The 140,112-nt window shown below is 40.2% G+C and overlaps 11 protein-coding genes across 16 annotated transcripts in view; 5 read left to right on the top strand and 6 right to left on the bottom strand.

Annotated features, from left to right (window-relative positions):
- Window positions 1-10,986, bottom strand: part of klf13 (Kruppel like factor 13) — a 12,000-nt gene extending 1,014 nt beyond the window's left edge. Inside the window, exons 1-2 of the mRNA XM_004069635.5 lie at window positions 10,052-10,986; window positions 1-303 (exon numbers count right to left, since the gene is read on the bottom strand). The exon at window positions 1-303 is cut by the window's left edge and continues 1,014 nt beyond it. Of these exons, the coding sequence (XP_004069683.1) occupies window positions 8-303; window positions 10,052-10,523 (768 nt within the window). The 5' untranslated portion in view covers window positions 10,524-10,986 and the 3' untranslated portion in view covers window positions 1-7. The remainder of the gene's footprint in view (window positions 304-10,051) is intronic.
- Window positions 10,987-31,547: 20,561 nt separating this feature from the next.
- trpm1b (transient receptor potential cation channel, subfamily M, member 1b) lies at window positions 31,548-50,068 on the top strand. Of its 3 annotated transcripts, XM_078948721.1 has the most exons (28): window positions 31,548-31,688; window positions 32,360-32,870; window positions 38,302-38,378; window positions 38,485-38,680; window positions 38,757-38,970; window positions 39,376-39,500; window positions 39,577-39,748; window positions 40,011-40,185; window positions 40,265-40,388; window positions 41,781-41,853; window positions 43,144-43,244; window positions 43,703-43,879; window positions 43,963-44,097; window positions 44,193-44,243; window positions 44,331-44,471; window positions 44,569-44,598; window positions 44,694-44,986; window positions 45,085-45,313; window positions 45,397-45,528; window positions 45,621-45,752; window positions 45,839-45,967; window positions 46,058-46,309; window positions 46,397-46,571; window positions 47,426-47,446; window positions 47,532-47,676; window positions 47,791-47,996; window positions 48,091-48,223; window positions 48,305-50,068. In XM_078948721.1, the coding sequence occupies exons 2-28, from the start codon at window positions 32,799-32,801 to the stop codon at window positions 49,602-49,604; spliced, it is 5,010 nt and encodes a 1,669-aa protein (XP_078804847.1). In that variant the 5' UTR covers window positions 31,548-31,688; window positions 32,360-32,798; the 3' UTR covers window positions 49,605-50,068. The 3 variants fall into 3 exon arrangements, with proteins under 3 accessions (XP_078804847.1, XP_023811560.2, XP_023811561.1); XM_023955792.2 differs by lacking the exons at window positions 31,548-31,688; window positions 32,360-32,870 and adding an exon at window positions 36,858-37,290; XM_023955793.2 differs by lacking the exons at window positions 31,548-31,688; window positions 32,360-32,870; window positions 41,781-41,853; ... (16 more) ...; window positions 48,091-48,223; window positions 48,305-50,068 and adding an exon at window positions 36,858-37,290 and having other exon boundaries at window positions 40,265-40,570.
- LOC101174994 (ras-related protein Rab-8B) lies at window positions 49,671-52,279 on the bottom strand. Its single transcript, XM_023955795.2, has 8 exons — window positions 52,020-52,279; window positions 51,637-51,697; window positions 51,449-51,509; window positions 51,293-51,370; window positions 51,111-51,200; window positions 50,946-51,011; window positions 50,802-50,852; window positions 49,671-50,708 (listed from the first exon to the last, which is right to left on the bottom strand). The coding sequence occupies exons 1-8, from the start codon at window positions 52,141-52,143 to the stop codon at window positions 50,616-50,618; spliced, it is 624 nt and encodes a 207-aa protein (XP_023811563.1). The 5' UTR covers window positions 52,144-52,279; the 3' UTR covers window positions 49,671-50,615.
- A 1,717-nt stretch (window positions 52,280-53,996) lies between these two features.
- nqo1 (NAD(P)H dehydrogenase, quinone 1) lies at window positions 53,997-55,205 on the top strand. The gene is given in 6 exon segments (NM_001104834.1): window positions 53,997-54,031; window positions 54,110-54,274; window positions 54,335-54,465; window positions 54,540-54,653; window positions 54,722-54,823; window positions 54,888-55,205. Coding segments are annotated over 6 exon segments (813 nt in total). The 5' UTR covers window positions 53,997-54,027; the 3' UTR covers window positions 55,185-55,205.
- A 1,661-nt stretch (window positions 55,206-56,866) lies between these two features.
- Window positions 56,867-60,625, bottom strand: dnaja (DnaJ heat shock protein family (Hsp40) member A). Its single transcript, XM_004069634.5, has 8 exons — window positions 59,627-60,625; window positions 59,146-59,287; window positions 58,606-58,780; window positions 58,380-58,484; window positions 58,024-58,251; window positions 57,706-57,936; window positions 57,509-57,609; window positions 56,867-57,421 (listed from the first exon to the last, which is right to left on the bottom strand). The coding sequence occupies exons 2-8, from the start codon at window positions 59,275-59,277 to the stop codon at window positions 57,206-57,208; spliced, it is 1,188 nt and encodes a 395-aa protein (XP_004069682.1). The 5' UTR covers window positions 59,278-59,287; window positions 59,627-60,625; the 3' UTR covers window positions 56,867-57,205.
- Window positions 60,626-64,249: 3,624 nt separating this feature from the next.
- On the bottom strand, window positions 64,250-72,057 carry lrrc61 (leucine rich repeat containing 61). The gene is made up of 9 exons (XM_023955791.2): window positions 71,808-72,057; window positions 70,444-70,539; window positions 70,195-70,341; window positions 70,056-70,116; window positions 69,872-69,957; window positions 69,722-69,787; window positions 65,660-65,728; window positions 65,356-65,481; window positions 64,250-64,862 (listed from the first exon to the last, which is right to left on the bottom strand). Exons 1-9 carry the CDS (start codon window positions 71,836-71,838, stop codon window positions 64,756-64,758), a joined length of 789 nt encoding a protein of 262 aa, XP_023811559.1. The 5' UTR covers window positions 71,839-72,057; the 3' UTR covers window positions 64,250-64,755.
- Window positions 72,058-74,984: 2,927 nt separating this feature from the next.
- Window positions 74,985-79,750, top strand: cib2 (calcium and integrin binding family member 2). Its single transcript, XM_004069633.5, has 6 exons — window positions 74,985-75,177; window positions 76,131-76,165; window positions 77,380-77,491; window positions 78,271-78,418; window positions 78,507-78,702; window positions 79,596-79,750. Exons 1-6 carry the CDS (start codon window positions 75,127-75,129, stop codon window positions 79,615-79,617), a joined length of 564 nt encoding a protein of 187 aa, XP_004069681.1. The 5' UTR covers window positions 74,985-75,126; the 3' UTR covers window positions 79,618-79,750.
- A 2,494-nt stretch (window positions 79,751-82,244) lies between these two features.
- Window positions 82,245-85,311, bottom strand: LOC101166220 (uncharacterized). Its single transcript, XM_004069632.5, has 8 exons — window positions 85,005-85,311; window positions 84,792-84,931; window positions 84,221-84,387; window positions 83,856-83,945; window positions 83,558-83,723; window positions 83,333-83,476; window positions 82,571-83,248; window positions 82,245-82,493 (listed from the first exon to the last, which is right to left on the bottom strand). The coding sequence occupies exons 1-8, from the start codon at window positions 85,045-85,047 to the stop codon at window positions 82,446-82,448; spliced, it is 1,476 nt and encodes a 491-aa protein (XP_004069680.2). The 5' UTR covers window positions 85,048-85,311; the 3' UTR covers window positions 82,245-82,445.
- Window positions 85,312-88,871: 3,560 nt separating this feature from the next.
- On the top strand, window positions 88,872-111,085 carry tbc1d2b (TBC1 domain family, member 2B). Its single transcript, XM_023955790.2, has 13 exons — window positions 88,872-89,350; window positions 89,849-89,999; window positions 96,612-96,786; window positions 100,692-100,846; window positions 100,932-101,167; window positions 101,876-102,295; window positions 102,367-102,477; window positions 102,624-102,820; window positions 103,710-104,204; window positions 104,290-104,407; window positions 104,484-104,669; window positions 108,195-108,316; window positions 109,467-111,085. Exons 1-13 carry the CDS (start codon window positions 89,000-89,002, stop codon window positions 109,660-109,662), a joined length of 2,913 nt encoding a protein of 970 aa, XP_023811558.1. The 5' UTR covers window positions 88,872-88,999; the 3' UTR covers window positions 109,663-111,085.
- A 542-nt stretch (window positions 111,086-111,627) lies between these two features.
- dapk2b (death-associated protein kinase 2b) lies at window positions 111,628-125,695 on the top strand. 4 transcript variants are annotated; one of them, XR_013656414.1, is made up of 12 exons: window positions 111,628-111,745; window positions 112,321-112,488; window positions 117,830-118,051; window positions 118,672-118,810; window positions 120,741-120,870; window positions 120,965-121,013; window positions 121,107-121,133; window positions 121,233-121,385; window positions 121,709-121,754; window positions 122,353-124,048; window positions 124,135-124,215; window positions 124,594-125,695. XR_013656414.1 is itself a non-coding variant. In XM_004069631.4 (12 exons), the coding sequence occupies exons 2-12, from the start codon at window positions 112,412-112,414 to the stop codon at window positions 124,669-124,671; spliced, it is 1,092 nt and encodes a 363-aa protein (XP_004069679.1). In that variant the 5' UTR covers window positions 111,628-111,745; window positions 112,321-112,411; the 3' UTR covers window positions 124,672-125,695. The 4 variants fall into 4 exon arrangements, 2 of the variants coding, with proteins under 2 accessions (XP_004069679.1, XP_078804846.1); XM_004069631.4 differs by having other exon boundaries at window positions 123,959-124,048; XM_078948720.1 differs by having other exon boundaries at window positions 111,656-111,745; window positions 112,318-112,488; window positions 123,959-124,048.
- A 7,515-nt stretch (window positions 125,696-133,210) lies between these two features.
- Window positions 133,211-139,969, bottom strand: ciartb (circadian associated repressor of transcription b). The gene is made up of 6 exons (XM_004069998.5): window positions 139,758-139,969; window positions 138,029-138,422; window positions 137,692-137,767; window positions 136,977-137,055; window positions 135,537-135,663; window positions 133,211-134,778 (listed from the first exon to the last, which is right to left on the bottom strand). The coding sequence occupies exons 2-6, from the start codon at window positions 138,380-138,382 to the stop codon at window positions 134,395-134,397; spliced, it is 1,020 nt and encodes a 339-aa protein (XP_004070046.1). The 5' UTR covers window positions 138,383-138,422; window positions 139,758-139,969; the 3' UTR covers window positions 133,211-134,394.
- Window positions 139,970-140,112: the final 143 nt, after the last annotated feature.

The raw sequence follows: 140,112 nt of genomic DNA, 5'->3' as shown, positions 1-140,112 counted from the left end.
TTTCAGTTTAAGGCGAGTTGGCAGGGCTGAGGGTGGGGCTGGAGGCATCTGAGCGGCTGTAGTCGCTGAGGGAGCTGGGACGCGGGGTGCTGCCGCCGTGGGGCCTCTTCAGCATGCCGGGCTGGAAATCCGAGTGGCGGCGGGCGTGCTTCATCAGGTGGTCGCTGCGCATGAAGCGTTTGTCGCAAAGGGGGCAACCGAACTTCTTTTCCCCCGTGTGGGTGCGGTAGTGGCGGGCCAGCTCATCAGACCGGGCAAACTTCTTACTGCAGTTAGGCCAGGTGCACGGGAAGGGTCGTTCTCCTGCAAGACCAGGACAAAATCTGTTGTTACACAGAAGTAAACTGTATTTAACCAAAAAAAAAAAAAAAACAGCATCTATGTGTTTTCATGGACTTGCTTCCAATTCTTTTTGTCTGCACACAATTCAGTTTTTTATGTTGCTAAAAAACATATATTTAGCAAAGTGATCACATTCTTCACTGCCTAACTCATCCACTTTAGGATCTTTTTAGTGGGGAACAGTGTTGGAGCACTTTAAACTAGGACAGCGAATTGGACTCAGGTCAAAACTGAAAAAAAGACAAAAAATATCGCTTGGTTTAGTTTCATCTTTACCCTCCCAAGAGTGGACCAAACTTTATGCAATTTGCAAAAGTTACTTTATGGGGACAGTGTTCTCCATAACAACACAGAAAAAAAGCAACCTACAGACTTATAGAACACTGACAAGCACCTTCTTTTTTAAGTCCAACTTCTTTGAAATTCCTTGAACAATCAGTCTATTTTCTTACTGTCCCTGAACCCCACCTGGACCGGCCGCATTCATTTCCTCAAAAAAGTATTTTCAAACTCCAAAGTAACTATAAAAAGTCCCAGAGACCTTTGAAGAAATGCAAATCAAGAAACAATTGGAATAATCTTTTCCATTTCTTAACCACATTTCAGCTCCACATATATTCAGATATTAAACGACTCTCCAGGCAACCATTAGAAAGTCTCTCTGGGCACAAAAAAAAGTCCTATAATGAATATTTTTCCACGAATGCAACCTTTTCCGCTGGATTTCAGGTGGCTTAAATCTTACTTTCCATTCCAGCCTCAATCCACAAATGTAATTGTTGCAATATGCAAATGAAACCAACGTCTGTCTCCACCGATCGCCTGGCTGCAAAAGCAAACCTTCACCTTTGCTCAAACAATAAAGCTATATATGTATATAAATATATATATATATATATATAAATATATATATGTTTAACATTGGTTGCATCTTTCTCATGCTTGCGCCCTAACTGGCTTTTCACAAGCCGACATATTTACTTTATTTGTCAAAGATGGAGCCCTGACAGTAGTTCTTCCACATTCAGAACGGTCATTGCTCAACACTACATGGACACATTAGGAAAGATTAAAATATGCTTGAAAGGTTGAGACAACATAATCAAAACCTTGTTAAAACCACCCAAAAATGTCAGAGTATTCTCGGGCAAATGCCGGAAAGGAATGTAAACTATATGTGATTAGTGGTAAATGGACCAAATCATGCTATAGTAACTCAAACTGTAGAAAAGACTTTACAGACGCACTACAGTTAGTCTGACACGACTCCTCTCACAGCTACTCCCCTCTAGGTAAATAAAACTGCTGTTCAGTTCGTGAAAAGAAGTTTTTCTCAGTAATTGGTGACTCACACACAATGAATGATTATGAAGTTATTGCTCAAGTATGTTTAATAAACCAGTAAAACACGAAGCCACAGGAGACTAACAGGCTTCCAGCAACAAGACCTTTGATAAACCAGCTAAAAAGTGGCTTGGCACCGCGGTAACAGACATGGTTTAATTATCCAAACTCCAGATGCTAATCACACTCACCATGATTACCCAGCCCATTATCTAACATGCAACTATCTGTGACTCGGCACATGGGAAATTACACCCTCCCCCTGTTCTCTCCATCAGGCAATAAAAAATTAGCTCAAACTCAAAGCCAGATGGTGGTATATACTGACATATACATACTTTTATGCTATTTTCTTGAAGTTTACGCCGTCAGGTTTTCTGTAAAACAAAAGAATCAAGTTGTTTCAAGAGTGAAGTTTATCAGCGTTTTGGAAAAAATTATTCCTGATTCACTGACCTTGAAGTATGATAGAGAAAAAAGATGGTAAAAATCTTTTTTTTTTCGTAAAGAACAACCCTTAAATAGAGGTTTTCTTTGCTCTAAGACAATGCAAGCTGTTCAGCATCAAACTCTACCTAATCTCAGACAGAAAACAAGAACTCCTTACACTGCTATTCTGAGTCCCTTCTACCCCCCTCATCTGCCCCTCACACCCCATTCTGAGTGGTTACAAAACATGCAGACAGACACAGCAAGTCTAGACAGTACGATCTGTGCCCCTGCCTCTGACGCCTCACCTCAGTCCCAGACAAACTCTGTCAGCACCGCCCACTTTTTGTTCATCAGGGTTAATCTTAAAGTCTCTAAACTCCACATGACATATTTATTCGCATTATTTCCTTTTATCCTTTCAGGAGAGACTAAACGGAGGATCCTCCTTCCTGCCTAAAGTTATTATTGATATTCACAGGGCAGCATTGCCGTCTGAACCTGTTGAACTGCAAGCCAGCTGCACCTGGAGAAAGGTGTACATTTCAAAGCCCCCTCCTATTTAAAAAGTCAAGTGTTAAAATGATTTAATGCCATATTAGAAGAGCTGGAAGCCACAAACCACCTCAAAAACCAAGGTAACACATCCAACCATATTAATAATTAAACAGACACTGGAGAGACAGGCCGTCTTTGCCCTGATAAAGTAACATGTAGTGGAAACATCTGGTAACAAACTATTTAATGGACCAAGTTAAATATTGTTTTTTGTGACCTTTCTGACTGCAAAATGAAACATTACTTATTTGCATCCAAAGAACCATTTTTATGATTAAATACAGCTTGGAAATTAGGGTGGGCAAAGTCTGTGACCCAGTAAGTTGCTTGATCCAACTCAGGACTTGATGGTTCCACTGTTTCAACAGACTGCAGCAATTACTCAGCATCTCTGCTGAGGAGAAGAATGCGACTGGCTGCTCGCCTGACCCCGCTTTCCCTCGCAACCAGTTACAGTGTTGCCTCGGCAGGACACCGTGGTGACTGTGATGTCAGGCTCTCCCGATTGGTTATCCCGGCTCTGGCAGCGTGCCACTTCCAGAATCTGGTTTGTCTTTCTTAGAACGTGTCAGTTGCACAGGGGGAGGGGGCGGGAGGAGGAGGAGGGAACGAGAGAAGCTTTTCCCTAACGAACACAGTGACCCAGTTACCCATAAACTGAGTTACATCATGCGGGCAAACTGCACCTTAACCAAGCACCAGTGCCCCCCTCCCCTCCTCTCACCTCACCTCCAAGGGGGTGTGATTATGTCACAGGTGCTCCAGTTATATAACTGTTCTCTCTGGGTCCACTAGGTCAGTGAATAAACATCTCATCCTTCCGTTCTCCTCTTGATCATATCTGAGGAGTTTCCCTATAGAAAAATGGGTAACAGAAATGCAATCTGGCTCCCTGGTGTAATGGATGCTAACTGAACAGGCGAGATCCAATCTCTTTTTGACGTAGGCAGCAGGACAGGAATTGAACCTGATCACCTGCTCCAACAGGAGCTGGATGCATCTCCCCGCCAAAAGCAGATAACATTCCTGATGTGTCCTCATGCACGGGCACAGAGGGAGCCTGTGGAGCCTCTGCGTTAGCCTGCTATCCATGCACCAGTGGAAACAGCACAGCAGAGTGAGAAGGAAATATTCAGTTTGTAAATCAGAGATCACCTTGAGGTTAACCGTGCTCCTCCTCCACAGTGAGAACTAACGCGACTAATGGATTCTGCAGAGCAAAATCAAGCACCCTTTGAACCGGCGTAGACTCGAAGAAGCAAATGAGTCAAGAAGGGGCCATATATCTGGAGTCAGACTGTGTCACAGCTCATTAGAGTTAGAGCTGGCTTTTTTTTCCGTGCCAGCCTGGTGGCACAGCCAGCTTGGCAGTATGAAATGAGAGGGTCACCACAAACTCCAGTGGTAAGACTGAGGACAATCCTATAATTTGGCTTCATGTTTACAACAGCCTATGACCTCTACCCAGGAGCCAGCACAGACCACTCATGGGATTTTGAGTAATACTTAAATGGATCCCTTGTGAGCACAATGGAATAGAGAGGGTTCCACAAAAGTACCCAGTCTCTCCCTTCACACACTGCGTCACATGCCAAGGCGGCATAAACGCTAACAGATGTGTACGGAACAATAAATATACATTCAACTGCTGCAGCCCTTTCTTTCTTTGTTCACAAAGCAGTACATGCAGGCTCTGCGAGTGCAAATGTAACAACAAAGGCATGCAAAGCTCTGTGGTTGGAAGAAAAACAGCTTGATTTGAAACACACATCTGCAATAAGAGCACACGGAGATGTGACTGTTGGTCTGTGAAAGCACGATTTTCAACAACATCTCTTTTTTTTTTTTTCGAGGAACCTCAAACAAAGTTAGTTACAAGCATGAAGAGCAGGTGTTTCAACTGTTTTTTGTTTTTTGCTTGGGTGGGTCAGGTGTAAGTTAGAATCTCTTGTCATCAGTAAGGTTGGTATATTGGCCTGTAGGTGTCAGATTGGGAATAATGGCAGCTGCCTCGCTCCCAGATGGAGAGAACTTTTGTAAGGCATTTCAGTCACATAAACTGCACGCGCTCCTCGTAACTCACTTCTCCAAACGTGAAGATGTGCGGCAGGGTGGAGCGCGACTATCTGATTCCTGCACACATGTTGCCTTACGCTTCTTCACCCTCAAACCTGTTTCAGGGAAAGTCAGAGATAGCCTGTCCCCACTGACCAGCTCATCACATTTGCCTCATTTAGTCTACTCTCTTTTGGCCTCGAGTACAGGCACAAAAAAAACCCTGCAGCCTTGAAGTGTTGCAGGTGGTGGGGACAGTTGCTGAACATTGGGAAGTCGAATATTTTGCTATGCATTTACTTTCAAGTTTGTATGAAAGACAGGCATCAGACGGAAAGCTGCTACTTCCCGGAAGGCAACACCACTCGGTGATGAAAGAAGATAATGGTAGAAGACTGTGTCTGTAGTCTCATGGTGATGAATGGTAATGTGGACAAGAAAAACGTCTCTTTTGCCAAGACTGTAGAACACAGCTCATTTTGTCCCGTGGGCCACACCCCACTGTGCAGAGGTCTGCCACACTTTGATTTATCACACAGAAGAGGGGGACACACCTTACATGCCAGACTCCACAGCTAAAGATAAAACACCCCCCTTATGACAGTACCTTCAGAGCAGTAATAGCTCAAATTCATGATGCTTTAAACATGATGCGTTACCTCTCAAATGCAACCCTTTAGGAGAGGACTCGTCTCCTGAGGTCACGTCCCTTCAAGCTCCAATCGGATTAGCAACAAATACTGCTGAATAAATGACCAACATCAATGCCCGGCATTGACAATGAATGTTCTGGTGTCTAACCCCACCCCCATCCTACCGCGCTCTACTGTACACGCCGTCTTTGTGATGCATATTCCTCCCTCACACGAGGGATGTGGCCGGCAGCTTTTGAGCAGTGACGGTTAAAAAAAAGAGGGGGAAAAAAAAGCTGTGTTCCACAGGTCTGATTCCCTCTTTCCTGTAATCAACACCGCAGCGCGAAACGTGGCCGCAGCCCGGCCCCACAAAACAACAAGCACCCACCGTGCTTTGATAGCTGGGGAAAGGGTGGGACAGGCTGGTGAGGTGATAGAGTTTTTCTTATAAAGCAACTCCAGAACTAACTAAAGATTACTTGAGCCCTGTGGGCCACTGAACACGACACAGTCTGGACACTGCTTGACAGAGGTCATTAATACTACGACAGTCCACTGTGCACACCAGGCTGCTTAATCACAGTCAAAGCAGGCTGATTTTCCAACATTAGCAAGAAACTGTCCAACTATCAGTGTACATAGATAACATATGGGCAGCATGTGCGCCTGCACACGCCTCAAAGATGTCTTCCACAGGGCAGTAATACTGCACCACAGGATTAACGGGCAAGATGGTGGCTCCATTCTGGTTTTATTTACATCCTGTGGATCAAGCAGATTTAACTAATGCCTTCTTTCCATTGAACACATTTTGTACCAGAGCCCTACAAGAAGGAAGGACATCTAGGGGAAATGCTACAAATGTAAAACTTAAGAAAAGTTCTCTGATAATGCTATAGCGCTAGTGCTGTTATTTGCAAATATCTAACTTTAGCATGTTGGCTTGGTAATATAAACTTCTCCTTTAGTAGGATGAAACAAATTAATCTGAAAAGTAGGAAAATTCAAAACAAACCCCTGAATTTTTCGGCTATTTTTAGGTTTTTACCAAAGTGGAGGTTTAACACACTTTCTAGGAGATGTTCAGACTTTTGTTGCTACATTTGGGATCCGCATCATAAGAGACGCTGGAAATCCTGCCTTGTGGCAAAGGGAGAGCTGAACCTTTCCACCTCAGAGGAGTTTTTAGCCTCTTATGTGCCAGGATTAAAGTCAGGCAAGAACAGGAAAACCCCATCTCCACCCTGCTACCTCATCAGTGTCATCAGACATACAGAAACACTGTGTGCTCTGTGTTGCTGTGCAGGCAAATGTAAAACCAACGGATGAAGCCCATTAAATCAGATACTCTTGATGCTTTTCAATATGTAGCAAGGAATAATTTACGGTGAAAAAGTTTCATTAGCCAAAGTTATAGAAACTAGTGAGACATATGGGAAAAGCATACCTTCATGGCATTGGAACCATGCTGCTAGGTGGTGCAGCAGTAAAGGGGTTTACAGCCATTTCATAGTATTAGAAATACCCCAGCAGAACACAAAAGAGGTGCAGACAAAACATCAACTCAATTGTAAAACATGGCATTGTACTCTTTGTTGTTGACAAATATTGACCCTGTTTTTTTCTGAGACTAAGATTTTTTTTAACAAAGGTATTGTACACTGACAAAATGGCTTTTTGTAAAAACTAGTCTGTGGGGGGTCGAGAAGAGTGAGGGGCCATCCCTTGTCTGGAGATCACAGTGTGTTTGAAGGGAAGCAACAAGGCCTCCCAGGGACCCAGTGAACTCAATGACACCAACCCCCCTCCTTACAAGATAGTGAGCCTTGGTCATTAAACAGGAGACAAACTGACAAGCTTTAAAGCTAAAAAAAAAAAAAAAACCTTCGAAAAATTGTGGGGAGGCAAATGTGCCATTATTGTCCCATGAGTCTTTGGAGACTTTCACACGGCACTTTTGGGTCCACATTACAGTTGATTTCTTTAGTTAATCCACTTTTATGGTAAGTGAAAAAAGTGGTAATTAACTCACACACTGAACAAACAAATCAGCCTTTAGTCTAGCTTAAAACGATGGTCACAGCTCAGCTGAAAGATAACTCTGGTTAGCTACAGTGTCAATGCAAATTAACCCTCTAGCACCCCAAAAACTCTGGGTAGCCAGAGAAAGTAAGCAACAACGTGCCTTGCATTAAGTAATTAAAAAAATCTGATTTTAAAGAGGTGCAAAGGTTGAAAATTGTCTCATTTGTATCCATAGCGTGATAAAAAGGTGAAGGTTCTAATTATTACAACCGGGTGTAGTCGCCGTAGTTATAGTGCAGTTGTTGTTGCTTGATATCTCTAGGCAGCTTGATCCATTCAAGTGTAAAAGAAGGCCAAACAAAGTCAAGATTTGAAATTTTTGGGCATTCCCCGGCAATCTAACCAAGTTTATAGGACTAAAACACAAATCAAAATAAAAGACTTACGTTTTCACTCCAGGTGGACACCCACACCAGAAACAATCCCTTTCCAACACTAGGACACCTGCCTGGTGACCTTAGACCTTTAAACACCACATCAAAATCGCTGAAGTATAACAAGGGAATAAAACCATGCACTTAAACTATGTCTAATACAACCTGATGCTGCTCTTTACCAGCCAATATGGCAAAAATATTTGCTAAAAATTTTACAAAATAAACTTTGTTCCCAGTTATTAATATAAAGCATCTGAATTAGTTGTTTTTTCACATTCAAGGAGGCAGACTTTTAAGTGGTTTGAGCAATCATTTGAGAAGATGATAGTAAGATTGTGGTCATTGAGTTAAATAAGGACATCCTGTCCCTGCTTCTTTGTTTGGTGTCAACAACAGTCCTCCCTCCTCAACTAGGAACTGTTCAGCTACACATGACTGTGCTGGTATCCATTCTCTCTTGACTCTGCTAGTAGAGGCTGAAAGAGAGTCTGGCACTTGCTGAAGATTGGCTGAGGCAAGCCCAGCTGAACTCTGATGACCCACATTTTCAGCCTATCCAATCAAACAAGCGGAGAGTCGTTATTATTAGAATTTATGTGACACAAAACAAACTTAAAGCCAGATGCCTCAGTAAGTCCAAATGGAGAGGCAGGCAAAAAACAAAAAAGTTAATGGGCAGACGGAATAATAATGACTGTGGAGAGTGTCACATGGTCTGGACAGAAGGGACGCACGCTGGGCGCTGGAGGCTGAGACCACGGCTGCAAGTTTGGCTCAAACAAGGGAACAGAACTGGGACTTTGTGGGAGACATAAATCGACCAGACATGGAAGGCACCCCAAAGCAAACAGCGAAGAGAGATAAATAGCAATATAAGTAAATAAAACATCCAAACACAAACTCACGCAACACATAATGTTACCGTTTTACAAATCCCAGCCTGTGATTAATGTAAACCAGTATTTAGCCTTTGTAGTAGACACGTTCTGCCCTGCAGCAATCAGTTATGGCTGCACACGTTAAATAAAAAACAAGGTGATTACCAACCAACCACAACGCAATCATGTTGTACACCACAGTGATGACTTTTTATTTCAGTAAACAACCTCGTAGATGCAGGGAGGGGTCTGCACACAAGACAAAGATCCAGATCTTTTCTGCTCATTCTTTTCCAGTCTCCCTGCAGTAGATAACTTGGATATAGGTCACACGTGGTGTCTTCATTTTTTCTCTATGCGATCCAGAGAGCTTTTGTTTTCATTCTGGCATGTCAAGATGATACATGGCAATGATGGGTGCGTGCGAAGGAAAGAGGAGTGGAAAGATGAGGTGAGAGCTGCAGTAGATCAGGAGGAGGCAATGACTCCTCAGTCGAGGCTCAGCTAGCTGAGTCTGTTGCTGGCCAGATCAGCTGGCAGTCTGTCTGGCGGGGGTGTGGCACATCCCAACAAAGGGCTCTGGGCAGACAGGCGACTGCACAGCTCCTATCAACCCCACAATTTAACTCGATCTGTATCTACGCGCCTTCCCCGCCTCCGCCACCTCCCCATATCCTGCAGAAATATGCTCCTTTGGGAAGGTCACACCTAAAAAAAAAAAAAAGTCTCGCTGCTGATGCGTTTTGCTGGTTAATACTTTCCAAACTTTTTTTACGCACGGCTTATTCTGGGACGCGCACCTGTGAGGTAGATTTAATCCAACAAATTCATGGATTTATGTGCAGATCTGTGCGCGCGGGGACTAAATGGAAACGTGCTCTGTTTCTTTGAACAAAGTGTACGCTGCAGGTTTCGCCTTGAACACTTTGTTCAATGCGGTGGCGCGCGCGTATTCAGCGAGGAGGGGGGGGGGGGGGGGCGAGGAGGCAAAGCCGTGACAAAGCTTGGAGACTTGAGTGGGAGTGGCACCGTTTTGTGAACGCCACCTCTTGCACTTCCAGGAATGACAAAACACTTATCAAAAAGTTTAGAAACAATATATTCATGTAGATTTGGTGAGGATTTATCCATTATTACGCACACAGAAAACGCGCTCATCCTTTCCATTAAGGGTGGATCCGTGAATGCGCCCAATGACCCGTAAACGCAGCAGTATAACAAGCACGCATTCTCCATCTCAAAACCCGCATCTCTTAAAAAAGAGAATCAATTTTGATAAGATGACCCACTCTTAGATATTCAAGGAGAAAATGGACAGCTTTAAACATTCACATCCAGCGAAACTGACCTGTATGTGTCCTTAGATGAGCTTTGAGGTGGGATGATTTGCCATAAACTTTTTCACAACCTGAATAGTGGCATTTGTGCTTTTTCTGAGGTGATTCCTGCTCAGTTCGACCTCTCGATCTTTTGCCTCTTTGTTTGGGCAGAGGATCGGGGAAGGTGGTAGGTGTGGCAGAGTTTCCATCCTCTCTGAGGTTCGGCGTGCTCTCATCCTTTATTTTCGCCTCCTCGCCGTTGGGAGTCTGCTGGTTAAAATCCGCCAGAATCCGCGCCACCACGAACAGAGAGGAGTTGTCCTTCACCAGGGGCTCTTTCATATCCTCCCCGATCCGAGAGGAGGACGGGATCTCGGGTTTAATCTCCCTGTTGCCTTTAGGGGGGTGAACAATTGCACGACTGGACATTGAAACAAGGCACTCTGCTGCAAAGTGATCCATTTTGTCTTTCAAACAGCCTCTTCTGCTTCTTAATGACATCCAAAAAGAAAAGAAAAAGAAACGACGCCGTGTGAGGGAGGGGGGCCAAAGTACCGTGGTTCCCTTTGTTTAGTGGCTGTGAGAGAACTGACTTTATGATCTTACCCGGCTTTCCAATATCATCAACATCCTGCGCGAGAAACGCCTCGGACAAAAACGCGCACGGCCGCCCCCCTCCACAGAGAGACAGAGAAGCGCAAAGGCAGCGTCTTTTGTTCAGTGCGCCGACAACAGGAACTCCTCAAACTTGGACGCGTTAACTCCCATTGCGGCGTCAAAAATCTCCAGCACAGTGCGTGAGTCTCCAGAGCGCCCGTTCCGTCCCGCTGTATCCATGCGGGGGGCGTGTCGACCGGCAGCTCGCCTGCGCCGTCAGCGCAGCCGCTCATTCATTGGGTACATCTTGTCCCCATGTGCACCGAGCAGCACAAGTTGCTTCAAAGTTTTTCTACAGGTTGTCTGTGCGTTCAGATGCGGGGTTTGTGCTTTTGGTGACCATCGAACGCAAAAGCTCGGATAAAACGGCTCCACTGTTCACATAATCATAATGCTCTTTTTTTAAATTGCACCAGAATCAAGTAAATAAAAACTATGGACTCTGAAGACAGAATGCTGACCTCAATATCATCGTGTCCGTTTGCTTCGAATGCAGGAGCAAATTTAAATGCAAGAAAACGTCAAATTAAAAATGGAAGAAAAAAAGTGTTGTCCTTTATGCACCTGTTTCTTTACACTTATTGTTAAATGTTTATATGTTTAACTGGTCTGTTTAAAAAAATCATTTTTTTCTCAGTTTTTTACATTTGAAGCTTTCAAAGTTAAAAAGATAGTTTGGCTGAAACAGTTCATCTGATAGCAACCATCTGAACCAGGTCAAACCTCTCATAAAATCATGCAGTTCCAACAGCTCCTTTGGGGGCAGTGTTGTCCAAAACTAATAAAGACCAGATCATTTTTTTAAAGTCGATCCTCTTTTGATCTATTTTTAAAGTGTTCCCAGTGGTCTTTTAAGTATGATTATACTGTTTTTAGCCAAATAAAAAAAAAGTGTGTTGTTTTCTAGAACATTGTTGCTGCAGAGCAGCAGGAGTTCGTTAGAAATCCACCTCAGAGTTGTGGGCAGGACTGTTAGTGTGAAGTAAGCCTGCCCCCCGTCACTCATCTCCTGCTAGCTTACAGCCCCTTATACGCCCAGCCTAACATTACTGGTACAGCAAAAATGGTGATCAATACTGGAACTATCCAGCCGTACAGTTTAGAGCCAGATGCCAGCTAAGACGGGGAAAACTAAGATATAGTTGTTTACAAGTGAATGCATCAGACTGGAGCGGAGCAGGGAGCTTGTGGTCTGCTGATTTTAACTTCTACATCACACCTACAAGGTTTTTCCAAGGGTATACTTTCATCTGCTCCTGTTTCACAAAAAATTGAATAAATAAATACCCAGAAATGTATTTCTTATCTTGATTTTCTTGATATTTCTTCCATCGTCAGAAAAATACCACAAGACGACACATTAAAAATACAAAAAACACAATTTTCTTCAGAGTGGGTCTTTAAAAGGCAAAAGAAGGGAACCTTTTATCCGAGCTGGTCCTCTTTGTTTTTTTCGATATACACCTTCACTTACTCACCAAACAGGATGTACCACAGTCTTTTGATTTAAACTGTAGTTTGTTTGTTTTTTTCCTGAATAAAATACAGTGCTTCTGTCACTCACTGTCTTTGTTTCGATCACTCTTTCTCATCTTCTGGATTCTGGATTGTCCATCTGCATTCAAACTGACACCGAACAGCACCAAGGTTTACTTGCAAGCAAACTAACCCTTGACTTTAGATGCATGATGTTTAGTTGATTGATTTGCATAAAAATTAGATGAGCGTTTGATATCTGACACATATGACCATGTGAGGACCAAACTGCTTATTTTGAAAGCAGCCTAAGATTTATTGCTTTCTTAAAGGCACAGTCACACACATTTGGCCTGAATTGGCTGGGAATGCGGATCAATTTTCCACCGTAAGATAGTTTGGTTTGCTCTTGTGCATAACATTCTCAATAGCAAAGTAAATATAGAAGCAGAGCAAGCTACCTGAGAAGTTCCTGCAGTTCTGACGCTGTTCAGCCCTGGATGAGGCAATAGAAGAATGATGATGAAATCTGACCAGTCATTTATGAACAAACGCCTACATCTTTTCACTCTTAACCACACCTTCCATCGAGACCTTTTAAACTCATTTCTGATTCTTGCTTTTTTCAAATTTGCATTGTTACCAGCCCAACCCCTTTCCCCCAGCTGTAGTGTTACATCGGTGCCTGTTTCATTCACTCCCTTTAGCTCGCTGTCATTGTTTGGTCTTCCGGTTTGTCTGAGGAGTATTCACAAAGAAAGGTACCAAACCCATTTCACTAGCAAGTGAACCAAAACCACAATCTGAACAGACCAGGAGTCATCATCTTAATCCAGATTAGAGGACTAAACCCTGATGGGAAGCAAACATGGCAGTGGGAGCAAGTGTTTTGTTATCCTCAATCCAACAACATGTATCCTTAGGGTACGTCTTTGTCCTGGAGAGCGATGTCTCTGTATCAGACCAGAGTTTTTTCAGTTTTTCTTACTGTGAACAGGTGACACCTATCAATTATGGACTCAAACCCAATGTCCTTTAGGTTTGAGTCCTAAATTCAAATGACACAGATTTATTTTCGACCAACAAAGTTTCTTCATCTGTATTGGACTTGGCAATGAAATGGAGAGTCGGTGACAATTCGTTTTACATGGATCTGTGCATATTTTGTATATCTTGTTATATTTTGGGGTGATGTAGGGTAATTTGTGTGACTATGATGCACCCAAACATATTATTAAAAATTAGAAGCGTTGCGTTCAAGAACTTTGAATTGACTGAGTATGAAGTATTGTCTGCACGTCTAAATCATACTTTGCATAAATCAATTTAGTAATGGAGGTTTAAATCAATTACCAACTCATTGGGTCACGCCAGGCCTTTTATTGATTCAACACATTCTAATTTTGATTAAATGGTAAATGAGCAGGTTGAGCATTTTTCCAAAATGGCAGCTTCCTTTACCCAAACCAGCAACCTCATTCAGACCCCTCCTCTGGGCAACTCTTTAGTCTCAGCCAATTGAAATCCCGCCAGCCACCACCAACAATGTCTTCCTTGGTTTATCCTCCAGCAAGACACAAGTGACACCATTATGGAAGGGAGGGAAGCAACAAAGCTGTGAAGCTGTATTTATCCACCATTTCCAGACAATTATTTCTGCTATAGTGATCATTTTTGGTGGGGTTTGTCACATGCCCAAACCCAATCAATCAAAGAGAAAACATCTTTTGATCATGGTGACACAGACACTGTGCACAGAAGGACCTCACCTCTAAATCAAATCCATATTAAAAGCAAATAAACAAGCTTCTTTCTTGTAGCAGCTGAAGCCCTCGTGTGAGAATGAATGCACACTTTCAGCATTGTGCACAAAAGCCCACACAGCTAAAGTTCCCAGTGTTCAGTGTAAGCAAGGCAATGTGGCATTCAGAGGGCCATCTGGATGTATTATTTTACATATTCTTTCACCACAAAAACGTGGTGTTCTTGTGTTTCATGTGGAGCTTTTCTAACGAAAGCACAGCAAGAGCATAGTTCCTCTTTCACAGGCTTATTTCTCTGAGCTGTGTGGAAACTGCAAGTGTTTATCAAAGCTCAAGAAAGCCAGATGAGAGTGTCAGGAAATGAGCTGCATGTTTTAGAGCCAAACCCATTTGAAGGTAACAAGTGGCTTTCAAAATCCTCTCTTTGAGTAAGCAGAGGAAAAACAGAAATATCTGTGTGTGTGCGTGCAGTTGGAGCAATGTGATGACTCAAGAGACCTTTTGTATGTTCCCAAATCCCAGCAGCAAGCCCCGGCACACAGTGGCCAAACAACACTCAGTCTGGCACCGGCGTGATGTTGTCAGGCAGGAGCAGCCTCATCACTTGTGTTTGCACTGAGAGAAATTTTCTGTGCACATTGCAACTTGAACACTGTCATAATCTAGCTTAGAGGGCTAACATGTTCAGACTCTTCAAAAACGAAAAGTTTTTTTTTTGCAGCACATCATCAGGAGTCTGACAACCACAACTTATAGTCCAAATAAACTCGTAATAATGTTTTCCCAGCTTTTTCAGCTAAGAATTACATATTTCTAATACCTACACAGATGTGTTTGTTAGGATGTGCCACAAACTTTAGCATTACAGGAACCATAAACCAAAGTTTCCCGTAAAAATAAACTTTGACCTATCCTGACATGAAACTCTCTTGGTTCAAACTGTTTTTTCTCACCACATTTTTTGTTAAAATGTAACTTTTCCCAACTAAGTCGACTTATTAACTGACTTTTCATTAGTGTTTTCTTTAACCTAACAATAAACCTGAAAAAGGTCTCATCAGGACTCATCAGGAAAATGAAACAAACAGACTCATATCAGAACACCAGAAGCAGTAAAGCACAGAGGGTTTCACAGCCGTGGTCTTATCAAGCTAGCCTTTCTGTTTGTGACCTGTTTTCTCATCTGGTATATATTTACAGGAAATTAGACAAATGATCTACATTTTTGTAAAGCTGCCTCACACATTAAACATGTTAAACAAACCAAACTGATCTTTTTTCTTTTGTCTAACAATATTGTATTTTCTGGAGTGTGCTATTTAGTGTCTCTGCTGGAAACGCTACTGTGACGCCACAGCAGCTGGACGTTGTTGTAAAAGAAAATTATTCAGATAAGTTAGACAGCAGTTAGACAGCAGACAAGTGCTAAAGGGCAAATAATTTGAACGCATGTTCATAAACTGACTGTTTCCTCCCACTGGGCTCTTTGTGACGAAGAGGCACATGTTTGCCTTTCAATAGAGCGCTGCTGAAATATTGTTCCTTGTTGCTTTGACTGTGAAGTGAAAGGAACAGTAAAGCATAACTGGCTGAATCATCACAGGAGGGCCCATGAGTCAGCCAGGTGTACCTGAAAACAGGTACACAGGTCCAAACTAGATGTTTTTGTAGCAAAGTTCAGCCTGTCTCGTGCTTGAGCAGGTTATCAGGATATACTGGTTATATACTCTGTGTCTGTTTTCAGATCACCATTACACACGAAGAATGCAAACATCTGATATGAAAAAGACAGTACAAGAGGCAACAAAAGGGGCTACATCACGACTATGCACGTGTAGGAACAAGACCACATTCCCTGCATTTTCCTGCTTTTAAAAACTTTTTTTTAATAAATGTAAAGGTGTTTAGAGTGAAAGTTACAAGACAGAGTGAGCTTTCCCTCCTCTGTTAAGCCATCTTTAAATCATGAACATTTCCTCTACCGCATATTTTTTAAAGACTGCTTTTTCACAGACTCAAAGTTTTTGATCAAATATGAATTTTTTTGAGGGTTTCTGTCTTTTTGGAGTCTCTCAAGTTCTGTTTAACAAGTGATTTTTTTCTGTTAAGAGGTTGCAGTCCTCTTAAATCCCAGATACATTTTTCATTTTTCTATATTTTCCCTACTATAAAGTTTTGATTCATATGCTGTCACAGGTGTTCAAAGGCGATCTGTGATGCTTTCAGTTGGAGACAGGTCATCTGCTTGCACTTTGAGCGAGATCTTTGGTTGAGGCCTCATGCAGCCTCGTGCATGTTTTTCTGTGGTGTTCATCTCTAAAGCAAGAAATGGTAAGAAAATAATACATTTGTCAAAGCTTTAGCTAAATAAATTAAGTTTAGAGTATTTTGAAGGCGTATTTTGCGAAATTTTGTCTATTTTGAAGGAAGATTTGGGGAGGATTTGTGAATTCGAGGAATGGATGGGAAGTTTGGATGGTTTGTTTTTATTGTGTAAACTGTTTTGTGGTACAGATCTTTTTTTTAAGTGCTCTTAAAACAAAGGTTGGATTGGTTGATTGATCAGGTAGAGGAAAGTAATGCTTTTCTTTCCTTATTTTTTCCAAAAAGTATATATATTTTAAAATGCTTTCAAAAAATTCTTAAAAATAATTTTAAAAAATAATATATATATATATATATATATATATATATATATATATATATATATATATGTGTGTGTGTGTGTGTGTTTGTGTGTGTGTGTGCATGTGTGTGCCTGTATATATAAACATTTTTTAACTAAAAACATATGAATCACAGAATCTGGACTTAAAGTCTTTTTTCTTTTAATAACGGTTGAGCTTTTACGTTCAATTTGTTATTGCTTCATTTCCTGGCGAGAAGAATGAGCTGTTTCAATGTAAAATGCAAAACTTAGTATAAGCTTTTCACGCCCACAGTGTGTGATAAATGACATATTATGGGATTTGTACATGACAGCATTCAGCTTTCTTTCATTGTGTTGCTTTATGTTACCAGACTAACAAATTACGTCAATGATTCATAAAGATCGGAGCTCTGAAGTAACAACCTAAAGAAGTTTATTTAACTCCAACAGTCATCCCCTAACACTTTATCCAGATAATGTTCCTTTTATGCCTTAAACCTGAGAGAAGGTTTTATGATAATTAAGATTGATTTTGTCCTCTCTCTCATTGAAACCTGGAATATATTATAACTATAATTAGTCCTCTTGAAAGAATCTCCTCTCATCACTTCAACTCTCCAGTACTTTATAGACAAAGTAGATAATAATTGCAGTAACTGGGGGCCTCAAACTACAACTACACATTTTATCAAAAAATGTTGATGAAAGGCATTTTCTTTCTACATTATTCTAGGTATTATTTTTATTTGGTCATCCTTATTGATTATATGAACTACAGTTTACTAGCTGTTTACACTAAATATGTTTTCCTGAAAATGTGTGCAGCATAAAACCAAAACATGTTACAATCTGGTTTCTCCTTCACTCCCATTCAGACCAAAAAGGCTTTTGCCAAACAGTTTAACAAAGCTGCAGCTGTTTTTACTGATAAACTTTTGTCGGTTAGACAAAGAACATCTTTGCAGCCTGCAGAAGATCAAGAAAACTGCTTTAAAATAGTTGAACCCGAATGAAAAAGCAGGTTAAAAGTGTTACAGAGAAACTAATGTCAGGACTAGTCCTCTTAGTTTGACATCTGTTTATTTATTTGGATTTATAAAATAATTTTAAGAATAATGATGGAAATCATATTTTACTGAAGCAGCAAGGTTTAAAAGTTTAAAGGCTTCTTAGCGTACAATTAATACATTAAATAAATTACTTACATTAGATATTTTAGATTAATATTTATAAAAACCTAAATTTCTAAAGGATCTCCTGTCCTAAGGTTATTTTTCAACTGCAAGAGGGTTTTTTTTGTAATAATTTGTGGTTCCCAGGCTTTAAAATTTGCAAAAAAAAATTGATTAACTCAATTTTTCTGTTTTGCTTCATGTTATATTTTTTTCAACAATTCTTTTGCCTTTACACTTTGATTATTTTATTTCCCAAATCTTTTTTTTTTTGTGCTTCTCTTCCCTATTTCTTTTCGTTTCCCGTTACAACTGCCTTCCCATGTGTTCAGTGCAACCTTTGGTTTTGCTTTTCAGGAAAACCTTTTCATTTTTCTTGAAGTAATATTAACATTTGCAGGTTTGGATTCAGCACAGTTCAGTAAAAGATATAAAATGTAGCTGAAAAAATGTTGAGATGGGAAGAGTAGCTCTGGATTTAGGTTGAGTTTGGTTGTCGTCCTCCCTCTACCACATGCCTTGAGGCAGGACAATGACGTACCACCACACAGAGCAGCCTTCTTTAACACTATGTTAATCCTGCTTACCTCCCCCGCCATGCTTCTGCTTCTCAGTCACACAGAAGACATTACGCTCCAAAATGCCACTGACATGCATTTTCATGGAACATTCTGCAGCATATAATTTAAAAAAGAAGAAAATGGTGTATCATAGAAGAGCGATGATATGCATTAACCAGCATCTGACCCTGGGCCTGATGCTGAGCCATAATGATTTTGTACAGCAATCACTGCTGATACACATCACCACATGGTGGTTTTTTTGTCTCTTCCACACAATACAGCTCAAAGAACATAGTGAAGCGGACACAGTTTGTTTTTGCACCCATTTGCTGGTGAGCAGTGGCCCATTCAAGCTGCATTGATCAGTGCAGTGGCTGAAGAGGGATGTGCCTCGAAGGCCCTGCTCTGTTTTGTCTGTGAAATATGCATTTTAGCTGAGTAGTAAAAATGGTGAAAACTCTTCATCCCTATAGCAGCAATGGCGGTCTATTTAGAGAAGGCACTTAGCGGAAATGACCTGGAATCTGGAAACTTAGGTTGGTTGTTGAGTTTTTGTGAAATAAATGTGTGAAAAGAAATGAAAATGGTTATTTTTAATAGTGTTTTAAAGACTTTTAGTTCAGGTCAAAAGGCATGAAATTCTGGAACCTTTCAAAATGTGGGGCACCAGTTCTAAAACAACCACAACATGGAAGTAAAACAGTCTATTTGCCAACAAATAAACTCTTTATTATTATTGTCTTGCAGTGTAAAATGAAGTGTTTTAGAATGCCAGAAAATATTCCCTTTTCTGATATGTCTTTGTGACAACATAGAGAAAAAATGGATTCTGTGTGAGCTGACTTGGTGAAATAGACGGCAAGACTGTTTTCATTCAGCTGATATATGAGAAAAAAATATTTTAAAAATGAAAAATTGGACATGTTTGCAAACATTTTTTAATGGTTAATTAGTTTTAAAATTATTTTTAAATGAATTATTTTACAAGAATATAAGTGTCATGTGAATATTATCTTTATCTTATCTTATCTTATCTTGTAAAAATAAAAATGGTTCCTTAGTTTTTATTCCACACTTTTCTTTATAGCCTTAGCAAAAAGTAGTTTATTCAAGTGCACTAGTATACTTAGTCCATACTAAAAGTGGGGCAGTATACATGATGTTGACCCTTGATACTTTCTGTATACTAAAACTGTTCCAATTTAATGGTAAAAAAATATTCTGTAAGTATACTTCCCACACATACATGCTCTATAGTACTTGTTGTACTAAAAATAATAGGCCTTTATAAAACAACACAATCTAAAACATCATATAAAACACATATAAAACACATATAAAACACAGGGAAAAAGAAAATGCCACCTGTTTGTTAGGATAATAAAACTTTGGAAAACACGCAAAAACATCAACCCACGTTGCACAGAAAACTCTTCAAGAATATAACACCACAAGAAAACAATTATAAATTTATAAACAGAAAAAGTGTCACAAAAAATATGAAAAAATCAGATCAATCAAATCAAATATCTAATGTAACACTAAATCATAAATTAATAAGAAAATAAACATGGGTGATGATGATTTTTTGGGGGGATAGAAATCGAAGAATGTCAATTTCTTGTGTAAAATGCCATGGTTTGGCATGGAACAGGAGTACACACTATCCTGGGCACAGACGGGCATCCATTTGGCTAGCCATCAAATGGTTTTCCAGGACCACAAGGTCCATACTGTGGTGTGGGTGCTGACAAGGCCTATGGCAGAGATATAGTGGCCCATTATAGAGCCTGTCTGTATGCTGGAGTCAACATTTGTGGCACAAATGCAGAAGCGAAGCCTGCTGAGTGGGAGTTCCAGGTTGGACCTTGTGAGGGAATCGACATGGGAGATCATCTGTGGGTGACTCGCTTCATCCTGCATCCCGTCTGCAAAGACTTTTGCCTCTTTTGAACCCAAACCCATCCCAGGAAACTGGAATGGTGCCACACAAATGTCAGCACAAAGGAAATTAAGGGAAGGAGGTGGATTTAAAGCTTTCGAAGATGCTTTTATGTCTTCAAAACGATGCATTAATTTTTATGTTTGTTCTTCATTTGTTTTTAAGATATAAGTTAATTATCCTCTATTAAATGAAACTTTGGAGACGGAAGTTACAAAAGTGTAAGTTCTAAAGCAAATTGTGGCAAAATATTCAAAAAAGTGTTCTGATCGGACATGCAGTGGTTTAACTCATTGAATTAGGTATTAAAAAACGCAATACCAGATATGATTAAGTGGTTTTTGCGTGTGTGTGGTTTTTTTTAATTGCACCAATGCATTTATCTACAAACTCATCTTGGAGTGTGGTGCAGTGAAAGCTCAAACTGAAAACAGTGTGGCTGGGTTTCAAAACATGCCATTTCCACACAGGCTCCGTTACATCACGCAGTGGTGTTCGCTGCTGCTTCGGCCAGTGCGCTCCAGTGTCACTGAGTTCACAAGTGGGCGAGGCTCCACGCAGGCTTTCAGCAGTGCACAACCCCAGCTGCTCGACACACGAACCTGCTTGACCCCGAAGATGCTGCCGCCCCAACGGGTTGAAAGGAGAGGAGGAAGGTGCAGGTCACAATCTCCCGACGCGCTCGCCCTGCTCCCACAGTATGTTAGGGACGCGCTCGGTTCATCCTCAAATGACCCCGGAGCTGAAGCAGGAACATCCCGTTCCTGGGATATTATTAGTTCTCTTTGCGTCACCAAATTGTGACTGCCCCTTCTGCTGGCACGCAATGGCGCTCCAAATTATGCCAACAGCATACTGTCCCCCAAAACAAACATTATAAAAGAGGTAGTTATCATTCTTCAGCAACTGTGTCAACCACTTGTAGAAGTAAAACATGTGGCTGGAGCAGCAGAGGCAACACCTCAGATTGTGAGGACACACAGCCACAGTGGGATTTCAGGCAGCTCTGCTTGAAGTTTTTGCATAAAAAGCAGACAAAAGTTGCTTTGGCGGGAAAGCATTTTCTTCCACACTAACACTAGGACTGGAGTGGAGCCTCAAGAGCTGAAAGCTATAGCCTACAAAGCACAATAAGCCATATGTTAACCCTCTCCCTTCCCCCAATCCTAAAGCCAAATGAGGCAGGATCTGAGAGCAGGGAGCCCTGCATGCATCCTCCAGCCAGGATGGGGGGATAGATGGGAGTTTCTGTTGCTGTGTTTGCTGGGAGCCTCCTGTCTGATATGAGCAGACAGACTTTGAGGACTTTACATGGCAAGGTCGATGTGGGTCATCAGCAATAACAGAGGCCCACTGAGAGCACACAGTCACTCCGACGTGTGAGAAATTCTGTTTTGAAGCATAAAATTACAACTTGATAAAAGTTGTGTCCAAATTCCTTCCCTACTCTCTACATGGTGCACTAAATAATGTGTTTGCCATTTTGTAGTGCTGTTCAAATCTACAATTCCAAATTGAGTGCCCTAGAAATCTCCCAGAAGTCTCTGTGAAAAACCATTGTGCGTTGATGCTCACTGGCGAATATAAACCACAATGCATTGCGTTTCAACGTTTTTTACAAAAAAAAAGGATTTAAATGTATTTTTTGATAAACTATCAACACTTTCATTATCAGAACACATTGGATTCATAAATAGTCGTTATAGAACACTCATATCGATTTGATTTTCACTTCATGAATTTGGTGACATCATGTTCACCGTTAAAAAAAAAAAGTTGGGCACGGTGTCCGAATTGCTTTTAAAATTCACGGTACGAGATAGTCCCACATTAAACAGATTTTTAGTAGTTAGTGTTTAGGGTGGGAATTCAGACATGGCCAAAGATTCAGCATTGGCTGAAACATGACATTGTTAATAAAATTGAACTGAATGGAGTTGTCAAGTAAAGAGAAATTGTAACAATTGATGCACATATAACCCAAAAATGGTGTCTTACTAAACCTTTAGTTGTTTGAAATCAAATTCAAAAGACTGAAATAGTTCAAAAACTGAATTTGCACTTTTAGAACTCAGCTTTTAGAACAGTTCTTTAAGGAAATGTGTAAATGTATATGTAAATGTATATGTAGCTCAATTCTCTATAAATCTGTTTACAGTGGCCCTGAAGTGCAAATCACTCAACGCAAACACATCACAATGATCACGATGACAATTAAAAGAGCAAAACAAATAATAAAAAAAATTATATTTTAGAAATCAAAATAAATTTTCAGAAACCAAAAGCACAATTCCAAAAACATAAATGAAATAAAAAAATAAAACGTTTTGGAAAGCAAAAGTAATTTGCAGAAATCAAAATGAAATATTCAAAAATGAAAGACAATAAGGAACTGGAAAAGGTAGGTACAGGACATTGCTGATTGGATGATGTTTGATTTTTGACGTTTGAGTCAATTTAAATGTCCCTCCAGTGTTTGCATACTAATAAAGGTTTTATGATTATTATGGAGTATATCAGTATTGTTTAGTGTCAAATAGCTTTCGGTTGAAATGGTGAACATACGTCATCAACCGATCAGCAATGTCCTATAGTACCTACTTTTTTCAGTTTCCTGTTGAGTTTCATTTTTTAAAGTTTTATTTTTATTTCTGGAAATTTCCACATTTTTTAAATGTATTTTACATCTTTTTTTTTTTTTTTTTTTTTTTTTTATATTTGTTCATGAACAAGCTACAATTACAGACTTAATGGTTAATTTTATTCAACATATTTCTTTGTTTTTTTATGGAGGTTTATGAATTATTGATATGATATTGACATTTCAGTACTTGTAGGCATACATAATGTTCCTGCATCCCTGTCATCAAGTTATTTTTGCTTTTATATTATTCAACCGTAAATCATGTAATGTTTTACATACAACTGTCATTTAACTGCTCACATGTCCTCTGAGTATTTTTAGTGAGAACATTGTTTTGAGGGTTAAATAAAGGTTCTAATTAATAATGCTGTACGTAAGCATAGCTTCACATTACACATTTACCTATAATCTGATTTCCACTGTAGAAAGAAAAGCACAAACAAAGAAAAAGCAGAAAAAAATCCCTACAGAGAAGGGTGGAGGTAAAAAGTGCATCAAGCCTCACTCTAAAGTGTTGTTATTTCTCATGAAATTATGGCTTGCCTTATGCAGACACATCAAGGCCCACTTCCAGTAAGTCCAAGAAAGCTGTTTTATATATAAATATATATTTAAGGCATAAACAAGATATAGTCAAGAAAACATGATTTTATTATGGGAAGAAAAAGAGCTGAGGCATGTATTTACTATCTAAAGACACAAAAAAGTTATGGCTCAAGAAGTACGAATGTTTGTGCTGACATTGACCTAATACCGAGCTCCATGAAAACATGCCTTCACACGATGGAGGTGCTGGTGTTCTTGTTTGATTAGTGGAATTTTGTATCCCTTAATTCTAATCCAAGTCCATCCGCCCACATGAAGCATGAAAACAGTCGTAACTTGGCAGGTTTTAGCTCATGGCTGTGAGCTTTCAGCCTTAGCTCAGGTTTGTAAAGAATGTCTTTTGTACAGAGCCTGATATTTGCTTAGTCTAACCAACACCATCTGTGATTCAGATTGTCCAAAGAAGCGCTAATTACAGACACCGGCAAAAGCCCATACATAATGACGATGCTGCTGTGATCAGCAGGATTAGACAGTTGCTTGTAGACTTCATGGAGTATATGGGAACCTCCCTTTGCTCTGTCTGCTGCACTTTTTTTTTAATCAATCAGGGTTTGTTTTGGCCTGGGAGGAGCTCACTAGACATGCTATCAACAAACCAAAGCATAAAAAATGTTTTTCATTGCATTTTCATTTATTTTATTCATTTTTCGTATATTTTTACACTGATCCAGTTCATTTTTTTTCTTAAATTGTCCCTCTGCTCTTTAGTCTTGAGTTTATTCCCACATTGGTCTTTACACATCATGTACTCTTTCATTTCAATTGTTCTTGGTCGCTCCTGTTTGTTGGTCCTTAACTCTCGTGTCTTAAAAACAGTCAGACATCAGTGTTTGTATTTACCCTGTCATTTTATTCCTTACCTCTTGGTTGTGCAACCTCAGTGTCTCCGATTTTATCACAGCCAAACACTCACACAGGATGTTTGTAGTGTGACCATCAGGCAGGTTTCTAACTTCACTGGCCTGCATCCGGGTGCGTCTGCAGTCTCACATCTAAACCTTCAGTCCACCCTGCAGAATCTGCAGAATTCTGGGCTCATGTTGTTCCTTAAAGAGTTTTTTCTTTCTTTTTTACACCAAGTATATATTTTTCTATTAGTTTAATAGAAGTAAATTTGCATCGTTTAAATAAAAGAAATGCGAAAGCCAAATATCTTCCTTAAAAAGTGTCAACTTTTACAACATTTTTAGACGTTCTTTTAGATAAATTAAACCATTGGATTGTAGTTGCTGCCACCAGTAGTGTTTTGGCAGTAATTTATTAATAGAAACATTTTTGTGGATTATAAAAAGTGGTCATCGCATAAATGGCAGCCTGTGGCTCAGAGGCAGCTCTGCAAATATCGACTGTTTATGACTCCTAATGCTCTCTAATCCCACTCTCAGAGGCTCTTTGGCTGACGAGGAAATAATGTAAGAATAGCAGTGATCATCGATTTTGCTTGTTTGCACACAGCCCTAACATTCATTTACAGCCACCAAGCCTGCGGTCTTGGTCTGACGCAGAGACGCTTGTACCATGTGACTTTAGTTCCTAGTGTCAAAGTGTTGATCAGCACTTTTTTGTTTGTTTGGCTTTTTTGGGGTTTTTTTCTTTCAGGCGGTGGGGGGATTTGGCTATCCGTTCCCATTGTGCTGCAGCAGGACATCTCAAATGTTTCTTTCAAAACAGCCATGTCATTCCTTTGGAAGGTCAGTGGAAGTTTGGTGGATATAGGGCTGTTTGAGTGTGAATTCCACATCTGGTTGTTTGGATGTTGGCCGATAAGCTCGAACTGGAAGTTTACGCAGCTGAGCTCCAGAGTCTCCTCCTCCTTCTGCAGTTCTGCTCCTGGGAAAGTACAGATCCGGCCCTCAAAAACGGAGCTCTGTGAAGGAGGGACCCACTGTTCGGTTGTGTCAGCGTGACAGACTGTGAAATGAAGTAAGCAGTTGGAGGGAACATCCTGCAGGTTAACAGAGCTCCTGTGTGGAGCACGTGCAACCCCCCCTCACCCTCCTCCTCCCCACCATGTGGGCCCAAGTCAACATTAGAAACCCCTGATGCTTGCATGTTCTCAATGAGAAGCAGACGAGATGAGTAGACTGCCTGTACGTCGAAGCACAGAGATTCATGGAATACATTTGTCCTCGGAAAAGGATTTCCAGGAACAACTTTGCTAAAGTGGTTTGTAATGAGCCAGTCTGCGAGCAGGAGTGGACAGATGAGTGGACACAAAAAAGCTCTGGATCCACTTGTGGAAGACCTACAGTCTGCTAAACCTCCTTCTGTCTGAGTTCCAAAAATACATTGAGTGCTGGCTGAAGAGGACAGTGACCACCACGAGATAAGATGACTGGGTTAGATTTCACCTCATGCACATTACAGCAAAACACTTTAAAGACCCACTTCAATGAAAATTGTGTTTTTAACATGTTGTTGTAGCATTTTTCTGATGATGGAGGACATATATAAAAAAAAATTGGGATTTCAGAGTATTTCTTTATTAAAAAACTGTATGGCTGAATAGCTTCAATGTTCCTCGCCATTTTTGTTGCACTAGTAATATTAGGTTGGGGGTGTGAGGGGCTGTAAGCTAGCAAGAGAGTGTGCAAACAGATGGATAATGGGAAATGGGAGAAGGCTCACTCCGCACCACCTTCCCGCCCACAACTCAGAGGCAAATTTGTAATGAACTATTGCTGCTCTGCGGAAACTATGTCCTAGATGACACAGATAACACAGGATTTTTTTTAAATTCTGGCTAAAAACAGCATCATGATAACAACAGATCAATAGATGATAGAAGAGGGACTTTAAAATCTACTCAGGTTCTCCATTTTAATTTATGCACCCTCTTTCTAATTAATGAAGTGTAGCAACGACAAAGAAATAGATCAAATGGAGAATATGGCTAAAAGATTTAATGATTTTTTTGTAAACGTGGGACCTGAATTAGAAAAACAAATTCCGGATCTAGGAACATTTTGAAAGGAAGTGCAAATATTAATTGACAGAAATCCGAGTTCAATGGTTCTTAACCCAGTAGCTGAAAATGAAATATTAAAGACAATGAGAGGAATGAAGGGTAAATTCTCTACTGATTTTAATGGCATTGATATGGCATTGGTGAAAACAGTAATCCGTGAAATCCTGAAACCACTAGAATATATTTTTAATTTATCATTCCAAACAGGTTCATTTCCTAATCAAATGAAAATAGCAAAAGTTATACCATTGTACAAAACCGTAAACAAGCATCACTTTACAGTTATCAAAGATACTGGAAAAATGTTCATAACTAGATTGAACTCTTTCATCGAAAAGCACAAGATACTGGACAAAGGACAGTATGGGTTCAGGTCAAATCGATCACCATCCCTGGCCCTGATGAATGTAATAGAAAATATAACAACTACAATTGATAATAAAAAACATGTAATCGGGGTATTTATTGATTTAAAAAATGCTTTCAACACAATTAACCACTGTATATTAATTAAAAATTGGAATGGTATGGCATAAGGGGGTTAGTGTTAGGCTGGATCAGAAGCTGTTTGAGCAACAGAAAGCAGTTTGTAAAGGTTGAAGGTGCTTGTTCCCAATGTTTGGACATTGTTTGTGGTGTCCCTCAGGGGTCGGTTCTGGGACCAATATTATTTATTTTATATATAAATGATTTATTTAAGGTTTTCTAATAATTTATGGTTAGTTTTGTAATGGGGATGACCTGCAGCAACTCATAGAAATTGTTAAGAAGGAGATGGAAAAACTGAAGCTGTGGTTTGATGTAAATAAACTTTCACTAAATTTAAGCAAAACAATTAAGTGACCAACAATTTGGTTACCATAACGGTAAAAATATTAACATTGACATGCACATAAATGGGGTGAAACTTGAAAGAATTTGTGAAAATAAATTTCTTGGGGTCATAATTGATGAAAAACTAACCTGGAAAGCACATATTAGGTACTTACAAACTAAACTATCCAGAAGTATTTCTGTGTTGAATAAAGCAAAACTGGTTCTGGACCACAAATCACTTCACATGTTATACTGTACATTGGTCTTACCATGTTTTTCTTATTGTGTAGAGGTTTGGGAGAACAACTATAAAACAACGTTACATTCACTGTCAATACTTCAGAAGAAAGCAATACGAATCACACACAAAGTCAATTACCTTTAGCACACAAACAAATAATTCATACGATCAAAATTACTAAAATGTTATGATCTAGTAGAGTATTGTACCGCTCAAATAATACTCAAGGCAGAAAACAATTTATTACCGAAGAATATCCAAAGGTTATTTATTAAAAGAGATGAGAAATACAATTTTACAGGGAAAAATAAATTTTTCATACACAAAGCACGTACAAATAAAAAAAGATTTTGTGTTTCAATTTGTGGAGTGAGGTTGTGGAACAGAACCAGTAAATGCTTGAAACAATGTTCAAACATAAAATAATTCAAGTATAAATGCAGAAATATGATTATTGATAAATATGTACAAATACAAAACAATACAGAACATCAGCATTTGTAAATCTGCATACTTAAAAAATACGTTTTTTATTCATTTGTGTGTTTTTTAGGGAGCCGGTTTAGCTCGTGCTGGTTTGCGGCGCCTTCCGTCCATGAAACCAGGGTTCGACTCCGGGCTGCTCCCTGTTCCCTTCTCTACCCCTGTGCCGGTTCCAAGCCCAGTTTGAGAAGGTTGCGTCAGGAAGGGCATCCGGCGTAAAACATTGCCAAATTTACCATGCGACTTGTTCGCTGTGGCGACCCCTGATGGGAGAAGCCGAAAGAGGAAGAAGAATTCATTTGTGTGTTTTTTGGAAATGAGAATTACATGTGCAGCTGTTACAGAATACACACTTGGGTAGGGCACTGGACTTTGATGGTGGGTGTACTGGGTTTAGTTGGGAAAGTAAGGACTTAAGGTAAAGGGGGTGAGAGTTTATAAGATTTTTCTTCTTCTCACTCCCTTTTGGACTTGTGTTGTTTATATAATTTTGTCTTATATAATTTTGTCTTGTCTTGTTTTATATAATTTCATTTAGGTGTTTTATATCATTGTTGTCTTCTTTTTGTCTTATTTTGTTATTCTACACTTGTCCAAAATAAAAAAAGGTTACTTACTTACTTAACTATAGCGGTAGTAAGTGTTGTAACGGGTGACTGCTGTGGCTGCTTACACGGCTGAACTGAACGAAATGGATGTTTGAGTGCAGATGTGGGATTTCTGCAGCTTTAGGATGCTGAAGCAGCTGCTCTTCACAGATCACTTCCAAGTTCAAAGCAGCGTTATGTGGATCCAGAAGTGTGGCTTTCCATACCTCATTATTTCAGTTACTGTCTCTTTAAAGACCCAGTCTGCTCTGATTGGTTAGCCTCTTATACAAGAAGTTAAGTTGATTGCAAGCCTTAGCAACTTTTTTTAGACTGCAATGCATAAACTCTACTAGTTTGAAATTTTAGGAATAACTCTTGCACTTTCAGTCAACACTTGTCATTATTATAGCAGTAAAATTGCATTGTGGGTGACGTCAACCGCTGTCAGTGCTCACTTTAATCACAAAGCTCAATCGGAAATAACCAACGGCCATTTGTGGCTGCAGATGAGAGGCTGAGAAGTTGTTTGGTTTTGGGTCCTCTCACCTGAGGAATGACCTTTCGATTTTAGATCTGAACCAATAAATTCATCTTTTAAAAAAGAAAAAGTTTGAAACAGATATTGCAGTTCCAATTAGAAAAAAGAATGACTGTGCAATTGATTCATAAAGAATGATTTTCTAAAAACAAACTTTTTGAAAGATGAAACATTAGACACAGATCAAGGTAAAAACTGTTACCTGTAAAGTAAACTGAGCCTTTCATTAACAGCTTGGTAGCGTCTGATCTCATCTCATCTTCCCACAGTAAAACCTACTGACAGATCTTAATGTATAGATTCCTGTTGACACAGGAACTTCTACTTTTACTTAAAACTTTTAGTGGGAATCACATCCATCGAAATTGCTTCGGAACAATAAATACAGCAGTTTTTGATGAAGTATAAAACAGATTTTTAAGATCCTTTTTGTATTTTCTCCACCAGTAAACACAGTTTGAGTTTAATCTGGTCTCTACTTGAAAAATCCTTAAAATTTATTTGGCTGAGGTAAAAGCTATACAGAAGGATAATCACCCAACCACAGTTTTGTTTATCCAATTTTCCCTCACAGTGAAAACAAATGAACTGGTTCCATCACATGGCTCCCAGGCTGGAGACTGGTTTCACTTCAGCCCAAACTGCATTCATGGTGTCCCACTGCAATGTCACCTTTAAACTTTGAAGAAACGTAGTGCTTCGCTTCCAGCTGTTTACTCTGAAGAGCAATTCTTGTAATAGAAACGTGGCATCTGCGATGTCTTTTGAAAGAAAAAAATGTGTTCTGTGTGTGGGCGGGAACTTTCTAACCTTTTCCACACCGTATCATTTTTTTCCATATGCAAAAAACCTATAGAGTGCATAGGGAAAAGCTCATTAAATTTTGGATTACCTTTTAATTCGTTCTCATGCTGAGTTTCAGGCACGCACCTTTAATGTTTGCATGGCACACATGCTTATTATGCTGGGAACTCATGGACGCACAAAGAAAACATGCAGGCAACATGTCTGCACAAAGCCCACTGGTAACAAACAATCATTTTCAGCCTCAAAATACACATTGAGTCCTCAGTCTGAGCAGACAGATATGAATTTATCTCTGAACAGGTAATGCAGCGTTATATCAAATGGATGCATGTTTTTTTAATCAGATATTTGTCCTTCTCTGCAGTACCCAGGGACGGAACACACCTGAAAAGTCTCAGGTGAGGCAGGGTGCTGTCTGTCTCCACGGCAACCAGGACAAACACTGGCTGTTCAACAGCCGTTTGCTGTTTTGTTAGTGTAGCTTACTGCAGATCACTTTGATTAAAGACAAACTGGGAAAACAGAAAACTGACGCCGGCACAGACTAAACTCTAAGTAAAGGCCTTTGTTTGGTGTTTTATTTTTTTACTTCCTGCAGTGCTCGTGTTCTTTACATTTCCTTGCCAGTGGCTGTGCCTGTTAGCAATTTCCAGAAATAAAGAGGAGTTTCCTTGGGAACACCTGAGGTGGTCTTAACAGAAATATACTCTTCATTGAATTAGATTTTCTGACAGAGCAAGTATTTTCACCCAGACTTGCCTTCCAGCTGTCAGCGTTACACCAGCTGGTTCAGGATGTAGTCTCACATGAAGTTTGGCTTCATCCAGTAAAGCAAGTGAAAGTAAGCTGAGCTTTGTGCAAGTCAGACAGGAAGATCCCGGCTTGGAATAGTATTTCTTTTTTTCCTCAAGTCACATGGCTGTTATCTCTGAGACAGTATAACTTTGGAGACAAAGAGGACAGAATGAGCACAAAGCATTGCTTTGGGACACGTTAGAGTTTTGCAATACAAGCACGCCCTCTAGTGGCAAAAAGGGATTAACCAATAATTTAAAACATTGAAAGAGTTAGTGGCTAGTCCCACAGAAAACATCTGGATTTGCATGAATATATTAATTTAAATCGAGGACATTTACTAATATACTTAAATTTACTCACACTTATAAATACGATTTTGCCACCAATTTTTTTTGGCCAAAAATATTTGCAGACTAACAAAAGGAAATATGTTTACCCATGATTAGCTTGTGAAAAAAATATATTTTGTAATAAACTTTAATGTAATAAGTGCTAGTCTGTTATGTTTTAGATGAATGTCCCTTTCAGTTCTGCCCTTCCTTTGTGCAAGTTTAAACTTCTTGTTTGTGAGTTGGATGTGTGTTTTGTAATTTGACAGTCAGATATTTCTTAACAGCTTGTCATGCTTTTTGATCTTGCCTAACTTTTTCTTGATAAACCAACCCCCCCCCCCCCCCCCTTTATGCTTCCTTCAGTTGTACACCTTCCCCAGGAGACAATTAATCTCCTTCACTGACCAATACAAAGCCACCGGCAGATGATAAAGCTGATTTGTGTCTGCTTACTTGGAGAAATTACGTATTATCCGCGCTGAGGTGCAGACACCTCCACACATGGTTGGAATGCTGAAGAGAAAAAAGGGGAACTTATCACTTTTTATGATGTCCTTTTACTGTTTGGAGCTACGGCTGGCAGAAAGAATCAAAATATGATTTACTGATAACACCAGGTATTTTGCTTTTTTTTCTCTTTGTAATATTTAAGTGATGACCAAAAGTGAACTGGTAATAATTGGATTGACTTAGTAGCTTGGTTTACACTATTTATTTTGTTTTAATGTCGCTAAAATGTACATGTTGATCAACTGTTTCACAATGAGTTTGTCTGATTCCCGCTGTATTGAGCCCCTAAAACTCTCCTATTTTTCTTTGCTGCAAATGCTTGACATTGTGCATCAATTATTATTGCCTTAAAAGGAAAACAAGTTCCCTTTTAACCCCTGGAGTCTCTTTATTATTCTGTATCCAGCAGAGGGAGTTGTAGGGATGTTTATTTTTTTAACCAAATTTATTGCGTGGTATGGGTTGTGTGAGGAAATTTCTATCATAAAATAATCATTTTTATTCCCTTTTTTGTACAGAAGTAAACTTACAGAAGGGGTTGCACTGTTGGGTTTGTAACCATTGTAGCTGAAAAACCTACAGCAAGACAGACACCATGGAAACACCCGCATTAGGTGCAAATAAGAAAATAAATGTGGTGCATATTTTGACTTTATATTTAGACCCATGAGTCTAAAAAATGTGCACACGTGCTCCAAAAGGACTGACCATGAGACTTGTTTTTCTCTGCATTAACCCTGTTTTGGCCTGAGTCTTTGTATCTGTGTGCACCCTGCAGAGTCACCACTGTCCTTCCTGTCAGAAACGATGAGCCTCATCTGGGCCGACGAGCCTTTGGCATTCTGCAGCTCCAAAAGCTCACACAGTTTTTTCTAGGGTTGTGGTGTGCCGAAGGAGATTTACCTTCAATAACCATTTATTAAATCTCTATCCATTAGACTGAGGCTGCGAGAGCTGGTTGCATTAAGCCTGATTATGGGATGCCCAGCAGTGGAAAAGGGTCTATGTGTCAAGTGTGTCATTGAGTGATTTATAAATCCAGGCTGGGATCTCTGTCTTGTCAGTCTGGAGTAAACCACAGCGAGAAGAGACAACTTGCACATCCATGGCAAACCATATGCCTAATTATTTTACTATGTGAACCCTGAGTTTGGTCTTTCTTATGAGGTTTTATTCAGTGCTGCCTCACTTTAACAATACCTGTCTTCACTTAACAAATGGACGCCAAGGGTCAGATCAGCACCTCGAAAAGGCCCTCCCTCAAACGCAGCACATCTGGCTCACAGAAGGTAAGATAAAGACATATTTACATGTTATGCTTAACATTTTTTCCTCCGTTGTGACTGTGATATTATGTGGTGTTGTTCTTGGACTCACAATCTGAAAAAACAGCTGCATTTTGTTGCTTTGGCAGCATGTGACTGACAGACTTTTTTTCCAGCTTTCAGTGTCACATGCCACCATTTCTTTGAGCTTTTATCAAGTGTATCTCTTCAGCAGACTCATAGGAACTGTTAAGCAGTGTTGGTCATATAATGTGCACTCCTAACCTTTTTTAAGTCACAGCTGAGTGGTGTTCGGAGCTGAGCTTCCACTTTCTCCTGTGTAGAACTTTAATCCTTCATAATGGCCCCACGGTGGACCACCACCACCACAGTCACGACAGATTAAAGACTCATATCTTTCTAAACTCTGCTTTCATGGGATGACACATGACACATTTACATAAACACTCCCTTGTAAGCAGTGACCCTGTGTTTCTGTTTTTTGATGTCTGCTTCTTCTAACTGAACAGAAGAGATTTTAAGACAGTTTCATCACATGAACAGAGCTTCTGCTGCTTTGGGGCTGCAGAGTTGTCCTCACTGAAAGTTGAACAAATCTTTTTATTGCTAATTTTGGAACAATATAGATATAGGTACTTCAATGTTTATGTTTACATTTTGTGAAACCTTTCTGCATTTTGAATGAATGATTCTTTTGAAGATTCTTTTGTTTTTGTTCTCTTGTTAATTTTGTTTCTTGGTCAGAAAGTGTATCTTGCTTTAGGGCAGTTTATTGTTCACCTGTTTTTATTTTTTATTTTTTTTTAACTTCTTTTTATTGAAATGTGAAATATTTATAACCAGAGTGTAGTTTATGACCAAAACAAACAGCAAAATGTTTTAAAAAGCTGAAAATTATATTAATGGTGTAACTAATTTATCCTTCTTTCCCCACATTTCAGTTTTTCTATCGTTTTGAAATAACACCGTTTGTGACAACTTTCCTTGCATTGGTTTGATCAACATTCTTTTAATAATCCAAGCTTACTGCATGAACTTTTACCTTTTACAACAATGCTTCCCTTTTTCAAAACCAAATATTGTTTTGAAAAACTGGATTTGCGGTGTTTCCCATTTTTGTCCAGTCTTTTGTTTTTTATGCCTTTTTTAAAGAGGTGAAGACTTATAATCTAAAATTTGCAAAGAGGGAAACAATCCTGGTCAAGCAAAGCTTTAGTTAAGGTTCTACCTCAGTAAGCAGATTCTTTTAAATGTGATTAAATTGTATTACCTCATTGCCATTAATGAAATTGGCAAAAAGTTCATTATCATCTCTCTTGCTCCGAAAAAGAATACATAAAACAACCGATCTGAGCATTAAATCTTGGTGGGTGTGAAAAGTTCGACCAGGTTTTTGTATTGAAATAAAGCAACCTTTTAATTAAAAATGCAAAAAAACATCAAAAACCAGTATAAATTTGATTAGGAGACCCAGTGAGGCTCATATGACTGCGTGTGATGTAAGTGTCAGAACAGGGTCAGCTGAGGGCCGAGGAAAAGCTTTGGGGCTCATATCCAGAAATCGAGGATAAGTTTAAGTCTGAGGCACAATCGGCTCCCTTGTTTATAGAAAGTTCACGAAAAATAAAACTTTAATGTTCTTAACGATGAGGTGCCATTTTTTCCCCCCCTGTTTTTTCTTTAACTTAAGTGCATTCGACTCTAATTTTGTAGTCCTGCAAAAGTTGAAGAAACTTTTAAATTTGTACATCAAAGTTGAACCAAACTGTCAGGTCATAAAGATTTTTGATGAACCAGAAACCTCGAAACGACTTTTGCAGCCAACTCACGAATGCTGTTGCAAAATGTCTTAAAGCAGCTTTAGAAAAAACATAATGGTTTTATGTTTAGCAAGACTTTATTAAAAGTCTTACAACCAAAAAACAAGTGAAGCATCACAAAGAGGCAAGGCAAAAATTAAAATCCATCATGGAGCACAATGTTGTCTGTGGTTTGACAACCAAACTCCCAGAACTAAAATGCTGGCTAACCTTCTACCACATATAAAGATAACTTTTTCCATGACAATTTATTTATTTTGTCCCAAACAAAAGAATCGTGTTGCATTTTTGCCACCACTGGCTGAAATCTTTGTTTTTCTGTCTGCTTCCTTCTCGGCCAGGCTTCCATCTGCGCACACAGAATAAAAAACAGCAGCTTTAAATCATGTCTTATGACTCCCTCCACTCTCGGGGATAATCAGTGACATGTTGGACTCGTGATAGCTAACTGGATTTTCAAATTCGGGGCGACAAAGAATGGGTTTACAAACAAGACTAGCTGAAAAAGGCTAACCTCACTAAAATAGGACCATCCAGAAACTTGAATCTAAAACGTTGCAAAGATTTCTTCTTCCTTTCAGGTGAAAGTATATGTGGATCAATGCTTTTTTAGGCAGCAAAAGGAGAAGATAGGAGTGTCCTGTCACAGGGGATCAGACTTGAACCCCAGTACCATTTGTACCCTCCAATTAGCTACTTTTTGCCTTGAACCCTGCACTTTCATATTCTTTTTAAATCTTTTGAATTCCATCATTTGTTCTATGCCCTTAAAAAAGTCTTCTAGGACAAATTGTACTGTTAAAACTACGTTGATGATAACTATCCCGTTTTAGGACCACAAAAGGTGAGCAATAGTTTTCTTTGAAACTTCTAACAGACGGTTTAAAAAAAGACCCAGAAAAATGCAGCAGTCCTTATGGTTTCTGCGTGTGACTTTCAGGCCTGAATAGTGTAATTGTAGCATCACTGGAACAAATTAGTTGTGATCTGGTTGTTGCAAGGATGAGGGTCAGGGGATCAAGACCATGTGATTCCAGTACAAAAAGAATGAATGTATCATGAGCCGCTAATGTGGCCTGTATTAGCTTTGATGGCCATTAAGATTCAATAGAAACAACACAAACTAAACCCTTCAAACCAGCAAAAACCTATGCTAAAGCATTGACACATTATCACAAAACAAAAGCCTTTTGATCAATAGAGTTAATAGAATTTCCTTTTTCCCCTGGTTACTTACATCAGCACTTATTAAATTATGCTTTCAACAAAATTTCCTGCATATTTCGATTTTTTTTCTCGGACAAACTGTGTACGCTGAATTAAGCTCTTTTTGTTCCAATAGCTTATCTTAAGTCGTGTTAATTTTCTTTTCTTTTATAATCTGATCCTGCAATGTGCAATACTTGAGAGTTTTTGTTGGTTAGGGCTCAAAGGCAGCTCCTAATGAGCCAGCAAGTTGATGGCTGGATTTTGGATTTAATTGTTGTGGTTAATAATTTCAAATAAGATGAAATAACTGCATCATACCCTTCTGGAAATCTGCTTTGTTTTGTTATAATGAACTAGGAATCAAATGCACTTTTTTACTATTCTATTTGTCATCAGAAGATCACAAAAAAGTGGAGAGTAGGAGATTTAAGGCTTCTGATGGGCTGCTTTCATCAACTTGTATTTTTCAGTTTTAATTTTGAGGTAAAATCTTTCTTATAATACTCATTTCAACCATATGAGTTGCTTTCAGTCCAGTAAATGGAGCAGAATTTTGGACTGCATTGCTTCCTGTTCCATTTTACTTCTTTAAAGTTTCCAGAAGGTTGTTCTCGACCACTTTTCCCAAACTCACAACACTGCAGGCAACAAATAAAAGGGCCGTTTGTTAGGAGCAAAAAATGTCCTTAACGCTTTTAACAGGAGAAAACAGTTGTGGGGAAAATAAAAAGCAACTCTGATGAGTTTTTTCCCCTACATCAAAACATTGTGTTTAGAAATAGAGATTAGCTGCAATTAGCATTGGCTGACCTTGCCCCCAACAGCACACCAGGCACATCCTAACAATGTGCCACACAAAAGAATGACTGCATCCAATTCTTTCAATTATGCAAATTAGGTTAAAATGAAAGTAGCTAGGGTGAAAACTTTCAAATGAAAAGTTTGAGGGGCTCGAGAAGCAGGACGGCAGTGCTTTTAGGCAGACTCTCTGCTCCGTCTTCTCATACAGGCTAAGATCTTCCACACTGTGAACTGAACACAAAGAAGGGAGTTTCAACAAATTGGGAGATTAGGGGCCAGTTATCAAAGTAGATTTATTGTGCCTTGTTCAAGCGAAGGATGAAAATACCCTATGGGCATGGAGAAGGGGGTCATGGGACTCCCAAAAGGATTACCTAGAACTGGAGTCATGAGACTCAGTGAACAAAGACCTTGCTCACATGCTCATCATATTAACCGGCCCTCATAAAGTGAAGAAGTTTCATGTCCTCTGGGATTCGGTAAGAGCACTTGACTGGGAGAGCAGCACCAGGAGAAGGCTCAGCCAGCGGAGCAGCAAACACCGACACTCAAGCTTTGACCTGCAGAGCCTGAAACATGAATGCAATCATTGCGTAAGTGTGTCCTGCGAAGGCAACTCTTCTTTAACTAAACTACAGAATTATGGGGTTTTAGAGGGAAGAAATTTGAGAAAATGAATAGGAACAGGCAGCACTTCATGGACTCTGAGTGCTTAATGATGCATTATGATGCTGGTACGGAACAGACAGAGAGAAGCTGAGAGCTAAATAACACAGGACAGTTCTATTTTTTAATAAAAGTTGCACAATGGAAAATATTGATTAAAACAATTGGCATGCAAATAATCAAAAATATTGGAATAAACTACATTTTACTCTTGATTTCATACTTTAGAGATGGTGTGGAATTCACCAACCACCCTACAACCTGTTTATTTTTTTGTATGTTTGTATTTTCGTGTTATAAAAGTGATTTACATGTTTTGATGAAAGGCACTGTTGCCAGCTTTGTCAAGAAGGGAACTGGTCTTCATCATTTTAAAACAAACTGCTTGTAATAATCTGTTGATTTGTTCAGCAGCAGCTGCCCAGTAGGCTGAGGCCATCCAGGCAGACAAACAGGGAGAGAACAGAGGCACTGTATTATGAACGCTTGTGATAGTCACAAGACACTGCCAGACTTAACACATGGTCTCCAATTAATGCTCATTTGACTCTGTGCTTGTACGCTTATCCTGGCTAGAAACGTTTTAAGCTGTGCTTATGATTTACCCTTTTTAACTTCAATTTTTGTTCTTTAGTGGAAGACGATTATGCTGCAGAAAGAGCTGGACTGATTCAGTGTGGAGACAATGTGCTTTTAGTGTGATACTCTACATTTGCTACTTGTCAAAAACACCCATAACCTAAAAAAAAGACAGAATAAGCTTGACTTCAATGGGAAAAGCTGTTTTGGTTTTACTTTCCTTCAGTGTTACACAGTCCTCCTCTTTCTGCTGGAGGATTTTGATAGTGAAAATTTGATTCAGATAACAGCGTCTGATCTCAGAAAGTATGACAGTCCATGACGAGAGTCACCACTTTCGCTTCATCTTGTCTTTGCAGGCACAGCGAGCTTGGATTGAGAGGACTTTCCTTAAAAGGGAATGTATTCATATATTTCCTGGCAAGGATCCAACCAGGTAAAATTTACATTTTGGCTAGATTAAAATCACATTACAGCCTTTGTGACACAATTCTCTGAGAGAAAACGATAATTTTTCACTAAGACCTGGGATTTCCCCCTAGATGTGCCTGCGGTCAGCTGGTCACCCATCACCCAGCCATCCCTCCTGGAGCCAGCTCTCTCGAGGAAGCAGCCCCCCTGGTGCAGATCGACACCCCAAATGACAAATGGAGTTTGATCAAGCACACCAGGACATATCCAACAGATTCCTTTGGAATCATTGAATTCCAAGGAGGAGGATTCATGAACAAGGCCATGGTGAGTCCGACCCACCTCGATTTATGCCCCTGCAGTCTTTGGGCCCATCTCAGTGAACTTTTTTTCCCCTTTGCAGTACATTCGGGTCTCATACGACACCAAGCCCGACAACCTTCTGCATCTGATGGTGAAGGACTGGCAGCTGGAGCTCCCCACGTTGCTCATCTCTGTGCATGGAGGTCTACAGAACTTTGACCTCCAGCCAAAACTCAAGCAAGTGTTTGGCAAAGGCCTGATCAAAGCGGCGGTCACCACAGGAGCCTGGATCTTCACAGGCGGAGTCAACACGGGTAGGACAGATAAGGATAAAGCTTTTAACGATCACAGAAATGACGGTTCGTGATATTAGAAAATTACTTTTGTGTTCAATTTCCATTACATGAATCTATTTTGTAATTTCCAGGAGAAAATTGGACAAAGCCATTGTCACGGGTTTAGGCTCTATAAATAGGGATTTTGCTGGAAAGATCAGTACTAATGGCAGTTTGTGCGGATTTGCATGCATTTGTCACAATATGGTGTGCATGGTTGCACCTTTTATCCAATCACATGTGACAGAGACAGCAAGCCTTTTTGATCCAGAGTAAAACAGATTTAGATAACAAATATGAGGAGGACACACACTTTGGGAGAAAAACAACGCTAGATAGTTATTTCACGTGTTTTTTTGTTTTGTTTTTTAATAATCATACCAGGAGTGATTCGCCATGTTGGGGATGCTTTGAAGGACCATTCCTCAAAGTCACGAGGAAAAGTATGTGCAATAGGAATCGCTCCATGGGGCATTTTGGAGAACAAAGAGGACCTCATTGGGAAAGATGTGAGAAGCAGTCTTTATTTGAATGTTTTCAGCTTCTTCTTGAATTAAAAATAAATAAATGTGTATCTTATTTAAGGTAACAAGACCTTGTCAGTCGATGGCAAACCCACTGAGTAAGCTGGCAGTGCTCAACAACAGCCACTCCCACTTCATCCTCACTGACAATGGAACTTGTGGGAAGTATGGCTCAGAGGTGAAACTCCGCCGGCTGTTGGAGAAGCATATCTCTCTGCAAAAGATCAACACTCGTAAGTTCCACAAGGGCCGGCAGATTCCCTGACTCACGTTTGGCACAGTAAGCCCAGCTATTCTTGGACACATGGATGGAGATCCCTTCTGTGACCTGTGGGCTTCCCTTTGTCATCCTATGCCTGGAGCTTGGATAAGGCAGGGACAGCAAAGGGATGCTCAGCTGTCACCACTGACAACACCCAACCGCCCTCTGGTTCTTCTAACATGGTTACAAACTGCTCGGGTCAAAGACTGACTTTGCCATCTGCTGTGTTCCAGGTTTGGGTCAAGGGGTTCCATTAGTTTGTCTAATAGTGGAAGGAGGTCCCAACGTTATCTCCATCGCTTTGGAGAGCTTGAGGGACGAGCCTCCCATCCCAGTGGTGATATGCGACGGCAGCGGCCGAGCTTCTGATATCATATCTTTTGCACATAAATTCTCAGAAGATGGAGGGTGAGACCCAAAAGGAGAGTTTCTGTAATGTTTTAGACTAAACAAGACTGGGGTCTCACTTCTAAATTCTCTCCTCCAGCCTGGTAAATGATGACGTCAGAGACCAACTTTTGGTCACCATCCAGAAGACATTCAACTACAGCAAAAGCCAATCGCAGCAAATCCTCCTCATGGTGATGGAGTGCATGAAGAAAAGGGAGCTGGTGAGTTGTAACGAAGACGTTCAATCATCACTCCCCTCATATGTGAGGTCAGCTTCCATGTGTGGTCAGCAAGCTTGTCAATCAATAAAATCTTTTGCGATTCTAAAGCATCTTGTCTCCATTGTCATTCATTCATTCATTCAATGCATCTTTCTGTGTCTTCATGAAACCTGAATAAACATGTTTTTTCTTTTAATTTTGTGGTAATTTGCTCATCTAAATAAATACACGAGTACACGATGTAACGTGACTGAAGTGTTAAGCCCTTACTTTCATATAAACAACACAGTTCCGCACATAGGCTTTGCTGGGAATCAGCATATGAATAATCCCAGAGGTGGAAGGAGATCGTTTGCAAAAGATTAATATAAGAAGCAGCATTTGCTGACCTCCAACAAGAAATGTGATAAGCACTTTACAAAAACCGATAAAATCTGGATGCACCGCACTGCCTCTTCATTGCACTTGTATTCACAGAAAGCATACCACATGCAGAGAGAGGCTCCATCTCCCTAATCCTCAGGCCATCCCTGTCTCTACTCTTGTGGCTTTCAATCTGCAGGGTTATCACTTCAGCTACACCTCTGCACCCTCTATCCCCTGTTTAGACCGCATAATGCACCAGCAGGCCCAGATAAGCAACTTAAACTGCTTTTTTTTTTTAAAAGGATTCCACCACTTTGAGCTTTTTTTTGTCTCATTCCATTTGGCTTTTACCGACGGAAAATCCAGGCAATATGGCAGGACCCACTCCATGTCTGAGCTCTTTGCAAACAGCTAAGAGGCCAGGCTGTTGCCTGCATGCTTTACACAGAAGTGCCATGGCTAACCTGCAGGTGAATCAGCATTGCTGTCTAATAATCCTTTTCAGCCTAAGTGCATTCCATTTCTGCGGTCAAATGGCTTAAACAAATAACACCCATATAAACGTTGAACAAAAATTTGAGTTTCTTTTTGTGAGGATCTCTGTTTATACAAATCACCGGATGTCACTGTCTGTGGACTCAAATTGATGCAACATTCTAGACAGTGCAGAGGTCCTTTCTGGAATCTCTGACTCTATGCTACTTATTCAAACCCAGTTAATTTAATCCCATGATGGCTGTGCATGTGACAGACCGGTCAGCATAATTTCATTTGATTTAGTTAAGTTTATAACAAGGCAATGCTGTCACTGAGGACAATACAAAAAGGACCATTTGTGCTCATGGCGTCACGCATGGATGAAGTCAGAGGTGCTGCTAAAACCAGCCGATGTCGAGGGCATGCTACCACAAAGCCTTTTTTTTTTATTTCATTTTTATCCATCCACCCATGCTTTCAATCGTTCATAAACTCTGTTGAAAAATGCAACACTAACTTGTGTTGTCAATTCTTTCTACTTGCATCTAGATCACAGTGTTTCGAATGGGCTCTGAAGGGCAACAGGACATTGAAATGGCCATACTTACTGCTCTGTTAAAAGGTATTTTTAATCATCCATCTTTAAAACCTGCTGAATTCCTTTTGGGGTCATGGGGCTGCTGGTGCCAACCCAGCTACTTTTGGGAGAAGCCATACACCCTGAACAGGTTATGCGTCTGTTTCAGAGTGACACACTCACACTTAAGGGACAATTTAGAGATAACAATAAACCCATGAAGAATGCACAAGTCGACACATAAAGGTCCCAGCTTGGATTTGAACCAGGACATGTTTGCTGTGAGACATGAGTGCTAACCACTACACAGCCTCACAACCTATGCCCTATCACTCCAGGTTTTTTAAAAAAAAATAATTCTGTTGATCAGTTTTGAAAATGTAGAACTTGTTTTAGCCTAAAGTACATACTCACACAAGTGTATTTTGAATCAATCAGTAGTCAATTCAGATGAACATTTCTATAGTACTTGACAGGAATCAGGAATTGTGTGTAAAGAATATCTCATACTTTTTTTTGTTGGTTCTCTATTTTTTACACTGATTTTGGCCAAACGTCATGGTTGTTGACCAAAGACAACATCACTTTTGCTTTTCTTAAGAAAATTTAGAAGCAGATTCTGTGTTTGCTCTAAATTACCCACAGGTATCCAGAGATAATGACCTCTACAGGAGTAGTAGAGATCAGAGCAGAGGTCATTGTAGCAAAGCGAGGATTTTATTCACTTCAGTTTATTACCAGTTATACCTTCTCTTACACACACTGTAACCAGTGAAAAAAGAATGCTGTGGAACGCTAAAGACTCAAAATACAAAAAAATTAAAAAAGACACTTCAAAATAAAATGCTGTTATAACAAAGTGGTTAAATGTGTTTCTTTGGGGTTAAAATTAAAATCTGTCTGGAAAAGAAGTTACCTGTTGCTTGTAGGACTGACAACTTTGATAAAATATTAACACAAATATATGTGTATATCAAGTAAATTTAAACTTAAGATGATATCTAGAATCAATATTGGTAGGGGTTATCATTTTATATAAAAACTAGGCATAAAAAAGGCTCCTGGATCAAACATAGCTGAGACCATAGATCTTTTCAGAATCCTCACCGGAATAGTCTTTTTTTTATTTTATTTTTTTCAGATTTCAACTTCAACCTTAGCAGAAGCTGAAATCCATATTAGCCATGGGTCCATGACATATATATTTTTTTACATTTATCCTTAATTACTTTTCTCATAAAATTCTTTCAAAACAGCAACATGACATTAATGCAAATTTAAAAAGAAGTTCTCAGTTAATTCTGCCCACTGCATAAACCTGTTTTGTTTTCTCAGGAACAAATGCTTCAGCTGCAGACCAACTAAGCTTGGCTCTGGCCTGGAACAGAGTGGACATTGCTCGCAATCACATCTTTGTTTATGGACACAATTTACCTGTAAGTTATTCGGTTGTGATCACTTCATGCAGCAAATTAGGCTCCTTGCTCTGCAGTTCAAAATAAGTGTTGTTTAATACAGAAAAAAATTAATGTTCAGGAAAAACAGATTTCCTTGTTACTAAATTATGCTTATTTCTGACCATGTGATCATGTTTGGATAGGGCTACTGGACAAACACTGGTTGAATTATCTAGTGTGAAAAAGTTCTTACAAAAGGGTCAAATAAATTTTATTTTACTGTTTAAAAAATGTCAAGTAATTGTTTTTGCAAAATGCTTCAAAGTATCAAAAGAATCTCATTTAAAAGTTGGTTTCTCCACAAAGAAAAATGTTCAGAAATCAACAAGACCATTTTTTTCAAAGTTAGGATTTGAATTTACAAAGAAAAACACAAATGTCAGTTTTCACTAAAGAAGAGAGCGCTGTTTTTGTCCTGTTTGATTCTGCTCGATCAGCCTGCCGGAGCCATGGCGAACACCACCACCTCTGGAGCTGCAGCTCAGGAGAAACCAAAGAGTCCTGCCAGCGCCCCCCGCAGCAAGGCCCGCCCTAAGAAGGGGAAAGGGAAAGGAAAGGCAAAACCTGAACCTCCAGAGGAGACAGATCCAAGGAAGCTAGAGCTGATACGCTGGGTGAGAGTGTGCTTTCAAATGTGGTTCAACTCCAGCAAGTGAATCATGTGATATAATGTCAGTTTATACGTTCCTGCTTACAGGTGAATTCACTGGAGCAGGCTATGATGGATGCTCTAGTGCTGGACCGAGTGGACTTTGTCAAATTGCTGCTGGAAAATGGAGTCAACATTCATCACTTCCTCACGATTCCTCGGCTGGAGGAGCTGTATAACACTGTAAATGAGAAAACTTTATTTTAAATTAAGAAAAAAATTAAAGCAAAACATCAGAGAGATTACATGAAACCATCCTGTTTCATCATTTCCCCCAGAAACTCGGTCCTGCAAACACACTGCATGTTGTGGTTCGGGATGTCAAAAAGGTAAATCCATCATTTCCACATTTCAGAACACTTTAGTTTTAAATCACATTCACCCTCCCTTATATTTGATGATTGATGATTTTGCAGGGTAACCTTCCTCCAGATTACCAGATCACTTTGATAGACATTGGTCTTGTGTTGGAATACCTCATGGGCGGAGCTTATCGAAGCAATTACACAAGGAAGGCCTTCCGAAACCTGTACAACACTCTATATGGACTGAAAAGGGTCTGTACAGATGACAGAAAAATAACAAATACAAATCTTTTGGTTGTCACATGTAGTATTTTTTGTCATAAATTCTTGTTCTCCTCCTTTCTTGCAGCCCAAAGCTTTAAAACTCCTAGGAATGGAGGTGGGGGTTTGTTTTCACTGCAAAATACTTTGAAAAAACTGTATCTACACAATGTGAAAAAGAAAATGACTCATTTTGATTTTATTTTTTGCCAGGACGATGAGCCAAGGACAAAAGGGAAGAAAAAGGCAAAAAAGAAGAAGGAGGAAGAGGTAGAAATCGATGTCGACGATCCAGAGGTGTGTCGGTTCAAGTACCCCTTCCATGAGCTCATGTTGTGGGCGGTGCTGTTGAAGCGCCAAAAGATGGCGCTGTTCCTCTGGCAGCGTGGGGAAGAGGCCATGGCAAAGGCCCTGGTGGCTTGTAAACTGTATAAAGGCATGGCTCACGAGTGCTCTGAGAGTGAGCTGGTGGACGACATTTCCCAAGACCTGGAAAACAACTCAAAGTCAGTGCTGGAGAAAAATAAAATAGAGGTCATATACAAATTATTTTTACTGTCTCATATTTCCTTTCATTTCATATTTTGTGATGCACCTTTTGCAGAGAATTTGGCCAGCTGGCATACGAGCTGTTGGACCAGTCCTACAAGCACGATGAGCAGGTGGCGATGAAACTCCTAACATATGAGCTCGTGAACTGGAGCAACTCCACCTGTCTGAAGCTGGCAGTGGCTGCAAAGCAACGAGACTTCATCGCTCACACCTGCAGCCAGATGTTGCTCACTGACATGTGGATGGGCTGTTTGAGGATTGGAAAAAGCCCCGGCCTAAAGGTCAAAATGAAAGATTGTGAAAAGAATATACTCCAAGAACGTATTAATGTTTATTATCAAATCTGTGAAATGACATCACACAGGTCATTTTGGGAATCATCTTTCCTCCCATGATTCTTCTGTTGGATTTCCGGATCGGAGATGATGCTTCCTATCAAACACCTGGAGGCAAATCTGAAGGAAAAGACAAAGATGAAGACACGAAATCCAGCAAGGTGATGGTTCACCCCTTTGTCATTTCATTTCTTTTCAAACGATGTGATCTTAGTTGCATCTGACAAGCTGTCAACCTTTCCGATTTTTGCAGGATCCAAACACAGATGCTACTTCACGAAAGGGTGATGAGGAAGAGGGGAGCACTAAAATTCGAAAAGTCCCCATTGGAAAAAGAATCTTTGAGTTTTACGATGCACCCTTCACCAAATTCTGGTTCAACACTGTAGGTTTACTCTTTGTATGAAAGAAAAATCTGCTTTTTTACAATAGGACATGGATTCATATTTACCGTTCTTGTTCTTCATACAGATTTCCTATTTGGGATATCTGATGTTGTATAACTACATCATCCTGGTGAAAATGGAGCGATGGCCATCAATACAAGAGTGGACTGTCATATCGTACATACTTACTCTTGGAACGGAAAAAGTCAGACAGGTGAAAGCCTCCAAACATGGCCTCACCTCACACAGAGTCATATGCTTGGCACAATGCTCGAGAGTTTTAAGTGTCCCTTCTGGTGTCCAGATTCTGATGTCAGAGCCAGGAAAGCTCAAACAGAAGATAAGTGTGTGGCTGGAGGACTACTGGAACATCACAGACCTGGTTGCCATTTGTACTTTCCTTTTTGGGATGATGCTTCGCCTGCAGAATGAACCATACTTGGGATATGGCAGAGTCATCTACTGTATTGATATTATCTTCTGGTATATTCGAGTTCTGGACATCTTTGGAGTCAACAAGTATCTGGGACCATACGTGATGATGATAGGGAAGATGGTAGGACTGGTTGAATCTTCAGAGCGTTCTCCTAAACACTCTAAAAGTATTTACTGTCAGACCAACGTAATCTCGTGTTTCTCTCAGATGATTGACATGATGTACTTCGTGGTCATCATGCTGGTGGTGCTTATGAGTTTTGGAGTGGCTCGGCAAGCCATCCTCCACCCAGATGAGGAGCCAACCTGGCGCCTGGCTAGAAACATCTTCTACATGCCCTACTGGATGATCTATGGAGAGGTTTTTGCAGACTCGATAGACCGTAAGACTAGAATTCATAGTAAGATTTTGTTTCCTGATTCTGGGCAGATGATCAGTGCGTCTTCAATGCAAAATCCTCAATTCCATCCTTCATTATTACATGATCAAAATAAAACCCTCAATATTCTGTCTTTCTCTGCTGGTACAATCTGAAACATTTCTAATGTTTGTGATTTTGCACTGAGCAGGAGCAGAGCAGACATTGCATGTCTCTTGAGTCATGATCATCTGCCTTCAGTTTTTCTATTGCTATATGCTACTTCTGTCAAGGTGAAGGGGAAAAATATAATTGAGATAATTGGGCAGAGAAAGAATATTCAGATTGTATCTAAACTGACAAATCCCTTACAGTAAATTGCTTCAAGGTTTAAATAAGTACCCAGTCCCAAACCATTACCTCTAAATATGTAATAGTTTTAGATCAAATCAAACTTTATTTATAAAAAGAGCCGCAATATAATGTGAACCTCAAAGAGCTTTATAATGAAAAACAAAAACTCACACAGAAATTAAAATAATATTAGGTAAAAACCAAACAGTTTTTTTTATTATCGTTTTATTCTCTTTTAATATTTATTGGCTTTAGCAGCAATAAATTTCTGATGCAGAATTATTTTTTTCTAATTTTTCAAATGAGAAAGCTTTGATTTTATTTTATTAACCAATTTTGTCTTACAAAGGTCAAATTTGAGTTCCTCCCCCAAAAAATCACAACAATTATTTTTTATGGGTCTCATCTTCACCTTGACAGAAATGTAATTGAAAATACAACCATAACTGTAGAAAATATAACTTAATTGATGCTGATACTCATTGTTTTTTGTGAAACCTGTGCTTTTCTGGACTTTTTACCAGTCTATGCAATGGAGATCAACCGTAAGTCGAAAATTGCTTTTTATCTTTTTTCTTTGAATTTTGGGTGAGAAATCTATGCCTACTGTGTAGCCTCCTGTCCTTGCAGCTCCATGTGGAGACCAGTTATACGACGAAGATGGGAAGAAACTTCCTCCGTGCATTCCTGGCGCCTGGCTCACACCTGCTATCATGGCCTGCTACCTTCTTGTGGCCAACATTCTTCTGGTTAACCTCCTCATTGCAGTTTTTAAGTAAATAAATATCCAAACCTCCACCTTTTTTTCTGTTTTGTTTTGTTTTAATTTTTGGAAAGCATTTACAATTTCCGTTTGTCATTATAAGTTTGTGTGATTCTCTTTCTATAGCAACACGTTCTTTGAGGTCAAGTCCATTTCCAACCAAGTGTGGAAGTTTCAACGATATCAGTTGATCATGACTTTCCATGACCGTCCAATTCTGCCTCCACCTCTCATCATCTTAAGCCACCTGTACATCCTCTTCAGCAGGCTGTTCCGACGCTGCGTGAAGAAAAAACAGGAGGGAGAGCTGGATGAAAAGGACAGAGGCTTAAGTCAGTGTCCTCTTCTAAATCACAAATTTATTAACCTTGTGATTTGAGTTTAAATGTGACCAGTCAGACTAAGATCTGGTCATGGTTCTTTCAGAGCTCAGGCTGAATCCAGAAGAGCTTAAGAGTCTGTATGAGTTTGAAGAACAGTGTGTGGAAGAGTATTTCCGGGAAAGAGACGATGAGAAGCAGTCTTCGAGTGATGAACGCATCAAGGTTACATCAGAGAGGTAAATCCTTGCCTCAATGATGTATTTCATTTTAAGTTTTAAAAGTTTTAAAAGATTTTGACTTTTTTTTTTTTAAATCAGAGTTGAGAACATGTCAATGCGTCTGGAGGAGGTAAATGAAAGGGAGAACACCATGAAGGCCTCCCTGCAGACAGTGGACCTGCGTCTGGCCCAGCTGGAGGACATCCACGGGCGCATGGCCACTGCCCTAGAAAAGCTGGCAGGGTTGGACAAGCTGGAGCTGACCAGAACTTTTTCTCGAAACTCGTCTGTGTGTGATCCCTCCTCTCTCCTCCGCCAAGGAAGCATCAACAGCGCTGATGGTTACAGTCTTTACCGCTTTCACATGGACATGGAGGAATTTGCGTCCAAGCAGAAAGACACAGACGAGAAGAGTGGCCTAGAGAGACAGCGGAGTCTACGCCAAACCTCCAGTACCTGTGCTCTCAATACCAACGAGAGTGGTCAGACGTTGGGGGTTGGTGGGCTGGACAGATCAAGAGCTGGTTCATGTGTGGACATCCTCATTTCGCCATGTGAACAAAAACCCACCTCTGGGGCATCAAGTCAAGAAACCTTAACCAACATAAAGCAAGGCAGCACAATGATGTTAGACAGAATAACAGACAAAAACAGACTAAAACCTTTATCCCCTGCAAAAAGGGCAAAATCACTGAAGCTTTACCCAGCTGATGATCAATCCCCATCTCCTCTGACAAAAAGACGGGCTATGAGCACCATCACGGTCAATCCTCCTGACGAACCAGGGGAAGCTGCAGAGGTAACAGAGATGACCACACTTCCAGAAGAAACTTCCTCCTCTCCAAGACGGGCAAAATCTTTACGATATCTTCCAACAGAAGGCCAAAGTCAGATATCTCCAACCATGAAAAAGAGGACAATGAGCAGCATCATCTACAACCCTGATGAGGATACGGGTCAAGGGACCAGAGCATCTACAGTCAGAACTCTGACTCAACAGTTTCAAGCACCAGCGGAGCCAAAGAATCTCCATCAGGTGGACAAAACTCTACAAGAACCAGAGGAAGATCCGAAAAGAACAAAGGCCAAAAGGAACCTCTCAGACGGCACAGACTATCTGACCGTAGCTGACGAAACGTATTTACGGTCTCACAGGTCGCAGAGTTGCAACGCTAGCGACAGGAAGGCAAAACCCTTGGTGGTCCCCAAGGGGCCAAGACCTTCTAGCAGTGAGCACGACATTGCCAGCAAGGGGTTGCCTGCTGGAGGAGGGGGTGATGGTGCAAAAACGAAAGCAGGAAGACAGAAGAAGAAATATGTGAAGAGAAGTGAGAGAAACCAACAAAAGCAGGAAGTGAAACTTCAAGCCAGTCGTCAAGATAAAGTTGGATTTTCCTGAAGCACAATGTTCTTTTAGCAGGTCAACGACATTTTCAATCTACAATAGTTCAAGTCAACACGCTCATAGTGATCCACCTTCTTTTACTTGTGCTACTTTTCATCATCAGTGTAACATACAGGGACTTGCACAAAACAATCACAACACAGCTTTTTTTCCAGCAGCTGCTTTCCCATTGCGGATGTCTGAACAGTTTTGAACAAAATCAAAACAAAAACATGTATAAACATTGTTAACAGCAAAAAAACTTCATCATTCTGTATATGATAAGAGATGTTCTAATACTGGAATCTGTCACTCTTCAGGAACTGTGCTTCATCGTAACCCCTGTCCGAACTCCCCCCACCTTTAATCTCACATGCAAATATGTTACAGTACGCACTTTGTTCATTTTCATTTTTAAAACAGGGGCATGTGTAAATACAGATTTTACTGCAAAAGGATGAATAAAGCATGAGAAAACAGGCTGCGTTTATTCATATGTTCTCCATCGCAATATTTAAATTCTTTGAGGCAGAAAAGATGAGTGCAACTAAAGGCCATAAGCTTCATAGTATACAAGAATTCACACACATAAATACAATCAGTGCTGAACTATGTTGATCTCACAGCATTTTTATAGGAAATGTTAGAGTAGATAGTATGTATAAAACAATGCTACAGTATATGAAAGAATAATATTTCCTTCATTTGTAAGACTAAATTGTGCAACTTCTTTGTTTTTTTAATATACAGCTGATGTTTTTAAAATGCCACCAGGACTATAGTCCACTGGGAGCAGGCACTGCAGGGCAAGCTACAAACCACTGCTGATGATCAAGTCTTTTTGCATGAGGAGTTATTCATCATCAGGCCTCATTTCCCATCAATCCTCTTCTAGTTAAATCGAGGTGGCAGCTCAACCACGCATGACCTCAAATGGCAGTAGAGGCTTGTGTTTGGGTAAGAGCAGTGCGGCTGTCCAAAACGCCCAAGTTCAGGCGGGAAACGCAAACTTCAACTCTGAAGAGCCTAGAGGACCGAACATTTGAAGAATTTGATCCTCTTTGACTTTTTATCTGTGATCTTGACGGGTTTTCCTGACCCTCCGCCATTGCCGTCACCCTATAAAAAAACAAGATACAAATTTTCTTGTAAAAAATAAAATCCATTAAATCCATTATTTGTAAATATACACATATATTGCTGACTACTTACTGCCTTTGAGTTTAAGTTATGTAAAATGTCTCTTGCCATGGTATAGAAAGCCTTGGGTAACAGAGCAGAAAAAAAGAATAAAAAAAAAAAAACCTCATAGGAGTTTTAATGCAGTGTTTTCAAAGTACAAAACCTTTGGTTTACCTCTTCCACATTTAGGCTCGACTTTGCACTTGTCTCCAAAAATTTGACTCTATAATCAATAGCCAGCTAGAGAATTCAAAACAAAATGTGTCACATGAGTGTTGAGAGAAGCACTCAACTTTGCTTTGGAGACGCTATTAATGATATCAGGCTGCAGGGACTTACTTTTTCCCCTCTGTCTTTGGACACCTGTCTCCTGTCCGTCATGTCACATTTGTTACCAAGGATCATCTTTTCCACATCAGATGAGGCATGCTGGGAAAAACACAACATACGGAAAATTAATGTTTTTATGGGGTAAAATAGGGGTTCTAATTAAGTAAAACATGAAAAGATTTTATAGTCACCTCCTCAATATTTCTAATCCAGTTTTTTATGTTGTCAAAAGACTTCTCATTGCAGATGTCATAAACCAGCATAATTCCCTGCGAAGGAAAATAAATGACAGTTATGGGATTTATCAGTGACACGTGAAGGAGACAAACATGAAAGAATAGGCTCACCATAGCTCCTCTGTAGTAAGCAGTGGTGATGGTGCGAAACCTCTCCTGCCCTGCAGTGTCCCTGATTACATCGATCAAAAAAATGTGTCATCTGGGTTTTTTTTTATTCTTTCTTTATTCAAAGAGCTGCTTCATCACATTTTCACTTCTCTATAACAAAAGGGGAAACCTCACAGAAGTCCACTCACCAAATCTGGAGTTTCACTCTCTTTCCGTCCAGCTCTATTGTTCTGATTTTGAAGTCTATTCCTGGGATTTAATGAACAAATGAAAGCAATATTACAAATATGTTGACATATATTCGACTACAGCCTAAGAACTAATAATAAAACATTATGAACTCTTTTATAATTCTGTCATTTGTCTGTCAATTTTTTTATAGAGGATCCACCCATGAAACGGTTTACCATCATGCAAATATTAATAATAATAATAATAACATTAAAATATATATATATATATATATATAATAAAATACTCGTGGATAAAGGTCACATTGTTAGTTCACTAAAGCATCCATATAAACCCCTATGCATGTTTTTTTTCCCCCTGCAGGATAATTCTAACTCACCTATTGTAGATATGAAGGTGGTGTTGAAGGAGTCCTCGCTGAATCTGAACAGCAGACATGTCTTTCCGACTCCGCTGTCTCCGATCAGCAGCAATTTAAAGAGATAATCGTAGGTTTTCGCCATCTAAAACGATCGTTCCGGCGTTGGAAGGCCGCTCTGCCAAACCCCGCAGTGAAAATAGCTGCAGGGAGCGGACTCGGACATACGAGCAGTGAGAAGAAGACCGGTGCCGGAGATGGTGACGTAATCGTTTGCTTTGCATTGTGGAACTTGTAGTTATAAAAGCAAGACGTCTTCTTTCTTCTGTCTTCCCTTTTCTTGACAATAACATTTCATGTTTATTTCAAAAGTAAAAGAAAGTAAACGAAAAAAACTCTGGAAAAGAATCAAGAATGAGATATAAACTGAAACCGCTGCACTTTTTGTGGTGCAACTGGAAAAGACAAGAATGCTGACAAAAATACAAGAGATTTAAAGGCAATGTCCTTACAAGGATGTTGCAGAGAGAAAAAGGGAAATCTGAAAAAAAAATAAAAATAAAGAAACAATGCCAGGCTTCTCCTAGAACCTAATTCAGAGCCTTTAAATTGGATTCATGATTCCTATATTATTCTGTCATAAAAAGCAATATTTGATTATTATTTGTAATTTTATGTCTTATGATTTTTCAGACTTTACTGCTGAAATTATTTTTTACAACGAGACAGCTCAAACAAGCCTGTCTTAATGTAAATTTCTTTTTAAAAAAAAGAGAGAGACAAAAGGATGCCACTACAATGAGAAAATGTTCACGTCAAATGAAATCATCTGATAGCAGTATGGGACAAACTTAGAGATGGAGAATCGCTCCATCTCTAAGTTTGTCCTATAATGCTATCAGATGATTATATTTATGCTTCAGAGATGAAGTATACATATTAATATGACATTTGTTTGAAAAATTTCCCTGAATGAAAAATACATCTTTTTTTCAAGCCATGTTGTTATACTTTTAAGAATTGTACTGCGTTGGTTTAATCCCATCTGGTTTTCATCCTGAAGTCTCCAGTATTTCTAACATTAAAAAAAATATTCCAATTCCAACTGACCACCTCTAACTGGGATGTTGATCATGATGTTTGCAGATGACACTGTGGTCTGTAGGGAGAGGTGGAAGTTTGTTCTGGAAAGGAGAGGAATAAAGGTCAGCCACAGCAAGACAGAATATCTGAGCATAAATGAGAGGGAGTCTAGTGGAACAGTGAGGTTACAGGGAGCAGATATGAAAAAGGTGAAGGATTTAGGGTCAACATTCCAGAACAACAGAGACTGTAGGAAAGAGGTAAATAGCCGTGTGTAAGCAGGTTAGAACGGGCGGAGGACAGTTTCAGGTTAAGATGTATGACAAAAGAGTGTCGTCAAGAATGAAAGGAAAGGTGGAAGAATGTAAGCAGGAGGCCGAGCTGGAGGTCGCAGAGCTGAAGATGTTGAGGTTCTTTTTGGGAGTGACAAGGATGGATAAGATCAAGAATGAAGACATCAAAGGAACCGATCATGTTAGATGTTTTGGAAATAAAGACAGAAAGAACTGGTTTGAACACGTTCAGAGGAGGAACAGTAATGGTAAAAGGATGATGAGGGTGAAGCTATAGGAAAATAGGCCAGGAGGAAGACCGAATAGAAGGTTCATGGATGTTGTGGAGAACATGAGAGTGGATTGTGTATTTTTTGTACTACACCAATGTTTTATTTTTTTTTCTTGACATGGAGCTGCCTTCCAACAATATTTATAATTAAAATGCTTAGTCCTACCCAAATTAAACAGCTTTTTCATCCTCTTTGTTTCCTTGCAGTTTGCATCCTGTTTGCTCCTGCAGAATACTCACCCACTTTTCACCTTAATTGTTTATTGACAGCACCTGAGTAGGTTGAGTGACAAATGTAGAAAAGCAGCGTACTGACAGCTCTGTGTCATCAGCCAGCTTATTTTTTTTGGTTCATTTTTCACAGTTGACGGGCTGCTTTAAGATGGGTAATGAGCAGTTTTAGTTGTATTTGTTTTTATCTTGTATCCCTTGTGTTAATTTCAGCATTTCTTTAATCCTGGCAGCAAAGAAGGTGCTGATCGTGTATGCCCACCAGAGCTCTAGTTCATTCAATTCTGCAGCAAAAACTACTGCTGTGGAAGTTTTGACCACTCTGGGCTGCTCTGTGGAAGTTTCTGACCTGTATGCTATGAATTTTAAAGCAACTGCCACTGCTGAGGACATTAAAGGTATGGCCATCTACTTGGATGTCACAATTTAACTCTTTACTAACCATGTCACTGAAACAGGTGACCTTAAGGATGCTGAAAATTTTAGCTACTTGGATGAAAGTAAGCTGGCATGGGAGGAAGGGAGACTAATGGATGACATCACTAAGGAGCAGTCTAAGGTCATTGAGGCCGACTTCATCATCTTTCAGGTAGACCCTGACTTGTAGCACTTTCCACTAAAAGCCATCAGGACTTCACTGACCTACTCCTTCCCTCTATGCAGTTTCCAATGTACTGGTTCAGTGTTCCTGCCATCATGAAGGGCTGGATTGACCGTGTGCTCACAAACGGCTTTGCCTTCACACAAGAGAAACGTTACAGCCAGGGAATCTTCAAGGCAATTGTTTCAACCTAAAGTTTTTGTTTTAATAGATTTTTAGGTGCTGAGTATTCCTTCTGTCTTAGGAAAAGAGAGCCATGCTGTCCTTCACCACTGGGTCACTTGAATCAATGTTCAGTGCTACTGGCATTAATGGAGACATGAATGTCACGCTGTGGCCGCTGCAGGTACCGTATGTAATGAGAGCCCTTGAGATTAAGACAGATTAAGTAACTTGTTTCTTCTCCACAGAATGGAATCCTGCACTACTGTGGCTTCCAGGTTCTGGCCCCTCAAATCTTCTGGGCTCCATTCTCAGCAACCCCTGAAGCTCGTAGCTGCATGTTGGAGGGCTGGCGTGCACGACTGCAAGGTCTTCTAGAGGAGCAGCCTCTGTCATTCATTTCCCTGGACTGCTTTGACAAAAAGGGGTTCCAATTGAAATCTGATGTCCAGGAGAAGCACGCAGCCAAGGAGTTCGGTCTGACGGTGGGAATCCACATGGGAAAGCCTCTGCCACCTCACAACCAGATGAAAGCCGGATCTTAAACATGTTTGTTTGAATGATGAATAAAAGGCTGGTTCACTGAATGTCTAAGACTAAACTTTTGCTTTATGATACCACACTTATTTTGTGGCTTATAGTAAAAAAACTGGAGTTGTGGATTATCAGTTTGCTCCATATACTGTAGATTTGTATTGGTTGCCTTCCCCTTGTCAAACTTCAGGAGCTCTCAAAGCTGGCAATTGGCTTTAAAAAGGAAAAACACTGGATTTCCAGAGATGGTATTGAGGTGTTGGACAACACTGCCATCTGGTGCCAAAAGTCAAACTGAAATCCAATTCCGAATGGATCTGCCATTCGGTTAAAAATTGTCATTGTACATGTACAATGAACTTGTAGCAGCCTTGGAGTGGTTTAAAAAAAGAAAAAGGTAACTACTCTATGTACAAAGTATGAAAATGGAATAAAGTGCAGCATAAGTATTTGTGTGTAGGTGAAGTCACATTGCACACGTAAATTGTTTAGTCTGACTATGGAACAGATTGGGGAGGGGTGTTCCATATGGTAATTAAGCATTTTTGATCAGAAGTTATGTTTGTTCACAAGTTAGAACTTTGAATTGTTCAAGTTTGTCAGGAATCTAAGGGCAATGAATGAACTGGAATCTTTAACTTAAAGACAGTCTTGCTGATCTTTATTATACAGTAATGCTCAATCTACATAGCACTTTTCCCCCCCAAAGATTTTGTGATGTAAATTAGGATTTGGTCTTAAATCCTCATTACACTTGTATTTGTTTTTTTTTTTTTTGTAGACAGATCTCAGTGCAGGTTTAAGGGTGATGATGCTGTTTGTAAAACTTTGAAAGACCTGTTCTAGTTAGCCTTATGGTCAGCCCCTCCCTTAGCCTGTTGGCCCCCTCCAGGGCCCATGAATCAATGTCCCAGTCCTGTACACCAACTTTGTTTGTCCAGTCTCCTTTACACATTTACCACTCGTATGTTCCTTGTGTCTGAAGGCCCAGAGCATTTGGCCCATCTATGATTTTATTTTAGTTTCAAGCATTAATTGTAGTGAATACATTAGAAAAAAAATCTGATTTATCCAACTCATTACAGGAAGGATGAAATGCACAAATGAATAAAAAAAGACACTTGCGGTCACATTTGCGAAACCCTTGTGCTATCCTATGGGGTCAAGATGACCATTAACGTGTTCTCCCTACCATGACAAAGGTGGATAGAGGTGGAGACAATTTCATGTAATCCATGGAAACCAGTGAAGATCACAAATCATTGAAGAAAAAGGGGTTCAGCACACCGTCTAGTGGGGTCCAGCTGACCTCACTCCCAATGTTAAAGTGCCTAGGATAGCACAAGGGTTACATATAATGATCATTAACTAAAGTCAACTATATAGCTTGATTTGTTAGAAAATAAGTGGGAAGAAGCAAGTTTATATAGTTTGACTTTATAGTTTTGCATATTTTTCATAATCCGATTCTGATCAGATTCAAGTAACAAAATCAAGTGATTGATCCTCTTGTGGATGACATTACTTGATTGCAATATTGAAAAAAGATGGATAAAGCTTTAAATTCTGTTCTAAACAATGGAAGCTTTTCTCCTGTCCCTGTCTGCGTAACAGATTTGCCAGTGCATGCATTCCATACAAATATCCTTATCAAAATCAATAGATAAATGGAAAACACATGAGCAAATGGGAGTATTCTTAAACATTTAAACTTTATTGACAACTCTTATGACATAACCTTCATAGAAAGCATAAAAAGTCATATTTCAGATTTTAAAACACAACATTTGGACCAACAAAACCAAAGAAAAACAAATCTAAGTGTTAAACAGAAACAGTCTTTGTGGCATCAGGACTCTTATGTGCACACTCAGGATCCCAAGAAGACAAAATTGGCAGCTGCTCCAAGCTCAATGCCATGGTTTGCATTGAAAACAGGAACTTTAATATACAAATTAGTAAGCAAAGAAAATAACTTTTTTGTAATTAAAACACCTGTACATGCATTACAAAGAGGTAGTGTTAACTACAATCACTGCGTCTGACACTGCACTCCACCTCTTGGAGCATCTTCATCTTCCTCATACGCCTCTCTGCTGTACTGTTTCTGGTGCGACTGTACAGCAACGTCGCAGAGGTCCACTTCCTCCATGTCGTCTGTGATCATGACATCTTCCCTAGGCGGGAGAAGCCTTTCCAGCTGGAACATTAGGTGCTCTGGTAGCCAGTGCTTATCTGGAAACTCCACCTAAAGTAAAAATGATTCAAAAAATGTTAAATGCTACAGAATTAACTCAACTGAGCACTGTAAAGCAAAATTATTAACTAGTATTACCTGGAACTGAATGATAAGTTGGCCCTTTTCATAGGGATCCCTGTATAATGGCATTCCCTCATTCTGGATGCATTTAAAATCGTTGTGCTTGATGACCTCTCCTGTTGAAAATAAAAATTTAAATCTTCATCACATGATCTATGTAACCAAAAATGTAATTCAAATGTAGATTTGACAAGCTGGTGTAGCTGCAGTACCTGGCTGTGTGCTGATGATTAGCGTTCTGTTGTCTAACGTCTGAATGGTCTTCCTGAATCCACACAAGGCCTCTACAAGTTTCAGGTTCATCCTCATTACTAGGTCATTGTCTTGTCTCTGGAACACTGGGTGATCCTTCTGATCCAGAACAATGATAACATCTCCAGGCTCTAGTCCAGGTTCTTGGTCACCTTCACCGTGGAATGTAATTTTCTGGCCGTCTTTCATACCTGAAGAGCACAATTCCATTTTAGATTTCATTGTCCTCTTCCTATTTCAGAAAACATGTCTATTCGGTGTCAGATGGGGTGGCATACCTTTGTCAATATGAACTTCCAGAATTTTCTTCTGTCGTTCTACTTTGTGTCCGTTGCAGTTCTTGCAGCGATCCTTGGAGTTAAACTTCTCCCCCTGACCCTGGCAGTCTGGACACATGCTTTGGATCTGCTGAATCATGCCTGGTCCAATCTGTTGCACCTTGACTTGAACTCCTCTTCCTTTGCAGTTTGCACACTTTTCCAGGGCACCCTTTTTGCCACCGTAACCTGAAATCAAAGACAGGCAGATAATACTTTATACTCACACATGCATCATATTTTGTACAGGAATATCAAGTAAAAAAAATTAATAGTTTAGTGGGGGGACATTTTTATACGTTCACTTCAGTACTCACCATCACATTTCTCACAAATAACATTCTTCTGAAGTCCAAGCTTCCTTGTTGACCCATTGTACATCTCTTCCAGCGATACAGAAAGCTGGTGAACAACATTCTTCCCTACAAGATGGACAGAAAAAAAAGGGAAAGAAGCAAAGCCATTAGGATTTTTAGTCGCTTTATAAAAGTTTAGACCTTTTAAAAAAAAAAAAAAAAAAAAAAAAAAAAAAAACATTCCTACCTTTCCTCTCTCTTTGCATTCTTCCTCCACCTCCAAAGAACATGTTAAATATGTCCATGGGAGATGAGCCTCCTGACATGCCGCCCTCTTTGATAGCCTGTTCACCTCCGTGGTCATACAGGTCCCTCTTTTTTGGGTCAGACAGCACCTCGTATGCTTGAGAAATGAGCTTGAACTGTTGGAAAAATACAAAAAATTAATAAACTGAAAAAATGCCGTTTAATTTCAAGAACAGGATAACTAAGAAGTTATTGAAATTTTCGATTAAATTAATAAATAATCAAATTAAAATATTCGTATTGGTCTGAGAAATTTTCTTACATTTTTGTTTCCATTCTAATGTTAACTGTAGCCGAAAGTTGTTTTTATCATTTAAATGTAGTCGAAAGTCCTGCTGCTGCAGACTTGATGTTCCAGAAAGTTCTCCGACTCCGCACAAGAACTGACGACACGTCGTTCCTACAGTACCCACCAAGCGTCCGCAACAAGTCCCCCGTTTCTCCCATTGACTTGTTTTTTACAGAAATGCCTTTTTCTCACCTTCTCTCCTTCATTCGGATTCTTGTCGGGGTGATATTTCAGGGCAAGCTTCCTGTAGGCTTTCTTGATTTCGTCCGCTGAAGCCTTTGGGCTGACACCCAAGAGATCGTAAAAGGCGGTTTCGTGAACCATCGTTGCTCACCTAAACTCGGAAAAAGCAAAAGATCCCGATCAGTATAACATTCATGTCCTTAAATTAAAAAAAACCAAAACATTATAAATACAATTCAACAAGCAACTTTAAAATGTATCTTAATGAAATATAAAATACATAACACGATGAATCTTTGGAAAAAAGTGTTTCGCTGTTTCAAAAATGCCTGTAAATCCATAAATAATAATGCATTTAAAGAGTTTTATTTAAAAAAAAAAAGCCAAATTCGTTATGATTATTTTAGCGGAGGCTATCACATGCAGGCATTTCGGATAATTTCAAAGTAAAAGCCTCCTTGGCTAGCGAACAGCTGTTTAATATACTTACCTTTTTATCTAAGCCGCAAAGCTAAATATCGTCTTTCTTTGTGGTTGACAGGAGAGTCTTCCAGCCAGATGCTTTTTCTTTTTTTTGTGTGTGTTTCTGCCAAAGCGCGCGAGGTACTGTGAATCAGACCGGGAAGGACTGCGTGTACTTATAAGCCGCGCCGCTGTGAAGAACTTTCTGGAGCGCTCGACGAGGGAAACCGGAAGTGTCGTCGACAGGAGCCCGGAGTCTAGAAAGAACCAGAGAGGAAGGAGGGAGGGAGCGGTGGAGTTGACACACTCACCTCCTTTACAGACAGTGACCTACTTTTAAAAGCTTGCGTTACCTGTTTTTTTATTTAGCGCTGTTTTCGTAAGATAACTTATTTTATTTAAAATTTACTCTATAGTCACAGTATGTTGTGCTAATTTGTAAGATGTGCACACGTATTTTTACGAGAACACAGAAATAAACAGAAAATCGCAAATTCTTTTGTAAGGTGTGTTGAAACCTAAAAAGATCTAAATATACAAAGACAGGGAAATTAAAGTATTTAGACTTTATGCAAATGCAAGGTTTGCATTGTTGAAAAATATTACAAAATCACATTTAAGTGGCTCATTATCTGAGATACGGTGGGAAATATAAGGGTATTTTATGCATAAAAAGAAAAAACTCATTTTTATTGCATTATAGGAAGCAACTCTTGGTTGTCTTATAACCCATTCACTGCCATTCAAGGCGTTGGGACTTCTGTTCACATTAAAATCTGGTTAAAAACCAACATCTATGCCTTGGAACTTTCTGACTTAGAAAATGCTCTTCTTCTAAGTTTAAACACTGAAACCATTTGAGTTATTCGTATTCGTATCTGCAGTAAGTTCTGTCACAGCAGTTCTTTCACAGCAGAGAATGAATAGAAGCCTACAGCATGGGAATCTGGCTTAGATAAAACAGATTCAGGCTATTCCGCTACTCCATACTTTTTAAATTGGATACTTTTTTCCTATAACTACAAAAATGTAATTATCAGTAAAAACAAATAATGCAGGGAACTAATCCAATAGAATGCTATGACCAACACATAGGATGTGTCTAGCAAAGTTATAATCAATATGGTAGAAAGCCAAAACATGCAGGATATCTCAAGAAATCTGTGCATATATGTAATTATGTACCACATTATGCAAATCATATTAAAATTTGCTGAAGAAAAACAGTATTTAACAGCCTCTATCAATTGTTGATATAGTACCCATTTAAACAAGATCTAAACTTGGCGGGAATATGCTGCAGCAGTTCTTACACAACCACTTGAAATGGTCTTGAGGTGTCACATGAAAAGGGTGCTCGCCAAAAGGACTAGTGAGACAGAGTTCCCAGTGGTACATGACTATTTTTGAATACAGGGAGGGGTTCATGGATGTGGGCCTGGAAGTTTCCGAGAGACAGCTGCTCGGTGTCATTAAAGCTGCCAAAGATTTATTTATCTGACGTTCAATTCTGATATTCATCGGAAATTTTAAGTACACAGACTGGTAAAAAAAACGTTTTTTTGCCAATATTCATAATAAAGATTAAACTTTATGTGTCAGGATGATTGTTTCTTGAAAAATATATTTCGAATAACATATTCATTCTGCAAAAAAAAAAAAAACCAGGTGAAGTTCAAATTAAAAAGGATGTAGAAACTTCAAAAAACAGAATATCATTTCTTTTCCCCACACCTCTACTTTCACTTATAGTTTCAATGTCGTGGTAATAATGAAACTAATAAATGAAAAAGCATGAATTATGCAGAACTTCTTGGTAGATTATCTTAATAAGAAATCAAAGTGTCAATTCAGTCCAGTTTTTATGAAACCCAAATTTACAACCAAGATGGTCTCAAGGAGAAGCAACTTACATTAAAAAATAAATAAATAAATAGATCCAATCAAGTGATTGTAATAACCCAAGCCATTCCAAACAATTATAATTCAATTTCATTTAGATCCTTCCAATAAAGTTCAATTGTCTTAATTGTGTTTTAATAATGGCCCAATAAGTATCAGATCACGTTAAAGTTTTTTTTGTGTGTAATTACAAAAATGAATATTATCTCTACATAGAAGACTAGAAAGCAAACTAGCAGAACCAGCCTTGATAAGGGCAACGGTCTGCTGTAACAGTTTGAGCTCTGAGAAGATGAAAAGAGTCAAACATTCTGCCGTGTTTTAAGAGTAGAACATTAGCATTTGAAGAAATGAGATGACAGGAAGGAGCAGTTTCCAGAAGCTATGCAACATTGAGACAGAAGAGGTTCATTAGTGTCATGTCTCGTCATGTTTCGTCAAGTTGCTGTCCGTCACTTGTGTTGTTTCGTGTGGTACTTCCTGTTTTATTTTGAAGGTTTAACCCACCTCTCGTTTCAGACCTTCCTCTTCCTGAACTTGTCTTTTTCCCCACAGCTGAGACTGCCTCATCATCCCTGATCGTTCCCACCTGTGCTTCCCCTCCTCATGTATTTATAGCCTGAGTTTCCCTTTGTTCATTGCTTGTTTGTCATGTGACTTCACTTGTCAAAGTTAAGCCAAACTTCTTGAATCCGAGAGTTAAAAATAATCTTAAACTCTGCATCTGAGTCCAGTCCTGTGTTCTGCATTGTCAATTAGTAACTGCAACAGATGAGTGGAGAATCACTGGAACATCCCTTACAGACAAAATGATTGCATGTTAATGCACCTGTGTTTGTAAAGTAAGGATGGTTCTAAGACACCAAAAAGCAGTCTAAACTTATTGCAGCATGACAAACTCTTAAGGCAAGGATGTCCAAGTCCAGCCCTGTCATTGCAGCTTCTTATTGATGGAAAAAACCTAATCCAGGCAATCAGCTGTAAGCAGGACAAAGGATATCTGGAAAAAAGGTTAAACACTTCTGTCAAAGGATCCCTCATATAAGGAGACAGGGGTGGAGCACACGAGCAGAGAGGCAGGGCCCAGATAAAGGAGTCAGACTGCACTAAACCTCAGTAGGGATTTGTGAGTAAAATAATTTGAAATTACCAGCCAGGTTTAGGGAACATATTTTTCTGAATTAAATCATGTAGACAAATCAGCAAATTTAAACTCCATCTATCTCCTTCTGCTGGTCAAGAGCAGAGTCTCAGGGGCAGCAGTATCTGGAGATGTCTAGACCTCCCTCTCTACAGAAATGTCTTCCAGTTTTGCTGGGGTGACTCTTAGCTCAGCTGAAACATCATCCCTCCAGAAAGCTCTGGGTCAGGGCCTCCTGTTAAAGAATTTGTTGTGAGGTCACGCCCATATAGTTTTGATGGCAATGTCACAACAGCTTGTTGGCAAAAGTTCTTTCTAATGTCTTGAGTTTTTTTAACACATTTAGACTTATAGAGATGAGTTCAATGGTCATGCATGATTTATGAGTTCCTTCTTGTGCATATATGTACTACTTCATAATTAGCTCAATTTGTCTTATAAAAATGATACAAGTATCTTTGAATCCCTGAAGTGTCTTTTTAATAGGACCATGTTTGATTCTGCACATTTAAAGTTATGCTATCTAAAGGAGTGTGTGTGGGGTTTCCTTACTATGTTTACATACTGGTAAGAATTTTTGCTTGGGATTTCTATATTCATTTGTATTGGTGGCAATGCCTGTTACAGCCATGATATCTGAGTTTTCTCCTAATCTTTTGTTACTGTATGATTTGGGAAATAGCTTAAATGTTGTATTGGATTTCCACAGGAATTTCCCCCAGTGTGGCATAAAATAGAAATTTTATCTTAAACAAATGAGTGCTGCCCCCACCTTAACCCCTTGTGCTATCTTAGATGACCCCACCCTTACATTGATGTGTTATTCCTACCATGACAAAGGTGGATAAAGGTGGAAAGATTACATGCAATCCATGGACACCAGTGAAGATCACAAATCATTGAGGAAAAAAGGTTCAGCGCACAGTCTAGTGGGTCTAGGTGACCCAACTCCCAATGTTAAAGTGCCTAGGATTGCATAAGGGTTACGGGGCTTTTGCTGTGTTTAAAAATGTCCCCACAGATCAAATAGCTATTCAAGTTAGTGGCTAAAGTACTCAACAAAATAGTTTGTGAAAAAAAAGTTAAATTACTATGGTTTACATAAAAAACAATAGCAGATATGTGTGTCACTAGAATCATTGGTCAAATTAATCAGGTTTTCAAAATAAAGGCTTTTTGCTAAATGCACATTTAATTATAATTTTTCTTTTTAATTTACGATGCATTTTTAGATTCCCTTGATATATAATACCTCACATAAAATTCCCAATTTATTATATAATACTGCATTAGGTAAACATTTAATTTACATACTTATTTATAAAACACATATACTAAGAAAAATATAATTAAAAAAGCAAGGAAATCAGAGAAGTACTCATTCAAATGTTTACAAAGCCAATAATCACAATTTTTCATATGCTGTATGTTGACATTTCACTGGATAATTTTTGCCAGCAGATGGCATCTGTAAACTTAAAAATGTGGAGACTCAGGCTAACCGATCCCATTTACGTTCACAGGAGTCCATCTTCTCCTGTGGTCTGTGACAATTAATGCGTTCAGTGTTTGAGTTACCCAAAATCTGCAGACAAAACCAAGACAACGTTTTTGGTTTATAAATGCTATATTTTCTATAAGCAGGTTGTACACATGATAAATCGCATGGTATAAAACAAGTAGAAATAGCAAAAACAACCATTCAATCACATCTGCAAAAATGCATCACCAGGGCAAGAGGCAGATTCATTTTCCAAAAACAACAGCAATGCTAAATGGAAAAAAAGGTCTTAATAGCTAAATATTTCTAGAAATTCTTAAAGTAGCAGAGCTTACAGCATCATACAAAATGCACACTGTGCATGTTAAGACATCTTGGAACCAAACTGAAGGGTATCAGCATGGGCAAAGCTTTTATGTCTTGCGATATTTCTTCTTACCACTAATGCATAGGATGCATACAACTACAGCAAATGCCATACGCTGCAATGCAGAGCAAATGCGTCCAGCAGATTTAACCGTCAAGCATTTAGACAAAAAATTACTGTTTGGAAAAGCTACAGTACATCATTCCTGTTACATTATAGGAAGAGACGTGCTTGAAGAAGCCCGAATCAGATGGCGTATTGCTTTGACTGCTTCTTTAGGCTCATGGATCTTTCAGTTTGTGAAATTACATGAGAAGCTCTGTTGTTTAGGAGTCTGCACTCGTGAAGAACATCTGTAGAAGAAAACAGAATAAGAAGACACGTTAGTTCAGCATAACCTGAGCAACGATGGGAGAATTTGATAAATAATCCCTACTTGGACTAAAAAAAAAAGTATTAATAACTATAAAAAGATGTGAAGAACTGGATTCTGTCAACTATTTAAAAAAAGTATAAACATCATACAGGTGAGATTATATAACTTTACTTCTTCCCTTTCAAGCAATTAATGAAAACTTTTTGACAATCTTTATATCTAATGGAATAAATGTGTCATCTGTGTGTAATGTATGTATAAGCACAAAAATGCCTATTTATAATTAAGAACAATTATGTCATGAAGAAAGCACCATTTTCTCTTATTCTCACTATTTTCAAATCAATTTATGAATTTATATTTTGAATAGATTTAAAATAGCTAAATTGTTTCTATTTTTGTGTTTTTCCTTTGTTTTTAATGCAGAAATTTCCTGAAAAAAACCAAAATCCGTCAATCAATCAACTTACCATTGAACTGTTTGTAGGCTTCTTCAATAATGGCATTGTTGGATCTCTTTATATCCCAATATGTATCTTCTACCCATGGCTTACAACTAGGATGCTCGACAAGCTGTCCATTTTTGTATGAACCAGCTGATGATTTTTCGGGGGGGGGGGGGGGGGGGGGGGGGGGGACGGACGGGACAAATAGTTTCATAATAAAAAAAGGAAAAAACAAAGACATCGTTGTCAAAAGAAAGAACAAATCTTCACATATTTTGTATTGTAAAATATATCAATGTAAACTTACAGCAGACGCATAAACGCATACCTTTGATGGTATCATCGATATCCTTGCATAACTGATACAACTCACTCCCTCGTCCCACAACTCGTTCTCCTACAAATAAAAAAAAAGATGACTTTAATACAAACTGTCTAGACTAAATTAACTAGAATAAAGTTCTTTAATTATTTACCAGTTCTAAGTAAATTAGCTTTGAGTGATTAATTCAATTCAGTTTTATTTAATGAACCCAATATTACAACACAGTTATCTTAACAGGCTTCAGTAATTGTACATAACGTATTATCAGTTATTAAATATAATACGTAATGGCTAAACTAAACTAAACAGACTAAAGGCCTGTTCACACCGGGACGAATTTCGCCGGCGATTTTCGCCGACGTTCAACGCCTCGTGACTAAACAAAGGGCACCAATGTGAGTGTGCACACCGACTTTTTTTTCGACGCATCGCGTCGAAATCTATTCGACCAATGAGAATGGCGCTTTTGCACACGTGTCTGGAGCTTCTGAAGTTACAGTAAAACACAACTTGGGGGCGCTCAAACACAAAACTGCCTTGCTGAGCACACATACCAGCGAAGAAGTTAGACGCCAAGTAGCGTCTACACTGCCGCGAAGAAATAATGACGGACATTCTTAAATATCCCCTTACCAAGCGTAAATTCCGGACTACAAAGCGCACCCGATTATTAGCCGCACCCACCCATTTTCACGTGTTTAACTAATTTTATACATACACAAGCCGCGTCGGGGTACAAGCCGCATGAATTAGGCACCATTGTCATCCTGACGGATCACTTCCTGACTCAGAGTGTAAGTGTGATTTCTTAGCACACAGTGGGTGGAGTCATTTTAGCCTCAGACTCATGTCTTTGAGTCTATCTGCATCTGCCAAACAGTATGAACCTCTATTCTGTTCACAAGTTCCTCAGTTATGGTTTTTATTTTATTTTATTTTTTTTAACTTATTGACAATCTAGATATCACACATAAAATTACAAACAGTAACCATATAATCAACATTACATCCCTCAGTTATGATGAGGAAATTTACATCCCCGATCCCCCATTTCCCATGAGTCTTAGGGGCTAAAGGCGGGGCCAACGCCCGGCTCGCCATTCTGTTGTACGTGTTTAAGAATGAGCAGCAGTGCATGGAGGGGTGAACGGGTAAAGCTCTCCTTCCGCTTGTGTCGCGGCAGCGTTATGGGAGTAACAGGGCTGGTTAAGAAACACGCTAGTAAAATAAAGCAGCGACGACTGAAAAGCGCGCGCCTCAGCGCGATACGCGCGCCTCCTCGCGGCGCGTGGGTCAGAAGTTTCCTTCCACAACAAACACTTGCTCCGCGGACGCCTCGAGTAAGCCCTGGCTGCAGCCTGCAGAATGGCTCGACGCCTCCGCGCTCCCGCGCACTCCTTGTCTCCCCTTCCTATCTACTCCGAAAGCTCTGGCCAGCGCGGCTACAGGGAGGAGCGCTTCGTCCCCACTGCGCCGGTGGACGGAGCAAATCGTGTCTGTGCAGAGCAATCGGACTTAATACTGTACGTTTTGTGTATGAGGGGCGGATGCGTTGTTACGTGTGGGAGCCTTCAGACTGCCATCGGCCCCGCAGCTCACACGACACGCAGTCTCCAGCTCACACGGAGGCTGTGAGCGTTTCAATGCAAATCTCTGCTCAGTCCTTAGAAACCGTTAACACGACCACGTCAATTTGTGTTTCCAGTCGTGTCCCGACAAAATAAAGGCTGATATTATTGCCACATATTTACGTGCAGCCAGCCGAGTCACTATGACTCAGAGGTAAATGCACTCCTGAGCATGCGCTGTTCTCTCCGTCACACAGCTGACCGGCTTTTCCAAACCCGTTGGTGATTTTTTCACGCTGCTTTTAACTATTGCTTTTATCTTGAAAGCTTCATCATATTGTAGCGGCGATCACGTGCACGTTGGGTCTAATGGCACCAAAGGATTCTGGGATGCGGCTGGACATGCGTGTTTCGTTTTGTTGAACCATGACTGAAGTGTCTAAGGCTACGTTCACACTGCAGGCTGAAACGACCCAATTCCGAATTTTTTGCCCCTAAGTGGCCCAATTCCGATCTTTTCATGACAGTCTGAATGACACAGATCCGATCTTTTCAATTGCGACCCAGGCCCCGTGGGTTTGCCGTCCTGAATTCGAATTGTAGCCGTTCTTTTCAATTGCGACCGCCGTCTGACCAGCCAGGCGACTTGATTCCGAATCGTACGTCATCGACACGCAACAAACGTCATCATTTTGCGTTAAAGTAGGCGGGAACGAGAACGTAAACATCAACCACGGTGGACGATGCTGCTGAGATCAGTCAGTGGAAGGGAAGCGAGATCCCCGATTGGATTAATATTTGGGCTGATCGCTCTTTTCAGGCCAAACTCCAGGGCTCTTATTGCAACTGGGCGGTTTTTGAAAAATTTTCCAGCTAAATGGCAGAGCGTGGTGTTGAACCTTTACAGCTATAACTTTTTTTTCTTTCTCTCCTTCCGACCGTCACCGTGCTCAGAAGCGCAGGGGACCCAGGCGATCCCCCTCCTCCTCCCTGTTCTGATCCTTAGATTCTCCAGAACGGGTTGATAAAGAGTCCATAGCATTTATTTTGGGGTAAACCTTCTTTTATTACCGTCCTCCGTAACACACAACATGAATGCGCGCCCACACTGCCCCCCCCTATTCTCTATCGCGGCACGCGCTTGCACACACGCGGGCGCGCGGGCCCAACACATACACATTTCCATTCCACAACAGTGGGTACAGACGATCCCGACTCCATTGCCTTCTTAAAATGAGAAGATTGTAATTGTGCTGCTCCTTCGTGAAAATAAATTTAATATTACAAAAAGAGCTCCGCTTTTGACAACACTGTTGTTGACATCTGCTCCGCAAACAAGTGACGTCGTTCACCGTTGAGTATTCTTCTGGCTTCTGCGCATGCGGGTCTCGTTTGGGTCGTGTCACGGTCACACTGGAGATCACAAAAGTTCGGATTTACTTGGAAATGTGAACGGTCTAGCAAACAATTCGGATTTTTTCAAAAAATCCGAATTGAGCATTAAGCCCTGCAGTGTGAACGTAGCCTAAGACCTGAAGTGAGGTCCATGCTGTTTGGCTGCTTAGAGGTGTGTTGAAAAATAAATGACTTGTGTTTGATGTTAGAGAATTCAAACCGTTCACTGTGTCCAAAAATACGTACACGGCGGCCGCCAATAAAATCCAATAATTAGCCGCGTCACTGAATAAGCCGCAGGGCTGTAAGCGCAGGAAAAAAGTAGCGGCTTGTAGTCCGGAAATTACGGTACCAGTTGGAGCTACTGATGCTTGAAATATTCATGTTTTCTTTGTATGATTCTGACAAGCGCGTAAATACTTGCTCTCTTCTTCTGAGTGAAAAGCGACTTTAAGAATCGTAAAGTTGCGCAGCGCCGCCTTGTGTACAGGAGTATTTCTGTTTACATTAAGAGCCATCTAATGTCAGGGAAGGAAATTGCATGTTCGCTCGGCTCATCGTCAGCGAAAATCGCCTGGGTGTGAACACAAAAGACGTGGCGAAAAACGCTGGCGGACGATGAGCCGAGCGAACATGCAATTTCATTCCCTTTTCAAAAAAAACGAACCCGAGGCATTTTCTTTTTTTGACGCTTTGGCGCGTGGCGTTTTTTCGCGTCGGTGTGCACACTCTCATTGGTGCCCTTTGTTTAGTCACGAGGCGTTAAACGTCGGCGAAAATCGCCGGCGAAATTCGTCCCGGTGTGAACAGGCCTTTAAGCTAAACTGGGCTTCCCTGCCCTTAGACCCCTTCTTCCTTCTTCTTGGGCTTGTTTAAACAATATCTATTTGAATGTAAGGATAAAAGCATGTCTGGTACAATATTTGGTAGAGAAAAAATGAAGAGTTTACCCTAAAGGAGATTTAATTTCTTTTGGTGATAGGTATACATCCACTTAGATGGTTCAGTACATCTGCATTCAATTTCATATTGAACACAGACTTTAAGTAAAAATTAGATTTTTAGTTATATAAAATAAAAATATAAGAAATCGAAGTCTTACCATCTAACACTTTGATGTTGGGGAACATCTCGAGCACAACAGTTCTATATGAGGAGTTTCTGCAGACTGACATCAGACACTCGATGTTTAGATCGATAATTCATTTGACCCATCTATTAGAATGTCAAATAATGTCACAAAAACCAGTACCTGGGTTTGTGTAATTGTACGTGTTGTCTTTAAGACGAAAGCTTTCCAGCTTTCTCAAAGACACAAGGCAGTGCAAGTTCTCGACACTGTTGAGGGAAAAGAAGGAGAGAATGTGGTTAAACATTAATTACAAAACAGACAAAAAATTCTCAGAATATAACAAAAGTATTTAGTAAATCATTACCTGGATATATAGTTGCCAGCAACGTTTAAGTTTTGTAAATTTTCACAATTGTGTAAAGGTTCTGGAAATAAAAAAGTATTTAAATAAAATGTATAATTGTATTTATTTTTTAAAAAACAGCTTTCCCCTAAAAACTTACCTAAATTAGTAATCCTGTTTGCAGAAATATTGAGGACAGAGAGAAGCCGTAAAGATGCCAGAGAAGCTAAATTTGTGATATTATTTCCAGATAGGTCTAATCTCTCCAAATTAACACATTCTCCAATGCATCCAAGATCACAAATACCTAAAGATTTCCAAAGTTACAAAGACAGAAAAAAAATCGTATTAATGATCTAACTTGTCGGGAGTAAACACAACAATCCATGACACATTCATTTGATCTTACCAAGACCCCTCAGCTTGAGGAACAGGATGGACTGCAGATCAAATTCCCCAGTGCGCGACTTCAGCAGCACTGCAGTTATCTTCTCACAGTCTGCATCTGAAAAATATCAGGGTGCCAAGTCTGCATTTAGAAAAGCGTGTTTATATCTATTTTGGTAAAACAGCCACAGGCGGCTAAATTATGAGCAGCCATGTAAAAAAAAAAAAAAAAAGAAACGAAAAAATGCCCAAAGCATTGTTTGTTCCGTTAACAGATAAAAAAGCAAACAAATTAGGGTTTCTTTAAAGGGAGAAAAAAAATACAAATTCAAGCTGTTTATGATTTCCTGATCTGACAGCACAGTGAACATTTGTGCTGTGTACTGAAAAGAGAAAGATGAACAGGCAAGCAGATCTGGCAACGTGCTCACTGCTGTGAACTGCTTTATTCCTAACAGCATGCATGGATGAGAGCTGAGGGAGTTGCAATCTACTTTTGTCATCTTAAGGCAATCCAAGCATTACTAATGAATTTCACAAGGCGAGCACTCTCCAAGGACCCAGAACATGAAGATGGATGTATACTGCTGTTCTTTAAGTGAGAATATATATACACATATACATATATATACACACATATACATTTATATACATACACACACACACACACACACACACACATATATATATGTATATATACACACACACACACACACACATATATATGTATATATATATACACACACACACCCACCCACCCACCCACCCACCCACCCACCCACCCACCCACACACACACAGAATACATACATACATACATACATACATACATACATACATACATACATACATACATACATACATACATACATACATATTCATTTATGTATGCGTTCAACAAACCAATGAAGGTCTTTTTTCTTAAATGCAGTAAAATCAAATTACAATAATAGGGCAGCAACAGTGTATTGTTTAATATTACAAATGGCCAGTCAAGCATTAAGTGATCACATTAGTTTATGCTAAACAAGATACATTTTTACATGTTTTTTTAATGTGTAATTATGAGAAACCCAGTGAACTTGTAGAAATAACAAATGACGAGCACACGATGAGCTTTACAGTAAGCTAGCACTGTTGTTTGTTAGCTGTGATGAAGTTAACTGTTTTGTAGCAAGTGCTTCTATGGAGCAGCTGTGGGGTTCAGCTGGATAAAACTGTGTGTTTCTTTTTATTAAATGCGTGCATTTTTCCCCTCTGAGATGACCCAAATAAAACGTTGTGTAACAAAGACTTGGCAGTCAGCTTAATCGTTGAACACAGCCGGCTACAGTAGCATTAGCCGCTTTGCTAGCATAGCAACAAGCTCTCCACCATCACAACATACCTTGTTGGTCTTTTTCTCGCTTTGAGTCCATCTTCGTCAGCTTTGCTAATTGCAAAGCGACCAAATGCAACTGCAGGCGACAACTTAAGCAGCGCAAAGTGGGACAGGTCTGCGTCCATGAAGCGTGAAATTGTAATCTATTTTAGGGCGGACACGCGCTCCCTGCTGCTGTGCAGGTGGGAAACACGGACGGACGGACATCAGTCTGTGTGCAGTCCGGCGGGGAGCCAAGCAAACAAACACTGGCCAAATTTCGAAAGAGGATAAATGTTCACGGGAAAACTGTTTTCCCCCGTTGTTAGATATTGCTTTAAGATGCAACAGGTTATTCATTAAATAAAAAGTAATCTAAAGTTATGTCTGTGTAGACATAACTTTAGCTACATGACATGTAGCTAAAAAGAAGTGGGATGTAGAAAGGACTGAGGAAGGTAGACAGGAGTACAAGGAAGCGCAGCGTAGAGTGAAGAGAGAGGTGGCAAAGGCCAAACAGAAGGCTTACGATGAACTATATGACAGGTTAGACACAAAGGAAGGAGAGAAGGACTTGTACAGACTAGCCAGACAGAGAGACAGAGATGGGAAGGACGTGCAACAGATAAGGGTGATTAAGGACAGAGATGGAAAGGTGCTAACAACTCAGGAGAGTGTACAGAAAAGATGGAAGGAGTATTTTGAGGAGCTGATGAATGTGGAAAATGACAGGGAAAGAAGGGAGGAAGATGTGGTTGTTGTGGAGCAGGAAGTAGCAGAGATTGGAAAGGATGAGGTTAGGAAGGCTCTGAAAAGGATGAAGAGCGGAAAGGCCGTTGGTCCTGATGACGTTCCTGTGGAGGTATGGAAGTGCTTAGGAGAGGCAGCAGTGGAATTTCTAACAAGGTTGTTCAATAGGATTTTAGAGAGTGAGAAGATGCCTGAGGAATGGAGGAGAAGCGTTCTGGTTCCGATCTTTAAGAACAAGGGTGACACGCAGAACTGCAGCAACTATAGAGGAATAAAGTTGATGAGCCACACAATGAAGCTGTGGGAAAGAGTAGTGGAAGCCAGGCTTAGGAAGAAGGTGGAGATCTGTGAGCAGCAGTATGGTTTCATGCCCCGTAAGAGCACCACTGATGCCATTTTTGCTTTGAGAATGTTGATGGAAAAGTACAGAGAAGGTCAGAAGGAGCTGCATTGTGTGTTCGTAGATTTAGAGAAGGCGTATGACAGGGTGCCGAGGGAGGAGCTGTGGTACTGTATGAGGTCGTCTGGAGTGGCAGAGAAGTATGTCAGAGTAGTTCAGGACATGTATGAGAGAAGTATGACGGTGGTGAGATGTGCTGTAGGTCAGACAGAGGAGTTCAAGGTGGAGGTGGGACTACACCAAGGATCAGCTTTGAGTCCTTTTTTGTTTGCTATGCTGATGGACAGGCTGACAGATGAGGTAAGACAGGAATCTCCCTGGACAATGATGTTTGCGGATGACATTGTAATTTGCAGTGAGAGTAGAGAGCAGGTGGAGGAACAGCTAGAGAGGTGGAGGTTTGCTCTGGAAAGAAGAGGCATGAAGGTCAGTCGTAGTAAGACAGAATACATGTGTCTGAACGAGAGGGATCAAGGTAGAAGCGTTAGGTTACAGGGGGCTGAGGTGAAGAAGGTGCAGGAGTTTAAGTACTTGGGGTCAACAGTTCAGTGTGATGGGGAGTGTGGAAAAGAGGTGAAGAGGCGAGTGCAGGCAGGTTGGAGCGGTTGGAGGAAAGTGTCAGGAGTGTTGTGTGACAGAAGAGTGCCAGCAAGACTCAAAGGAAAGGTGTACAAGACAGTGGTGAGACCAGCTCTGCTCTATGGGTTAGAGACGGTAGCAGTGAGACAGAGACAAGAGGCTGAGATGGAGGTAGCGGAGATGAAGATGTTGAGGTTCTCCTTAGGAGTGACCAGGTTAGACAGGATAAGGAACGAGTACATCAGAGGGACGGCTCATGTTGCCTGTGTTAGCGACAAAGTCAGAGAAGCCAGACTGAGATGGTTTGGACATGTTCAGAGGAGGGATAGTGGATATATTGGTAGAAGGATGTTGGAGATGGAGCTGCCTGGCAGGAGGGCAAGAGGACGGCCAAAGAGGAGATACATGGATGTCTTAACAGAGGACATGAAGTTGGCTAATGTTAGGGTAGAAGATGTCCATGATAGAGTGAGGTGGAAAAGGATGATTCGCTGTGGCGACCCCTGATGGGAAAAGCCGAAAGAGAAAGGATGTCTGTGTAGACTTTTCCAGATCACATGCGGAGAAATTGCTCTTACTTTAAACATTGCTTTATAAAAAACAAAAGTAAAGAACAACAAAATATAAAAAAATATGCAAAATAAAATATGTTTTAGTATCACCACCACCACTTTCTTTTAAAGCCCTTATGATTATATTAAATTAATGTATGATTAAATGTAATCAATAAGGAACTGATCATATTTCTTAGGTGGATAATTCAGTTTAGTCATCCATTTTTTGTATAGGCCAAAAGCTTTAAAACAGCACATTTTACCTTTAACTAAATTTGATTTAGCCACGTACTCAAAAAGAGTTTTAATCAACTACCTAAATTGCTTTATATTCTTTAAGAAAACACAATTAAAGACTTTAATTCAAAATTCGATAATGTTTTAAAATAATAAAGCATTTTTAAAGTAAGAATCAGTACTTTATTTGGGAATACAAATAGGGTAGTATTCTGTTTTAAAATTTCTTTTACATTAAATGTTATCGATAATTATCAAGAGTATTTGGCAAATTTAGGAGTTTCTACATAATCTCAAAGTATCCAAAGAATAAAAAGGCTACATCAGATTAAAACATTTCTTTAACAAAAAGCTGTTTAACAAGAGACAGTTTACAGTCCTATCATCATATAACGGTGTAGTTGAATTAAAGGTTTCTGTGTAGTTATGTCACTGTCATTCCAGAAGAGTTCAGATCCTATTTCTTTATTTATTTCTCTGATATGTCATTGGCTGGTGTGGATTCAACTGGTCATCTAGCTGACTTCTTAAGGAGCTGCAGGTCCTTTTCTCTTCACAGAAAACATCCAAATTCCTGGTTTGGATAATTTTGGTACCTTTTTCTTATCTTCTTTTTTAATCAACTTTTTGTTTTTGCACACATGGAACTCATTTCCAGGAGTGGCACCAGCAGGCACCCTAATCCAGCTTTTTAGGTGTTTTTGGGTGATTTGAACCCTTTCAGACTTGGCTTTGTAGACCCTATAAATGCCTTTCAGTGAGAAAAGGCTTCAAAGGACATTCATTGCTGTGAATGAATACAAGCAACAAGTAACTTGACAAAAACATGGGTAATAAGCAAACAATCTTTACAGACGAGCAGCTCGATGCTTATCAGGTAAGCTGGTTTCTTTCCCCTCATGATCTGGATGAAGGTAAGATTCAATTTGATCAACTCAGTGAGAAAATAATCTTAAATGATACGATTTACTCCCTTTTTTATTCGTACCCATCGGAGGTGTGTTCAGTGATTATTTTGCTATTGGTATGGCAATCCAAAAAGGCTTTTAAAAAAAAGAATTGTGTAATAAAAACAAAAAAGGAAAAATTTAATTGGTAGCTTTTAGCTCTTTAAAACAAAAGGAAGGATTGACAATATCTTTCGTTTTGGTTTCATTAGTATGCATATCTTCAAGCGAACAGGTTCATCATGTGATCAGGTGTAGGCTCAATTATTGATGCCAAGTCAGTGATATGCTGTGACACTCTACTCTCACGTTTGGTTCTCAAGAGCCTCTCTTGTTACTGAGAAGGTACTTAAAAAGTTTTTTTTCTTTTTAAAGAAGACATTTTTCTTATTCATAGCTTAAGAATGATCTGACATTGCAATGGAAGCATTATTTGTATGCTTTATTTCTGCACAACCTTTTCCTCAGCAACTTGTTTCACTATTGTTCTGTGAAGGAAACTTGTTGCAAAAACTTCAGGAAGGCTGTCCTAGTTTGATTTCACACTTGTAGTCCAACAGCTGACTGCACTCTGCTTTTTACACCCAGGAGTGCAGCTCAGACAGCTGAAAACAAAGGCCAAATGTAAGCTGGCGTGCCTCCTGCACGTCTGTTTGATGGTATCTCTGCCATCACAGGCATGTCAGACAACAGCAGATCATGTTGCTCCATGTACTCACATAGATTGTCGTTTCAGGGAAACACAACACCTTTATCTGCGTTTTCTTGTTATTCATGGAAGCAAAAGTATCACTATTTCTAAAATATAGTTGTCAAAAAGTCCCACTAATGATCTTTGTTTCACTGGTGTTTACAACACATGTGCTGATTTCTCTCATTGCAGGACTGTACGTTTTTCACTCGCAAAGAAATTCTTCGGTAAGAGCTTTTGGTTAGGATTCGTCAACAATGTAAAGGAGAATTTTCACAAGCTGTTTAGAGCATGAATTATCTGTGTTTCACAAACAGCCTTTTGGGAAAACCCCTACAAAAACTAATTTATTGATTTCCAAGATTTTCAATGCCAGGTTGCATGAATATAAAAACACAGACAAGCGAATACACCACAAATGTCATAAAGCCCCGCAAAAAGAACCAGAATCCTATTAAACAGGAAGCAAGATCTGTGTGAGGCGTTGAAGTGGTTTGCAAGTGGAGCAAAACAAAAATCTTTTATGAGTCGAGAGCGCTAACATGCAGCCCACCGCAGTTATCATGAGTAAAAATAGAGCAATTTCACTGAACATTAAAAAGTTTTTGTCATGTTTCAAGTTAAATGGAACTTTTTAACGAGGTAGTTGAGTGGGTAATTGTTTCATATTGAAATCACTGGTTATTTAAGGAATTAAACCATCTGGTAGTTTTACATTGGCTTCAAATTTGGGAATGGAATTTTAGCTTGGTTTCAACCTCTTCCTAACAAAAACTGATATCTTTTAATTGTTTTGATTATTGATTTACATATTTTCAGCTTATTGTTTAAGGTGAAACCAAACTTACATAACAAATTATCCTAAAATCTTGCTTAGCGTTAGGATAATACAGTTTTTAAGTGAAGATTTAGAAGGTTCTAGTTTCCAGCGTCACCTCAGTCCATTACGTACACCCATGCTGACCTTCCACTGAGGTGTAACATTTCCACCTCTTTCATCATACTTTAATAAACCAATTTGAATCCATCCAGTGACTGGAGCTCTTTATACCGACTCATGGGTGATATCACTCCATCCTTCATGTCACTTATCCACTTTGTGACTTTCTCACCTTCCTTCTGATGTGGACAGACAAGTGATTTTGAGTTTTAAGACCAGTTTTAGGTTTTCTTTTAGAAGTTGTGCAATACAGGGACATCTAAAAAACAGAGTGCAACCTTTCCCCACAAACCACTACAGCTGTGGGTGTCATCAACTACCACAAAGACACAAGAATCATCTTCAGCTAACTGACTTCTGTAGCATTTTTATAGTGTTAATGACGGTTAAAGAGTCAATCTAAAATTGACCCTAAAATTGAGTTAGTTTTCAAAATATGAAAACATTCAGTTCACATTTGTTCTTCACAGACATATATGACAATTAAGACTCGTTTTGTAGGTTGCATGGCAGATACCACGAGTTGGCTCCTCATCTGGTTCCTATGGATTACACAAATGAACCGGACTGTAAGATACCCTTAGCGTTAATAGTCAACATGCCTGAATTAAAGGTAAAAATGAACTCCTTTTATTTATTTGTTTTTTTTTTACTGTGCTTCCGTAAATTTTTGCAGTTGTGCAATATATTTTAATTAAAAATGTCATGTTTTTTCATTTATGATAAGAATTTATTACTTTGTTCTGATGTTAAAATGCTTTTCCCAGTCCCCTACCACTTTAAAACATATTCAGTTTGAGAAAACGTAAAATACTGAAGCTTTTTATAGTTTTCCCTTTAAAAAATGTGAACATCTTATAATCGTTAACTCAAAAGTTTAAAAAGTAGGGTTGTTTTGTGCGTCATTGGCTCAAACATGATCCCAACGTTACAAGGCAAAAAACGCAAACATTTAAAACCACCGACCACTAACAAAAAAACTCAAATATAAATTTCACGAAATGATAAAATAAGCAAGTGAGGTGCCTTAGAAATTCACAGCTAAATCATAAAAAGCCCTCAAGGTCAATTACATCTTTATTTTTAACCATTGACTGTAGGACTATTAGCAAACACTGGTGGTTGAAGTATTTGTTTCATTTGTGAGATATGATAAGAAAAAGGAAATGTAAATAAAAGCTTTGAAAGCTCTGCTTTGATTGACATCAATATGAGCTGCTCTCTTGGCTCCTCCCACATAATTTGTGCTTCTAAGAATAACACTGCTGCACAGCGTGCATCCACATTTCAGTCTAACATATTCAGTTATTCTCACTCCTGAAAAGTTATTACACCTTCAATTGGATATACAATTTTTTTTTTACCTATACAAACATCCTACTTTGTCTACAGGAAAATCCATTCCGTGACAGAATTGTGGAGTCATTTTCCGAGGATGGGATGGGTAACCTCAGCTTCAATGAGTTTGTGGACATGTTCTCAGTGCTCAGTGAGATGGCGCCACGAGAACTCAAAGCCATATATGCCTTTAAAATATATGGTATTAAAAAAAAAGTTCTATATGTTTGTTTCTTCTGAACCACAATTAAAATTGCACTCATTACTTTCATGACTCCTGTTTGTTTCAGACTTTAATGTTGATAATTACCTGTGCAAAGAGGACCTCGAGAAGACTCTCAATAAGCTGACAAAGGAGGAGCTGACTCCTGAGGAGGTGGAGCTGGTGTGTGAGAAAACCATTGTGGAGGCCGATCTGGACGGAGACAGCAAACTCTCCTATGCTGACTTTGAAAATATGATAACTAGGGCTCCAGACTTTCTAAGGTATTTAGTCTTTGTAGAAACTGATGCCTCAAAACCCTGTTTGTGAATGCATTCATCCATATTTATCCATATTACAGTATTTTACATTACTCTGCACAAAAAACAAGATTATTTGTTCCACACTTCTGCTTTCAAATGCTTTTTTAATATGCAAGTTTTTTTAAAATTCAAATTTTAGTTTGACAGTTATTATTTGCGCATAGGGAAAGTTAGTATGCGCTTCTGACTTAACTGAATTGCAGAAATATTTTTTAACAAGGGACACATTTTAATGTGATATGTGTTCAGATTTGTGATCAATTTGATCCCTGTGAACAGGACTCGACCTAAAAGTCACAACAATCACTGACAATTGCATCCTGTTAAATGTTATATTCATTATTTGTGAAGATTTGTTACCAAATGCCACTAACAACATTAAGCAGGCAGGTATCACAGAAGATCAGAACCGTTCTCTGCACATTTCCATCTATCCAGTAACTGCATAGATAATGCATTGGGGTCACCTTCAGGTTTATTTCTCTAGTGATATGCTGTCAGATTCTAGATTCATTTGACTGGATACGTTTTTGGTGGCAATTCCAAAGAAGAAACAAAAATGTATTTGACTGAAGTATTTTAAGATTGCGAAAGGGGCATAAAGAAGTGGGTGTGAAAGCACTTTGTGACCTTTATAAATTGCATGTTTCTGTCCACAGCTGTGGGTGTCATCCTACAGATAAGCAAGAGCAGTGAAATGTTACCACATCCTAAATACACTTTGACATTTGGCAACGTTTGAATCTAACAATGTGCCCGTGCAGTGACGCCGCGTGTGCACGTTCACTTGTGGTTTAGGACAGCGACCACTGCGACACTAGTGACCTCTGATGTTGCCTCCTTTGCTGTCGCAGTACTTTCCATATTCGTATCTGAGAGGTGGCAGTCGACGCTTCAACCGCAGCATCACATAAACCCCTGCAGCTTCTGCCCGGGGTGCCTCTCACTCCAACCCACTGCTACAATCAAGCAGAATGCACTGGATAAACGTCTTCATTTTGAAGTTGGTTCTTCGTGAAAGCAAATGACCATGTGCTTGCTTATGTAGTATTTTTTTGTCTTCCAGTAAGTCTTCCTGCAATTAAAACTTGATATTTAGTATTTTAAGACCATGGATAGAGCTTGAAGCTTAAGTTGGAACAGCACTGACAGCAATCATCTCTGTGATATCTCTGTATGGGTTTGAGCGAATTATTGTGTTTGTGAGACTCCAATATGATGACAACAAAACCTTACTGCTAACTGGTTGCTTTCATCTATAGCCAATAAATAATATGAGATGTTTTAATAAAAGACATTTTTTGGATCACATTTTTATATTACATGTCAAGTCCTCCATTGTATGTTTCTCTCTATAATAATCTTTTTTCTATGTTCCTATGTTCAGATTTAAATTTTCTCAGTAATTGATTTTATTTTAAAGAGGAAATAAGTCAGGTGGCAATCCCCTTGACAGTGATCCAAAAACGTTTGCTGTTTTTTTTAAATTTTATTTTAAAAAGAACATCTATAAAAGCAGATAAAAATTAAAAGTTCATTCCATTAAGAAACTCTCTGTATCTAGTTAATTAACCTGTAAATCTGTGATTACCGACTAATTTGCAGTGCATGTTCATTTCTTTTACCTTGCGAGAATAAAAAATGTCTGCCAAATGCATTGATATGCACAAAAAAATTCACGTTTATCTTGTGTTTTTCTGAAACAGGTACTCCTCTTGTATAAGTAAGTTATATGATGAATTTTTCCTCAAACTTAATTTAAAATGGAAAGACGTGTCTCTTGTTTTGAAAGCAAGGAGTATTTCTGGAAGAGGACACAGTCTCTTATTATTGTGGCTAATAAACTTCCGATTGTGTGGCAGCCATTCCTTTAATTGGGACTTTAGAAAAAAGATGCTTATAGAATGAAATGCTGCCAGTAACTGTGTGTGATGTTTAGGTCTAACAATGAAACTTTCTGTATGTTTTTAGATTCTGTGATCAGACTGACAATGGCTCTTCTGACTTCAACATTTTAACAACAGTGGAGGTTTTCCATTGGTTTTCATTCCTCTCCGTGATGAAATTTAGACAAAAGAAAGGGAAAAAAAACCCACTTTGATTTAGAACTAGCAGCATTTCTTTAAATACCAAATTACATCTAAGTTTCTCTTTTCTGTCACTTATTTGTTTTGGAAAAATAAGCTTTAAAGTACACTCTGCACATTTAGTATCATGTAAATCTGAGTAGAGATAAAGATAGAGAAGCTGATGGATTGTCGTGTTATGCGAGTTTGTCATGTCATGTAAATATTGGATAATGGACTATGTTCAGGTAAAATGGAAATTTGGATCTAGACGTTCTTTTAGGCACAATAACACTGTCATACATTTTATTTGACAATAAATACAACTAGTTTACTGCATATATTTACTTTCAATGTCCTCTATTTTTTTTTTTTTTACAAAAAAAGCTGTAACATTACTTTAACACTGTCTATTAAATATTTATAAGCAACAATATACCTCATTTTTATTCAGTTTAGCTTAATGCAGTTTCTATAAAGGACAAGGGCTTGTGTAATGTGTTGAATTTTGTGTTTAGTTTGTTTTTTGCCTCTTTTTTTACATAACATATTTTACCTTCATCGAATTCACTTGATTAAAAAAACCTTTTTGGTCTCAGCATGTCCTTCAAACATTCAAATATTTCTTTTTCTTTCTTTATCAATATTTCTTGATCTTTAAAGCTAACATCTTAGTGAACAAAACACATTTTAAAGAATAATGATTAAACAACACTTAAAAAAATGTTGGTTGTGTGTGATTTTCAGTGTATTTTTAATGATGTAATAAGACTTCTGTGTTCGTTTTTTTAATTCTTGTCAAACTGTTTGGTGTTGCATTTAATAGTTTGGAATTTACTCGTCTGCCTTTAAGTAACATTTTTTGAAGAGCAGTTGTTGTAAATGTCATTGTTGAGCTTCATGGACTGGATTGTTTTATGGGTGTATTATCAAGAGTCTGTCTTTACATGAAATACCAGTGGGAATCCTTTTACTTCCTGCTCCTCTCTTTGCATGATGCGTAACCATCTGAAGTTTGTATTTCCATGTAGCTCCTTTCAGGTTCAAGTAAAAGCGTCTTTTTTTTTCCAGTTACCTGGAAACCACTAAAACTATAAAGTACCAGCGCAGAGCATGACATTTTAGCACCTTTGACAAATTCCCCCATCTCTGCCAAATGCAGACATGGCAACGTCTGTATGCAAATCAAACTTCCTGTGTGTGAAATGCTCCTCTAACAGATGCATGGATGAAGGTAGAGCAGAGCTTTTCTTCTTAATTTTCGCTCCATGTGGCAGCGTAGCTTCATGTTCTATGTGGAAAAAACAGATCTAAAAAAGGTTACATGGCAACCACATGCTGTAAACATCAATAGCAATGTTTAAATCTTGTGGTCTTAAGATATAACCCTTGTTTAGATGGTTGACACAAATCTTCTTGCAGGCATTAACATAACCATTTTTAACAAGTAAAGAGTTTATTAAATATGACTGTTTTTCATGGATTCAATCAGTGGTTTCCTTAATTTTAAATACATACATTTCAAGCAAAATTGCAGAGATTCTTCTGTGAGACTGAAAATGAAGCTGTAAATTAGTGATTTCTACGGTAGTGTCGAGTGAGTAAACATTTTCCATGTTAGCCTGCAAGGGGATGTCTTCAATGTTTCTTTTTTCCGTCTGTGAAGAACCATTTCCATTTGTCATTCTGTGGAAGAAAAATCGTCTGTCATTAGCAAATTCTTGTGGACATAGTAAAATATATTAGTTGGTTGTCTTTCAAACCTTTGTTCCCCAGGAATTGTAGTTTTGTTTGCGTCTTTTGTCCTCCACAGGCACATAGGTGTTGTGCTCAGGTTTAACTGGCTCTGTGTGGCCTGGAAGAGACTCATAGGTGTTGTCGGGAACTTCACTGGTCACCTCCGCGTACACATTTTTATCGTCCAGCTCTGGTGTTGTAGTTCTGTAGTGAGACGTTGTTGGACTTCGGTTTTCGGGTCTACCGACCAGGTGATAAATGACCGTGTCACTTGTGCAGTCCGGGTTGCTGCTACTGTTTTTTGGTCCGTCTTCTGTCCTGCTGGGCTGCGGGGAGCAACTGCCAGCCTGCCTGATTAGTTTGGGAGAAAGTCTTGGAGGGGTTTGAGGAGGGGCAGTCAGTCTGTGTGACTGCTCCCTATCAGAGCTGCTCACCAGCTGAGGCAGAGACTTGCTCTTGGTATCCAGCAGACTGAGCTCGGAGTAAAGCGATCCTGGGTTCAAAGAAGAACTGCTCTGTTCCACAGAAGTAGCACTCCCAGATTTTCTGGAGTTGGCATGAGGTAAAATGTTCAGAGAAAGTTGTTGGGATCCGTTTGCATCTCTGGGGGTTTGCTTCCTGAGCTGAGCATAAAGAATCCCGTTATGGTCGCTGGTGGTACTGCTGTCGACATGCCTGGTCCTCAGCGGCAAAGGTGGCACTTCCTGTTTGACAAAACAAGCCAGTGTCTTAAAGACAGCCGGGAGATGAAGCTGCTGCAAATGTAAACACTAATGAAGTGAACTAACCTCTTGAGTTCTGTTGCTCTTTGGTGGACGGGTTGGTTGAGTCTCTGCAGCCAAGTCACGTTGTGCCTTCTTCACCTTTACAGCGAAAATTCTGTTTTGCTTTGGACTGACCTGAATGATATCATACAACTCCTCATTGAGGACCTGAAAGATTAGAAAGGCAGGTCAGCCACTTCTCCCTTATGATTTAAACATAAGGAAACAAACAAAAGCTTCCAATCCCACCTCAAAGCACGAGGAAGTCAGATATTCGCCAAAAGGCTCAATGGGGCTCGTTTTATAGTATTCAAGTAGTTCAGGTATGCTGTAATGTTCCTCCGTGTCTCCACACACTGCAAAATGTCCAGTCTCCCTTTGGCTGATCACAAAGTGCCGACATCGATCTTGACCTCTGTAGCAAAAAAATATATACGTCATTACTTTTCTACACTTTTTAAATAATTTATTTTTCAGTATTTACTTTGGTGCACAGTCTGAAGACTCGTATGCATTAGAATGTTGAAATGAATGAGCCATTACTTACTTATATGACAGTATGTATCCAATAGTTTTATCACTGAGACGTATCAAGAAAGATCCCAGCTCTTTTTCTCTGAGAATTTCCTCGGATTCTCTGTAAAGACACAAAAGCCAACTTTATAATACAAGCTTCTGTTCACGTCTCATGTCTTTCTCATGAAAGGAAAACATATACCTTATACCATATACATTTTTGAATTTAAGCCCAAGGAAAAACCCATTCTGAACCTTTACCTTCTGACATATTCTCTAATAAACAGTTTTTGGACATAAAAGACAACATTTACAAACCTATAACACTCCAATTCCATAAATTTAGAGACCTTTTTATTTAAATAAATATATTAACATAAGGATAAAAAAACTCACTGTCTGGAAATGAAGCCCAGGAACCAAGATGGGAAAAGGCCATTATTGACAATAAGCGGCACTTGGGTCTCGATGAACCACTTTGATGCCAACTGTTTGAGACTCCCCTCGGCGCCTTCAGCGAAATGATCCCCCGCTGGCTCCCTTTGCTCCATTTTAGGTTGATCCTGGCAAAAGTAACACGGCACCCAGTTAGCATGGCAAGTAAGTGCATGCAGGGAGTCAGCAACGTACTTAACAGACTAATTTGCTTATTTTCCAGGAGGTGTCAACGTGTACCTAGAAGGCCCTGTGACTTCCCATTGAAGCATTAGGGAAAACTGTCTTTCAATGCGTTCTGTGTTTCCAGCTAAAGATAGATTATTGCTTAGTAATGTTTATTTTCATAATCTCTGAGCTATAAAAAAAAAAAAAAAAAGAAAAGCTTTTTAAAAGCTGTTTTTTTTTTATATTATTCCTGCTGCTGTTGTGTCAGGGCGTTGTAAAAAAAAAAGAAATTTGCATGGAGTTGGTTAATAGGTTAACCATGTAAAGGTTCTTTTGAAATCCAAAAACAGAAATATGTTTTTACCTTGGAACAAAACTTGAGATTATTCCTTAAGCATGGGGAGTTTGTATACTTCAGATTTTTGGGGGTTGGCTGTATAGGGTAGCAGAAATTGCCAGTCCTGGCTTTCTCCCGTCTATACATGCAGCAGTTCCTTTTAAACCCTAAAAGAAAAAGAAAAAATAATATTTTATTTGAAATTATTTCTGTAAAATGCTAAAAAAGGAGAGTACATACCTGTCCTTGAAAAGCCCAGAGTGTGGTTTGGTCCTAGTGTCATTTCAACCTAGATTCAAATACTCCTGGTAGTTTTTGAACTCTGTCTAATCTCCGACTGAAAGTGTTTTAAGAAAGACTGAACCCCACAGTTATACAGATGACATTTACAGTAAAACGTGTTTTTCCATCGGGTTGGAAAGCAGACACTTGATGCAGCTCATTTGCATAAAGAAGGCAGATGAAGGGGCGAAGAAAGTAAAGCTTCCTGAAGAGAAACGGAAAGCATGCTGTACAGGAACAGTGGTTGGTGTGCACGTGTGCACATCAACCACTGTACGTCTGCAGAAGACGAGATGCTGCACCCACAGCATGTGATTTCCTCAGAGATGGAGAAAGCAATTACGTCAATTGTAGGTCTTGTATGTTTACTAACCTTGTTTATGTTAAGTTTGGAATTGGTGGCGCAACACCAGAGTGGAAGATGGAAAATATTTCAGAATATTCTCTTTCGGTGGGGCACAAAGAAGAATTTCATTGAACTTATTTCCCAAGGTGATTTGAAGGTTTTCTCACAAAAGGTCTAAGTCATCCTCCCATGCTGCTGTCATGAATCATCTCAGTTAGCTGTAGTTTCGTGGGGAACAGGAGAACGTCCCCGTGTGGGAGAGTCAACACCAGGAAAAGTCTGTGTCACACTGAGGAGGAACAGAGATACATTTCACCCCAAACTTATGCTGAAGTTCCTCCACCCTTGCTCTCCGACCCACAACCCGATTCCTCAGTGAGGGAACTGTTGGTCAGATTGATTGAAATTTGATTCTGCTGCTAATCTTTGAAATATTATTGGTGTAAAGCGATGAATCATCCAGATACAGTCTGCTCTGTAATATTCCACAGATGAACACGTCTATGCGTGACGTCAGCCAATCAGACTCAACAAAAACAACCAACACAATTTAAAAAAAGAGTACATTTTGTATAATTTTATTGAAAACCATTTTGTTGCCATTTGTCTTTGGTTTGAATAACATGTAAATTAAGTTGTGTTTTATCTTATAAACTGCTTGAGACCACACTTGTGTTTGGAAAATGCTAAAAAACATAAGGTAATTTTTATGCAAAGTTTTGAGAATTGAAATAATCTCAAAATATTGATCAATGCAGTAATTACAGGCCAACAAGGGCAAGTAAAAAGGCCAATGGTATTATGTATAATCAGACGTGTTTGCCTTACTGTTTAAAAATAAAAATAAAACTAGGTTAGTTTCTTTGGCAGATTACTCTTTCTTATCTAAATACAGGCATTGCATTTCTAAAAAGAAAACTGAAAGAAGATATTATTTTATAAAAAGGAAAAGTCTAGTATGGTTGCAAACCAAGAAAAGCTTGATCAAATTTAAGAATTCAATGTTTGACACTTACGGCAAGCATAAAGGGCCTTTAGTAAGTATTGCAATAACAGTGCTATATTTAACTCATGTAAATAGTACCAAAAATACATGCACTTAAATTATAGTGCCATGATTCAACAAATCCAAATGCAGACAGATATGAAAATAAAAAAACCGGCCATGTTTTTGGTTTTATCACGAGAAGGTTCTGGTGGTTTTAACAGTTTCAGTTGACATGAAAGAGGCGTGGTGGACTAATACTTTTCATGAAGGATGGAACCTGCAAAGTGGGAGTAAACAGGTGGGAAAGGACAACCGACTATCCATTATGTCATCCCACTGAAGCATAGTTTTGATCTGTAATATTAAACAAACATGCAGCATTTGCAGCAGCTGAGGTCAACGTAGAAATGTTGCGTGCTAAAGTTAACTGATGCACCCTGACCTTTACCCAAGTCGACTCATCTTGACAATGTTTACGGCTTATCTATACTCCGATGGATTTGTGTCGAAGCTGCTGAAACAAATCAAAACTAAACAGGATTTATATTGAATTTACCCGTAGCTGATGTTTCTTTGTTCAAGCGGGAACATTTCCAGAGTCACCAAACCTCCTTTACATGCTTTTATCACCACTTTTGTAACTCCGGTCCATATTAGAAACATGTCTGATTTCAAAACAGCTGAGGTCATCAAACTCATGCAAAAACAAGCTATGATAAGGTCAAGAAGCGCTGCACATTTGTAACAATGTTCCATTGTAGGCTGAAGTGTCCACAGCAGTCAAACCACATAAACAGACGTCTGCAAAAGTGTAACGCAGAGGCAGAAACCCACCATAAATGTCAGAGAGGCCAAGCAGTTACCTTCACTGAAGGGAGATTTGAAAGAAAAGAAAATCAGACTTTGATTTATTTTGATTGGCTGTATATTAAATCATAATAAAACTATTAATCAAAACAATGATAAATATCAGTTTTGATCAAATATGCAAATCATTTCTGTGTTGTGTTTTTTCATACTGGAGGAAACATGTGACGTTTCCACACTCATTAAAATCCACCACAAACACAAAGTTAAGATCATTTCAAACTTAACGCTTTACTTAACCCTCAGTAGTCCCTGACGTTACTGTTGAGCATGGCAATCACATTGGCTGTTTACAATCACACAGAAATAAAACCGACTCCGCACTCAAAATTTAACGTTAAAGGTTTTTTAAACGTTTTTAGCTGTGAAATGTTTGGATTAAAACAAACATAACAAGAGTTCTAACACATAAATGTGATACCCTTGGAATAAATTCATGTAGCTTTTTATATAACTGACTGGAGCTGGTTTCTTTTAGACATTTTTCATGGTTTAGACCTAGTCTTTGCTTTGCTTGTAAATTTATACATTTTTATTTTGTCTCTACATATTTGATTTTGTTTTGTTTTGTTATGACACATTAAAATGGTTGGACCTAAAAATAAATAAATAAGACTAGATTTACCACTCAGAATTCAGCTTTTTGGACAGTTTCAGGTTCATTGTAGAATTATTGTGTCATGTAATCAAAAATATGTTGCTAAAAATAGGAAACTGGGGCTGTACTTCAAAGATGGATGCCAAGGATTAAAAGAATAATTGTTTTAAAGATAAATTACCGGTAATAAAGCACATTGTAACACAGATAAAAAAAAAAGCTCGAAAAGGTTTCAGACTACTAAGGGTTAACCCAAAGTCGTGACTGCAATTCTGTTCCTTTTTTCGCCAACCTGCTTATTACTTCCTTATCTGGCTTTACTAAGCTAAAATGCAAACAAATGTATGCAAATATATACGTACAGTAAACACGTGCAAGTTTCCAAGAAGCTTTATTACAGACTCAAGGTCCATTTGCCACAATATACACAAAACATATAAAAGATTTAAGGATAAAAATAAAACACTCAAGTAAAAAAAAAACAATGTCATAAAAGTATAAAAAGCAATGCCATGGAAGTTTAAAAACAATGACATAAACTTAATAAAAAGACTAAAACTTCTGACTAAAAAAAAAAAAATTAAAAGTAAAAAAAACAACAACCTGCAACTACTTTACATTGGTGAGACTTAAAATGATTTTATTATTTGAAGCATTAAGATGATAAATAAAGCCATAGATAAAATAAAGCTTGGAGAGTATTAACTCTTGCACCAACGCACAATCTGCTTGCGCTGCACCACCGAGGCTGTTTTAATATAAATCCTTAGGGCATCATTATTATAATGATATTATGAACCATTATAGAACATCTAGCATGAGGAAGCTACAGGTTACCTATAGGCAATATACAAAGGTGTGCAAAGGTGTGCAGTAAGTGTGCAATAAGTTTTGAATAAAATAAGATTGTCAAGAATAAAGCAAGAATAAAACTTAAATAATCTAGTTTCCATTTACCTTTTTAAAATTTTATTTCTTTGTCCTGTAGTTGATTTCATCGTGTAAAACACTGCCACCTAGCGGCTCTCTTTCGTAACACTCACCTCCAATTTGACTCAATTTCCCATCAGCCCTCGAGTCAGAAGGAAGGCGGTCATGTGGACGAAAACAGGAGTGGGCATCCGCCGCGCTGCACAACGCAACTTCGAGGAAAGATGCACGAAGTGGAGGATGGCGGCGAGGCAAACGTCTGCTCGGACCCCCGGCTCGTTCCCTTCAAGTCTCTAGATGAGGCCGAGATCATAGAAGAAGGCGGGAAGCAGGAGCAGGCCTCCAGACTCTGCGGATACTTGAGCAAACTGTCCGGCAAGGGACCCCTGAGGGGTTTCAAGCCGCGGTGGTTCGTGTACGACCCGAGAAAATGTTACTTGTATTACTTCAAAACTCCCCAGGATGCATTGCCGCTTGGACACATCGAAATAGGCGATGCGTACTTCAGCTACAACGTGGAGGGAGAGGAGGGTCAGTTTTCGGTCTGCACCGCCGAGAAAGAGTTCCTCTTGAAGGTAAACGAAGAAGAAAAAAAACTTTTCAGCTTTCTGTCATCAGTTTGCTTCCTCCCTCAGTCCCTGTGTTTGTAACACTAGTAGCAGGGCAGCAGGCACGCCCTTTGGAGCACTTCTGTTTTTCTTTGCACTAAACTGTAAAGCTAACATCAGTTTTGACCTCGAGGGGTTTAGTTAGCAGGTTACTGTGCACGCGCTGTTTGTGTTTAGGCTGGGGTGAGGTGTAGGTGTAGACAGTCACAGGCGCTCACGTGACGCTGCTGAAGTCATGTGACATCCCCAGGTGGTGGCCCCACTCCTCAGCAGATGGTGTCACTGGGCAATGCCCCAACGGCTTGTCCAGCCCAAGGCTGCAACTGAAATCTGTGCTCACTGCTGTGACTCGCCTCCGTAGAAATTCAGTGGAGAAAAAAAACAATTGAACTGAAACTCTGAAAAGGTGACGTTCTGTCTGTAGGTGAATGACCTTAAGTTATTTTTTGGTGCACTTTTTTTTAGGCCCCTAGCCGACAATTGATGAACTACTGGCTCCAGCAGCTGCAGCAGAAACGCTGGGAGTTCAGCAATGCTCGAGGCAGCGGCCATAGAGACAGTTGGAGCTCCCCGACTACGGCATTTCCCCTCACCGGCCTTGTAGGCAAAGATAACGGTAGGGACCCAAGAATTGTACATTTGTGACACACTGCTCCATCTCATTCCCTGTTCCATATGGAAGTAAACTTCTGTTGACACTAGGGATGCAACCATACATAAGTGTGCAACGATGAATTGACTTCATTGGTTTATATTACTACGATCCAACCAAATCAATCTGTCCGGGTTAAAATCAACCTATAATATTATAACATTGTTTCAAAATGAAATAAATCGATTGTTAATATTGGAAAATACCCTTTGGATTGAGACACGGTAGGTTTATTTTACTATAACGTAAAAACGAGCATGCGTGTAGTAAAAAAGCATCAAGCCATCATTCCAGTCGAATGTGTGGAAAAACTCTAAATTAAGTTACACTAGTTACATTTTTGGCTTGATTGGATCAATTTTAGGTCAGTGAATTGGATCGAATCAGATTAATTAATATTGACTATGAATCGGATCAGCAACCACAAATTATGATGTGAATTGAGTCTTTGGTAAAATGAATCATTACACTCCTTTCAATAGTTTTTTTTTTTTAATGATTTGGTACAAACGCCGCCTTTTGGGTCACAGTTTTGTTTCGGTTTGATATAGGTTTTTTTTGTTGTGTTTTTTTACAAAACCATAACAAACCCCCAAAATTTTTAAATCAGCCAGTACGCAAATGAGGGACAAAAGCCTTAAGCCTGGTGTAATGTAATAAAACATTAAGTAATACGTTCTTAAATTCAGAACAAAACCTGTTTGACACTTTCATAGTAAACACACTAGCATGCAGTAGGGATGCAACAGTTTATTTTTCTCACGACTTGGTTCAATGATGCAACAAACTGGTTGGTTTCGGTTCAGAATTGTGGCATCTCTAGTTGACACCAAATAAATGTTAATTCAGAAAGGCTCAGTTGACACTACAAAGAGCATGAGGAAGAGTTTTTCAGATGAAGGCTTAAAATGAAGAGCTTATGTTAAACACATTAAGGGACAAGTTTTTGTAATATTCAGTTAATATCAACATACATTATATGGTGTAGTTCATTTTATATGTATATATTTTGGAGGTTTTCAAGCTTAAAAAATTAGGGTTAAGGGAAAACTTCACACCTAATTCCTGTTTAAAAACCTACTTGGATCATCATTAGCCGCGTTTACATGGGCAAAAGTAATCGGAATGAACGCCTGATCGGAAAGAAAATGCGTCATGTAAACGCGCCGTTCGGAATACTCTGCCCCGGTCAGACTCATTCGGATCAGAATTTCTTTCCGATTGAGATAGGTGGGTTATACCGATCGTTTATCCGATCGTGGAGCATGTAAACGGTCATTCCGATCGTGTGTCACTACTGCTCTGGTTTACGTCACGCATAGACGGTGTTTGGCTGTGAGAAAGCTCATACAGGACCGTCCAGCTCTGCGGACGCCCCGTGAAAAGCGCCGCTCCGCTCTCGCCCCGCTGGCTCTCCCCTCTCTTACACCCCTTACGAAGGGAATGCGGGGAAGGGGCGCTTCGTACCCCCCGACGCTCACTCGGTCCACTGGCACCCGAGTGAACAGAGGAGCTGGATTAATAATTTTGTGTCCGAGGGGGGAGGATGCTTTGTTACGTGTGCGTTTTTTTATGTGTGGGAGAATCCAGACTGCGAGCCGCGCCGCCGCTCTGGGTTAGCGGCTGCAGGACTCAGGAGGAACGGTGTTCGAACAGACTGAGCTCCGGCCGCTAGCTCAGAGTGGCTTTGGTTGGGGCGGTCTGTGTGAACTTTTCAGAGCAGAAATCAGAGCAGAAATAAATGTCGCGGGGTTTCACGTGGATTTGTGTTTCCAGTTGTGTCCCGACAAAATAAAGGCTGCTGTTATTTCCAGACATTTATGTGCGCTAATATGCAGATTGCTGCGTTTGTCGCACGGTCCTGGATTCTCGTGTCCATCAAGGCTAACGTTGTTAGCCCGTGTTAGCCTGTCCTCAGCCTTCTTCCAGCTGTTTCATTCACAAAACAGCACTGACCACACAGATTAAATATAACGATGAGCGAACAGGCGCTTCATAATATTCATGACATTAATAAAAGCACGTTTGAAAGGTCGTCTCGTATTACGGAGCTGCAGCACATGCTGTCTCTCTGTGGCAGCGGTTTGTTTACAACGGGATCTAGTTCCGCATCCGGGTGATTTTACACTACTGCACAGTGCGCATGCCCAGATTATTCATTCCGAACGAAAGCGTGAGCCATGGGAACGTTTGTTCTAATCGGAAAAAGGTTTTCTGTGCCCATGTGCACGGGTGAATTTTAACCCGACCATTGATCCGATCAAGATATTCTGCCCATGTAACCGCGGCTATTGGTCCATTTCAAAAGCATTTACAGTGGTCTTTTAATTATGATGGTGCAGTTTTTAGCCCAATACTTAAAACCTCCACATTGCTGAGAGCTCTCTGTTTACATGCTTTCCTGCTAGCTTACACCCCCCCAAACTAACATTACCGGTGCAACAATAGTTTTTTTTGTTTTTTAGCCCAATACTTAAAACCTGTCATTTTCTAGGACATAGTTCCTGCAGTAGTTCATCAGAAATTCACCTGAGTTGTGGGCAGGACCGTTGGTGCACTGCGACCCCGCTCCCCTTCCTCTCTACATTGCTTTGTTTACATATTTTCCTGCTAGTTCACACCCCCCCAAACTAACATTACCGGTGCAACAACAACAAGCAATATTGGAGCTATCCAGCCGTACAGTTTTGGCCCAGATACCAGCTCAGACGAGGAAAACCTTAAAATACACGGATCTATTTGGAGCGGAGCAAGAAGCTTGTGTCCCGCCCAGCCAGCAGTGATTTCTGCTCCTGATTTACAATTTGAATCACGAAATAGTCACAAATTCAGTTTTAAGCTTAATTTTCTTTATATATGTCCTCCATCATCAAAACAATGTCACAAGATAATGTTAAAAACAGCAAAAACATTTATTTATTTTTTATCAGAAAGGGTCTTTAAGGCTTTTTTGAGTCCTAGAGTTGAACTCCACAGATTAAGGTAAGTATTTACCAAAAATGAGTCTGTGAAACAGGACCAAAACAAACCAAACAATCCCTCTTAAAGTTGGTGCGTGTGAGCATTCCTTAAGGCCTGAGCGGGACACAACACAAAGCCTGTCTCCTCCAACCAAGGAAGCCAAGATAGACGCACAAAAAACAGCTTATCTTGCAAAAACTCATCTAAGCAATAAAAGAAGATAGCCTCAGGTATGCAGGGTGACTTGGGTGAAGGAAAGAAAATAGGTTTGAGACAGCAACTCCCGATTTTAGAAAATAACATTTGGTTCCAAATGTGTTTCACATTAACTGTTTGCTTAGAAAAACTTAAAGATGCTGCAGGAAAAGGACGTCAAAACATCAGATGCACCAAAACACATTATTTCCTATGGAGGAACTCTTTATTCCATAGCTTGTGAAAATATAAAAAGCACTCTTTTAAAGATCACTATTATAAGCATTTGGTGAGAAGTCTCATCTAACCCCACCCAAATGCCTGTGTGGGGTGTCCATCACTGTTCAGTAAAAAGATTCCCTTTAAACATTAATTGTACACAATTTCAATGCCACAGATTAAATAATAGTCTGGGGTTTATAGTAATTCTGCCCCATTTCACACCCCCATAATGATGGTAGGGCGAAAAATTGTTTGAAACTAGATTTAAGTCTCTATCTTTCTTGTAAAGCTTAAGCTACAGTCACACCGCCCTCAGCAACGTCTGTTCAGGCAACCACTTCCAAAACTCTATGGAAACACGCCAAAATATGCGGGTCAGGCTTACATGTCTAAAAGTTTCGCAATCGCGCGTCACTATGCACGTCGAACTTGGACCAACCTGGGACTCTGATTTGATAGTGGCGTTTGGGTAATCCTTAATACACAGAAGCTCCACTTGTTCTAAAATCGATCATGGAGGAGAAATGAATAATTGTGGTTTGTCCCAGGGCGGAATTTTATGACACCAAGTCTTTCAAATATTAAAATCGAGCTGTGAAAGAAACAGGATTCGCAATATTTGTGCGGCTTTGACATTTCACACCGATCCTCCTCCGCTGTAGGTACATGTGCTAGTATCAAGTAGCGACAGTCCAGTATGAACACTATTGTAAAAGTGTATTTAAGATGCTCAGTGCTGGCTATTAAGTTTTTTTTCCAACAAAGCAGCTTTAAGGTCGGTATACGAGTCTGCTTTTTCCTCATCCATAGCTGTGTAGGCCTCCAATGCCTTTCCTGGCAGTAGTGGGATGAATCTGCAGGCCCACTCAACCTCTATCAACCTCCAAGTTTTTGCAATGCGCCTAAAACGCAGTAAATAGTTCTGAATGTTTTCACCTGATTGAAAAGGACGTATTTTGGCCTCAGTGTTAAATCGTCTGTCTGATCCCCTGTTTTCATTGTCTGAATACTGAGGTGAGGCCTCAACTGACCTCTGGGACTGCTGTGTGGCTGGGGTAGGTAAATCCTCTCACACTGCTGGCACTCACTGGTCTTGGACTGACACCCCCCGCTTGTTGTGATGTTAATGGTGCATCTGGTTGGGGCTGAAGGGATATCATCAGGTGTCACCGTTCCTCCAGAACCCCCTCCTCTCTGTGCTGCTGTGCTTCCAGAAAGTCATTAACCAGGTTAATCAGCTCCCCACCTGCAGCACCTGATGAGACAGATTTGGGCTTTGGGCGCCCCTCTCCCTCCGACGATGAAGTAGATGAATTGGGCAGCACACATTCGGAGGTCTCACCCTGGTGTGGAGTGGCTTGTAGATCTCCTTCCAGCAGTTTCTCCTGGGTACAAAGTTCACTCCTCCACATTGCAGAGTGTTTACCTCCACGACTGGCCATCTAATCCCACTTCTGACGCCACATGTGAAGGGATTCTTCTTAGCAGTGAAGAAATAAAACACTTGGAAATAAGATGACTGAGCCAGCAGACTCCAAAGATCAAACAATTGGATTCTATTGTTCCCCCCCAAAAAAAATCAAAGAAAGAATACAGCTGATTCTGAGTGAGCCTGTTGGCACCACTGACACCAAGACTGCTTTCTCTCAACTGGGAAAAGTTCACTCGTTACAAAGGTTTAGCCCCACCCACAGGCCAATTAACCACACACTTCTTTAAAAGACATTCCTGCTTTGCAACCAGGAGGATTCTTAAACATAACTCCAAAATTACAGATATTTAACTAAAAAATATAGTAACAAATGAAATACAGAAATAGGTTTGAAACAAAATCAATCGGACAGAGGGAAACAAAGCAACAAAAAAAAAATTCTGACATAAAGTCACTTCCTGTTTCCTGTGAATGTGTATGCTGATGTGTACAATGCTCTGGTTTGGATGTTTGTGGAGGTAACTTAGATGTGAGTAAGATTCTATTTAAAACTAAGTGTGCACCCTTAGAAGTACACAAAATTTGGATATTAAGTTGTGGTAAATGTGAATGATTTGTTTGCCTGGGTGTGTTCTGTGAAAACCATAAACTGCTGCTGGGCTGGGAGAAAAGAGACTAACAAACAATGGAGGCTGGTGTTCAGGCTCTGTCCTGCAACCTGTGACGCTACTTCGTCACTGACTACTTTTTTAAAAGCTGATAGTGGCTACATTTTTCACAACGATCAGCCAAAGGGTCACAAACAGGGACTTTTGCCCTCTGACTTTTTTCTCTCTTCTTTTTTCATTGAGCTGTACATTTGACCCGACATCTCGTATTCACTGTGCAAGCAAACTGACGTGTAATCGCAAACAGATAGAGGTTGTTTGGTCTGAAGGCTCTGCTGTTGTAAGTGCAGTCAGAAGTGCAGTCAGTGCTGGTTGGCTCCAATCCTAACAGTGTTTTTTTTTTCCATTCTTAATGTCTGACTCATTTCTTGATCAAAACATATTTTCAAAAAGAAATCAACCATGTCTTACTTTAGTTGGACCTGTCTATATGAACTGAAAGGCATCTTTTCACTCTCTGTGGGTTTTCTGCATAAGGAAACCTTTTTTATGTTTTCTTAGACAGATGTTTTGAAAGAATAAAATTATCCAGAAACATCTGGTTGGGAAAATTCCTAGATGGAATTGCCGCTCTTCCACGGTCCAGAGATGTTTCTGAAGGCTTATCAAAAGGGAGGTCAGAAATTTAGACTAAATACCCGTATAGTGGCAGTGATGAGCAGTGATAACACAAGTATTTGTGTTTTTGAACACGCACATTTGTTTGTATTGACACATGAAAAGAAAGAACTTAAAGTTTTTTCATCCAGCTGTACAAAAGAATGTAATTTTTAAATTTTCTGATTAAAATAAAGAGCTGCATATGTTTCATCTTTTGACTTTTGGTCATTAAATGTGTCTATTGTTGTACGCTGAGTTGCTACGTTTGCAGTGTGTACCTTTAACATTTTTTTTTTGACATTCTTTGTGTTCTCTCTGACTTACAAAAGCTTGATCTTTTGCAATGAGGGGATTCTCCTTCTTGTAAATGTTTTTTTTTTAACCCAAAGGTTACTTCCTGCCATTTTTGAAGTCATTTAGGCTCACACCATTTCCCTTAAGTCAAGCTCCTGTGGTATTTTGACATAATTTCCTAACAAACTCGTTGCTGTGTTGTAGACGCGCCGGTCTTTGAGCATCTCGGTGAGGGCATGGAAAAAGTCCGCAGTGACTTCGCCATGGAAACGGAGATCGGTGTGGAAGATCTTGTCGGGCTCCACTTGGCCAGAGGGCCGTCTGCTGCGGGCAACAGCAACCTCAACTTCTCCCTGAAAAACCTGGGGACAGAACTCAGGTAAAGGCAGAGTGATACGTACTGTGCTTTAACAAAATGAAGTGAAAAAGTGAGAGTATGGTTCTGCATTTTGTGTTACAACTGAAAACAATGTGAGAGTTGTTATGAATAGAATTTGACTTATCTGTTGTGTTGCTCACTAGTCTGCAAAGACGGATTATTGCAGATAAGAGAAGCACATATATAACAGCAGCTTCTTGGAAAACACAGAACTTTTATCTGATCAACCACCTTTCTTTTGGCCCCTATGTATTATGGGCATTGTAGTCATATCTATTTGGATTGCTGAATGCCCTTTATAATCTGCGCTGTGTTTTGTTCATTGATATTGCACCTTACGGTCTTAGAAATGTAGCATTAATGTGCAAGCTCATAATGTAATCATCCATCCAAGTTTCTTTTCTTTTGAAATAAAATGAAACTTTAACCCTTATGTGGTGTTCGGGTCTGTGGGACCCGTTTTCATTTTTTATCAAAAGAAAAATGATACAATTAATTAATTTTTCAAACTCAGACTCACTGGCCTTGGCTCATTTTCTGTGAAGAACATATATCAGAACACATTTTTAATGACCACACACCGTATACCCCCCCAACACATTTCTATTACATATAAGATGTTCGGGTCCACTGGACCCGGGGCTAATAGAAGGGTGGAAATTGATGTTTTATGTACCTACACTCTGTCCTCCACCTGTCTGGGCCTGCTGTGTGTGTGTGGGTGTGTGTGTGTGTGACCAGTGAGAAAGAGAGAGAGAGAGTGGCAGAGAGAGAAAGATTCACTGTAAATGTGAGTTCTGTTTCTGCACCTGCGGTTCCCGCACAAGGTTGCAACATTGTTAGAATAATTCAAGCATCAACTCTGTCTGCTCTCTTTCTCCCACACATTTGACCATTTGACTTTCTTGCGGGAATCTTTAATATCTCAATCTTTATCGGCTACAAATTGGAGGCGGGACACTATAAATATAGCTTTGCCAGTGTGGTTTCTTATCACAACTGATCAAAATGGCCAAAAGACTTTCTGCGCAGAGGGCCCTGGAATTGATTTTAGAAGAGAGAGACTTTTTGAGGATGATGAAGAGGGAGACGATTCAGAAGAGGAGATTTCAGAATTAGAGGATCACATTTCTGAAAATTCAGAGTCTTGACATTGACTCTGAAGAAGATGATTAGATTGGGGCGGCCGTGGTGCAGCGGTAGGGCGGTCGACCCATGATCGTAATATTGCAGGTTCGATTCCCGCCTTGCACACCCATGAGTCGAAGTGTCCTTGGGCAAGACTCTGAACCCCACCTTGCCTCTGGTGGTAGGCGGGCGCCTGTGTTTGGCAGTGGAGCCGCCACCAGTGTCTGAATGTGTGAGTGAATGTGTGTGTGACTGGGTGAATGGGTCTGTGACTGTAAAGGGTTTTGTCCTTGTAGGAAGAAAGGCGCTATATAAATATACGCAATTTACCATTTACCATTTGATTGAGCATCAGCCAGTTCCAAAACGAAGCCATCAGCACCCAGCCACAGGACCAGGCCGTCAGCAGCCAGGACCATGTGTTGTACAGGCTAGTGGCTAAAAGGCCATGTGTTCAATGGGGCTGATGTGTTGTCTTGACTAATAGGTTTACTCTGTGTTCAGCTTGTGTTGTGCACCTGAATGGGTTCAGTTTCTGTGTTCAAATAAATAAAAGTCAGTAGTTTTGAAAAACCCTTGCTTCACTTGAAAATTTGTTTCCACTCATATCTTGATTTTAATTGATTTTCTTTATCACGTTTTAGATAATGAGTTATGAATGTGATCTAACAAAGGTAAAGGGCAAATATTAACCAAATATACTGATTGTAATTGGATGAGGTAAACATCTGTCGAGTATTTTAACATCAAAGTGTTTGATTGTGAGGCATTAAAAACCACAACGTGCAACGGGTCCACCAGACCCACGAACACTGGCTGAGTAACAACAATATGAACACCACACAAGGGTTAAATATATACAGTGCTCCTCGCTATATTGCATTTCACCTTTTCCCGTCACGCTGTTTAGCTGATTTTGGGGGGGTGTAAAGTGGTAAAAATAGCAGCAGCGGTTTCAGCAGTCTTAGACCGTGTTGTTGTGTAGCCTGACTGCTGTTGGGACGAAGGACCTCTGGTACCGTTCCTCTTTGCACGGGGGGTGCAGCAGTCTTCAGCTGAATGAGCTACTCATGGTCCTAACCGTCACACACAGATGATGGGAGGGGTTGTTTCGGATGCTGGATAGCTTGGTCAGCATCCTCCTCTCACCTACAGAGTCCACAGAGTAATCTCCTCCTTGCCATGTCTACTGCACAAATGCATTCATTTTAAATAAATCTTTGATCGCGATCAGATCTTTTTCATTCTATAAAACTGGATTTATTTTTCTGCAAAGGTTTGAATTCTGAGAACTTAAATGAGAGAGGATATTGTGAAAATGTTCATGTTTGTCTGAGAAAAGTGTAGAAAGTATATAGCCAGTGATTTTACATCCTGGAATAGAAAAAAACTTTATTGATCGATCCCATAAAGGGGAAAATAATTTGTTACTATAGCTATTTTAAAAACATCAGTTGGTAGGTAAAACTAAAAATAAACCTAAAAAATTACAACAATTAAAACATCTATATTAATTGTAAAAGATAAAGACGACTACTTTGTGGCTTTCACCAATTGCAAGTTATTTTTAGAATACTACTGCAATAAATTAGGCAACACTCTATTTAAGAAACCTGTAATTTTCACAAATGCATTCATTTTAAATTTTGCTCCCTTTGTTGAAGTTGTAAGTTGCAACTGTTGTCGAATTTGCTTACAAATTTGGTTGAATTTTTTGGGGGTTTTGTGCTTTTTTTCAGTGTTCTGACGGTTGTTGTTGCTTGTTTTCATCAGAAACTTGGAAAAGTGGAAGTGTCGCCACATTCAATACTGGATGACAAATGAAACTTTTCCATGTCTCCCAAGTTAGTCCTGGGGCTAGAAAGCTTTTTGGTACTGTTTTTGAAACATCATTTTCCACAATATTAAGCACAAAAAAACAAATGATTCTAAAACTAAGCTAACACAGTAGGCGGTCTAATTGATTTTAAACTCAAAGTAGATTAAAAATGTTTTTTTTTATGTTCTCCATTGAGAGCTTAGTATTTTATAAAGATGTAGTAAAAAGGAGGAGTCCACAACAGTTGTTCGTCGCCCGGCCTATTTAAAAAAGGTCAAAGTCAAGTCAAAGTCGGCTTTATTGTCAAATGTACTGCATCCATAAAGACGTACAGCACAGATGAAATTGCTTTCCTCTCACCCCACAGTGCAAGCAGCATATAAAAAATCAATAAATAAACGACTTAAAAAATAGATAAAAAGACAGCAATAATAAGCTTGTAGGACGGAGTGGAGGGGCCAGAGGGGGGAGGGCAGGGAGGGAGTTGAGTGTCCTTATCGCCTGATGGAGGAAACTGTCTTTTAGTCTGCTGGTTCTGGCCTGCAGACTTTGCAGCCTCCTCCCTGATGGCAGCAGGTTGAAGTGTCTCTGGGATGGGTGTGAGGGGTCCCCTGCAATCCTGATGGCTTTGCGGGTGAGGCGGAAGCGGTAAATGTCCGAGAGGCCAGTAAGAGGGACACCAACGATCTTCTCAGCTGTTCTCACAATGTGCTGCAGAGTCTTCCGGCAGGACGCGTTGCAGGCTCCGTACCACACGGTGATGCAGCTGGTCAGGATGCTCTCGATGGCCCCCCTGTAGAAGGTCTGCATGATGGGGGGAGGAGCTCTGGCCCTCTTCAGTTTGCGGAGGAAGTACAGGCGTTGTTGGGCTTTCTTGGCGAGTGATGCAGTGTTTTGGTTCCAAGAAGGTATGGCGCATCAGGTTGCTCTATGTGAATTTAACTTGCTTCTGTTTCAGGAACTCCATGTCTTACCTGCGACCCGGCAGACTCGCCGATCACAGACGCAGCGTGTTTTACACCGGCAACAGCAACGCCACGGAGGACTGGGAGATGTTGGACGCTCCACCCAAGGACTTCTCTGAGCATAAACATCAGCCAGATACACACAGGCGTAAGTGCTGCTTTCCCTCTGGCCAGAGTTCACCGCTTGCATTCCTCAGACACGCTTTTTCTCCTCTCTAATTCTTTTGGATCAGGTTTCACTTTTGACTTTGGACGCAGCTCCACGCGGTCTAAGAGGCCTCTGCTTCGAGACCTAATGGCTCCTGGGAGGTTTGGTCGCAACGAGGCGCGTAGCCCCGACCACTCGCCAGTGGAATGCAACGGCAGCAAACCTTTGGATTTGCAGCTCTGCCTCCAGAACCTGCAGGTGGAACTAAACCAGATGCAGCAGGAACAGCTGAGACTCCAAGAGGAGCTGGTCGCACAGAAGGTGAAGTTTTTTCTCTAAATTCTGTTACTGAAAAGATAAAATGATCAGAACTCTGCAATGGTAGTAATAGTAAATCAGATATTTCACTAATTTAGTGGACTTAGCAAGTGTTTGTATTGGAAACCCTGGGTTTAAAACCAAGACACTGTAAGTGTGGAGCAGAATTTAGGGATCGACTGAGAGGAAGGGCAGTACCTAAAAGTTGTGTTTTGTTGTTTTTAGTATGCTCTTGTGGCCTTTTTCTTAAGACTGTCTACATATAGAATTAAAATTAGGCTTACAACTGCACATTTCTGTATTTCTTCATTCAAATTGCTGTGATTCCAGAGCAGACGGCCATCGGAAAAAAGAGCGTATTTGTGACATAGAAGATAGGTTTGGCGTCCCACCAAAAAAACTAAGTCCTAGAAATGATATAATCATAATTAAAAGAGCACTGGGAACACTTTTACAATAGACCAAAAGATGATCAGAGTGGGACTGACAGAACTATAATGCACACAATAATGTATAATATAAAAAACAGTGACCCAAATACTTCCCCATGACAAAGATTTGGTTCTGAGAGGAGTAAACCCAGTGCCCATTGATGCAAATGTTCAAGCGTTCAGTTCCAAGCACAAGCAGAGTTTTATAAAGTCCAGCTGGGACATAGAAAACATGTTAACTGACTGTCTAACTGTATTACTTTGAATCTCTTTTTTTCAGGAGATGGTCAGGCTTCTCCAACAGACTTTGAGAACATCGCAGTGTGAGAGACTTCCAGTTTGCTCCCGGGCCCCAGACCCAAACGCAGCCACTGAGCAAAGCCAGCCATCGGCTCTGACACAGGAGGAAGCTGCTCAGCTGGAGGCCCGGCTTCAGGAACGAGATGAACAGATTCCAGCCCTGTGCGGCCACATGGAGCGTCTCTCCCTGGAGAAGGAGAGCCTGCAGCAAGAGCTGAAGGCCCTGAAAATCAAGGTGGGCGAGATGAACGACCAGCTGGGGATGCTCATGGAGACCATCCAGGCTAAAGATGAGATGATCATGAAGCTGTCGCAAGAAAGCTCAACGCCGACCGGAAACACAAACGGATCCGGTTCACCACAGCCTCACAAAGACCAGCAGGAGCTGGGTGTCCTCAAGGTGCGCCTTTATGAAGCTGCTCCGACCTCTAATAAAATCAGTTTTCACACTTTCTGTTTCTTCATTTACAGGACAGTCTTCAAGGTTACAAATCCCAGAACAAGTTTCTGAACAAAGAGATCCTGGAGCTGACGGTGTTACGCAGAAACGCAGAGAGCCGAGAGAAAGCTTTCGAAGCAAAGGTGCTGTCTTGTTTGTGCTTTCTAATGGTGCTTTGCCATTGTGGTAAAAGAAGCAGGAAGTTTGACTGGCATAAGGGGAAGTCCATTGTTGAACTATTCTGAGGCTCCACAAACCTAAGAACTGTTCTTTTTCTTCTTTGCTGCAGTGCACGGCTCTGGAGGCCAGGCTGTGTCAGGTGGAGAGTAAATATTTGGTTTTGCTTCAAGAGGTGAAGAACCCAGTGTGTTCGACACAAGAGCAGAACCCCGCCAGCGAGGTCATCTCCAGGCTGTTGGAGGACGCACTGCAGGTGGAGAGCCCAGACCAGCAGGATCATCCCATCTTCAAGCCAAACACTGTCAGGTAACAAACTCCACCAGATAGCTGTGAAGGAGATTTCAGGTCATTTGAAACCTAAACAACATCAGATCCAAAAACACTGAAGTCACAAGACCTGTTTTCCTTAATAAACAGCAACCGTCTGTTATATTTAACTGGAAAATCTTGCTCCAGGGCTTGATGTCTCTATTTACCACCTTGAGCAAGTTCAGGCTCATATTTTGTGGCTTGAATATGTTTTCTAAAATTAAAAAAAGCAATCCTAAATAGAAAGAATTCAAAGAATTGGCTGGTTTTGTTGACACGTTCTAAATATTGATATTACTTAACTTGCTCAAAAAAAAAATTGATTCATGATTTTTCCTAATGAAACAAAGTTTTGCACATATTTTAACTTTTGATACTTGATCAATTTTTGCTATAAAGATTTTTGAATCAGTGTTATGTTTATTTTACTGATATAGTATTATTTATTTTAATCATATATATGATTTTTATAATTAACATAATCTGCATATATTTTTGATAACTGATTTGCATTTGCAATGTTGATTTCTAAAATAGATATTTTTTATACATTATTTTAAGGAATTCATTTTTGTCATGTTCTTTATTGATACTTCAGGATTCTTAATCCTGTCTGTTATTATCCTGTCGGATAATAAGTCATGTAATAACTTGGGGTGGGATTATATAAGTTCGCTTCCTTCCACTCCCTTTCAAGCAATATTTATTAATATGTCTAATTATCCTAAGTTTGATACGTCTTTGTATGAATGAATAACTGATGATTGTATTGTTTTTGTGTATTATTCTTATTTGATTGCTTGAAATAAACCATTTCAAATCAAAATGAAAAATAAATGAGCTTCAGACACTTGAAAGGTCTTCATCTTGCTTTACATTTTTGCAGTGAATATGATATTTATGGCTTCAAGACGGTCCCTGAGGAGGAGGAAGAGGAGGAGAGGCTTGTTGCAAAGGTGAGAGCCTTGGAGCTGAAGTCACTGTCCATGACGGATCAGGAGGTGTCTGTCGGGGTCAAGTGGGAGAACTTCTTGGCCAGCACGATGAACCGAGACCTGGTGCGTTCCCCTGAGTTAAAGAGCCTGATCCGCTGCGGCGTGCCCCACGAGCACCGCTCCAAAGTGTGGCGCTGGTGCGTCTCCTTCCATGTCAAGAAGTTTCGGGACCACTTGGCTCCAGACTATTATGAGACTTTGCTGAATGTGGCACGAGAAAAGCCCAACCCGGCCTCCAAGCAGATTGAGCTGGACTTGCTGCGTACTCTGCCCAACAACAAGCACTACGCCTCACCGAGTGCGGCCGGTATCCAGAAGCTCAGGAATGTTCTGGTGGCTTTCTCCTGGAGGAATCCAGACATTGGTTACTGTCAGGGCCTGAACAGGTACTCAAATAGTTCTAAAGTTCACTTATTCTATTTTTTGTGCTTATAAATCCTCACTTTTTATCATACTTCATTATTTTTTCAGGCTAGCAGCCATTACTTTGCTCTACTTAGATCAAGAGGATGCTTTCTGGGCCCTGGTGGCCATCGTGGAAGTTTTTATGCCAAGAGACTATTACACCAAGACCCTGTTGGGCTCCCAGGTCAGTAACAGATGCCAGACTGAGGATCCCATCAAGGACCACTAAGATCTAAAGTCATTGTGGTCTGTCTGTACAGGTGGACCAGCGAGTGTTTAAAGACCTGATGAGCGAGAAGCTGCCACGTCTCCACGCCCACTTTGAGCAGCAAATGGTGGATTTCTCCCTCATCACCTTTAACTGGTTTCTGGTGGTGTTTGTGGACAGTGTGGTGAGCGACATCCTCTTCAAGATCTGGGATGCCTTTTTGTTTGAAGGACCAAAGGTAAAAATCAGGGGGAAAAGTGGGATAATGGCACTTTGTTGTTCCCCTTTCGGCCCCAGCCAAGCAGACACTTTGCTTTTACATTTTGAATAGATTTGTTTCAAATATTAGGAAATTTCAAATTATGTTGTTTTTGGTTTTTCTCTATTTCACAGGTCAAAAACAAACAAAATCTAAACAAATAAAATAAATTCCCCTTTTGCTAAAAACAGCTGCTAAAATGGTTATAAATATTTTTGTGAGATTATGAAGGAATGATCTTTCATCTTTTTTAGTTGAGCTGCAGTCAAGACAGTGGAAATGACTGACTTGTTACCTTTTTATTAAAGCATTTTTGTTTAACTGGTATTGTTGGTTTTAAGAAAACATATTTCAAATCTATTATGGAAAATCATAAAACTCAAGAAGTTGAAGTTTTCATTTAAGTCACTGAACTGACTTCTGCTTTTTTCTAGTGGTATATATTAAAGAAAATTTGTCTTTTTTGTGCTACTGTCAGTGATGAAAGTATTTCGGGAATTCCCGGAAATCCGGGTTTTTGAGCAAACCAATCGTATCTTCCGTGAAATAAAGACCTGGGGCCTCATTTATAAAACTTTGCGTAGGATTTGCGTCAGAAGTGGCGTACGGATGAAACATAGGACGTGCGTACGCACAGAAATATTCGGAGTTATAAAACCGTGCGCACGCACATCCTACGCATCTTTCCCTTAATAAATCACAACCAATTCTAAATGCTGCGCAGCTTTTGCGGCCTCATGACACGCCTATAGTTGCCCATAAATAGTCCGTGAAACGCCCACAAATGAATATTCATTGATTGCGAAACCTTGCCAAACACGGAGAGAAAATCAAAAAAACGTAACTTCACTCAATGTGAAGTAGAAGTTATCGTTGGCGAGGTGGAAAAGAGGAGAATAATGTTGTTTGGAGGGCACAGTGTGGGCATTACTCATGCCAAAAAGGCACGTGAGCGGCAAACGGCGGCAGATGCTGTAAATGCTGCAGCCTCAAAACCTCGGACCGTGGCCGAAATAAAAAAGAAAAGGTCGGACATCAAAGTCAAGGCAAAAAAACGTCTAGCGCTGACCCCCCCCCCCCCCCCACCCCACACACACCCACACCCGTGTCTGCCACGGGTGTGGGGGGGGGGAGACACCGGAGCTGACCCCTCCTGATGAGAGACTGGCGGCAATAATTGGGGAATCCCTTTTAAGTGGAATGGTGACTGAGGCGCAGGGGGACACCGATGCGCCAGATGAACCGGGTGACACACCCCCAAAAGCCCGCAGAGGAAGTCGGAACCGGCTCATAAGCCACTCGTCCTCGTTTGCCAACAAGTCTCCTTGCTGTCTAAAGATGCGTTCACTCCGAATTCTTCCATTTGCCACATCTTCTAATAGCGCAAGATCAGCCATTGTGCGTCATTACGCATTGTGATGGGGCATTTTATTTCCCTACATTTAATTGCATCTGACAAGCTACAGATGTCGGTAATAATCGACGTGGAAATGGGAAATTGATCAGCGCAAATGTAATTTCTTGTAACTTTCTGAATGGTCGAGACATACGCCATACATTGTTTTATCAAAAATAAAACAAACTAAAGGCATATGCATGAATACCATAATTCTGTAGCTTATGAAGAAATGTTTTACTATGAAAACAACTTTCCCTAGTGGACAATTAATGCATCTCTATCTATCCATCTGTCTGTCTGCACCTATATCTGCTCCGCCAGACGGACACATTGACGGGAATATCAGTTTGTACATTATTTCGTTCTGTTAACTATATTATTTATGAGGATGAATTGCACAACATGCCAATATTGCAGAACATATTTCACTTTTCTTTTTGCAAATATGTGTTCATTTGAATTTCTGTTGTAATTTTCGTTTGATTTTTTTGTTTGTTTCACTGCTGATCGATCAAACGGGTGTTCGTGTAGGCTGTTAATTGTAAGACTTGCTTTGTGAAGTCTTCATGTTGTTTATGAGAGGCAGTATTGTCATTTTCACTTTCACATGTTTCTTCCATCTGCCGACGGCGTCGCCGTTTCTCATTTCACCCGTTTTTGTGCGTACGCCTGGGTCAGAGCTTGCGTGGAGGACCGCACATTTTCCCGTCAAGTTTGCTTTTTATAAATCTCAACTATTGCGTAGAGAGTGGCGTGCGCCATCTTTTGTGCGTACGCAACGTTTATAAATGAGGCCCCTGATCTTTACGGACAAATCGCTTTCCGAATGAAAAAAATATCTGAAATCGGCGAATTTTCACTTTATTTGCTATATTTCTCCGTGGAATCGCTTTCTCTATGGGCGTGGCTATCTTGTCTTCGTCTTCCAGGCCTAATTGACCAATGACGGGACGTTTTAGTTGCTTTCGGATGAGAAATGAACTTTTCTCTGAACTGATGTTTTATTCAACCCATCGGGACGATCAGCATATATATATCGCCGAATCTTGACTGCAGCGGTGGTGCTGCGCGACACGGACTGTATGCAGCGTGATGCGGCGCGTAACATACAGTCCGCTTTTTGTGAGTTTTTCTTGATCTGACTGCAGAATAACCAACGACATTGATCAAAACTGAAACATTTGAATACATTTCTCTAGTTTATTTGTCTTTCCTAATTACCATGATTTAGTTCAGTTTTGCTCAAAAACATTATTGACATTAATTATAAGTATTTGGTGGTTTGGATCCACACTCCCTTAAAAAAGAATGTTTACCATGTTTAATTTTGTTTGTATGTTTGTTTTGATATTTCCCAGATTACTAAATATTGGTGTTAAAGAATAATGTATTATGTTATAGAAAGATAGTTTAAAGGAAATCCCATATTTTGATGTAATTATAGTTTGAGAAAACAGTATTTCTAAAGCAGAAGTCGTTCAAATAAATGAGGTACTTTCATGGAATATCATAGTTACAGGTGTTCTTTTTGCCATTTGGGGCTTTGATGTTACTATATTTTAGCAATTGTATGTTTTGCAGCTTTTAGGAAAATCTTAGATTGTAGGATTGTGTTACTTTTAGCAATTTTCCAAATTCGGTTTTAGGTCCAGCAAGTCCTTAATGGCAAGTCAAACTAGGGGTTTGAATGACAAATCATGAGGCTCCAATTCGTCTTAGTTTCTTTATTAAGAAGTGAATAACTAGCTGCCAGAATGTACCAGAATTTTATCTAAGACCATGTATTTTTCAAAATATTTCGCTCCGCGCCCGCCATATCGCTCAAAGAAAAGTTCAGGGATTTTTTTCCTTGCCTGACTTTTATCACTGCACTGTTGAGCCACATACCATTTTTATTAATTTGCTTTAATGTTTTTGTCACTAAGTTTGGTTATTCAGCACTTTTAATGAATAAGGATTACAAAAAAAACAAAGTCTCACCCTTAAGGTCAAAGTTTGGACTTTTGACCTAAAAGTATGAATCATAATCAGAGAAATGTTGCTCTTCACTCCAGATATTTGGGTTCTTGTCTAAACATGGTATTTGCTCCTCTGTTTGTCCATAGATCATATTTCGATTTGCTCTGGCGCTCTTTAAGTACAAAGAGGAAGAGTTTTTGAAGCTGCACGACTCCACTGCCACCTTCAAATACCTTAGATACTTCACGCGCACAATCCTGGACTCAAGGTAAAGAAGCAGCAGTTTGTTGTTGTTTTTTTGCTGGTTTTTGCAGCTAATCTAAAATGGGCGTTTCCTGTCACACACATAACAGGCTAAAAACATAAGGATTTTTCGATGTGTTCGAAATATTTTGACATACGTGGTTTGTGCTAAATAGCATACCAGGGTTTTTAGATAACCGGGAATGATAAAGAAACTTTGCTCCATTTATTTCAGCCACATTCAATGGTTTCAGAGCAAAAACCGCCACTTTAAGGTCACAGCATCTTAATCCGACTCGTGTCAAGACTTTGAGCTCACAGTTCTTCTAAAGGGGTGGACTTGCTGGTCAAGAACCGATGGAAGCCTATCTCTGCCGGGGTTTTTCTGTTTATTAGTCCCAACGCAGCAAAACAGACCCAGACCATTATAACACCACCACCACATTTGACTGCTGCAATGATGTTGATATATTGCTTCTGGTTTAACCTCAGAGAAATTTCCCCAAAAATCTTCTGAATCAAAATATAAAGACTTTCCAAGCAAGTCATAAACCCCCAAGAACAGGCCTTAGTTGTTTGCATGCAAAGAAGGGAGAAACAAGGATGACTATTTCACATCAATGAATGTTTGCGTGACTTTTTGCAGCCCTGTGCATAACTGACAGCTGGACAAAAACCTCAAACCCAGAAGAGTTTGTTTACATCCTATTTACATCGCCATTACAGCATTTAGCAATGACTGTGTTTTCCTAGTATGGCGTATCCTCAGCAAGATGACAATCATGAGAAAGCAGATTAAACCATACAAAGAACGCCATGGCAGAGGAAGTTTAGAAATTTCACAATAAATCAGGGAATTTACTGCAAGGCAGTAGTTTCACAACAAGATCTGGGCAGCAGGTTTTCTAAATGTTTTTGTGTATGTCTAAATATTTTTTTAAATGAAAAGAGGAAGTATAAAAAAACTGTGGAAACGTCTGCAGATGTATTTTGTTTACCATTAGGGTCCTGAGGTATTTTGTTGACATTTTCAATAAAATATGCAGGGTTGATACATGTGGAGGGGAAGAAATAAATGCAAACTACAATAATAAACATGTGGTTTTAAGACTGTTGTCTTTAAAAGGCGAATAAATCCAATATTAAATATCCACAACCTGTGCTTCTGTTTGCAGAAAGCTGATGAACATTGCATTTGCGGGCATGAACCCATTTCCAATGAAACAGATCCACAACCGCCGCGCCTTTCACTTGGAAAAGGTCCGTCTGGAGTTGACAGAGCTGGAAGCCATCCGGCAGACCTTCCTCAAGGAGAGGGAGACCAGCCAGGACAGACGGAGCTTCGTCAGCGATGACGAGGAGGAGAGCTGAACTCTGGTCGTTTTGGATTTGACTCATTTTTACATTTCTTAACATTGAAGACAAAGAGAGCATTTCCACATTCGGGTGATGCCCTGCATCAGGAAGCTGCTGGAGTTGGTCTCTGCATCAGAGCTGGAAAAAAGAACCCTGTAACATCACATCAGTATTCCTGCCTTTTTTTTTATGTTTCTCTGCTGCACGAGTCTGTTCATGTTTCCACCTTCAATGTACTTAAAAAAAAAACCTGAATCAGTATTTCTAAAATCATGGCTGTGATTTTATTTTTAGTCTTGTTAAAAGTTTTCTTATTTTTATAAGGATAACTTTCATTCTGTTTTTTCTTAAATCTCTATTTTTTTAAGTCTTTAATTTTCTTGCACAAAAAAAAGAAACGATCTTTTTCACAGGTCATCCTGATGTCAAAACTCTGCTGAAACATTACAAATGACTTAAAACAACAAATTGTGAATCAAAATCATTGTTAAGTTGCCAAAAGATCACAAAGTGGAATTTGTATTGTTGATTTGAACTAAGTGTTCAAATTTCACAAGGAAAGAAGTCACAATTTGGCCAGTATTTTCTCATCACAGCATCCAGTTTGACTGGTGCTGATAAAAGCATCTGAAGGGATCAAAACCACTCGGTGTCTACATTTGCATGGGGACAGTTTGCTTAAATATTCCAAGGGTTATTCAAATAGAATTTTCTTAAGACTTTAAGGCCAAACCTGTAGATTCTTTAAATTTAATACACCTTTTGTTTACATGCAGAAAAAAGTGCCAAATGCTGAGAAATATAACTTCCCCATTGTGGGATGAAAAAAGTTTTCTGAGCTCAAAAATGAAAATACGGGTGTAGTAACACCTTTTGTCCTCAGTGTGGCGGTACAACATTTGTTTACATATGTAGAGTTTGACAGCCCTGTTTCAGGTCTGTCAGGCAACAGGCTGGTGATCTGAAAAAAATCACTTAGCTTCTCGTTCAGGTACTCCGCATTCCTCCGCCATGTTTTGTAATTAATTAGCACTTGCAACCTGATCTCTTCCTAAATGGAGCAGGAATAATCCTGTTTATGCCTCCTGACTGACTAAAGTGTGAAAGGTTTTAGGTTGAGAAATGTTTATTTTTAAATGACCCCTCTTGTATGTTGCCAATTGAGGTTTCCCCTTTGAGCTGAAATGTTTACACAGAGCTGCCACTCTCCTCTCTGCTGCTGCTTTTTCTCTGATTTCATACGTTTCCTGTTTATGTTACGGACGAGAATGTCATTTATGTTTGTGAGGGCAGGTCTCTCTGTTTTACCAAAACCTGCCAATAGAATTGTTTTGGATACAAGGCGTTCATCTATGCTGAGAAGTTTTTCATTTAGTTCCCATTTTTTTGTCTTAAAAAAAAAAAAGAAGAAAGAAATAAGCTACATTTAAACAGCTCATTTCTTTTGTGTCTTTCTTTCTGCTGTGTATTGCACAATTCCAATTCAGATCACTTTTGCATGTATTTTATTTTTACTTTTTTCATTATTCATTTCATTTATTAAGAATAGTATACTCTGTTTATGCAGAAGCTAGCCAGTTTAGCTCGTGCTGGTTTGCGGCGCCTTCCGTCCGTGAAACCCGGGTTCGACTCCAGGCTGCTCCCTGTTCCCTTCTCTACCTCTGCCGGTTCCAAGCCCGGTTAGAGAAGGTTGCGTCAGGAAGGGCATCCGGCGTAAAACATTGCCAAATTTACCATGCGACTTGTTTGCTGTGGCGACCCCTGATGGGAGAAGCCGAAAGTGGAAGAAGAAGTATACTCTGTTTATGCAATAGCAGGTCAAACTCAATAAAATCTGCCTGGCTGCACACGCTGTCCCTCGTTTGGGTGAAACGGAGAGAATTAGCCTTCAAAACTTGATCAGAAACAGCTCCAGGACTTGCTGATGTTGTGTCTCAAAGCCACTTTCATACTAAAGCCGCCGAGGGGGGGGAGGGACTTGTGCCGGCACAAAAGGCTGATGGTTCACAGGGTTGGTGACAGATTGCAGCAGACATTCAAAAGGAGAAGTTCTCTGTCTCCACTGGCGAAGCGATGAGAAGAGCAGGGGGCTGACACGGTAGGACCTGATCTCTAAATGTGACAGCTGTCATTTTCGTAGATCCTCCTGTGTGAAAGGAAGTTTGTGGTCATTTAGGTTTTTTGTATGCACTGGTGCTCACACTTGCACTTATTTCCCTATCTTTAGTCTTTCTTTTTATTTTAGAAGATAAACGTTTAGTTTTTTGTTATTTCCGAAGCTTCTTTTGCTTCCAGCTTTTTTTCTTTTTGTTAATCTTTCACATTTCACAACTGAGGCCCTGCCCCAGTTACCCAGAAATGCTCTTTTCTTTTTATCTGTAATCCTGCCATAATCGCAGGAACCAAACAATGTTCGGCTGCGCAGTGTGGCACACTTACATGACCTGATTGTGTAGCTGACAAAAGAGAGATTTTCCTAATTCCTGCTCTATACATCCAATCTTCTTTTTTTTTTTAAATAACTGTCATCCTCACTGTGATGAAATACAGCTTTCCCCAACAGTGAGGTGTAACTAGTGATTCTTCAGTGATGTACTGCAAGTTGGAACACGCGTTAAAAAAATGTTCATAGCTTAGTCAGAACCCAACAGGAACATCCCTACGTTTCAGCAGGGTTGGACTTTTTTGGGAAGAGAAGGAAGCAGATTCCTGGAGAAACGGATCTGCAGCTTCAGGAGCGCGTGTCAAGGAGACCAAAACATCAATGAGGACACCAGGAATGGCAGTGTTCAAGCAACAGAACGTGGAGGATTTCTATGAAATGGGAGAACAGCTTGGAAGGTGAGGACTGTGTGGGTTTCTCTGCTTGATGCAGTGGTCCTTGATGTGTGAAAGTATGCAAGCAGCAGGCTTGTTGAAGCTTAAACTGGGGGGTGCTGCTGTGTCAAAGTGGGTTGAAGTTTACTGCAAGAGATAACATTTCAATAGTAAATAGACTTTTTGGCTATGTTTTGACAGTCCACATGTGAACTTGATCTCTGAGTGCAGGTTGGAGTGTTTTTTTTCTTAGATTAAGCCATTGGGGAGCGGAAATGAAGGAAACTGCCACCCGGGGAAATGCATTTAAGGAAGTTTAGTTTTTCCCCCAGAACAATATAGACTGAGGAAGCTTCACATTTGACTGGATTTTACCCGGAGCATAAACAGGGACAGAAGATGCTAGAGAAGCCGCCTGGCCGCTGAACTGTTCTACGGCGCCTGTACAGTTTGTTCCTTCAATGGGTTTTTTGCCCTTTAGGGTTGGAATTTGATAGACTTTGCTTCTCAAGTTGCATTTAATTTTTAGGGGAGGAGTTACAAGCAAAACCAGGGACGTTCAGCGTTTCAGAGTTAATGATAGGGGTGATACTTGAACTCCCTCAACTATCACAATCATCTCAACGCCACTATGAAAGTGATGCATTTGAAAATCATTTAATAGCAAAATAAACAAACAAAATGCTTAAATGATTCATTTTTTGGTGTTTTTAACATTTTTTGTCATGATGGAGGACATGTAGAAAAAATATGAAGGTTAAAATTGCATTTCTGAATTTTTCTTTATTCAAATCCTTCTCAGTCAGGAGCAGATGCAAAAATGCAGTTTGAAAAAGCTTATTGGTTTGATGTAGATGCTGCTACAACAGGCCACAAGCTCTCTGCTCTGCTCCATTCTGATGCATCCACTTGCAGACAAATAGATTCATATACGTCTTCATTTTCCTCGTCTCAGCTGGCATCTGGTTTAAAACTGTAAAGCTAGATAGCTCTAATAGTGCTCGCCAGTTTTGTTGCTCCGCTAATGTTAGGTTCTGGTTGTGAGGAGCTAGCAGGATGGTGTATAAACAGATGTATGATGGGAAGTTGCGGGTGGGCTTACTTGGTGCCAACAATTTTTTTGATTTTGCCTAAAAACAGCAAAATATTAAGTGAAAGACCTCTGGAAACGCTTTAAAATAGATCAAAAGATGATCTGAATGGGACTTTAAGTGTATGAAAAATGTTTTTTCGTCTTCAAAAACGTTTTTCTGACACGTCAAAGCCATTTCTTATAATGGCTTTGACAGATAATATCAGGGCTTTTTTGGGGGGGTTTAAGAACTGAAATAACATATGTATTATCAAACTAGTTGTGCTTTGTAAAGTCTCTCGCAGTGAAAAAAACAAACACTATAAACCTTCTCAGGAATAAAACGTCTAGCCCCCTTTTCTATTCTGCAGCTGTTGATCTCATGGTTCAGCTTCAGGTAAAAGCCCTTTAACTCTTGAAATATTACTCAGCTGTTCTGTCAGTGGGCTGGGGGGAGATCAATCATTTATTTAGTGGAACTGTTGAGTTTTTTCTGAAAAGGATGTAAATAAGTCCCAGAATCGACAGGTTTTAATGTCACACCTACATTGGTGGTTTGTTCCCCATTACTGATACATGGTTGGTCGTACTCCTATCTGCCACTCATGCTTGAGTCATAACACACGTGTTGACAAACAGTAGGAAGTGTCTCAGTGTGAGCCTCCCACCAGATTAGCCAGAGTGCATGTGCTGTTGCATGCCAACAAAGAGGAACAGGACCCCTGTGGGTTTTAAAAGGCCTTCTTTGGTCACAACACTGCTGAAGTGCGCCTTCAGAAGCTCAGCAAACAGCGAGACATCTGAGTGTTGACTTAGTTGAGCCCTCGTAACTCGGGAGGGAGCTTCACTTGCCTGGAAAAACAATCAAACTTCCCCTTTAGTTTGACTTCTGAGCCGACGTCACTGATGGGACGGTTTCACCATGACGACTGTTGACGGGTTTCACGTTGTGTGCGCGTGGAGTGGCTTCCTTTGAAGCTCCGGAACCCTGAAGTTCTGTGAAGTTTCTGAGTGAGGCCACAAGCAACTCTACAAGCTACCACAAATTGGAGGAAAGGTTTCTGTGATGGGGGAAAGGGGAAAAGAAAACACTTTTGTAACACCTTCTGTAGGGGTTCAAACTGTACAATTGACCTTTTTTTGTTGTTCAAATCCTGTGCAGATTTTCAAATCTACCTGTTTGAACACTATCATTTGGTTTGACATTTTGTTTATTTAGTATTTCTTTTGTGACAGTAATGACTAAACCTTGTTAAAGTATGACATGACAGATTGATTTGGTATGACAAAAAAACAAATAAAAGCCTGCTGAGCAGCATCTGAGTTATCTGAGCCTGTGTGAACTTGCTAATGTTTTGTCCTCAAACTGCAGGAGCCCGCTCAAGCCATTTCACAGCACTAATGGAGTTCTACCAACGCTGAGATGCAAAGTTTTTCTCTGATTGGTGCAAATGAGCTCAGCGAGTCATTCATTTCTCAAATATTGAGATAAAGTCATGCGGAAGAAAAAAAAATAGTTTGCAGAAGTTCAGTGCCGCACATTGCGTGTTGTGGCACGAAGCTTCTTCATGCAAAAGTGAAAAGAAGTGACTGTCTATAAGCAAACTGTTTACAGAAATAAATTAAGGGAGTATATATGACAAGAATATTGCCCCCATCTCTGGGATAAGTAATTTCTGTCTCTAAAAAGGGAGAATTTTTTATTTATTTTTTTTTGTATTTCCAGAAATTAACTTTTGTATTGTTAGTACACTGTGCTGCTTCTCCTCGGAAGCGTTGAACCAATATGTTTCTACTTTGTGAGCAACAACAAAGTCATTTGTTTGACAGTATGAGCTGCCTCTGCTGCCACACTTTCATAACTGATGTTCAGATTATGAAGAGGTTCAGGTTCTGGCTGTCTGTGTCATGCTCCTCCAGAGTGGAGAGATGTGTTTGGAGAGTGGGTCGGCGCCACTCGGTGGAGCATTCCTCCAGCCTTCGCTGTGGTTAATAACCCTCAGCTGTTGGACGTGGAAGCTCAGTTCATAAGGCCCAGTTGTTGGCTTATGAACTGAGATGACTGACCTCACTGCTGCAACTCTACACTTCATTATGGAGCTAAACTAAACCTTAGAAGATTGTTTTTTGTTTTTTTTTCTGAGCTGTCATCCTGATGTTTCTGAAAATTGTTGCTCCTTTCACGTGACAGGTCTTCCCCTCTGGGTGAAAAATGCCTGTTTTTGCAAATTCAATAAGGACAGAGGCTCGTATTGGGTTCCTTCATTTTCATAGTCCTCATCTGTAACAGGGTCAGTCCTTAAGGAAGGACTAGTGGGGGGAAACCCCACGAATAAATCACATGCAAGGAGAACCTTTAATTGCTTATCAGCTCTGCAGTTTTGTGTAACTCAGTGCTTTTTCTCCAGTCTGCTGGAGCATGTTTGTGTCCCGACTAAATCATCCTTGTCACTCTTTAGGCTCAAGCAGATCTGGACCTGAACTGTGGCAAGAATTTACAGTTTTGAGGCACTCTTCTTGTTTTCAGAACAAGTGCAAACACCTGAGGCAGTGGAAAACATTCCACTTGGATTAAATGAGATATTCTGAGGTTTTTGTTTTGCAGTTTCGCTTCCCTCCTTCAGCAAAGTATCTGAGGTTTTCTTCCATTGTGGAGCTGATCAAGAAGAGGGTGGAGTGTGTCTTTCAAAAGCAAACTCCATGCCACCACAATTTAGTGCGGCACAAAGAGGCTGCAGTTGTTTAAAACCGCTAAAGTCGTGTGTATTTGTGTGTTTTGCGATGCACTGGTGCACATATCTGTGTGGGCACTTCTCCAGTTTGCACGTGTGGGTCTCGTGTCGGCTCAAGAAGCCCTTGTGAAGCTGGCATGTGAAGAGTGAGTCAGCTAGAGGGTCTATTCCTGGCCTCCAGGACGCGGGCAGGACAGCTTTTCATCCTCAGCCTGCTGTCTGTGCAGACATTATGTCCAAAAAAGATGACATCCCTCCCTGGGATTGCCTGGTTCTCCCCTCATGAGCTCTTTCACAATACATTTTTTTCCTTAGAAAAATCTATATGAATGGAAGTGTGAATCAGTTATTGTTGATATTTCTCAGCCAAACGTGCTGCATATCTATGGAGTGCCCACCTGTTCAGAGTCAGCTGAGGACCCACAGCTTTTTGTCAGATTGAAAGCCAACTACTTGAAGAACAATTTGTGGAGAAAAATCCTAAATATAAACATTTTCATCAAAATGGCAATTTGCATCAAGTTACAACTTTCCAAATTTGCGTTTAGAACAACAAAGACACCAAAGTTGATTTAATTCGTCCCAACTTCAAGGTCGTTTTGTTCAAAGTACCTAAACTTGCCTCTTGCAAGTCTTGGAGAATGCAAGTTTCAATCACAACATTTTCAACTTTTGACCATGTGAAATGACAAGATGATAATTTAAAGGGCTCAGTTAAACCACATTTGACTTTGGGAAATGAATGAAATCTGTTGTTGTACGGAATTTGTGGTAAAATGAACAGAATTGATTGTTCGTAAATGTTATAGTCACGCCTACTATAACATTTCCGAAAAGAGTACGTTTTGCCAACAGTGGAAACCGTATTGTGCTCTGTCCTCTCAGATGTCTCAGTGACAGTGGAGACTGAAAGGCCGAAAAGCTTGTTTTCCCAGTCTGAGTGTGTAGATTGGGCAGGTCAGCCGTTACCAGCAGGAAGTAAGTGAACAGCAGGAGTGGCAGAAGGCTTTGTAAAACCTTAAATCAACCTGTAAATAGGGACTTCCGATATATTGTCAACGGTGGAATAAAGCTTTTGGAATCACTCCATCAGGTGACAATTAGGTCTTAAGTTGGTTACGTTGTGTTGGAGGAGAATGAAAACAAAGGCAGATCCTCAGCTGAGTGACCAAGCGTCATCAACTTGATCCTTTCAGCTAAAGAAACGCACAGTCCTGTAATGTTCTGAGTTTTGGGAATTCTTGCTGTTGACTAAACAGAGGAGGATGGCTGGAAGCTTGGCAGGAAGCGAGATGGAGTGGGAGGACAGAGGTTCTGTCCTCACTCACGGCCTTTTCTAATTGTTCTCTGTCTCGTCAGGAAACGGGAAGTGAATACCACAATATTTCAACCCTTTTGGACATGCGGCTTCCTCCCTGATGTCTCTTTGTCTGATCAGATCCTGTTTCTAAGTGTGAAAGTGTTATAAAATCAAGCGTGTAATACCTCACAAGACATGTATGATGAAATATGAGAGATCTGTCCCAAATATTGAGGACGTGTACTCCTTTTGTGTCTGCAGTGGACAGTTTGCGGTTGTCAAGCGGTGCAAAGAGAAGAGCTCAGGCACTGAGTTTGCAGCAAAGTTCATCAAGAAGCGCATCAGTCGGGCCAGCAGACGGGGAGTGAAAAGAGAGGAGATCGAGAGGGAAGTGGGAATCCTGCAGCAGCTCCAGCACCCCAACATTGTTGCTCTGCATGACGTGTACGAGAACCGCACGGATGTGGTGCTAATCATGGAACTGTAAGTGCTCAGTGCTGCGAAAGGGTCAACTCCAGTTGGCAAAGGTCACTTATGAAAACATCCAGAAAAACCCTTTTATATGACCCAAAACGATCAGAAAGCCTCTGAGGGTGCTTTACAATTGTGGAGTAAAAAGGTCAGTGCAGACTCCTGGCAAACACAAATCAGTGCTTAGGAAACAACAAAACCCACTGACCCAGAATGCTGGCGTTCACATCCCCGTCAGCTCATACGAACTTCTTACTGAAGCTGCTTCATGGGAAGTGCTGCTTGTCCAACAGAAGCAAATGCTTCACTGCTTTGTGCCTCACAGGGCCCCCGATCGGGTGCAGTGAGGGCCTGGGAAAGTGGAAGGCCTAATTAAAGCAAACGAAAACTGTCCGGTTAAATTAACTGAACTGTTGTCTTCTCTTTTTCTGTTGATATTTTAGCTTATCTCTAAGAACTTTGTGCCCACGCAGCTGAAAATCATTTAAAACAATCATAGTGACTCTCAGAATAGAGTTGCCACAAACAAACATATCTAAGGAATCCGGTACTTAAGCATCCACCTCCTGAATACACACTTGAGATAAAGGTGTATCTGAGCTCACTTTGACTGTGCTTCTATGTGTTTGCAGGGTCTCTGGAGGAGAATTGTTTGACTTCTTGGCTCAGAAAGAGTCTCTCAGTGAAGAGGAGGCCACTCAGTTTATCAAGCAGATTCTAGATGGGGTCCAGTACCTCCACTCCAAGAGGATTGCACATTTTGATTTAAAGGTACGTACTGCTTCATAGATGCACGCTGAATCATCTTACACTTTAGATGGAACTCTTTAAGGTCATTTGGAAAGGGGGATCCGAAAAGTGGTTTTGGTGAAATGTTTATAGAGCTTTGAGGGCAGAGTCTGGCTGTTGTGCTTTGCTAAACAAACATGTGGGCCCCTCAGAAATGACACCATAAGGTTATCACTCACTCCCCTCAGTGTCGCCCACGCAGCTCGCTAAAAGTGGCAGACCTGTTTTTTTGTCACTCGTCTTTGCTCCTTTTTGGCTTTTATTTTGAAATTCAAGTGCCAGCTGGAGGCAGTGACCTTCACTGCACAAGAGCATATCTGTGCACTAAGGAGTGATAATTTCCTGTGAAATTTGATCTGAAAACTAAATGTATCAACTGTCTCTCCAGTGAATGCTATGAAGCATGTGATGGTTGCAGCTATTTTTCTCAGAATGTTAGAACCAGTGCACTTAAGACTGAATCTGGGGGGAAAAAACATTATCAACAATATCTTAAAAAGAAAGATTTTTTTATTGATTTCCTGCAAATACAGAAATCAGATAGCATCAACGTGTAAACTTAAAGCAAAGCCGCTGACTTCAATCTCGTGGTTTCTTAAGATATGAGACAGAACATTTGGTTCTACCTGATTACAATAACTTGCCACACACAATCAAACACACAATAATATTCTGTTTGACAAAAAGAACCCAAATTCTCAGTTTTAAGAAATGTCAACGTTTTCATACTTTGTCTTTGATAACACCTTTAGCCACTTCCTGTGCCCCTGAGAAAAACTGAAAAACAAATTTATTCCATTAAGAAAAAAAATCCAGCAGTCAAATCAGTCTCTGATTTAATTCTCCATCTTGACCAGTTGCCAGTTTTACTGTGATATAATGAAAAAGATAAACCTTTTTAATAAACTTCTGCTTCACTTTTCAGATAAAATAATGTTATGCTAGAACACTACTTTTTTTTTTTAAGTTCAACTTTTGATCCAAGTGATCATGACAAATCTGTGTTATCAACCATATTTCAGGGGAAGTCATAATTATCTGAGCTGCAGCTATGAGAACTTTACAAAGCTCCCTGTGGTTCTATAAGATCATCTTTCGTTTCCTGGGTTGCTCTTGTTTTGAGTGAACACAGTGTTTGAAGTTTTATTTTCGTCTCCTGAAAAACCTTGCGGTGTCCTCATATCACAAACGAGGTCCTGCACATGTATGAAAGAGGGCCTGTTCCCAGGACCCAGGTGACAGGTCTGCTGTGTGCCGGGTTTAACCCCTCGTTGCTCCTGAGGCATGAAAGTCAAAGAAACCTCTGTCCCTCGGGAAAGTTCAGTAGGCTACATGGATGATTGGAAGGTTATGATGAAATCTTTGAAGATTCTGGAATTCCAAAATTCATTCGGGTCACAACCACATTGGATTTCAACTTCAGTTTCGGTCAACTTGGGATTTAAAGAAAAAATAATGGTTTTCATTTTGTTCATTTTACTTTAATCTGAACATATTTTTTTGAACTGTTATGGAAATGCAGCAACCATGCACACTGTGGTCCTTTTTTCACTTGAGCATCAAACACAGAAGAGTTTCAAAATGAGGATGTGAGTTACATTCTTCCTCTTAATCAGCAAATAGAGTTATAGATGGTGTTTTCCTACTGTTTTTACCCTGCATGATAAGCCGTCAGAGGAACTTACTGTGCATTAAAGTCTGGATGGAAAAAGTAAGAAAAAAAAAAAGCATTTTTCACACAACAAAACCTAACAAGGATAACTGTTTCTTTTCAATGCACACACAAAAAAGGCTGCCATGTCCAGGTAACTCGATTAATCTGGTTGTGTTTATGTGACATACAGATTTGGACCCTGCAGAAATGCTCTGACAAACATGCAACACTTCTTGTCTTGTTCCTCTTGCACTGTAGCCCGAAAATATAATGCTGCTGGACAGGAACGCATCTCTACCCCGCATTAAACTCATAGACTTTGGTCTGGCTCATCAAATTGAAGCAGGAGCAGATTTCAAAAACATTTTTGGCACGCCTGAATTTGTTGGTAAGTTTCTTTTTCTTCACGCACAACATTCTCACACACTGAGGTCTCATTGTGTGGCCGTTTGTGAGGTTGAGTGTGCACTGTCTATTTTCAGCTCCAGAGATAGTCAACTACGAACAGCTAGGATTGGAAGCAGACATGTGGTAAGAGCCTGTAATTACCCCAGACTCTGCTGAATTGCACCCCGACCGACCACAGGTCATAACTTTGGACTAACCTTGTGTTGTTTTTCACAGGAGCATCGGCGTCATCACATACATTCTGTAAGGTGGCACCATTCCCAAACCTTTTCTTTTTTTCTACTATAAATTGCTAAAAGAGGCTTTCTGGGCGGTGTGTAACTGTTCGTTCTACTGTTTCAGTTTGAGCGGCGCATCTCCTTTCCTCGGTGACACAAAGCAGGAAACACTGGGAAACATCTCTGCTGTGAACTATGAGTTTGATGAAGACTTTTTCGGCAACACGAGCGAGCTGGCGAAGAGCTTCATCAGGCAGCTCCTGGAAAAGGACACAAGGTAAACCAGTGAAAAGCAGCTGAGGGATCAAGGTCAGGTCAAGCTAATGGAAACAAGATTTGTTGACATGAATCCAGTCAAATGCAGAAAAAAATAACCTTAAGCACCTTTTATAGTGTACAATCTTCTTTTTTTTGGACAACATTTTGATTCCTTGTTGGCACCTTTTGACCTCAAACATGTGTTTCTTTTTAAATCTCCTGGAAATGTCATACTTCTGTGAGCTAAAGTCCTTAGAGGTTCACTTACTAATGCGTGACAGACCATCATGCTTTGTGTCTGTTAGGCCGTATTTTCTCAGCTGCTTTCTCATGTTGCTTTAGGAAACGGATGGCCATCGAAGACGCCTTGAATCACCCGTGGATTAAGGTATGCTCTCCATCGGTGCTGTCGTGCTGCATGGTTTTCAGAATGCCCTTCGTGTCCAGGTCGATGCTCTCATTCGAGCAACCGTGTCGTTTTTCGTCTGGGAAGCAAATCCACCTTTGAATTGAAATTTAACTCCAAGTCCCAGAATCCCAGAGTTCACACCCACTAACTGTATGTTTCTATTCAATGACTCCACTGGGGATGTCTGCTTTGACCCCCTCCAGCTACAGCTGGGCTTGGGGAAAAAAAAGTCTATTTTTCTAAAATGATTTAAGCTGAAAAAACGTCTCACTAATGGTGTTTTTAATGGCATGGTACACTGTGTGATGTGAGGGAGTCGCAGTCACGCCTGCTGCTGAAGTGAACGTGAAAGATGTTCTGCCGACCCCCCCCCCATCCTGTTTGGCTAGAAGCATGAAGCCAGGAAGCATTACACACTCATGGAGAATGTTTCGGCTGCCCTCAACCCCCCGTGAGGTCACGCACTAATCCCTGCAGTGGCTCTTCCGCTGGGATTTTTGATAGCTATATGTGTTTACAAGATGCCCCAATGAGGCAGCCTCTCACTCAATGTCCCCCTCCGCTCTTCTGTCTGAAGTCCTCTGGCCACATGGAGGAGGAGTCCTCTCAATGTGTGACCCAGAAGAATGGGGAGAAACTGAAGAGGACAAGTCTGAATGAGCACGGCGTTCTGTCCCTCCTGAGCACAACCCAAAACAAAACGCTCTTTGAGCGCTTCCCTCTACTGTGGGAGGACATCAGCTTGATACAGACCGGACTTTCAGTCTCAGCAGACACGAGCAGCTTCCTGCAACGTGACATAGAAGCCCTGCTTTCTACCTGCGATGAGAAAGAGGCCTGGTGCAAGGAGACGAGTGAGTCTGTGCGGAAGCTGCTCTCTCAGACCTGCTGTGACTTTCAGACGATGAAGGCAACACGGCTGCTGCTGCTGGAGGACGTCAAGAACATAGACAAAAGTTTGGGGAGTGTTAGGAGCGATTACAGCCATAGGCTGGAGCAGCTGGAGGCTTTGCAGCAGAAGCTGAAGTCTGAGCAGCTCTTTCTGAATCCTGCAGGAGCCAGAAGCAGCTTTTGAAGGAGATGCTTCTGCGGAGCAGAACAATTCTCTCAGGATTAGCATCTTCTGGTTTAGTGAAAGCACATCAAAAAGGGATTGCTATATAGACCTATTGAACTTGGTTTTAAAAACCCACATTTGCTCACTTTCTATTAAAAAATTCCTTCTTTTTTGTAACAGTTTTGTCTTTTGATAAAGGTCAAATTTGTGGGGGGAAAAAAACAACCAAAATTGTATTTTTTCTGGCATGAGTTTTTAGGAAAACCACCAATAAAATACTATTAACTAGCCTTTTTGAGGGAAAGAGAGTTAATTAAACTTTTCCATTGGTACAGTATTTGATAATGGAATAGATGCACTTAATGTAGCGGTAGACAAAGCCTGGAAACGGGTTAGTGGAAAAATCAATGTTTGTTCATTCATTTCTTTCACCTTTCTTTTTTTTGGATAAAATATTTCTCTTTGTCTGACTTTTATTACACTGGATGAAAATGTCAATGGTAAATCAAAACTTTTTCCCATTAACAATGTTCTTATTTAGTTTTGTTGGATTGTTTGGAGATTTAAGATAAAAAATGTTTGTAAAAATGTAGAAAAGAGAAGAAACACAACTTTTCTTTGGTATTTTATTTTAGAATCTTTTACTTTATTTTAAAAATTTAGTGTTTTTTGTATTTATTTTAACACAAAGTGTTTTTTTATTCTTTTTATTAATTAATTTATTTTTTGTGAGCTCATGGTTAATTTTTTTCCCCTCACTAAACTCCTTTTCTGGGTTTCTATTGTTCAGGCCAAATTTATTTCTCCTCAAAGATAAATAAAGAGAAAAAGAAAACAGTTTTGTTTATTTTTCTGATATGCCCTCTTTGTAAACAGGAAAACCATCGGCTATCTTTTGCACAGAAAAATGCCTCACATGTTTTTCCTTCTAGTATCACAACTTTTGTCCTGAAAGAAATCCTGTCAAAATTCTGTCTCGTGTTTTACATTCCTTTTAAATTTGCTTTTTTGACGTTTCTGAAATATTGTCAGATTTGAATTAATTTTTAATGCATTTTATCCTTTTTGATTGACATTGGAGGTGTTTCCTCTGTTGTGTCTTTTTTTTTTTTTTTTGCATTTGCAGCCTTTGAACTCCAGACAGGCCATGGTGAAGCGGCTGTCAGTGGTCAACTTAGAGAACTTTAAGAGGCAGTATGCCAGACGTCGATGGAAGGTAACGTTCAAATCAAATTTTGATGAAAGTTTAAAAAAACTTAGAATTTAATTGACAATGTCATGTTTGTTTTGTGGCTTCTGCAGTTGTCGTTCCGAATTGTGGCTCTATGTAACCACTTAACGCGGATCATGAAGAAGGGCCAGAACAAATCTGAGCACGGTGGGGTAAGAACAGACTTTATTTTGAAATAGCAGCGGTTTAGCTTGAACATTTCTATTTGCACCTCACACAACACTCCTGTCGGTGCTGTAATTATACAACAAACATGTAGTAATACACACAACTCTAAGTAAATACTGCATACAGGGTTGAATAACTTGCTTTGCCTAAAAAGTGAGCTAATCTGTCTACATCCTATAATACTTACTAACTGATCCCAAAACAACAGGCATCAGTTTAATTACAAATATGCAGCTTTCTATTCAAACAAAGATGAACGATGTGAAGAGGTGTGTGCTGATGGTTTGTTAAAACTGTTTTAATGGAGTTCTATGCTAGTAAAACCTGTTAACAGCTGTTCCTCATTGCATATTTGTTTTTAGAGAGATTGTGAAAGTGACCAAGAGGAGGAAATTCTGAAGAGGAGGCCAAGAACCAGAAAGAGAAGCAGCACTTCCTAAGAACTTTGAGACCGTGCGGGCCAACTGTGAGGGGTGTAGAGAGGGGGACTGCACCCCTGCACCTCCATAATCAATCCCTGTTTATGTGCTCAAGTGACAGCAAGCAAAGGCAGAACTTTAGGTCTGGCCTTTGCTTTGTCTTCACTCAAAAATCTCTGTAAGGCAGCATTCTCAATCTGACTTTTTTTTTTTTTTCTTCGCTTAAGAAGTAACACGTTGTTGCTGACAGGAACTCACTGTGTGTTCACACACATGCACAACTGTGGCAACAGCTTCCTCTCCTCACCGCAGACATAAAACGTCCTCGGGAGTCAGACTCCGTTTTTTTAAGCTGGCTGCATGCAGGGATGCTGCCTTCCAAAGCATTCCTGCTAAACCCAGTCATTCAGCAGGAAGGCGAAATAGCAGGAAGGCGAAATAGTGGTCATCTTTGTAACCAAATGTTTACAAGTATTTCTGCTCAACACAGAGCAACGTCTGCGCAAACGCCGTTTACTCTTCTTGCTTTCTTCAGCTGCCTCTACAATCATTAGCTAAAGCTGATATGCAGATATCTGTTTACAAAATGTGATGCAGGTTTTTCTTTTCTTTTTTTAATGCATGTAGATGCCTTTTAGTAACCAAAACCTTTTTGTACAGACCGCACATAGCGGTAAGCCTTTTTATATGTGAATTTGTTTTTTGGAGGTTATGTTTTAAGATGGTAGCTTCTACTGTCATTGAGGTATTTATGGTGTAAATAACCTGAATATAGGTCAGATATCTTAATTTCAATTCTACTTTCATCACAGCTGAAAGCGTGAGCATTTTCTATTATGAAATATGTATACTTGTAAGAACAGTAAACTGAAAATTGTTTAGTAAATTAATACCCATTGTTACTCTCTGTTTATTTTTAGAAATAAAAATTGAATAATAAAGCTTTTTAAACAAGTTATGTGTTTAAGTTATATTTGGTCAACCATGTGCATCTTTATTTAAAGTTATTTCAGTAAATGAATAAATGGAATAATTCCTGTAATAACTTGTGCTTTTTGTGCTTTTCTGTACTGCAGATTGCAAACATGACTTAGCCTGAAACAAGTGTGTTGGTACTTGCGTGATGTAGGTCAGAATACACGAATGGTGAAAAAAAAAGTCATAATTACTGAGAGGATCAGTGAGAAATCCTTTGCTTGTTTTTGCTTCAGTAAAGCCTCATTACAGCGATTTTGCTGCAGACTGACCGCAGAACGCACCACAAAAGAAAAATAAACTTTTTAAGTGAAGGATGTCATCAGTTCACAGCTCATATACAGTGTATAGTATTATACAAGTCAGATGTAAATTTTTCACATTTTCAAGATGGTAGTTAATGGTGCTGAACAGACCCACTCTAAAGAAAACGGTGTTTTTAACAAGTTCTTAAGGCATTTTTCTCATAATGGAGGACTTTTCATGTGAAAATATTGTCCAGGGTGCAATTTTCTAACCTAATATAAAAATCTTGTGATACTTTTTTGTTGATGACAGCACAATATAGGCATGAAGTCTTTGTGCATCAGCACACACAATACTTTGTAATGACAAATGCCTGTGAGTTCCTGGCATCAGATGAGATAAGGCAGAACATTAGGAGCACACTTGGGTCACTGTCTGTCCTCAGCCTGTTGGACGCAACTGGTGGATGTAAATATTTCAGTCATTTGTCAGGGATATAAGAGCTGAGTGCTTTGTAGCTTTATCAGAGGCAGAGTGAGACACCGGGCCTTCCAGTTATCTGTTACAGTTCACTCCGAAGCGTCTCGTGTAACTTGATTCCCAGCTGGCATTATTGGATCAGTTCTGAGGGATTTCTGGATTCCAGCAGGTCTATGTCAGGAAGGATGATTGGACACTTGATCCAGTCCAATATACAAATACGGCCTGCTTTCAGAAACCTCAAGGCACATCCTTCAAATGTCTTTGGAGCAACGTCTGACTCAGTTATGTGTCAGGACCCCAAACTGTACTGTGTAACAGTGGACACAAGTCACGCGTAAAATGCTCAGTGCAGGGGCATAACTGTAAATGACCTCTGTTTATTGTGGCTGCATGTTGATATACGGCAGATCTTTCCTGTTTCTACTTCAAAAGTGGCATTTAATTCATTAATTTTGATCTGAAAGTTACTCTTAAAACGGATCAATAAAAACACAGCGCTGCACACATCATTGCTTTGTTGGCGGCAACAGGTGACTACTTTAACAACATTGCCACCTAGTGGTGACAGAAAAAAGGGCATAACATTTTTGAGAAGATTAAAACATATAAATAAATGACTGTAAAAGAAGTTCTGATATAAATATTACTGAAACTCTATAAAGATTTGCCACATTAAAGCAGTCTTAAATGCAACAGTTAGTTTCAAATTAATCAATCCTATTAAAAAATAAAACATGTTCATAGAGATTGCGCTTTATAGTCTCTGATGTTCAAAATATGTATTCACTTGGGGCTCTAGAGACTCAAACAGCTCCAAGATTTTCCTGAAATTGCCCCCGATGCAGTCAGAGCTGTAGCTGCATCTGGAGAAACAGACCTTGAGACATTAATCATGCACGTCAGCCTCCCACTTTATCTGTGTGATCATTAGGCCTTACTTCAGTTTGAAGATCACTCTTTGGAAATGAGCTTCTGGAGGCTGCTTTTATTATTCATGGATACAGGAGCACACTCTGCCCCCTATTCTTGGAAATAATACTTAATGGGGCAGGCAGAATGAAGGAGGGGTGGTGCCCTGTGCTCTTGATATGTCGAGTCGTGTTTCTGCCAGTGATCTCATTCACGCCTGTGCTTTATTCCCTGAAACATGCATTGCTGGATCTGCACAATAAGACACAGAAAGGTTACAGGTGTTCATCATCACAATATGGGGAGTAAAAAGGTCCTCTTTTTTATGCAAAGCAGGTCAGGTGAATAAACAAACCTTTCATTTCAATTGGGATTTAAGCTGAAAAATTTGGCACTATTTGGCAAACGTATACTTCTTCATCCACAATTGGGATTAATGTTTGGATCATTGCATTTCTGACCTTCACCTCATGTTTGGCCTTATACAACTTTAAAACCTTTTACTGTTGTTTTTAATTTTGTTCTGCCTTTAATCTGGTTTAGCTTTTTTCTTGTTTACTGGACTTTTCAAAAAAAAAAAAAAAAATAGAGAGCCAACTGTTTTCTGTAAATCAGTGCTTCTCAAATGATGCGATGCCAGGGGGGCGCAGACTAGTGGCGGTTTTAGGCATAGGCAATACAGGCAATTTCCCAGGGCGCAAATTTGACGGGGGCGGTGGTGATATAGGTACCATTACCATTCGGCCTGCAATAACCGTTCGGGGTCCTTTTGACTGAAGATAACGTCACACTACGGTAACCCCATTTGGACAAACTGAGTAGTGTCAAGATCTGCTTGCAATTTCACGTTTCCTTTTGTAACCTAAAGTTCTTTTCCCTCATTAGTTGTTTCTGACATTATTCTTTATAGTGTTTATGTAGAGACTTTGCCACAACCCACTTTGTAAATACCGGTAGATCTGTGGCTGTTAGAATGAACCTTCTGCTCCACACAAGCTAACATGTCTGAGCAGAGCAACTGGAGTCTCGTAGCTTCGTGTTTGCAGGCAGGGAAGGTGCTTTGTTACGGTGTGCGGTCCGGAGAAGGATTCGGACGGCAGTCTATTTGGTTGCATTGCACTTAATAATAATCACAATAATAAAAGCATGTTTAGAAGATATTCTCGACTGTTTCGTTGTATGTTTACAACGGACAGCACAATATCTTCTTCTATGGTAGTATAGTAATTTGTCCAAACCTATCACCATCTGATATGTCATTGGATCAACGGACAGACAATCACATAATGTGACGTCAGCAGTAGTCCCAGGACCCTGAAGGACCCCGAACAGTTGTTGCAGGCCGAATGGTTTTGGTACCAACACCGGCAGCAGCTCAGTGCTTGGAAAAAAAATCTGCGCCACTATTGGTGTACCATTATCTGTTATTTCAGAGTTTGAAACAGCCTGAAACCTGAATATGCGTCCCTGCAGCTGCTCCTGTCTGTGGGAATAAAAAGGGGAGGGGTAGTGGGCTCAGGCTGCCAGGTGGAACGGTGCACGGAGCGCAGCCTCTGTTGCGCAAAACCAGGATCATGACGTGCCTTTAGATTACTCAGCTCATTCTAATAATGTCATTCTTTATGAACTGTTGTAGACATTTTTATGACGTGTCTTTATTTTCCATATAAATGTATTCTTTGCGTGTGCCTGTCGTTTAGTTTGTTTCAGTATTTGGCATAAAGACAGCAGGTAATGCAGTAAAAACTGCTGCACTTTTTGAAATCAGCTGTTTAAGATCATAAATAAACAATCGTTCGATCACTTAGGAAAAAAATCAGCACGATGTTTATTACCTATTTCTTCAGTTATAAAACGTTAAATATATTGGTGCTGCTGCTGATGTTTCAGATCAATTTACATTTAATATTATTTATTGATTTAATTTTCTCAGCATCAAATGGTTCAGTTGGTCAAAATGTTTCTAGTTTAAATAAGGACTGACAGATTTGTTCATTTCAGGCACTTTAAGCACTTTTAGACTATAACAGGGTTTCTGTGTGGCAAAATAAAGGTAATATTTGTTGAAAGTCGATTTATTTAGCTTTTTTCTTTTGTTAATGTTAAAAGATAAAATTGTAGGTATATTTACACAATTTTTATAGATACTGATCTTATTTATGGTCACCGCGACCAGTTTGTGTTGTGTGTTTGTTTGTGTGTGTGTGTGGGGGGGGGGGGGGGGGGGGGGCAATTTCTTTTTCCCAGGAAGGACCCTGCAAAAAATAATTGAGAAGTACTGCTTTAAATCATCAAGTACAGAAGGAGATGGGTAGTAACAACTTACATTTACTTACTTAAGTCAAACTATAATAAAAATAGATTCAATTGTTACACAAAACTAACTCTGTACTGTTAACAGAATGTTTTTTTTTCTTTTCCTCCAGTAACTAATTAGATTCCTAGTTTTCTACCAGAGTAATTTCACTTTAAATTTTTGCAACTCTTTCTTGAGAAGAAGTTTTGTCTCAGCCCCCTTTGCTCAAAAACTGTGGTTATGGTTTGTCATTAGTTGAAGGCTTTGGCGGTTTTTATTGCATAACTTTTGTCAATGTTAAATGAAAAAGTGTTGAATGGGGTTTGATGAATTGCAAGTTTAACAGTGAACTATTCAGTGTTTCTCATCAGAAAAATATCCATTATCCTCTTCATGAGTTACAGTCTCATGATATTTCAGTTTATGAATAATATTAGACAGTATTTTAGAGAAATGTAGCAGACATCACAAAAATTTGGTCAAAAAATGTTTTCACACATTACAAAATCCTTCCGGTTAGTTTCCATACATATAGTTTATGGATAGTTTCCTTTTTGAGTTAGTTTGCCATTGATGGAATGCTTCAAATCCCATAATGACCTTTTCTGCTCCTTTAACACTACATTACCTGGATTAATGATGGCCTTTTTCCAGAAACTGCACCTGAGTCTTTGATATCCTGAATCCTGAAAAAGTGCAGACAAATAAATCTACGAGCTGTAGTTTGCACTGTGGGCTAAACTTGGATCAAGGAGACTTTGCAGTGAAAAGGAGAAAGAATGTAACAATAATTCCTTTTGATGAGTGTAAACAGACTGCCAACATGCTGCTGAAGCGCCATGACTCATGCATCCATTTCCTCATTTTTTGTTTAATTATTTTATGACCCAGTTCCTACAAAGTGAAATAATGTGTTGAATGTTTATCAGCAATTGTCATCTGAGTGGGATCTAGATTTTTACATCATAATCATTCTTCTCATTCCATTCTAATAAATGTTTGAGTTTAAATAAAATAAACCCCCCAAATTCTAAAGATTCTTTTAATGTATGTTTGGCCAAAGCAACAGTGAAGTCTTCCTTTTGCTGGTTGAATGACGTTCCTCCCCCTTGAAAGCGCTACAAATAACCTATCGGAAACGGCAAAATCAATTCTTCTGTACTGAACCGACGAGACAGACAGACAGTCAGTCATCGATACGGATGTTCTAGAAGGTCATCAGGCCAGGTTGACCTGCACATTTCCTCTCCGTCTCCTTTACTCCCAGGGAGAATCAGCTGCGGGTGGAAACGGCTGCTTCATCATTTGCGTAACCCACTCCACTAATAATTGAGTGGGGCATTTTTTCAGTTCACTAGTCTCTTAATTAAAGGTACTCAGCTCCCTGACAGATGGGACTGTTATCTCTGCAGGGTGAATGTGTCACTTGTAGCCCATCGCGTGAAAATCAGGCAGTTTCTGGCTTTTGCAGGATTTAAAGGTTATTCATAATATTTTGATTTATTTTATTGCAGGACAAACTCTTTTCCTCTATTTTTGAAAGGTAAATCAAATATGACATGTGGCAAATTAAGAAAAAAAATACTTTAAAAGTGAAAACCTTCAACAGAATGTAGATAATTTTAAAGTTGGACTGAAACTTCACAGCAGAGTAAAGACTTTTAAAGAAAATGCAGCAATTATTTTCCCTTTATGCCCCATAGGTACCAATTAGGTGTCGCTCTGCAAAGTGCACAATCCAACCCAGGTATTAAAATGGGTGTTAGCTAATGTTAGCTTTTTCCAGACAGTACAGTACATAAATAGCTGCTGGAGAGTGAAGACTGCCATAGTTGCAATTTAGGCCCTTGTCATTTTTACACATAAAAGAAGGCCAATTACCGCTGAGAGAAAGGTTAAGGAGACAAAAAAGGCCTTTTATCCTTCCCTTTTTACCTGAAAATTTGGACCTGTTCTTCCATTTTTTTCAGCTCCTGCTTGCCTTTAAATGCTTTTAACAAAAGCTCCTCATCTGCAGGTTTCTGGTATTTATTAGTCTTTGTAGATTTGCCCACGTCTTTGTCACTGGAAGCAAAAGGAAAGGCGACATCAATTAATTTTCTGAAGCACGACCCTTTAGACACCTTTAAAATGCAATTCTCTGTCACGTTTGCAATGCTACGTGTTCAGGCCTGATGCCACCAATTTGTTTTTTTTTTGTCTCAGAATTTATTTAAAAAAATTTAAGGCTGGTGTTAATTCATGTGTTAGGATTTTTTTTCTTTAAAATGTTTGTGATCTGTGCATGATTCTGCCTTGACAGTATCCCTTTTTATTTATTTTTTTCTGCAGTAGAGTGCTCTGCAATGGCATGTTTTTTTTTTTATTGAACTCTTACAAAAGGCTGACTGCATGCTTCTGCAGCTCTTCCTCACCGTTACAGCTTCATTTAGCCAAAGTAGCGTGTAGCAGCTGTCACTGGTCAGAGATACTGTCACCTCATCTGTACGCGTGAGCACGGGACATTCACCAATCTGGGACAGCAATACAATGCGATGCAGGGAACTGACCCCTGCTCTTTTAATCTGGGAATGGCACACGTGACTGCATTATGTAATTCAGAGAAACCAGAAAACAAAAAAATAAGGAAGGCTATTTACTTTTAAACTCACAGAAACATCCGTTTTAATCTTTCTGAACATTAACCAATGTTCAGAAACCATTAACATTTACCAATAATGAAACACAGTTTAATCTTTTTAAGAGCTACAAAGCTGAATCCATCAATGTCTGACATGGAAGGTACCAGAAAGAGGTCACAGCTGCTGCACCGGAGCAAAAAAACTGAGTCTGAAATAAACTGATCTAAAAAAGGAGACTTTAAAGCCATTCTAAAGTTAACCCATTTAACCCTTGTACTATCCTATCACCCCATCCTTACATTGACGTGTTCTCCCTACCATGACAAAGGTGGATAAAGGTGAAGAGGATTTCATGTAATCCATGGACACCAGTGAAGATCACAAATCATTGAAGAAAAAAGTTCAGCGCACTGTCTAGTGGGTCTAGATGACCCAACTCCCAATGTTAAAGTGCCTAGGATAGCACAAGGGTTAAACACATTTTATAACATGTGCCTAACAGTAGTCCCGCAAAACTACATGACTGCAATGCGCATTTTCGCCAACAGGTGGCGGTATTCAACCTTGGGCAATAACTTACTCTGTTATCTATTTCTGATTTATTGCCTTCAAAGCCCAGTATTCATTAATTGAGTTATAGGCTGTTGCTGTGTAGAAAAAAAATGCAATCATAAATGCATTATTCTGGAATGATCCTTCAAAACAAAAGCATGCCTTTCACTCTCAAACTTAAAAGAGACGTTTGTCTGCAAACGCGCAACGTGACAACTTTGTTTCTGAGAAATGTGAAGTGATACTGATCTGGTACATTTGATTTTTCCTTTTAAAAGCTTTTTTTTTTTTTTTTTACTTTGCACAGCAGAGCTGAGCTCCTGGAAATGACACCCTGCCTCAGAATCGATATATCGTATTGTCCTTCAGGAAGTAAGTTCTCTCCAAGTGAACCCTGTCAGCCCACCAGATAATTACTCCAAGTGTGAAAGTAATCCCACAGAACTTTCCAAAAAAATACTGCGATACTCAACAAAAATGGTTTGGAGAAACTGCTTTTAGTCAAAAAAATAAAGGAATCTTCACACCCTGTGTCACTTTTTTTTCATTAAAATAAACACAAATTGCAAAATGTACAGCAAAATAATAATAATTGAGCAGGTTTGCATCAAACAAATATAACCACATTTATTTCGAAAGTATAAAATTTCACACGATAAAGGCCACTTTTCAGGGTAAACTGACAACGTTTTCGTTAAGATTTACACATAGAAACACCTCAGTCTGTCGCTCGAACACACTGTCCGGCTCTGTGGCAAAAACAGAAAGTAATAGTACTTGTTCTACTCCACCACAGAAAGTAGTTGGCAAATCGAAATAATTTAATTGACACAGGAAAGTGGCAGGAGAGTGAAAATTCCTGATTTGTACATCCCACCGAGGAGCAGGTACTCTGAAATGCTTCTCTTTCTGTTTCTTTTTTATTGAACCGGCTTACAGGCACAGCTTGACGTTACAGGCACGGTTTGCCTTCCGCTGGGAGACTTCGAAACAAATATGCAGTTGACATTCTTTACAATGGCACCAGTCAGGCCGTGAGAGCGTCCCCATGGAGAGAGCATCCTCCTTGTTTGTACAGTGCGCCCTGCGGTTGGAGGCCGTTTGGCTGGATCTGGTGAGGGGGGGTCCAGATTTGAAGAGTTTAGCGTTTCACATTCCTACACACTACCCATGACGTGGTGCTCGCTGAGGTAGAACAGTTGTACCAAAAAGACGCATCAATAAAAGGATAGAAATGGGTAACAGTCACATCATAAACTTAAGAAATGGAGTTGCGAAGAAAGCAGGGAAGTGATGGGGGGGGGGGGGGGGGGGGGGGGGGGACTGGAAATCCTTCCTTCTAGCTGGAACCCCCTCTGCAGGTTGGGGTCACGGATACTGAAAAGCTGCAGGGGACGATTTGCTTGTGTCAATACTTAATCCGGTTGACGGGTAGAATTTCTCCTTCCCCGATCTGGCGTGTCCACCTCAAGAGTGCAAACGGAAAAGGAGGGTGCGCTGTCACGTCGGGAAAGGGCGTGCTGCTGCGTTTTTGTTTGTTCCACGCTGAAGAGAAATCTGTGTTCTCCCTTTTAAAGGCTCCCGTCTGTCCCGACGGCTGGAATGAGAACCTGGGCGCGGTGAAGACGGGGCCGAGTCTGGACGCCCGGCCCTCCTCGTGGACTAAGACCAACTGAGGTCGCTCCTGCCCCTGCGTGTGATGATGCTGTCCGTGGATTTGAGGAGCCTCTCCAGGCAGGGTGCGTTGATTTTGCCTGGCAGAGGGCCTCGGGGCACAGCTTCTGTCTTTGTGAGGCCGTCCGTGCTTGAGGACACGGCGCTGTCCTGCGTTAGGTCTCTGTCTCTGAGCGGCGGCAGCTGCCTGGGACCAGCCTGGGCCTGCTCTGCCACGGGGGAGCAGATGGGTGATGTGTGAAGCCATTTCAGGTTGTTGGCGGAGTAGGCCTCAGGTGGAGTCAGGTCCGTGACGCTCAGGAGTTTGGCGTTGGCTGCAGAATCACCGGCAGAGGCGGGGCTTATGGCTGCTGTGCAGGTCATTGGAGAAAGCTGGTGGAAAAGACAGAAACCACACTCAATGTCAGCTGTTTGGAAATCCATCAATCAGAAACCGTCTACTCAGAAAATGTATATTCTTCTAATAACCTATAGAAATTTTCTGAAGGGAGAAATCCAAGTACACACTTTCCTTACATACAGAAGCACTGAAAGATGAGTCGAAACAAAAACAAACAAATCAGTTTTCTTTAATAAAATGTGTGAAATTGTTGCCAGTAAACGCCTCCCACAAAATTTGTAATTTTAAAATGCTTGTGTCATTTATTATTAAGAGTATTTTTTAGATTCCAACCCAGAAAAAAAAGACGATTCATGGGAAACAACACAAAGAAGCATCATTAAAAGTCAAGTTTTCATCTTTTTGTGTTATAGCTACTTTTTGTAAACATGTAGATATAATCTAAAGTATTTAAATACTGACATGTTTTTCTGTGCAAGTAGGGATTAGCCTCCGATTTAAATCCCTGCTGATAAGACACAAAGGAATGCTCTGGAACATTTCCTGACCTCCCTGTTTCCATGCTCCTCCTCCAAACTTACCTTTTCTACTCTCACATTGTTCCCAGAGAACCTGAGCCCGCAGTAAAAATAACCTTTAATCCCCTCCTTTCCCTCTCCACAGCCCTGTGATTTGATGATAAAGTGTATTTTTGTCGCTCTTTGACCGCGTCATTGCTGCACGGCTGTAGCTAGGGCGGATCTGGGGGGGGGGGTTACACAACGCCGCCGCCTCCGTCTTACAACTTTACCTTAAGCCTCTTGCTGAGAACGGCTTCCTCTGTCGGGGTGACGGTGACCTGCTCCTGGAGTTTGACGTTGGGGAACCAGCTCTTCAGCATTTCCTCCATTTTGAGGATGATATCAACGTATTTCTCTCTGAAAAAAAGGAGAAGCAAAACAAAAAGAGTGAGAAATGGTGGCGTTTTAGGCAGCTCTGAGCTTTCCCCGTCTACTAGACATGTGATCTCTCCATCAAGCAGGAAATGTTCAGAGGGCAGAGGAGCACAGCCTGCGCTCCGTTGTGTGTGAGGAGGGGAGAGAATTATCCGGAGTACCTTTCTCACGTTTTGAGCTTACACGTGGCTCAGGCTACAACGGCTCCATAACAGCGTCTAAATATAAACCCAAGCATAAAGTGCGGCCGTCGGCGTGGATATTAAATAGATGACGCAGCCGCGTGTGTGTGTGTGTGTGTGGGGGGGGGGGACGGCTCGGTCAGAGCCTGCCTCACTGAGGCAACAAAAACCAGATGGCGTCCAGGGATTAGCTGGTGTCATGTGATCAGGAGGACTTCTTGCTATATTCTATTTGTGCAAAATTTATGTGAAAGATTATCCAAAGTCACTTTGATTCCATATTCCCATTGGGTCGCCTAAGGGCGGGGTGGGGGGTGTTTGCCAGCTGGCAGCACGAAGCAGACACAGGGAATGACAGGGAGGGCCTGCTCCACCTTCCAGCCTTCGACCGGGCTGTCTGCAGGAGGCGGCCACACCCTCCCTTTGTCTCCCATATGAAGGAAGCAGCTGGTGGAAGACGGCACCATTTAGTCTGCGTCAGACTCAGCTGTTTACCTTCATGCAACACTTAACATACATATCGGAAATGCAGCTTTGATCTGCACAACGTTTTTCTTTCTTCTCAGATCTTCCTGCTTTTGTTTGATTTAAAAAAATCGATTAATGTAAAAATGGTCAATAGAAATCTGTTTTTATTGATTTAATTGCGTTTTATTTTTTTATACCATTTCTCTGCATTAGATCTCATATAATGACAAAAAAAAAAATTTTTTTTTTTTAGGATATCACCCGTTCTCTTTAAAAAAAAAAAAGAAAAAGGTTGGCGTTACACTCTCAGCATTTCCCAGCCGGTGAAGAGCTAATCAAGCAGACACAAGTGTGCTGCTCCCACCATGGAGCCTGATGCATTTTTAACAAGATGCCTGGCTAAAATGCGACCCAGCCACCTCTGCAGTAAACCTGCTGTGTGGCGGCAACCCGCTGTGTCCCAGACAGGATGGACCCCCACTTAACACGGCAGTAAATCACAGTTTTTCACATTGGCGGCTGATACCCACTCAGATTATGATCCAGATAAAAAAAAAAAAAATCAAGAATCAATTTAAATAATCCAAGTATAAATGGTTGGATGAAAAATAAATTAAACTAATACTGCAAAATGTTGACACTTACCCCATAAAAGGGTTCTGCAGGACACCCATGATCCTCTGAATCCTGTCCATGGCCACGCTCTCCTGGAAACTGCTGAGTCCTGGAAAAAGAGGAGAGCCGCAGCTTGAGTCTGGTGAACTGTGTCGACAGCAGGACTGAGTCTGTGCAGCAGATGGAGTTTGGGTCTGAGAGGAGGAACAGACCCCCTGCCCCTGTGGCCCGGGAAGTGGCGGGTTCATTTAAGGCTGGGGGGTTTTACCGAAACCCCAGAGAAGCTTGTCTGGACTTTTTGTTTTATTACAAAAAGCAAACAAAAAAAGATCAAACTGCACACACACAGAAGCTGCTCTGCCAGGAAGGGAACATTTTGTTTCCATAACCCACCGCCAATTACACAAGGAAGGCGGAATTGTGAAATTTCTCGCTTAGAGCACATTAAACACATTTGTGATTGCTTCTTTTTTTTATCTCTTGAAGTACAGCTGTTGCTAAATGAACACTAAGCCAGGATGAGCTGTGTTACAAAAGCCACACATGCTTACACACGGGAGAGGAGGAGGGGGGGGGGGGGTCCTGTGACACAATCTCTGGGACAGATACTCTGCAAAGGGTGATCTCCTCCTGGTTCTTCTCTGAGAAACAATGACTCATCTAAAAGTCTTTTATTTTGAAAAAACACTCAAGCCAGAAAAAAAGAAGAAAAGAACAGTAAAGAAACACGAAGATATCGACTTACTTTCTTTGTATCTGCCTGAACGGAGGCCGTTCAAGATCAATGACAGCGGATGAATGTAGCACTGCAGCTCCATGCACTGCAAACAAAACAGGGATTTGAACTCAGACCTTTATTGGAGCATATTTGACCGTGGATGCCCGTGTTTTACTTCTGACTTTTTCCTTTAAAGAGAAAAAAAAATCCTCCTCCTCCTGCAGTGATGAGGGAGGGTCGTCTTTACTGGAAATGCCTTTAAACGCAGCTGGGGAGCCAATCTGGGTGATAGGGCATTTCCTAGTTTTGCTGACTTTGTAAGCAGCGCTGCGGTGTAGCAGATATGAGTCATGGGGTTGCTCACCTTCTCGCTGAAGATTCTGTCTTTCTCTGAGCAGAAGAGCTGCTGCTCTCTGCGCTGCTCCTCCGACGAGCTGTGGGGTCTCTTCAGCGCCTTCTCAGCTTCCGCTTTGCCTCCTTGCTGCTTTCTACACAGTCCAGTGGCGGAGGCTCGGTCCCGTCTCTCAGTGCAGCTGGGAGATCCCCAGCTGGAGACCTCCCTGACCTCCTTCCTCATCCTGTCCCCCTCCCTCAGCATGCTGCTACTGCAGCTGCTGTCAGGCGGGCCCAAGTCCCTCTTTTCCGTCACTCCGCTGTCGCTCTCCTCATTGTCGCTCGCCAGCCAGTCGATGGAGTTGTCCGAATCCGTGGCAGACATCCTCAGCTGCAGCCTCTAACTCGCTCTGACCATCACTGACCTGATGGGTAGAAAGCCAGGTTAGCTCGAAAGGACGAACGGAGCGCCACAGCAACCAGGACAAGTGGAGACAAAATAACCGCCAACCTTGAGCGAGAAGCAACTAAAAAAATTAATTTAAAAAAAAAGCCCTTCCCAGAGACAAGCAGAAGAGGGACACCAGAGCAGATGGTGGCAGCACGACCGCAGATGTTACAACCACAAAGACCTGTTTGTTTGGTAGAAGCAACACCTGAGCCAGTAAGCAGAGGCTAACCGCCGTCAAAAAAAGAAGAAGCAAACAGCGATCATGCCAGGCCTCAAGCGTGTCCAGACTCTTGTCAGCGTAACCATCCAAACACGTTCTTATGTTGTTTTTTTCTTCAGACGCTAGTTTGTGTGTTTTTCCACACCCGGGCTCTATCAGCTGACCTCCCAGCTGCTGCCACCACATTCATTCATAAACATTGTTAGCTTGTTTATCCAAAGGGAGCAGGGGTCTGTCGCCATGACAGCCAGAGTCAGAGGACTGTAGACCTCCCAGATGATCAAATAAACAACATTTGCTTATTTCAGACTCATTTAAAGAATACCAAAAAATAAAGGTTTGTAAGGAGCTGCAACACATTTCCTGTTAGATTTGAAAAGGGTTTCTGATCCTATAGGTTCAAAAAGAGGGGTGGAGCAAAAGTACACTCATTTTTATTCCAAAATAAAGAGATGTTCCACACATTTATAGTTCACTGAGGCAGCATCAAGTCAGAGAGAGCCTCTTATCTCATTTTAGATCATGTGGAGTAAAAGTTTCCTGTTATATAACTTCCCTACAGAATGCAAGTCCTTCCCTGTCATGATGAACTTTTATAATGTGTGTTCTACGAAGAGAGATCCTCAGAATCCTCCGTCCATTTTACAGCCAATTTACACTTATCTTTTTTTGAAAGGCTTGTTCCGTAGAGGTTACAAGTGGAACTTGAACATCTCTTAGATGCACCTCAACCCATGCCACTTTAATTATAACCAAATCTATTGGAATTCCCATTCAATGTCGTTTTCTAAACATACAAATCAGAAATCTCCCATGATTCATTGTGTGGGTGCGACACCGTGACTTTATCGAGCAGAAGCTGGACATATTTAGAGCATTGTGAACAACGTTAACAGTGAAATCATCCGTAATTATCATAGTGAGGACCGAAACTTCCACGTCTAGTTATCTGATATGATAAATGCAGAGAAAAGCTTATAAAAATCCAGTTTGCGAGCCGTTCTTATCAGGTAGGGTTAGGGTTAGAGTCAAATTCCTCCGGTAGCAAAAAACCGTCGGTGTTCATCGGAGCGGAAGGACGGTGCCTACCTTCCCGGGATGCGGCGGCTTGTCCGGCTCCTCCTATTGTTCGATGGTAAGTCCGACCGGACGGTGGGGCAGGGCGCAGCTGATGTGCGGGACGTGCGGCGTGTGAGCGGGCAGGCAGCAGCCACGGCCAGTCATCCGCCCGTGTTGCTTCTCCCAAGGAAACGTGTCTGAGGGGGCGGGGCCACTACGGAGCGGCTCTCCTATTGGCTGCATGAAAACGGAAGACAAACCAATCGTCTTTTACGCTCCTGGTAGCCGCGGAGAGATAGGCGAGACGGGTTTACATATTCAAAGGAGATGGAAATGACAAGAAACACGTGGACACGAGGATCCGTTTCATTTCGGCAGCTGGGCG

This window comes from Oryzias latipes, chromosome 6 (assembly GCF_053564925.1).
Source record: "Oryzias latipes strain Hd-rR chromosome 6, Olatipes_Hd-rR_3.1".
Taxonomy (NCBI): Eukaryota; Metazoa; Chordata; class Actinopteri; order Beloniformes; family Adrianichthyidae; genus Oryzias; species Oryzias latipes.
Note: the sequence above shows the minus strand (reverse complement) of the source record. Positions and strands in the feature narration are given on the sequence as shown.

What these genes read in the sequence shown, in the direction of transcription:
- cib2 (XM_004069633.5), top strand. Translation starts at nt 75,127, where the DNA reads ATGGGTAATAAGCAAACAATCTTTACAGACGAGCAGCTCGATGCTTAT. An exon ending in ACTCGCAAAGAAATTCTTCG is followed by an intron (nt 76,166 to 77,379) that starts GTAAGAGCTTTT and finishes CTCGTTTTGTAG; the next exon opens with GTTGCATGGCAGATACCACG. An exon ending in ATATGCCTTTAAAATATATG is followed by an intron (nt 78,419 to 78,506) that starts GTATTAAAAAAA and finishes TGTTTGTTTCAG; the next exon opens with ACTTTAATGTTGATAATTAC.
- LOC101174994 (XM_023955795.2), bottom strand. Translation starts at nt 52,143, where the DNA reads ATGGCGAAAACCTACGATTATCTCTTTAAATTGCTGCTGATCGGAGAC. An exon ending in CGAGCCTAAATGTGGAAGAG is followed by an intron (nt 50,853 to 50,945) that starts GTAAACCAAAGG and finishes CTGTTACCCAAG; the next exon opens with GCTTTCTATACCATGGCAAG. An exon ending in ATAACTTAAACTCAAAGGCA is followed by an intron (nt 50,709 to 50,801) that starts GTAAGTAGTCAG and finishes GTTTTTTTATAG; the next exon opens with GGTGACGGCAATGGCGGAGG.
- ciartb (XM_004069998.5), bottom strand. Translation starts at nt 138,382, where the DNA reads ATGTCTGCCACGGATTCGGACAACTCCATCGACTGGCTGGCGAGCGAC. An exon ending in TTCAGGCAGATACAAAGAAA is followed by an intron (nt 137,056 to 137,691) that starts GTAAGTCGATAT and finishes CTCTTTTTCCAG; the next exon opens with GACTCAGCAGTTTCCAGGAG. An exon ending in CTGCAGAACCCTTTTATGGG is followed by an intron (nt 135,664 to 136,976) that starts GTAAGTGTCAAC and finishes CCTTTTTTTCAG; the next exon opens with AGAGAAATACGTTGATATCA.
- LOC101166220 (XM_004069632.5), bottom strand. Translation starts at nt 85,047, where the DNA reads ATGACACTAGGACCAAACCACACTCTGGGCTTTTCAAGGACAG. An exon ending in AGAGCAACAGAACTCAAGAG is followed by an intron (nt 83,249 to 83,332) that starts GTTAGTTCACTT and finishes TTTGTCAAACAG; the next exon opens with GAAGTGCCACCTTTGCCGCT. An exon ending in ACAATTCCTGGGGAACAAAG is followed by an intron (nt 82,494 to 82,570) that starts GTTTGAAAGACA and finishes TTTCTTCCACAG; the next exon opens with AATGACAAATGGAAATGGTT.
- trpm1b (XM_023955792.2), top strand. Translation starts at nt 37,117, where the DNA reads ATGCTCATCATATTAACCGGCCCTCATAAAGTGAAGAAGTTTCATGTC. An exon ending in CCAAATTCTGGTTCAACACT is followed by an intron (nt 45,753 to 45,838) that starts GTAGGTTTACTC and finishes TTCTTCATACAG; the next exon opens with ATTTCCTATTTGGGATATCT. An exon ending in TGAAAAGGACAGAGGCTTAA is followed by an intron (nt 47,997 to 48,090) that starts GTCAGTGTCCTC and finishes TGGTTCTTTCAG; the next exon opens with AGCTCAGGCTGAATCCAGAA.
- lrrc61 (XM_023955791.2), bottom strand. Translation starts at nt 71,838, where the DNA reads ATGGACTCAAAGCGAGAAAAAGACCAACAAG. An exon ending in GCGAGAAAAAGACCAACAAG is followed by an intron (nt 70,540 to 71,807) that starts GTATGTTGTGAT and finishes GATATTTTTCAG; the next exon opens with ATGCAGACTGTGAGAAGATA. An exon ending in GTACAATTACACAAACCCAG is followed by an intron (nt 69,788 to 69,871) that starts GTACTGGTTTTT and finishes GTCTGATGTCAG; the next exon opens with TCTGCAGAAACTCCTCATAT.
- dnaja (XM_004069634.5), bottom strand. Translation starts at nt 59,277, where the DNA reads ATGGTTCACGAAACCGCCTTTTACGATCTCTTGGGTGTCAGCCCAAAG. An exon ending in TATTTGTGAGAAATGTGATG is followed by an intron (nt 58,252 to 58,379) that starts GTGAGTACTGAA and finishes CTTTGATTTCAG; the next exon opens with GTTACGGTGGCAAAAAGGGT. An exon ending in AATCATCAGCACACAGCCAG is followed by an intron (nt 57,610 to 57,705) that starts GTACTGCAGCTA and finishes TATTTTCAACAG; the next exon opens with GAGAGGTCATCAAGCACAAC.
- dapk2b (XM_004069631.4), top strand. Translation starts at nt 112,412, where the DNA reads ATGAGGACACCAGGAATGGCAGTGTTCAAGCAACAGAACGTGGAGGAT. An exon ending in TTGCACATTTTGATTTAAAG is followed by an intron (nt 118,811 to 120,740) that starts GTACGTACTGCT and finishes CTTGCACTGTAG; the next exon opens with CCCGAAAATATAATGCTGCT. An exon ending in TGAATCACCCGTGGATTAAG is followed by an intron (nt 121,755 to 123,958) that starts GTATGCTCTCCA and finishes TTGCATTTGCAG; the next exon opens with CCTTTGAACTCCAGACAGGC.
- tbc1d2b (XM_023955790.2), top strand. Translation starts at nt 89,000, where the DNA reads ATGCACGAAGTGGAGGATGGCGGCGAGGCAAACGTCTGCTCGGACCCC. An exon ending in CCTTGTAGGCAAAGATAACG is followed by an intron (nt 90,000 to 96,611) that starts GTAGGGACCCAA and finishes GCTGTGTTGTAG; the next exon opens with ACGCGCCGGTCTTTGAGCAT. An exon ending in AACCTGGGGACAGAACTCAG is followed by an intron (nt 96,787 to 100,691) that starts GTAAAGGCAGAG and finishes CTTCTGTTTCAG; the next exon opens with GAACTCCATGTCTTACCTGC.